General features: G+C 39.4%; 10 protein-coding genes across 23 annotated transcripts in view; 5 read left to right on the forward strand and 5 right to left on the reverse strand.

Moving 5' to 3' along the window:
* Positions 1-1,098: 1,098 nt before the first annotated feature.
* top3a (DNA topoisomerase III alpha) lies at positions 1,099-16,028 on the reverse strand. Of its 2 annotated transcripts, none has more exons than XM_017454467.3 (19): positions 14,969-16,028; positions 14,704-14,763; positions 14,539-14,612; positions 13,510-13,585; positions 13,302-13,410; positions 12,588-12,731; positions 12,327-12,497; positions 10,845-10,948; positions 10,644-10,718; positions 9,183-9,265; positions 8,868-9,075; positions 8,504-8,689; positions 8,267-8,396; positions 8,065-8,178; positions 6,919-7,084; positions 5,891-6,037; positions 4,622-4,744; positions 3,803-4,500; positions 1,099-1,386 (listed from the first exon to the last, which is right to left on the reverse strand). In XM_017454467.3, exons 1-19 carry the CDS (start codon positions 15,032-15,034, stop codon positions 1,229-1,231), a joined length of 2,892 nt encoding a protein of 963 aa, XP_017309956.1. In that variant the 5' UTR covers positions 15,035-16,028; the 3' UTR covers positions 1,099-1,228. The 2 variants fall into 2 exon arrangements, with proteins under 2 accessions (XP_017309956.1, XP_017309955.1); XM_017454466.3 differs by having other exon boundaries at positions 14,861-16,028.
* A 142-nt stretch (positions 16,029-16,170) lies between these two features.
* Positions 16,171-23,665, forward strand: smcr8a (Smith-Magenis syndrome chromosome region, candidate 8a). 2 transcript variants are annotated; one of them, XM_017454468.3, is made up of 3 exons: positions 16,171-16,355; positions 16,444-18,738; positions 21,252-23,665. In XM_017454468.3, exons 2-3 carry the CDS (start codon positions 16,559-16,561, stop codon positions 21,703-21,705), a joined length of 2,634 nt encoding a protein of 877 aa, XP_017309957.1. In that variant the 5' UTR covers positions 16,171-16,355; positions 16,444-16,558; the 3' UTR covers positions 21,706-23,665. The 2 variants fall into 2 exon arrangements, with proteins under 2 accessions (XP_017309957.1, XP_017309958.1); XM_017454469.3 differs by having other exon boundaries at positions 16,171-16,342.
* Positions 23,235-34,192, reverse strand: LOC108257062 (serine hydroxymethyltransferase, cytosolic). 7 transcript variants are annotated; one of them, XM_047150754.2, is made up of 12 exons: positions 34,117-34,177; positions 31,102-31,200; positions 30,322-30,669; positions 30,104-30,188; positions 28,444-28,537; positions 27,765-28,344; positions 27,422-27,634; positions 27,219-27,335; positions 26,940-27,062; positions 25,049-25,165; positions 24,714-24,821; positions 23,235-24,635 (listed from the first exon to the last, which is right to left on the reverse strand). In XM_047150754.2, the coding sequence occupies exons 6-12, from the start codon at positions 27,853-27,855 to the stop codon at positions 24,463-24,465; spliced, it is 942 nt and encodes a 313-aa protein (XP_047006710.1). In that variant the 5' UTR covers positions 27,856-28,344; positions 28,444-28,537; positions 30,104-30,188; positions 30,322-30,669; positions 31,102-31,200; positions 34,117-34,177; the 3' UTR covers positions 23,235-24,462. The 7 variants fall into 7 exon arrangements, with proteins under 7 accessions (XP_047006710.1, XP_047006713.1, XP_047006714.1 ...); XM_047150757.2 differs by lacking the exon at positions 34,117-34,177 and having other exon boundaries at positions 30,322-30,533; positions 30,610-30,669; positions 31,102-32,799; XM_047150758.2 differs by lacking the exon at positions 31,102-31,200 and having other exon boundaries at positions 30,322-30,533; positions 34,117-34,192.
* Positions 34,193-35,981: 1,789 nt separating this feature from the next.
* LOC108257064 (serine hydroxymethyltransferase, cytosolic) lies at positions 35,982-44,771 on the reverse strand. 3 transcript variants are annotated; one of them, XM_047150760.2, is made up of 13 exons: positions 44,613-44,770; positions 43,328-43,705; positions 43,004-43,096; positions 42,766-42,911; positions 42,549-42,664; positions 42,298-42,458; positions 42,098-42,179; positions 40,242-40,454; positions 40,031-40,147; positions 38,651-38,773; positions 36,726-36,842; positions 36,411-36,521; positions 35,982-36,317 (listed from the first exon to the last, which is right to left on the reverse strand). In XM_047150760.2, exons 3-13 carry the CDS (start codon positions 43,091-43,093, stop codon positions 36,145-36,147), a joined length of 1,449 nt encoding a protein of 482 aa, XP_047006716.1. In that variant the 5' UTR covers positions 43,094-43,096; positions 43,328-43,705; positions 44,613-44,770; the 3' UTR covers positions 35,982-36,144. The 3 variants fall into 3 exon arrangements, with proteins under 3 accessions (XP_047006716.1, XP_017309960.1, XP_047006715.1); XM_017454471.3 differs by lacking the exon at positions 43,328-43,705 and having other exon boundaries at positions 44,613-44,771; XM_047150759.1 differs by lacking the exons at positions 43,328-43,705; positions 44,613-44,770 and adding an exon at positions 43,274-43,327.
* Positions 44,772-46,873: 2,102 nt separating this feature from the next.
* pdap1b (pdgfa associated protein 1b) lies at positions 46,874-50,908 on the reverse strand. Its single transcript, XM_017455118.3, has 6 exons — positions 50,550-50,908; positions 50,210-50,301; positions 49,999-50,094; positions 49,367-49,485; positions 49,059-49,210; positions 46,874-47,302 (listed from the first exon to the last, which is right to left on the reverse strand). The coding sequence occupies exons 1-6, from the start codon at positions 50,560-50,562 to the stop codon at positions 47,238-47,240; spliced, it is 537 nt and encodes a 178-aa protein (XP_017310607.1). The 5' UTR covers positions 50,563-50,908; the 3' UTR covers positions 46,874-47,237.
* Positions 50,909-51,141: 233 nt separating this feature from the next.
* Positions 51,142-53,493, forward strand: bud31 (BUD31 homolog). The gene is made up of 4 exons (XM_017455119.3): positions 51,142-51,359; positions 51,544-51,666; positions 51,768-51,934; positions 53,298-53,493. Exons 1-4 carry the CDS (start codon positions 51,266-51,268, stop codon positions 53,346-53,348), a joined length of 435 nt encoding a protein of 144 aa, XP_017310608.1. The 5' UTR covers positions 51,142-51,265; the 3' UTR covers positions 53,349-53,493.
* A 4,645-nt stretch (positions 53,494-58,138) lies between these two features.
* On the forward strand, positions 58,139-63,287 carry cpsf4 (cleavage and polyadenylation specific factor 4). 2 transcript variants are annotated; one of them, NM_001200839.1, is given in 8 exon segments: positions 58,139-58,557; positions 59,122-59,172; positions 59,282-59,434; positions 59,510-59,605; positions 60,542-60,635; positions 60,724-60,796; positions 60,918-61,094; positions 62,086-62,204. In NM_001200839.1, coding segments are annotated over 8 exon segments (816 nt in total). In that variant the 5' UTR covers positions 58,139-58,454; the 3' UTR covers positions 62,155-62,204.
* Positions 63,288-63,291: 4 nt separating this feature from the next.
* atp5mf (ATP synthase membrane subunit f) lies at positions 63,292-66,570 on the reverse strand. Its single transcript, NM_001201070.2, is given in 4 exon segments — positions 63,292-63,446; positions 64,419-64,535; positions 64,920-65,027; positions 66,541-66,570. Coding segments are annotated over 4 exon segments (270 nt in total). The 5' UTR covers positions 66,557-66,570; the 3' UTR covers positions 63,292-63,417.
* A 12,232-nt stretch (positions 66,571-78,802) lies between these two features.
* Positions 78,803-97,881, forward strand: slc29a4a (solute carrier family 29 member 4a). Of its 2 annotated transcripts, XM_017453985.3 has the most exons (12): positions 78,803-79,028; positions 79,595-79,678; positions 82,865-83,102; positions 84,331-84,462; positions 84,676-84,789; positions 88,461-88,589; positions 88,748-88,822; positions 89,609-89,874; positions 91,500-91,632; positions 93,100-93,287; positions 93,441-93,681; positions 97,310-97,881. In XM_017453985.3, exons 3-12 carry the CDS (start codon positions 82,940-82,942, stop codon positions 97,441-97,443), a joined length of 1,575 nt encoding a protein of 524 aa, XP_017309474.2. In that variant the 5' UTR covers positions 78,803-79,028; positions 79,595-79,678; positions 82,865-82,939; the 3' UTR covers positions 97,444-97,881. The 2 variants fall into 2 exon arrangements, with proteins under 2 accessions (XP_017309474.2, XP_017309473.2); XM_017453984.3 differs by lacking the exon at positions 79,595-79,678.
* A 32,621-nt stretch (positions 97,882-130,502) lies between these two features.
* Positions 130,503-143,536, forward strand: part of tnrc18 (trinucleotide repeat containing 18) — a 74,985-nt gene continuing 61,951 nt past the window's right edge. For both annotated transcript variants that reach the window (XM_017454400.3, XM_017454401.3), the window contains exons 1-2: positions 130,503-130,959; positions 132,330-132,703. In XM_017454400.3, coding sequence (XP_017309889.1) covers positions 132,490-132,703 — 214 coding nt within the window. In that variant the 5' untranslated portion in view covers positions 130,503-130,959; positions 132,330-132,489. The remainder of the gene's footprint in view (positions 130,960-132,329; positions 132,704-143,536) is intronic.

A 143,536-nucleotide genomic window follows, 5' to 3' on the forward strand; every position in this document is an offset into this window, starting at 1 on the left:
CTCCCCTAGATCAGTGGTTCTCAATGGGGGTTGGCATGGAGAGAACGGAAGGGGGCACAAATTGTTTTCAAGAAAGAAACACAGACCGGGCATCATCTGGGTTCTCTGTGTATTTTATCGCTTTTCAAATAGAATGTGCATAAATGAAAAACCCCGCGTTCCCTCTCCCTATGCATTTTCTTTTTGCTGGGGAGAGGCGGAGCTTATTCTGCCTTTTATCTAGAGGTCAGTGCAGATCAGTGTTGCCAACTTAGCCACTTTTCAGACCCCTTTTTTTTTATTTTGCAAAAAAAGTGCCCAGCGACAAACCTTAGCAACTTTCCAAATGTCTCCAGTACTGTCCTGCAAGCGCGAAGTCTTGCTTTCCCGCCTGCACTCACACCTCTCTCTGTGTCCGCTCTGTTCAGTGAGAGGCTGAGAGCCTTAACAATGTCATGGATAACGAGACGTGCCCTTCGTCCCAATTTACATCATTCTTATGCGAATGTTTTTAGAACGCAAGACGAATGGAATGCAACATGTTTTACATGTAAAATAGCCCACGTTATTACAGCGTACTTCAAAGTAGTTATATAAAATAGTAGCTTTATAAATGTTACTTTAAAAAAAATCATAATGAAAATTTATGAAAAGTAATTTAAAAAAAAGAACAAACACAAAAGCAAAAAAATCTATCTATCAAAACATATTATAGAATAGGTTGTTTATAGAATAAATAATCATTATACCTTGTCTCCTCCAATGTGTGTGTGTGTGTGTGTGTGTGTGTGTGTGTGTGTGTGTGTGGGGGGGGGGGGGGGGGGGCACATGTTAGGGGAGGCTTGGGGGGGCTTTAATTACAAAAGGTTGAGAATGTCCGTCTTAGATTAATCTTGCCAAAAGGATAAAACAGCCAGTTAAATAAACTACAACCTTTCTTTCCAGTTAAAATGATATTTGCAGTCTTCATTTATTTCATTCATGGTTATTAATAGCTTATATGGATTCGTCTTGATCAGCACAAGAGTCAACGTGTCTCACATTCGTCCATCTGGAGTTTTCCATATAGGCAAAAAGATCTGGTGAAAAGGAAGCAAATGAATGAAAACAAAGACAGCATTCTTATAAATGTTAGCTTTTATTTTGTACAAGTGTTTACTATTTTTAGATAGTAAAACGTTACAAATTATAGAAAAACTCATTCAATTGACATAATATACACAGACAATCATCTCCATTTGCTCCTGTCTCACTGGCCCTGAGGACAGGTGCTGCGCGTGTGGCCCGGCTGACGGCAAATCCCACAAGTCCTTGGCCTTTTAGGAGCAGCAGCTTTGCTTGAAGAGGCTTCGTTCTTCTTACTAGCAGTCCATTCACTGCCGTTTCCTCTCACGTTCCCTACAGCAGCTGGGAGAGTGACAGGAAAATGATCAGTACAAAGTATTATGACAATGAATCTTAAATTTAACAGCTATATTGCTGGTGTACTTTTGTGGTATTTATTGTTTTTCCTGTGAGAAGCGTAATCATTTGATGCAAGAACACGAAACCTTTAGCTTTCACATGCAGTATTTGTGCATAATTTTGTGTCATTCTACTTCAGAAAATCCATCCTTTGCCACAGCCTACATTGAAAGTTAGAAATTTGCCTAGTGCACGCTAGAACAGCACAAGAGCCCACATCTAAAACACTGACCATATCACCCATGCATGCACATACTGTTTGCTCACATAAAACACACTGCTCAGGCTTTCTGAAATAAAATAAATAAATAAATAAATGGACAACAGGCTATACGCCATCACTGCTGAGCACCAATTATCTAAACTGTTTCGATTTCCCCATTTATAAGTTGATTTGACTCGTTTATTAAGCGTATCCTTCTTAATTTACAAGACTTTAACAAAATTAAAACCATTTCTTAAAAAGACATTTATTTACTTTGTGAACTGGTGAGAAAGCCTCTTATCAAGGTTGTGGAGGTGAAATCTGATTGTAAAATGAGCGTACGTTTTTCTTTTATGATGCTTATAGCAATCATAGAAGGTAGACCAGAAGCTGATAAGTAATATAAATAAAAATCATGTTAATAATCACAACATGAGACAATAATATAAGTAATGGGGTTTAGTGTCAGCTATTCAAAGACACTTGGATATCAGACCACATTTTAATTGCGAAAGACAAACATCATTAAAACTGTCTTACTTGTATAAGTTTTCAGCTTGTGTTCATCATTTATACCATTTTTAGGGATATCAAAAAGAAAAAGAAAAAGAACATGTGACTGATAGGTGTTTCTTGTTACCCAGGTGTGTCCTGTTAAATTGACTGTTTAAAGAATTAATAGCTCTGAATGTCTATGCTTGGTTTGAGCCCTGGGTTTCACCTGTGAAGACTGCGTTTGTTGTTAAAAAGGATAAACCAATATGAAGATCAGAGCGCTGTCTACGGGAGAAAAGCAAGCCATTTTGAAGCTGAGCAAAGAAGGAAACTCAATCAGAGGCACTGCATGAGCTTTGGGCATAGCCGATACAACAATTTGGAATGTCCAGAAAAAGAAAGAAACCACTGGTGTACTCAGAAACAGACATGGAACAGGTCAGCCAAGGAAAACAACAGCAGTTGATGACAGAAGTATTGTGAGAGCTTTGGAAATCCACCAATCGAAGAAGACTTCAAGTGCAGAAATATAAAGGGAATACCACAAATTCAGCAGTAAGATCCGGAAAGCCGGACTGGAATTAGCAAAAAAAATACATAGATGAGCTACAAAAGTTATGGAACCAACATTAACCTCTACCAAAGTGATGGAAAGGCCAAAATGTGGAGAAAGAAAGGATCTGCTCATGATCCAAAACACAGAAGCTCATCAATCAAGCATGGTGGAGGTAGTGTCATGGCTTGGGCTTGCATGGATGCTTCTGGAAGAGGATCACTAATCTTTATTGATGATGTAACTCATGATGATAGCAGCAGAATGAGTTCAGAAGTGTGCAGAAACAATCTGCCTTCCAGTTTACAGAGAAATGCATCCAAATTAATCGGGAGGAACTTCTTCATGCAGCAAGACAATGACCCAAAACACACTGCCAACACAACAAAAGGACTTTATCAGTGGGGAAAAGTGGAAGGTTTTTGACTGGTCAAGTCAATCACCAGACCTTAACTCAATTGAGCAGCATTTCAACTCCTGAAGAGGAGACTGAAGGGAGAAACCCCCCAAAACAAACAACAGCTGAAAGAAGTTGCAGTAAAAGCATCATAAAAGAAAAATGCAACAGGGTGGTGATGTCACTGGGTCACCGACTTGATGCAGTTATTGCAAGCAAAGGATACGCAACCAAATATTAAGTGTTATTTACTTCAAGACTATCTGTTCCTATACTTCTGCTCACTTAAAAAATTGGGTGGTCTGTCACCAAAGGTGCCATGTTCTAAGATGTTTAACACATCATCTTATAATCATCTTTGGATAGCATGACATAACAAAATCAAAAGAACTGGGCTTTGTCATTCCACAACTTTCTGAGGGACTGTATAATTCAAGTCTTTATAAGGCTTATTTTATATGACTTAAGTTCTGTCTTTGTCTTGGGTCTAACACTAATTTTACGGTCAAGGGTTTGGGTGTGTGGATAAATTACACAATTATTATTTCTACCATTATTTTGGATGTATGACTAGAGAGTAAGTAAGAAAGTAGAGAAAGTCCAATTTTCATACCATTAATGAATGTAACATAAGCCATTAAGCCTAAATAATATGTATTGCTAGACTGTGCTTAGAGACACTATGGTGTACAGAGGAATAATCATTTACCAGGAGCAACGTTCTCATCCACCCACTGAAAGAAGCCACATTGCTGATCCCGGGGTTTGCCACAGGTGAGGAACACTCTGCCCTTGTTCGGCCCGTCTTTCATGACAGTCCTCGTGACCGCATGTACATTACAGTTGCACATATGCTCTTCTCGACCTTCCCCTGATCTTCTGCCCTGCATCTGCTGGGGTGTGTTTCCAAATCCAAGAGAAGGTCTGGGAGGTTGACAGCTAGGGCCCGGTTGTCCTGTTGAGCCGATGCTCCCTGCTGACCCAAGCTGGTCGTTCTGCTGTTCGGCCCACAGGAAGAACTTACAGTTCCCCGTATTGCACTTGTAGAACTGACGACCTTGGTTGGGACCCTCTTTACGCACGGTGAGAAGAAGTGCATCCTGGCCACAGTTACACACAACACCGTTCTGGATAGAATGTGATGGTTGTATGGACCATGCTGGTGTAGAGTTGGGTGGTGGTGGTCTGTTCTCAGACCTGGACTGAAGTGCTGGATCAATTACTGGACGAGTCGACTGGCGTGATGCTGAACTGGGATTAACCTGAGTGCTGGAATCTCCTCCTACTCCACGGAGATACTTCAAATTCAAGACCTCTCTCAGAGTCTCATCACAGCCCCCAATACACCCAACAAACTCAAGAGGCATCCCTGGAGGTAGACTTCCCCTTTTGAACTTGAACTTCAGCCTGGAAACAAATTGAGAAAGACACAGGGTGTGTATTTGGCTTTGTTTTGCCATGTATGACTCGCAATATTTCTGCAAATGTTTTCCAGTTACAGAGAAGGAACTGCAGTTATATTTCGTACATGTTGACAGGATGTGGGCGACATGTTGGACAGATGCTGTCATCTCTGCTGACCTCCAGCACAGAGTCTGGAAACCATACTGCTGCCTTACAGCTCGGGTAGCCCATGCATGACAGAAACTTCCTACAAAAGTCAAGCAGTGTGACAACAAAGGAAATAACACAATGAGTAAAGACAGAAATGTGCTGAGCTCATATTCAGTCAGACTTTAGCCTCACTTAATAAACATTCAGTCCGTAACCCTAACCGTAGGATTTCAGGGAGGGTTTTTTTTTTTTTGTGATTGTTTTGGCCAAAAATGCTCTGACTTTACTGTGGCGTTTTTCAAAATTTTAAAAACTACTTGAATTGGTGAAATTGCAATTGCACAAATTGTTTTGCACGGCCTTTCACAGTGATGCTTGTTTATAAATGAGACCTTTTAGCGGTATGTGAGTCGAAGAGGGCTTGGATTGAATGCGCGTTGTGATGACGTCACATGACGCGTATTGGCCCGAATCTGCGGAAAATCTCCTGCAAATTTGCAAGCTCCTCCGAATATTGTTTACAAAATCCATGGAGGGACCGAACATTATACCAACGTGTTGTCGAATTCTTGAACCGGAAGATGGTGATTTATCTTCTATAACAGCAGCGCGGACAAAGGCTGCGGCTGTAATTCAAAATCAGGGGTTTATATTAATGCACTTGTTCTGATATCTATCATTTCTATACTAAATTATAAGATAGACACAAATATCTATTATTTTTATACTAACAACTCAATCACTGAGACTTGTATGGCACACGCTCTACATAATCTAAGGCTAATAATAACTACATAAACAATAATCATTGATATGGTGAAGCTTTCAGTACGCAGGCCTTTATTTAACATTTATGGAAGGAGATACGTGCGTCAGTAAATTTTCTATCAAAGGAGAATCTTCAGTACAAGAGGACTTTGAGTTTTGCGGTTTCTCTGTAAATATTGTCAACAGAGAGGGAAGAAAAGCAAAGAGAGGCGTAAGTGATAACAGGAACTACCTTGTCTCATAGACGTTCCTCAAAATGAAATATAACTAAATGGTTAAATAGCATGAAGTGTTGTTCAGTAATAAATTTGAAATTGCAGTCATTGCCAAATCGCTGTGGTATGAGGAATAAAACACTGATAGGAAAACAGTCTACTTCACTTCACGTGGTAATACAATGTCCTATTGGAGATTATTTTCCTATAGCAGCGTGCCCCGTGTTTTAGTCCTTTCTTAAGACTGCATAACGGCTTACCCCGCGCTGTCCTTCTTCTTCTTCAGGACCATGTCGCGGCCGCACTGCGGACACTTCCGCACGGGGAGTGGCATCTCTAACTCCTGTTCTTCTTGCTCTGTATACTCTTGGGCCTGGCCTAAATAGTTGGACAGAGCCTCATCCAACCTGAGGAGTAAAAAAAAACCCCAATATAAACTGTTTGGTTAAATACTCCATGTTGTAAAAAGCATTACAGACGTTTAATCGAGGTGTTCCTATAAAAAAAAAAAAAAAAAGTACGATTTCTTCATTAAAACAGGGTTCGATGTTCTCATGATTAATAAAATCCAGACCTTTTCAACACCTTTTTGATTTTGTTGTTGCTGCTTATTATTTACGCGTATGTTGAACTATGCCAATCGCCCGTGCTAACAGTGTACGCGCCACATTTACGTTTAGTGACGGCCACAAAACTTCGCAAAAGGAAAAACTCACCGAAAGATGAAGGCGCAACTGAACGGGCAGAAAAGAAAGTTGCTGTATTATAATTTATATCTATACGCCAGTATACGAATATCATTTATCAGCATAACATAACATAACATAATATGAAAAGGCCAGAACCTGGAGAAAAATGACAGAAAAGTCGAATTAGGTTAAATTAGTTGAATTGAGTGAAATGGAAAGACAATGTTTTGACACTGTACCCATGAGATCATGGACACTGAGCACATCACACAGGGGAGCTGCTATGTTGCTAGGTTGTAAGTGTCTCAGGGACTGTCAGTCAAAACTCTCTTTGCCCCCTCGTGCCCCGACATGGAAGCAACTTACACGCTAGCTTTCCCATCCTCCTTTTACACGGCGGTATTACTTTAGTTCCTTGAGTTTATAAAACTTTAACAACGGGATTTTTTTTTTCTCCAAAATATTTCCTGAATTCCTTGTCTTCCAGGTCTGGAAATGACTGCTTTTACATTTCTATACTTTTCCACAATTTCCAGTCAGAAACCTAAAAAAACATGCATCACAAATTGACAACATTATGAACGGCAATCTGAACCTACTTCTTCGCCTTCCTGACAGATTCTATGAAAACTGTCTTGTATTTTGACACATGATGCCTGAGGACAGACGTCTTGTCCTTCCGCCCTTCAGACACGAGCTTCAGGTCCGCCTCCAGCTCTGCCCTCAGGTCCGGCTTAGACATTTCATAGCCCATGGAATTGTACCCTGAAACCCAGTTTCAACAATACAGCCAATACATTCACCATTAAAAAAAAACCCTAAATAATATGCTTATTGCGAAAAAAGAAAAACAACAACAATGGATTTACATACTGTTTACTGGAGTAATATGACAACACAATTTCAAGTTTATATGAGTTTAATCAAAAATAAGATTTTTTTAGCACTGTTGCTAGTATCAAACCTAATATTTTTATTACATTTTAATGACGATTGTTTCTTCTTCTTTTTTTTAACTCAAGTAAACAGTTTTCCATTCCAGAGCTCACATATCAGACGACCTAATAGAAAGCACAAAAGTGCCTATGTTTATATATTCTATATTTTTTTAAGCACGCACTCCAGAACAAACAGACGAGCAAATATCTTTCTGCTCCAAGCTCATGGATTATAAATAGATAAACAGATATCGTTCTTTATTTGATCTACCTTAGTTTTTACATGCCATTTTTTCTATAAAATGTCTCTCTGTGGAGCCCAAGATGGAGATTTGGTTATTTTCTTTACCAGTTATGTTTGTTCACACGCAAAGACGAAGGACAAAACTAGCATCCTGATTATAACCTGACTACGCTATATAAAAACTGACATCTTATCAAGTGTTTACCTTTAATATCGTCACATTTATCTAGTATTTCCTATTATAAGTTTCCAATTTAAAAAAAAATTTCAATAAAAAGAAGGTTTAATAACCTTACATTTGGTTTATGGTAATATTATAACAGGAAACACTAGATAAATGTAACTATATTGTAAGATATTTTCCTTTGCTAAGATGTCATTTTTTGCAGTGCAGGGCTAAATTCTTATCTTTCTCTGATTGACTGAAATCTGCTAAAGGCTTTAACCTGACACTGTAGTATGCTATTTATTGACCATGATTTGTCACCTCAGAAAATTCAATAAATGATAAGACTATTCATGATTTAAACACACTAAATGACTCCAGGTGTGTGCTTCTGTACCTTCAACGAGGCCCATCCCAAGCTCTCCAGGAAGGAACCTCTGATCGTCCGTCAGGCCCACGTACATGCGGCTCTTGATGGTCTCGATGTGTTCAGCGTGCGTTGCGTCCGTGCCTACAAAACCAAACAACTCGAATTTGGGTTTTGTTTTTCTGTAAAACGTGTGTCCAAAAAACCCAAACCTATTAGCTAAATATTATACCGATGCCATGCTTCTCCATTAGAGAAATCAAGTCAGCCTCGGTGAGGAGCTGAGGTGGGCTGGTCTGTCCTTCCACCATCTCAATAGCAGTTGGTTGGAATGTCGTTTCAGGTGTATATAATGGAATAACCTGCACAACAACAACAACAAAAAATAATCTCTCTGCTCGAGTACGACAAAAACAATAATGTTTCGTGATTAACAAAGTTTGGGCGAATGTCATACTGGCAACGTTACCTTATTGTACCACTTGTCGAACGGGTAAACTTCCAGATAGTTACGGGCAATAATCGTCAGTCCACTTGCAGAGAATTTCTCTTCAGCAATGTCAATTTCTACAGTCACCTCCTGGCCCTGTGCGTCCTTGGAGCAACACGCCAGGAAGTGACGTACGATAAACTCGTACAGCCGTTTCTCATTTCCCTATACGAGAGAAAAATATGAAAACTCGTACAATGAATACATTTAGAGAAGCCCTTTAAAGATCATTCAATTCATCAAACATCAAATTCAGTTAAAGGAAGCACTTCCAGAACATTTATTTATGTATTTTTAATGAATGGCTTAGATCGAACATTTATGCATGTAAGGCGAAGGCTACCTGTAGATTATTTGTGTATTTGGTAGGGTGAATGGGAGGATGGGCCTGGTCCGATTTGTTTCCGTTTCGAGGTGTCGGCCCACCGCTTTCCAAAATGCCTCGAGCAAAAGCCCCCCATTCGTGGTCCTGAGTCTGCTGCTCAACAAGTGGGACCAAGTTCAGGTTTGTCGGAAACATGTTGGTCTCAGTACGAGGGTAACTGATAAACCTGGAATAAACAAGAAATATTAGTTCTTCCAACACTCAGGGTTCGACAAGAAGAAGAAGAACAACTATAATACAAGACTGCTAGTAAAAAATGTTTGCGCCTCATACCCTTGTGTGTACAGCTTCTCGGCTATTCTCATGGTCTCTTTCGCACTTATCTTCAATTTCCTTGAAGACAGTTTTTCAAGTTCCTGTGTAAAAAAAGAGAGTTATATATATATATATATATATATATATATATATATATATATACGCAGTACTGTGCACATGCAAAGAAATGCTGTAGAGCAACAATGCCTTCCAAGATAATGAAATGTTTCTACAATTTAAAAACAATACCATAAACGGCACTAAACATTCATCAATGAAATGAAGTCAGTATTCTGTGTGCTGACCCTTTGCTTTAAAAAATAAAATAAAAAGTCGTAGTCTCAGGAAGAATTAGTGCAGTTTTATAAGGAAATGAGCTGTGAGTGTTATTGAGTATGTCGCAGAACCAGACACGGTTCTTCTGGAGACTTTGACTGTCGCGCTCGCTTCTTATTTCTGCGGCGAAATCCAGCCGCCTTCATCGTGTTTTTAATCAGAAAAGTGTCTCTTACGTAATCTGCCGCTTTCTTTACATTATTCTGTAACATTTAATTTTGTGCTGGAAAACAAAATGATCTTTGGGAATCGAAAATGTTTTTGTACTGACTCCATAATGTACAAGTCATCAAATAAAAATCTATAAAAGTTTGTTAAAAAAATAAAACAAAACAAAAACACAGTACTGTTGTGTGTGTGTGTGTGTATGTATATTATATATATATATATATATATATATATATATATATATATATATATATATATATATATATATATATATATATTACACACTACCAGTTAAAAGTTTGGACACACCTGCAAATAGAAGGGGTCATTTAGTACGTTATACTAATTAAGAAGAATAATATAGATATTAACATATCAGCATATGGAATTATACAGTGACCAGAAGAGTGCTAAACAAACTGATAGGATTTTATATTTAGAATTTTAAACAGTACATTTGATGAAACTCCATCCAGGAGGCTTTTCTTAAAATTCTCAAATTCCCTAAGATCTAAATGAAAACGACTCGTTTGGGAAACTATTTATTTGTTTATTTTAACTAAAATCTACTTGTTTTAAATAAAATGCCTTATTGACAATACCTTATTTATTCACAAATAATTCTAATTGGGCATTACAGTCCCTGTTTCCACTTATCTTAGCAACAAATATTTAAATCATAGGCCTTTATTTGAACATATTTAATACAATTAAATATATACAGACTCGTAGTGTACGTTGTCATTAATGAAACGTTTTCATCAGCGTGACAGAAATTTTTTTTCCGAACTGTTTCAAGATGAGTCACGATAATTTATATCAGGAAACAGGTTTATTTTTTGCATGATATCATTATATTAAAATGTATATTTCAAGCTTTTTATCTGTTCACCACAATAAATAATTAGTTTTGACATGTAATGCAGGTATGAGGTATAAAAATGCAAAATAAAATGCACCGCTTTGATTACTTACCACAGTGTCAAGGGGTAACGGACGCCATTTGCTTTTTGGTTTACTTGTTACAGAAATCACTCTTGCTATGGGGTCCTGAGAAAATGATTACAATATTAATAGTGAACGTTCAAAGCATTTGATAAGACCTGTATAACAGGTCATGATGAACACTACATGCTTAGTTACAATATACCAGATACTACAGTAGATGCTGCTAACCTCCATGCACATATGGTAAAGCACAAGACAAGCCGTGTGGTTGAACAGGCGATGCCTTTTCCAACTGAATTCCACAGATTCCTCTTCGTTAGGCTCATGAACCACTGGTAGAAAACACAAACGCGCACAAGGTCCACTCAGAGTCACTGTTTATTGCAGCGGAGTCACTGGCTGTCTTCAGACGATGACTAAAGACCTACTTCTTCATGGAGTACTTAAATTAGCACTTCATAAAAAATAAAAGAAATTGTGTTGCCTGTGCGTTTTTATACAACAGGGGGTCCCAAATTCTCCATACATAGGGGGAAATGAACACTTTTTAGCTAAACGTCTTCCAAAATGTCTCACACTTAGTTTATATTACATACGTGTGTGTGTGTGTGTGTGTGTGTGTATATATATATATATATACAGACAGCCTTTAAGAACACCTTTGACAAAAGAACGTATTGAAATCATTCTCATGGCTGGATCGGGAAGCTGTCGCAAGGTTGTGATGGACTTGAACAGGAAACACGGCGAGCACATCACTCACGACACTCCTGCCAAACTTATTAACAAACTCAACAATACTGGACGTGTTGCGGACCGACCGAGACGAAGTGGACGTCCACGGACATCCGCTGATGAAGACACAACCGATGTGATCCTGACAAACATAGTCCTCTATGTATGGAGACGTTTGGGACACCCTGAAGAATACCTCCCCATCCTTAACAGAGTATTTTACACTGACAGTACTACTCTAATAGTCTGTGACCAAGTGAACCAGAATTAGGATGTATTTATTGATGTTGTAAGTCAGTCTCTGAATAAGGGCTTCTGCCAAACGCCATGAATGTAAATGTATTGCCTTTGTATGGATAAGTGTGCCTTTTATCTTTAAATAATACATTTGAGACGATATGCACATGAAGAGAAGAATATACTACACTATATGGCCAAAAGTTTGTAGACACCTGAACATACTGCATTATATGAGCTTGTTGAACACCCCTTTCTAGATTTATTCCCCATTTGCTGTTATAATAATCTCTGATCTTCTGGGAAGGCTTTCCACTAGATTTTAGAGCGTGGCTGTGGGGATTTGTGTTCATTCATCTACAAGAACGCACTAACGCTAGTGATGTTAGGTGAGGAGGTCTGGGGTGCAGTCGGTGTTCCAGTTCATCCCAAAGGTGTTCAGTGGGGTTGAGGTCAGGGCTCTGTGCAGGACACTCGAGTTCTTCCAGTCCAACCTTCTCAAACCATGTCTTCATGGAGCTCGCTTTGTGCACAGGGGCATCGTCATGCTGGAACAGCTTTGAGCTCCAGTGAAAAGAAAATGTAACGCTACAGCACACAAAGACATTCTGTACAACTCTGTGCTTCCAACTTTGCAGAAACAGTTTGGTGACGTCCCACACGAGAGTGTGATGGTCAGGCGTCTACATACTTTTGGCCATACGGTGAATTTACGATGGTGTAGAGAAAACATCTTACCTTTAATTTTAAAGAAGTTCTCAGGGATGAACGCCTGAATAGCTTTAAACCTCTCCACCACAAAGCCCAGGGTCGGAAACTGACAGCTCCCGTAACTGATCAGCTGATTAGATAGAGACTCTGGGAAGATCTTTTGTAACCGTAAAGTCTGGAACCTTGTAAACGCGGCTCCTGGGTAAGCAGTCGAAACAATCGTCTGGATTATCGGAGAAGGATTTTTACAACGAAACAAAGATTACGCTTATGTGTAATCGCGCTTACCAATGCGGAGATCCAGCTCTTGCCTGACGTCCACAGCATCACTGACGTTAATGTCTGGCTCGGTTAGAGACTCGCAGGCTCTCCTAATGGAACTAGGAGTAATCTCAGAGAACCGAGCACGGAACACCTGAATGTTCTGCTTGACTAGAAGAGAACAGAGTCAGTGTCAGTGCTGCAGAGTCTCAGACTCGTATCATAAATAATTATCATTAATTACACAACTTTTTTATTTTATTTTTAAGGAAAGTTATTAATCAGCCCGTACAGGATCTCGCAGAGTTTTTTGTGATTGTTGTGTCGGCTTTAAAAAAAAAAAAAAAAAAATTCATGCACTTTATGGAGTTTTTCTTTTTTTTTGTGAAAAACTACTTGAATCTGCGAAATCGCAACTATACGAAATTGTATTTCACAGTGATGTTTGCTGGCAAATGAAAGCTTTTAGCTGTACTCATGTTCGACTCACGTGAATCGGAGAGGGCTTTGACTGAATGTGCGTCGTGATGACGTCACACGACCCAAGTCTGCGGAAAATCTGAGACAATTTTTGAAAAATTGCGAGCTCCTCCAAATAATGCGGAGTCTGCTTGATTCTGTGTTCATTTCTGCGATCACAAAAAAATCACGAAATCCTGGAAGGACTGAACAAGACTGACAACAAGCTATCAATGATTTTTTATTTATTTATTTTTTTTAAAACAACAACCAAGAACTTACCAGCTTTGCAGACATCAATGATCTCGTAGCCTATGTTTTCTCCCTCGCGATCACAATCAGTCCAGATGACCAGAGCTTGGCACTGTCTGACCTCTCTCTCCAAGGTCCTCTAAAAGACCAGCACACAGATGAAACAAAATGACATGGCTTCCACAATTTGTTAATAAATTTGACATCTTTATGAGGAAAAAAAAACAAACTCCCATACCTTAATTGGGACAAAGTTTTCAGGGCAATACTTTTCCACCTCGGCATCAAACAGCAAGACTGGATTACAGCTGTGCCTGTTACATACAGCAACACGACGTGTATGAGACTGTTTTACATTACGGTATATTACAGTTACACTCTTTTGATCCCAACACAATATTTCATGTTAGGTTTCACATCCTGTTCGAATGCAGCAACGATAGTCATGTGAGCTCGCTTTCTGAACCTGACAGTAATATTCTCGTATAATGCGCGTGCCTACGCTTTGCTTTTATAAACTGCTCGCCAACATTATTTTGCATATCCACCTTTCAAATTTAATATTCGACCCACCTTTATTACGGACATCTCTGATCTTTAACTATATTTGCTAGAACTGCCAGAAGCCCTACTCTCCTCTGTGACAAACCTCTCGCATAAATTTAACGCAGAAGGAGTGCCTTTGTATTTTCTAGGAACCCGGATGTTTCTATCACCTGGTCATATGATCGTGCTTCGTTCGCTACATGGCGTGCCAGCCTCCAAAGGAGCACTTGATATAACATTAAATAAGAGACGCTTATTTCAGCTCGGTGCAAAAGAAGGTTCCAGCAACAATCTGTAAACACAATTCATGATCACATGGTATACAAGAAGCGAGAAGTTTTACAATTCAGGAAGTGTTTGATATCTAGGGGAGGGTCACGGATACGCTCTCTACAAGATTACACACGCAAGCGGCAGCAGATCTCCCAGGAAAAAAAAAAACCACAACACACTGACACCGCTGATCGATCCGGATGGAGATAAGTTCATAGTGGAGCGCATGCAAAATAGGAAAACTACCCCAGAACCAGATGTAAATTTAATCCCGTCCGAATAGGGCTTCACTCACCGCATTCTTGGTCTTCTTCTTGATAAGGTTAAGCTTTATGTTTTGGATTGTTGATTCTAAATGAGGTTCATTTCAAACTTTTACACTCAAACTGTACACACACTTTATTTTTACGCTCATCAAGCTCTAATAAAACACATGGTTAGGACTCACCATTTCTGAAAAGGAGCTTTGAATTCGAGACCTAAAAGGTGTCCGGACACAGACGTCATGCACACTGTAACATCCTGTTAGAAAATTATCACACACACATCAGATTAGACTGTTTTTAACAATTGATTCCTGTACTTGCTGGTTGAAAATGGCAGAAAAACGTACTTGTCCAAAAAGATGATATTCATACTCATAGATCTTGTTATACACTGAGTACCCTTCTCTCTGTTTATGTGGGAAAAGAAAACACACACAGTGACCATCTCATCAAACGCACCATGATTATGTGTCACTAAAGATCTGTGGGCTGATCCACACTCACTCTTCTAGATCTGCCATTAGACATGATCTCTGCGATGCCTTTGGCTGCATCGTTCTTTTCAGCGACACAAAGCACCTTCTTAATCTGAGCTCTTCTCATCATACTCACGGATAACGAGCGACTAATAAGGCTCTGATCTGCCAGCCGAGACAGTAACCTTCCCACAATGATCATCACTGTAATCCGCAGAGCTGCTGCGCGACCTGGCGTGTATTTACACCGGCCATGGCCAAGCGTCTGAGTCAACACAAGGGCACTTTGTTGTCAGTGTAGCAAGTAAGCTAGCTGGCTAACTAATACCACACGATTTATTTTATTTTAAAACCAGCTAAAATGAAATTTCCATAAAACAAGCGGCGACAGATTAAACACATTAAACTAATATGACAAAAATGTCAATAAAGGAGCTGAAGTATTTTTAGATATGGAGCTGCTCTCACAGAAAAACAAACATGTACTTTCCAAATTCGGCGCCTGTCACAAACTGTCGTAAAACTGCCGTAAAGGGCTCGATTACGCCGTTTTTCCCGGGAGTTCCTTAAATATATATATATAACTTCAAAAACAACGGAACATGAATGGGAAGGAATACTCTCTTTTGGTCATCTATAAAAGTGTAAAATGCTTGGCATTTATATCTAAACAATGTCATTTTGTTTTATTTTAGTTTAATCACGTACTGTACTTCCGGCTGGACGCAAAAATTCTGACGTAAGCGCGTACCGGGAAAATTCCACTCAGACGTGCTCTGTTTAGCAGATCTTCACATAACAATAGACGTTATGTCTATGCATATAACACCCAGACCATTTTTTGGCATGGATGTGACATGTAAATCGTGTACGCTAGCTGGCTAAGCTAATAAGGTATAAATTATTATTTCAAAAACTAACACGACAATAATCATAAACACAATGACACGTCAAAAACAAAACGCACACGCATAAACACACGACTGATTCAATATTTAATCAAACTAATTTACTAATGAGATGTCAATAAAGTCGCTGAAATATCTTCAGCTAAAACAGAAAAACAAATCAGGAACTTTACAAATTCGGCGCCTGTCTCGAACTGTCGTAAAACTGCCGTAATTCATCGAATATAATTCATCGACAATTCATCAAATATATCACTTCAAAAAGAGCGAAACACGAACGAATACTCTGTTTTAGCCATCTATACAAGTGTAAACATCATTGTCATTTATATTTAAACAATACATTTTAATTTAATCACGGACTTCCGGGTGGACGAACAGCTTATGACGTCGTACGTACCGGAAAATGTACACACAGGTTTTCCGATTTGCTGATCTACACATCAAACCCAGAGAATTTTGGGCAAGGATATGACATGTGAATCATGTAACCTGTCCTGATTTATACGTACGCCCATTTTTATTTTTTCCTATGGCTGCTGATACAGGCAGGATGTGCTATGGATATGTGTTATGGATGAAGTGAACCTTGCGACGGTTTGGTAAATATGTTAGGTGTGCTGTGTCAGATTGTGATCCAGTTGTTGTAGTTGTGCTGTAAGGATGATTTCGTGTCTAATTGCTGGTTCTCTGTTATGGTTAGGCCCAGGGATGGAAAGCAAAGTGCCAGCAGATCTAGTGTCTTAGTGTCTAGATGCGCCTCTGGCTCTGGTGTAGGAGGAGATTTCTTCTAATGTCGCTTCTAACATTCCGAGAACATGATCGGATCCCCAGATGTGGTGGCATTTACCAAAGATGATGATTTTGGAGATGCATACACAGACCCGTACTTGGTCCCAGAGGAGTTTTCTGTGCCTTTGTTTCCTCATGTAAATGCCAACCCATGGTTAAAAACCTCCTATGCAAAATTCTCCAAGGATTTCATCCTTATCTCAGAGTTTTCCGAGCAGGTTGGACCACAGCCATTACTCACAATTCCAGATGATCCCAAAGTGTGTGGGACGTTTGACCTCAATTACTTCTCTCTGCGCATCATGTCTGTGGACTACCAGGCTTCGTTTGTGGGCCATCCTCCAGGCACGAGCTACCCCAAGCTCAATTTCGTGGAGGACTCGAAAGTTGTCCTTGGTGACTCCAAGGAAGGGGCGTTTGCCTACGTGCATCATTTGACCCTCTACGATCTGGAGGCGCGTGGCTTCGTGAGGCCTTTTTGCATGGCTTACATTTCAGCAGACGAGAGAAAGATCATGCAGCAGTTTCGGCTGCTCTCATCTGGCTTTTCCAGGGCTTCCGAATGCTTAAAATCAGGGAATAGAAAGGCCTTTGCGAATGAATTGGAAAATAAACTAAGCGACCTGGAATATACAAGGTCCGTCCTGCACAAAGAGACCGAGCTGCAGAAAACGAACAGCGGCTGTTATTCCACACAGGTTATCGAGAAGGCTAACGAACTGGCAAACGTGGAAAAGTCTATCTATGAACATAAAGATTTGCTGAGGCAGATCACGTCATATCCTAACAGTAGAAGGAGAGATCCTGATCAGGTACAGTCTGAGCCAGAAAAGAATAGTACGGTTGACCACACACTGTCTTCTAATCATTCCGGAAATGGGGAGAAACCTGTGGGAACAGATAGCGGTACTCAGCACCCGTCTTACATACCCCAGCTTATTAAAGCTAAATCTGCTAAATGTTTTGATAAACGCTTAAAAACCCTGGAAGAACTCTGTGAATCAGACTTTTACCTTCAGACCATGGACCAACTGAACGCGATCGAAAAGACATTCAGAGGCGATCTTTGCTTTCTTTACACCAGCCAGGTTGACCGGGCTCTCTTGAGTAAGCAGAAGATCACCAGTTTTCTTTTTGAGTCGGAACGTGACGATGAAGAAGAGGGCAGCTCCGGGAATTTTTATGACCCGAACCATACCACACGTCACACACATGTTCCATCCAACTTCATGGGTGAGCCATTGAGCCTCGAGTCCTACGCCACTTACGTTGAGAGAAGTCCGAACAAACTGGTACTCGAAACCATGGAAGGACCTCCAGAGTCAAGTACCTCAGACGCTACACAGGAAACCTCCGAAGACGCTAATGACGCTGAAATGAAAGGGAGTTTCAGCAGTGACCGGAGCATTGAAGCATTTGTGAACCTTAGTCCGGGAAATCCTGATGGTTTTTCAAGGAGGAGCACCAGTGTGGCTTGTACTGTAACATCATTCGAGGAACAAGGAAACGTTCCGTCTGTCGCTGCTCTTGGAAAGACGTCACCCTCGCTAGAACGGGAATCGGACCTGAATCACGATGAAGTGTTTGAAACTGGACATCTAGTTCAAATGGACACAGCGTGTTGTATGGGACAGGATGGTTTTATTTACGAGGAGACTGAACCAGTACAGGAATGTCATGAGGACACAGTAGTCAAGCGCGAGCCAATGTCCCTGCTTCAGAGGGACCCTGGTCTGCAAGTGGACTACGTCTTAGGAGAGGCAACGCTGACTGTACCGAGTCGCCGCATGGGGTTGATGCTTCCTGAACTCAGCCCCAGCTCTCTGTCTGAGGAGATGGTCAAAATGAACGTGGAAGATGTTTCTGACAATTCCAGTTACACGAGCACCTCCACAAGCTCGGACAGAGCAGCCTCGCCTTTTACTTACGGCAGTCCCGTCACGCTGAAGCAGAAGAAGAAGGCAGGGCACAGTGCGCTGCGCTTCATCAGGCAGTACCCTTTTGCTCAGCAAGCCATCTTCTGCCTTCTGAGTGGGAGAACACTTGTGGTTCTGGGAGCTGATGAAGGCACTGTAAGGAAGCTGGTGAACGCCTTGCTGATTTTCGTGCCCAACCTTGGCAAGTACGGCGAAACCGTGCAGCCCTGGCTTTCCACGTCGTTTCAGCTGAGTGACCTTCAGAGATGGAAACTCATTGGATTGCAGAGGTATGATGTCATCAGCTGTACTATTTCAGTTAATGTTGAAATTGCTGCTACAAAATTCAATCTTATTCAATTATTACTGATGCCATGGTGGCGGTAGCTCAGCGGTTAAGACGTTGGACGAAGACGTCTGATCAGAAGGTCGTGAGTTCAGATCTAAGCACCACTAAGCTGCCACTGTTGGGCCCTTGAGCAAGGCCCCTAACTCTCAACTGCTCAGATGTATAAATGAGAAAAATATAAGGGCGTCTGCCAAATGCCATAAACATAAATGTAAACATTGTTTTGACTTTATTTTCATATTATTATATTTGATGATAAATTATACAAAATATAATAAATTAATATAAGTCTGGCACTTACATATATTTAGAGATTTTATCCAATATTTTTGGAAGATGTATTAAATTAAATTAAATGAATATTTGTTCAGTTCTTCTTATTATTATTCTTATTATTATTTAATTCGTCATCAAATTATCAGCCTCGAGGTGACCACTTTGTATTTATGAGGCATTCTCAAGTAATTGTATCCGATAACCTTTTTTTTTTTAATTTTTTTTTTTTACGTGATCGAGCAGCATCACGGATTGAATGACGACTGTCTTGTGACGGTTCAAGACCAAAAAACAAACAAAACGTTTGTTATTTTTAATGTCACAATTTTTCGAACTGATAACCAGTGCACTAGGAAAATTGTAGGGCTATATTTTAAAAACCTAGAAAAATGACATCTTGGCAAGTGAAAATTAGGGATGGGCGATACAGACTTGAAACAACATCACGATATTTCATGGAATTTTTTTTGCGGTAAGGATATAAATGACGATATGAAAATAGTAACTCTCAACATTCACTGTCTTTTTGGCCACATCAGCATACAGTTTTGAGAGCCGTGCAAACACGAACACTGATCCCAATAAAGTCAGACTTAATCCATCATCAAATACTAAACTATAGCGATTAAGTAGGTTAAAAAAAAAAAAAGCCCTTCTGAATTAAAGGAGTTTGATGTTGCTTGTTAGCTCTTTCTCCTCGTTCTGACTTTCCTCATATTCTGGTCAGTGATTTTGTTTGAGGTGGTGCAACAAATTTCCACCCTTTGTTGTTCCGGGTTTTTGACGCACTTTACAAATCGGACGTTTCGTTCATGTCTGATCTTCTGTATCCGAACCGCTTCCATATTACAAAGGACGCTCCTTTTTTGGGGGGGGATTAATTCTTCTTCCTCGTCTAGGGTTGGATCTCTGCCTTGTGTCACGCTTGTTCTCGTTCTACGTGTGAGATGCCCACGATGTGGCACGTAAACGTAAACGTCATCAACTGTATCGTCAATAGCACGGGATGACAGATTCTTATCACGGGGAGGAATTTTACCGGTATATCATGGCTGAAACGATATGGCACAAGCCAAGTGAAAATATGCTGAATATAATCAAGCGTCTTCTGTTTCCTATTATAAGATTACAGTAAACCAAATATATGATCATTTAAACATATTTCAAGACATTTTTACTCATTGCAAGCTTTAAATTGTCTTATTCCATGGGCAGATCATTTTGCTTCTTTCTAGAAATAAATGCTTAATATGAGCTGCCGTGAGAACAAACTTCAAATGAGTAAAAATGTCTAGAAATATGTTTAACAATCAAATATTGTATTTACTGATGTTTTAGAATATGATATACTACACAAATGAGACTATATTTAATATATTTTCACTTGCTAATGATGGTTTTTTAAATTTTTTTATTTATTTTTTTTTTAAAAGGAAAAATTCAACAATTGGTAGATAAATAGTTTTTAACGTCCAATCACGTACTTTATTTGCTGGGGGTAACACGTTGGTCATTATTAAAAAGTACTGCTAATGCCAGGAGTACTCCCAGAAAATTGTTCTGTGGCCCAACGTATCATAACATTGACATTATATTGTCATGTTGTCCTTCCATATTCTGTCATCACCTTCTACAGAGCCATACTTACTGTAATGTACACTATAACCAAGATTTTGTGGACATCTGACCATCACACCCATATGTGGTTCTTCCTCAAACCTTTTTCCACAAAGTTGCAAGCACAATATTGTATAGAATTTCTTTGTGTGCTGTAACATTACGATTTCCCTTCACTGGAACGAAAAGGCCCAAAAATGTTCCAGCATTGACGATGCTCCTGTTCACAAAGTAAGCTCATGAAGACATGGTTTCAGAAGGTTGGACTGGAAGTTCTTCCCTTAACCCTACTGAACACCTTTTGGGATGAACTGGAACACCGACTGCGCCCCAGACCTCCTCACCTAACTTCACTAACGCTCTTGTAGATGAATGAACACAAAATCTAGTGGAAAGCCTTCCCAGAAGAGTGGAGGTTATAATAACAGCAAATGGCTGGTTCAACAAGCACATATGGGTGTGATGGTCTGGTGTTCACAAACCTTTAGCTACATAGTATATATCCGATTATTCAAAATGCTTCTTATTTAATTTTTTTATTTGTCTTTTTTTTCCCCCCAGGGGGGTTTCTCCAGCAGGTTCCAGCTTGCTCCATTCTCTGAGCCGCTACAGCCGATATATCGGCATCCTGGACTGTGACAACAAGACGCTTCGATGCCCAGCCTACAAAGGAACACTAATAGGTCACGTGGCAGACCACAGGACACAAATCAAACGAGGCAGCACCTACTATCTCCACGTGCAGACCATATTAACTCAGCTTACAGCTAAGGCCTTCCTTTATACTTTCTGCCATCACCTTCACCTGCCCATCAGCACAGACCAGGACGCCAACGCCGTGGTACTGCGCAGGACTAATTTCTTGTTGCAGCTCGGTTACACCGAGGAGGAGAGCAAAATAATCCGCTTCTTGAGTGAGCTCATCAAGCAACATTACCTTCAGGGGCCTTTAAAAGGGGCCAGCCAGTCCGTCTTCAGTTTCAGTTATACCACCAGCTATTTGTACAAAATCTGAATATGAATGAGTACATGTATGATCTTTTGAATAGGTTTCATATTCTGTGTTTCCCTTCCCTGGAACCTCTGCTACAATCAGGAGAACAATAATTATCGAATGTATTTGATTTCAGTTAACACTTCTTTTTCTTTTGCCAGTGTTGACGTTACAATCCAGTAAGTAAGTTGTGGATGGCTTGTTGTCATCATTGTAGTTTTGAATGTTTCCGACGTTGTCTAACGTCTAGCTTGAAAATGTAACAAAGTATTTTCCGAGGTTTCTAGGCCTTGATAAAGGTCTTCATTTTTTGTTTCGTTTGAAGAGCCAGTCTGGATTGAAAGTGCAGTCGGCCCACGACTTGAACCGACGACCTGGTCAGCAATTATTAATAGGTGGTGGATTCGTGATTGCTATCCTCATCTAATTTTAAACAGAATGTGAAAAATATAAGATGGCATTTTTGACACGATGGCATTTATGTTTTATGTTTTTTGCCTTAAATGTGCTCTTTAAGGTCATGAGCTAATTCTTCGCTTTATTATTAGGACTGGGTGATTATGAGAAAAATATCATACCACGATACTTGAGGACATTTCTACGATACACGACGCGTATCACGATATATAATTTAGCTAACAAACTGTCTGCCAAACAGTAGTAAAATAAATGTAAAAAAAAATTTAACTCAGTTTGATGATACTTTTCTACTTTAATGCTTACAACGACCAAGAAGATTGTTTTTTTGTTTTTTAAATGACGTCAAATCAGCGGCATCCATTCAGTACCATTTAATTTGTAATTATTAAAACCGTAAAAAAAAATACATCACCATACCAACGATATCTCAGAAAAGTGTACCGTGTAATAATTTATCACTATATCGATATTATATTGATATATTGCCCAGCCCTAATGATTACATGTTATTTCTATGAAAATCCAAGATGTGGTAAGAGCAGTAAATAATTACCCTGTCCATGGCTTTCAGATGCTTGCGCTGTAAAATAATAAAAACTGACTAACGTTCGATTCCTCTCACCCATTTGAAAAATATGTCTTTTGTGTTATATTCTTTATTCCATTGTATACTGTACTTTATAACTACTGTAAGGTTTTGCAAAGAGAAATAGACCAATCTGAAGAAGAATTCTGTAACAGACAAAAGTTAAGCAAGAAAGTGTGATGTGTGTCTTAACCCTGCTATGACCTCCAGTTAAAGAAAGTTCTGCATGGAAAAATGTTAAATAGTGGAGAAGTGATAGATGACATCTTGCATGTTTGGAAAATACACCGGTGAATTACATGGCAGCACCCATTTATAATCTTACACATTCAGGATTTCACTCAGTTTAATGACATGTAATGTTGTCTCAATGTTGTGTGCAAATAGTGTGTGTGAGCATGAGTAACTTGATGGAGTGGCACTTTCTAATTTCGGTTGAGAATCACAATCATGGTGAGGACATGGAGGTGATGGCCCCCCCCCCCCCCCCCCCCCCCCCCCCCCCCCACTGCTACGCTTAATGCTGCATGATGGAAGCTAATGGCCACCAGTTTTCAGTTGCATTTTGATATATATATTGCTTTTCATTCGTAATCTGGCATCACTAGCCTCTGTGAAGACGAGTCTTCAAAATCCTGTATGTGACGTGATATGCATTCTGACGAATGTTAACAAGCCATACCGTACTGTACACATTGTATATTCAAGTTCCCAATGGCTGTGTTTTTTTTTTTAAACCCACTTTCCTTTTATGTAAGCGTTGTCTGTCTAAAACAAACTTGGAATGAGTGTCGCTCACTAGAGTACAAAAAACGGTATTGTGATAATTGTCTGGGGTGCAGTAAGACATTGTGTTTTTATTGAAAATGATTTGTGAATGTAATTTAAGTGATTTTGGGCCTTATTCAAGTGCATTGAGTTGTTTGCCCACTATGTTTTCTGCCTTAAAGGTTCATTAAAATATTACTAATTTGACCCTGTGAAGTCGTCTTCTTATATTCCTCGTATACAGTGGATAGAAAACGTCTACACACACCCCTGTTCAAATCTCAGGTCTTTGCGATGTAAAAAATTAAGCCAAGATAAATTGTGTCAGATCTTTCATGTAATATAGCAAGACATAAATTAAAGTGACAAATAAAAGGAAAAAAAAAAATTACAGTAACCTGGTTGCACAAGTGTATACACCCAAAAATACTTTGTAAAAGCACCTTTTGCTTGTAATACAGCACTGTGTTTTGGGGTCAGCATCTACCAACTTAGCACATCTTGATTAAACATTTCTATTCCACCTTTTTTTTTTTTTTTTTGCAAAAAAAAGTGCTCCAGATCTATCAAATACTGAAGGGATGTCCTTTGCACAGCCCTGTTCAAGTAATCCCACAGGTTTTTGATAGGATTTAGATCAGGGCTCTGACTGGGCCATTTCAAAACACTTGTTGATGTAGATTTGTCTTTTGGGTTGTTATCATGCTGGAAGGTGAAAGTTTTCTTCATCTTCAGCTGTCTAACAGGCCTGCAAGATTGGTATTTTGGAGCTATCAATCATTCCCTCTATCTTGACTAGATCCACAGTCCCAGTTAAAGATAAGCGGCAGCACCACCACGCTGCCACCACCATGCTTCTTCTTGGTTATAGTGTTCTATAGCTGTTGTTTTTGATGACATTTTGATGATATCTTGTTTTGATTACTTGTTTTTAATGACACTGGTCTCATCAAAAACTACCCATGGTAAAATATGGATACAGGAACAGAGAATGAGGATTAGACTCATAGCTCAGGCAGTCCAGGCATGGGGAATTTTCCCACAAAAGCCTCAACCTCATCTCGGAGTTCTGTTATTTTCTTTTGATATTTCTCATCCTGAGCCAATGTTTCCTTGAACTCCTTCAAAGTGGCTTTGGGGTTTATGTTTGTCTGGATCTCCACAGCCAACTGAATGCCTAATAACACACAGATAAATATAATTGCAGTACTTGTATTTTTAAATGGTCTTATATAGCAAAAGGCAATTAACTCACCTCTGTGAACTAATTCTGCCACTTGGCAGAAATCTTCCTCCACTAACCCTCGTGATGTGAGAGCAGGCGTGCCTAAACGGAGGCCAAAGGGGTGGAATATACTATCACCTGCAGTAAAGATGATGTACACACATGCAATGAAAGGTTATGAAACAAGTACTAAGTTTCTATGTGTATTATGGTAAATCTGCTAAAAAAAATCACTAGCCTGTGATGACTATAATGGAAAATAGGCTAATTCATTACATTTAAAAAAAACAAAACAAAAAAAAACCCTAATTCATTCAAAATTAGCAACTTTTCAAACAAAAAATTAATCTATCATCATGTGGCACCTGGGCAAGGGTTCCTGTTACAGCTAATGCTGCAGTCCTGTAGCACCTTCTCCGCCCTTACTCCATCAATTCCATTGGGGCGAAGGTCAAGCAAAATAAGGTGAGTATCTGTACCACCTGAATGCAGATGCAGATAAGATATAAAATTAAGTTAGATGAATAAATGATGATGCCTGCTTTTCAGAGTTCTTCACTGGCAAATTTATAAACATCATAAAATACTCTGAGAAAATGCCCACATTAAATAGCCCACATAATGAAAACTGGAATTGTTAATAATAATGTAAATAAAATAATTGTATATACTATGTAAATGTTGTTAAAGTTGACAAAATTCTCTTCTTAGTCCATACCAGACATACCGTATATGGAAACTAAGCTGCAAGCATCATGGTTGTGATGTCACTACCGTGAACACATTTGCATATGTAAATACGTAGCAGAAAAAGACTGTGTAACAGACACTATTTATCTTTCACACTTTGTCCCTATACATATGCAGAAATTGCAAGCAGTGGCATGACCTATCTAATATCCTATGTGAAAAGATCAGCCAATCAGGAGTTATTTTCATAAATCAGTTTCAAAGATATGAAAAAAAAAAAGAAACACAAGCAGCCTGTCTAATTCGAAAGAATAAAGTAAGGTGTAGGGGCAATCTTGAATAAACGTTAAACGAGAGAGACAAAAGACAAAATGTCTGAGTGAAGGGTCTTCTTTTATCATTGCCAGGGAAGCAAATCCATAAATCCCCAACTTATAGGTTCATTCAATCGACATTATAATAACTTATTTTAATGGCAGTGATGAAGGGTTTGCATCATTTTTGTTTTATTGTTACTACAGCCCACCTCACACTTAGTGGCACTCTTATTATCCTTATTGGCCGCACTCAGGGTCAAACGGTTTTCTCTGAGTTTCTCCGTCCTCACCCCAAGTCTTATTATCTTTATCAGCAGAACACTGTGACCTAATGCGTTCATCCTTCAGACAACTCAGACCCACACTGTTGCGGTTCACATGTATAGTAATTAATAGTCTCTGGATAATTGATATGCTCTGTATAAGGGCGTCTGTCAAATGCCATACATGTAATACTAAGCCAGATAAAACAATAACGTCAACACTTATAGTCAACGGTTATAAAACTGCCATGTAAATATGATCAATTATGACTGTCTTGGGACATGAAACAATATAAACTGATGATAACAAGGGGCAGTATAAGATTATTTTGTTATGTAATATTATGCTTTGACGTTACAGGAAATGGACCTGCATTCAGTACGATGATGCATTTCTCTTTGAGAAACAGCTCTCGCAGCATTGTTTACATTCTTCAGTACAGTCAGACAGCAAGTCGTCCTTCAGGTTTTCATAATGCCGTAAGGTATTTACGATAAAAACAATCAAAGAAATAATTTGAGCGATGCTGTGTCCATGGGTGCACAACTATTAAAGCTTTCATAGCTTACCAGCTCTAGAGTGATCAGAGTGAAACCTACGTCACTACTATTTCACCATTTCCCCTCATGTGCATTTTCATTTCTTTTTACATGATCATTTTCCAACCTTTGTTTATTCATTAGAATTACACTTGCTGGGCTCTGTTTTGGGGGTGAGGACGGCTTTTTTGGTGTCTGTAAAATCTGTCGTCATATCTGGGATCTCTCAAATTTTCAATACTGGTAAGGGTTATACAGTATATAAATATTGTAGTGCCACTCAAGCATAAGCTTGAGCGTAATATTTTTTAAGAATTTGTTGCTAAATGGCTAAATTTGTGCAGTGAGATTTAATGTTCATCTAAATCCTTCCATCATGACAGTGTCCATGCAAACCAAAGAAAGGATGTTTCTGCTATGTAGGTAATGAGAAACATAAAACTCACCAGTGACAATTTTGTAGCCCTTTTCTATTAAAGAAGATGATAAAGTCCTGCAATTTGCCAGCACTTGTACTTGGTAGGCCTTGAATTCTGGAGTCAGTGCCTGCTTCAATGCTACAGCCAGTCCTATGCATAAAATTCAGGAACACTATGCAATATTCAACAAAAATATTTGTCAACTGGTATATTATCTGTTTATTTTGAAAGTTTAAAAGTGCACAATAATATTTGAGGCTATGCAGTAGAAATATTAAATGCTAAAATATTATCGTAACTAGTCACCTGCAATGGAATGGCTGTGACGTCCTCCCTGCAGCCTGGGAAACACAGCTTCACAGATCAAACTCTCCAGGTTGTAAAGAGTTTCTTTTCCTGTTTTTGCATCCACACTGCGCACACCTAATAGGTAGAACTGTTAGCTGATATCACAGAAAATAAAGCAGATCAAATCTGATTTTTTTTCCCCTTAGACACAAAGAACCAACCTTTCCTGTAAAATATGGCCCCAGATCTGCAGCCTCTCAGGGTCTTGTAGGTGGAGGTCGTAACGATATCGAAGTAATCAAAGGGGGATGGAATCACTCCAGCTGCAATAAGTCCACTAATGTGTGCCGTGTCGGCTAGCAAGTACGCCCCATTCTCATCTGCTATCTTCCGAAGACGACCATAATCCAGGTTACGTGAGTAGGAGCTGGTTCCTATGCGAATAATCCAGAACAATGTAAAAATTATGGATGGAAAAATATATGATGTGAGCTCCTAGGGATTTGAATGGCTTATTTTCAGAAGCGTTTATCCACTTCTGAAAAGCCTGTAGCGCTACCATACCTAGATCTGCCATCCTAACATCCTCAACAGGCGCTAATACCACACATGGAGTCTGACTGAATGTGTCTATGTGTTCAAGGAGAGCGGGCATGGTCCTGAATGGCCTCGTCCTTGGGTGTGGCACATACTGTAGGTTCACATAAATTCAGTGATGCAGGAGATCACACAGCTTGGAGGACAATGCTTTTTAACAGAGTCCTCTTGTTGCCCAACAACCAGTCTGCCACCAGAAAACATTTGTTGCTTACTTGGACTTCTTTCTGGGCTTTGTGTTTCTGCTCGTTTGTAACTGGCAGGCTGTTCAGGCTGTAGATTCGACTGATTCGAGGGTTTCAATCTTATAGTCAAGAACACCATGTAGACACTGGCATTGCCACGCAGTAGTCACATGCACCAAAGCAAATAGCTCCATATTGAGTACATGAGGCCCAAAATGTGAGGAGACAAGAAGAAGGGTAAATATGACTATGATTGTGGGATTTACTGCAAATAATGAATTGTATGATACTATGTGACTTTGTTGGAAGGTGTCGGCATGCATGGACACACACACGAGGTATTTGCATGATTCTGAATGCCCCTGGAAGTTAAGACAAGTGAAAAAGAACTGTGTAATGTAATCATCAGTATGAAATTTGAAAATTACTACAATTGTTACAACGGTAACTTAGTAACTTACCTCTGGATCATTAGTGCTGAGAGGCTCCTGCATCATATGGTCATGTGACTCCCGTGTAGTCTTGTTGAAGTAATAAACATTTTCTATGTTCTTGCTGTTAGGTAGAAAATAACAAAAAGTCAAACTTATATAAAACTTTTATATAAACTTTTAAAATATTTTATTTCTGTAAGTTTTAAATGGACACATTCTAAACAAGGTAATTATGCACACCAATAATAAATAATGTGTCTAAAGAATTTGTTACAATACGTTCAGTAATCATAACAATATTATATAAAATGTATTTGTAACATTATTGCTTTGTAACCATGTCACAATGTATATTCATATTTCATAAAAGCAAGTTTTCATAAAAGAGACATTATTTAGTCGTCTTATGCATAAATTTACACACACTCACTTGGGATGGGACAGGATTCAACTGAAAATGCAACTTATAATGATTTCAATTTTGATTTCAGTTTCAAAATTATTCAACCCCCTGAATAGAATCCCTCACAACAGCACAAATATGCAAAACAGGTGTTGTCTCAAGCATACCTGATGCAACTAATCAAGGGCTTCATGAATTGCACCAGATGTGCTTGAGCTGGAACACATGAAATACGTGAACTGTCTAGAGGCAAAAAATTATGAAAAACCTGGACGGGGCAGAAAAAGGAATCTATGAACGGCTGCAAGAAGATTTGTGAGAAGGCAGGTTGTGAAAAACCCTCGAGTGACTGCAAAAGACCTGCAGCAAGACTTGAGCACTGAGGTTTCAGTGAGCACAGTAAGGCGTGAACTAAACACAGAAGGTTTCCTTGCCAGAACTGCAAGACGTACGCCACTACTGACCCAAAAGCACAAGAAAAGTCACTCAAAATCATATAAATAAGCCACAGAAGTTTTGGGATTCTGTTCTGTGGAGCGATGAAACAAAACTGGAACTTTTCAGCACGATGGATCAGCGGTACGTCTGGAAGAAGAAGAATGAAGAAAGAACGCACTGTCCACAGTCGAGCATGGTGGTGGCTCGGTGTTGCTCTGGGGCTGCTTTGCATCCTCTGGCACTGGAAACCTTCAGCCTGTGGAAGGCAAGATTGATTCATTGAAGTATCAGGAAATCCCAGGAGAAAACGTCATGCCGTCTGTGAGGAAGCTGAAGCTTGGGCATCACTGGACCTTCCAACAGGACAGTGATCACAAGCATACCTCAAATTCCATCAACTCTTGGTTGCAGAAGAAGTCCTGGAAGATTCTACAGGGCCATCACAGTCACCTGACTTGAACCCCATAGAAAATCTCTGATGGGATTTGAAGAAGGCGGTTGCGGCACGCAAATCCAAGAATATTACTGAACTGGAGGCCATTGCTCATGAGAAATGGGCTAAGATTCCTCAGAAACGCTGCCAGAAGCTACGCATCTCATTAGCAGCAGATCATAACAGCAAAAGGATGCTCTACTGAGTACTAAAGATGCTTGTCATAAAGAGGTTGAATAATTTTGAAAATGGAGAAATCATTATAAATTGTAAATTCCATAAATTATAAATTCTTTATTCTAATATTTTGAGATACTGGATTTTTGATTTCCATGAGCTGTGAGCTGTAATCATCGAGATTAAAACAACAAAGGCTTGAAATATTTCACTTTATGTGTAATGAACATACTCACATGACATGGTGTAATGATCTCTCCTGTGGATAGCCCTTCAAGTAACTCAAAATCCTGGCTATATTTTTTGTTACAAATGTGCTCACTGGACAGACAGACAGACACACACACACACACACACACACACACACACACACACACAATAATATACTGTGCATACTAAACTGATAATAAATTTGGCTGACATATAAATGTAGTGTGTGTTTTTTTGGACTCACTTTTTTAAATCACTGTTAGTTGCTCCTAGCACTTGGTTGTCCTCCAATTTCGTGTCTTCTTTTGTTTTTTGTTTGTAAAACAAGTCAACAATTAGATGCAGATGATTAGATCATCTTAATGAAAACTTGCGCGTGTCTTTAACTTGGAAACTTCATGCGATGGTGATAGAGAATGTCGTCTAACACGTCAGTCTGGGAAGAGTCTGTGGTGACTGCGAAAGCCATAGCATGATTTACATATGATTATCATTTTCATTTTCATCAAACCATTCAGTTACCCTTACGCACTGTTTATGTGGAGATCATCATCCTGGGAGAGACCACTCCCATCAGGATACAAATGGTGATCTGTCAGAATAAATTCATTAATTGTGTTAATTTCCAGTAACCCTTCCGCTAAGGGTAAACCATGCCAGCAAAACGTCCCCCATAGCGTAACAGAGTGACCTGTTTTCCTTTAATATGTCACCTGTCTGCACATGGCATGCTAACAAAAGTCTCACTCTCTGAAATAGTACTTTGCCAGAATCACCATCATATGGTTTGTCCGATGATACAAATGCGTCAATTTACCATAATATAAGGTGTCGCAAGGTTGGATGACATCAACTCTAAAACATTCGATCTTAACACATAACTGATTTGACATGTCTTGGTGTAACACTGGTTTGGGTAATATATCAGCCGATATGCTCAGTTGAACTGAAAGCACAAATCTTTTTTCAGAAACTGTAATTTTAAAAAAATGCAGTAAAAAAAAAAAGTAGGAGTCAAGCATACCTGGATATGTGAACATGGCCTCTAACCCTTCCTGCATTCAGTATGATGCTATGAGGCAATATATCTGCTGCGTTGGTAGAAGAAATCAACCTCATTTCACTTTTTAACAGAATAAAAAAAAAAGCTGGTGAGCAAATATATTCTGTTTCATATTCAAATGTGTGTCTAACTCTGAAACAAATATGTTCAACCACATATTACAATGTGATGACTATATTTCCGTTACCAGAAAATGTACAACAGTTATGCCTTATAGAGAGGGCAGGCCTAGAAAGGGCACAGAGGGAACCCCGGGGGTGGGGGGATGGGGGAATCAATAAATAATGATCAGTCACTCTCTCAGTATGCGGTAATACAGAAATTTCTATTAACATTATTTTAAAGAATACTGCTGACAAAAAAAAGAGAGACTCATCGGCCAGATGAGAGGCTATATGCACATCACATATGAGACGTTCCTAGCATGATTTCAATAAATAATATTTTGAGACACTGGGTTTTTGAAGTCCATGAGCTGTGAGCTGTAATCATCAAGATTAAAACAAAAAAAACAGGCTTGAACTTTTTCACGATATTCACATTTTTTGAGATGCACCTGTATATCTTTTGTGATTGTTTAAAAAAATATTTCTATATATCTTTGGAAAATATGTCCACATGTTCTGAATGGAGGGGTATGTCTCCAAAACAAATGATACTATATTATGCACCTTCTCTAGAATACTACACTCTTTACTTTGGGACATTGAACTGTTGCCGAATTTTGATGAATTTTTATTTTTGGAAAAAGTTTAATAGATTCTAAAAGGTTCAAAAGCTGCTATTGTTGCAAAATAACTTGGACAATAGTATGGATCTATATTAGGTAGAATAACTACGGCTTTAGGTTTTACAGATTTTAAATGAATTTTTAATTTGGAAGAATTAAAAATAAATAAATAAACGGATTCTCATTTTGAATGGTTGAACGTATTGCTCCCAAACAACGTGAACAACATTCTGCACCTTTTATAGAATATATTACACGCTTTCATTTGATAAAGTTAACTGTTACTGACTTTTTATTCATTTCGAATTTATGTGGAAATAAAACCCAATAACTTCTAAAGGGTTAGGACTATTGTTCCAAAACAAATTGTACAATATCATGCACCTTCTCTAGAATATACTCAATTGTCTAGATTTGACGTATTCAGCGAACGTGAAAGCAAATTTAGATCAGTCCACTTTTCAGCTGCATGAGAACAGGAACTTGGAAAATATTGTGATGACTTTCGGTCACGTGTCTTCGTGGTTCATAATAATAGTTTGGCATACAGTTCATGCACTATAGACTGGAAATCCCCAAATTTCTCATAATAAAACTAACTTTTTGTCCGCAGTAAAAGTCAACGTGACAGTGAGTCACTAGGCTATGTGTTGATATTTCTTCATGCCTTATTGTTTTCCTAAATATTGTAAGAAGTGCATAGACATAGGGTGAAGTCAGCTAAAATGGGCCATCATGTAAAATGGGCCAGATACGATTGGAGTGTCATAGCCCTTTAAGTATTTACAGTTTTCACAATAACTGATCTTACATTGTTGCTACAGCACTAGTTGACATATAACAATAGTTTTGATTGGTCTAAGGCAGAGGTTCTCAACCTTTTGCAAATAAAGCCCCCCCAAGCCTTCCCTATCATGCGACATACCCTATGATATATGATTATATATATATATATATATATTTGTGTGTGTGTGTGTGTGTATATGTATGTATATACATAAAATCTATTTTCGATAGATAGATTTGCTTTGCTTTTGTGTTTTTGTACTTTTTTAATTACTTTTCATAACTTGTGATTTTTTAAAATAACTTTTATGGCTTTTATAAAACTATATAACGGACAGGTATGGAACATGAATGATTAAAAATGTTTCTGAACACTATAACTACTCTGATCAAGAGAACTAGGCTGTAATAACGTGGACTATTTTACTTGTAAAACATGTTGCATTATAATCTCCGGCTCTCGGCCCCACACTGAACAGAGCGGACGCAGAGAGAGGTGTGAGTGCAGCAGGAAAACAAGACCTCACGCTTGCAGGACAGTACTGGAGACATTTGGAAAGTTGCTAAGGTTTGTCCAAAAAGTTTTTGTTTTTTTTTTGCAAAAAAAAAGCCGCTAAAGGGGTCTGAAAAGTCGCTAAGTTGGCAACACTGGTCTGCACTGACAGCTAGATAAAAGGCAGGCTAAGCTCCGCCTCTCCCCAGCAAAAAGACAATACAGAGAGAGAGGGAACGCGGGGTTTTTCATTTATGCACAACTCTATTTGAAAAGCAATAAAAATCACCGAGTACACAAATGATGCCTTGTCTGAGAATCCAAAAAATATTTTGCGCCCCCTTCTGATCTCTCCACGCCCCTCAGGGGCACGCCCCCCTGGGTGAGAAACACTTGTCTAAGGTTCTTAAAGTGGGCGGGCAGAGTGTTATATGAAGCATGTCACAGAAATTGTATGGTAAATGGGCATAGCATAGTAAATTTCATTCATCACTAATAAGGGTGATAAAGCAATTATAAGTAAGCTTACCAATGGAGCAAAACGTCTATGTGTTCAATGTTTTGACAGGCTCTTTCAAATAAAACGTATACGTTAAAAAAAATTTTAGATTTTTGTGAACAAAAAAGTCATTTTAGGCAGTGGCCACAATTTCCAGCTAAAATACACACACACACACACACGCACCCACACTTACACAGAAATTACACGGAAATTGAGGGTGAAAATAGGTTCATAGGCCTAGATATATATCTATACAAAATCTTTTTGAATATTTTGCATTGCAGACAGTATGGCAGGAGGACAGGCAAAGAAAGGAAAAAGAGAGAGAAGAAGAGAAAGGGAAAGGAAGATGTCAATACAACCAGTGGAGAAAAGACAGAATGAGGGGTGCCATTAATGAATACCAGGAGATAGCAGAGAGAGAGCAAACACTAAATGTATATATCTATATAACCTATATCTTACTGTTTACCCTTCGGTGACGGTTCTGCGTAAGATTTGCGATTTCACCATCAGGAGCACACCCTTCTTTTAAAGGATTTCACAGAAACTGCATTTTCCTGTTCTTCTACTTCTTGGCGTTTTGCATCGCCGTCTATCAGTTACAAAAGAAAAGTCGTTTAAAATGAGGAGATCTAACATATTATACAAAGAACATGTGTATGTCTGAAACATCGGATAGTAGACAATCAATTTTCACACCATTTATACAGAAACTTTCATGTTTGCTTATTTCTTTATTTCTTTCTTTATTTATTGACTATTATAGTGCCACCAAGTGGCCAAACTCAGCAATTTTTGTCAGTTGACTTCAGACTGAGGCCTGGCACAAGCATACCAAATCTGGTGAAAACATCTCGGGTTATTACTATATACGAATGTGGCCAAGTCCACTGCTTTTACGTTTGGCATGCCATCAACAGTCAAACTTGAATATTCAACTTTCTTAGATAATTATTTATAGACTCCAGGGAATCGTGTAGCACTTGTTTCACTGATATTAACCAAACAAAACTATGACTAGTTCGCAAAAGCAGGTTTTTAACATTTTCTGAAATATTTACTGAATGGTTTGAAGGACCCAAATGATTCTTGAGGCAAAATTGTTTAGAATGAGAAGCGGTATCATTTGATCTATATTCCTTGTGTGTGTTTTTTTACCCTCAGATATTTCTGTTCATACCTTCCTGTAATCATTTCCAATGAATTTATTTTTATTTCCCCACAATATAAACAAAGTCATTTAAACCACAGCGAGACTGATCTAGAAAGCATTTACTGAACATGTATAAATGAACCTGATAAATGTAACACAGTGCCATGTGTGCAATGTGTGAAGTGCCATGCTAACACTGTGCAGTGCCTAATATGATCACATCTTTCTTAGCATGGCCTATATTCGTCCTGGAAGCTTCATATCTGACCACCACAAAGGACTAAAAACAATCAGGGTCCATGACTTGTTTGTTTTGGTCTCACCAGATCCCTTTAAAATGTACACCTATAGTTTAGTCCCCGTGCTGCGGGGGTTTCCTCCGGGTACTCCGGTTTCCTTCCCCCAGTCCAAAGACATGCATGGCAGGCTGATTGGCGTGTCTAAAATGTCCGTAGTGTATGAATGGGTGTGTGAGTGTGTGTGTGAATGTGATGTGTGTGTGATTGTGCCCTGCAATGGACTGGCACCCTGGCCAGGGTGTACCCTGCCTTGTGCCCGATGCTCCCTGGGATAGGCTCCAGGTTCCCCGTGACCCTGAAAAGGAGTAAGTGGTTGAAGATGGATGGACCTATTGTTTAGTAAACAGGCAATACTTTTAAAATACACCAATCAACCATTCTAAGTGCTTTCGGTCTGACAGGTCCATGACCCTGTTGCTGGTTCACCAGTTGTCCTTCCTTGGACCACTTTAAGTAGGTACTAACCACTGCATACTGGGAACGACCCAGATGCTCTGACCCAGTTGTCTTGCCATCACAATTTGGTCCTTGTCAAAATCACTCAGAACCTTACGATTGCCCATTTTTTCTGCTTCCAACACATCAACTTCGAGAACTGACTGTTCACTTGCTGCCTAATATATATATATATATATAGTATCCCAGCGCTTGATAGGTACCATTATAACCAGATAATCAATGTTATTCACTTCATCTGTCAGTGGTTTTAATGTTATGGCTGATCTGTGTAAGTATTTAATATCAGAAAGTCAACAGATTTGAAAACAGAAAAAAAGAGCTTCCAGAAAGGAAACATCTTTTTCAATAAAACAACTGGAGTTAAGAAGAGGCAGTAATGATACTTAACTGTGCTTTAGATAAAACACCAAGACAAATTCCTCTTAACATTGCTTTTATTTAATCACCTGTGTCACATACAAGTCCCTGTTTTGGGGGTTTTTCTTTTCATTTTGGTCAGCAGACATATCAATGCCCAAGCAAATCTGATATACTTTAACAGTTAAAGCTCAGGTCACGAACAGAGAATTAGGATTGGACTCATAGCTCGGGCAGTCCAGGCATGGGGAATTTTCCAGCGAAAGCCTCGACCTCATCTCGGATTTCCTTAATTCTCTTTTGATATTTCTCATCCTGAGCCAATGTTTCCCTGAACTCCTTCAAAGTGGCTTTGGGGTTCATGTTTGTCTGGATCTCCACAGTTATCTGAATGCCTAAAACCAGAGACAAATCACAAAATCTTGTTTAAAAATGACAAATCCTTACTTTTCTAAATAATATAATTCTGTAAGATGCAATTCTCTCACATCTGTGAATGTATTCTGCAACCATGCGGAAATCCTCCTCCACTAGCCCTCGCGACGTGAGAGCAGGAGAGCCTAAACGGAGACCGCTTGGGCGCAAGGCACTCTTATCACCTGCAGCATGTAAAACCAAAAATAGGTTTGTGTGTGCATGCACGAGTGTGTGCCTAAAGATCAGTCGTTGTGTAATGATCACATTTATTCTACAAATAAAAATACACAGTATATTCACAGCAGTGCAGCACGGCAAGAGGAGACTTGGATCACTCTGCTTTATTTGGTGTACACACAAAACCTTATTATAAAACAGGATGTCACCTGGGCAGGTATTCTTGTTACAAGCAATAGCACAGGCCTCCAGCACCTTCTCTGCCCTTCCACCATCAGTTCCGTTTGGACGGAGATCAAGCAAGATTAGATGAGTATCAGAACCACCTGAAAGCAGATGCAGATAACAGAGATAAGATAAGAGAATTTCATTAATAAACTGAAGAAATGTTGCAGTGCTTAGTTTGTCTGTTTCCAGGCAGATCAGGATTTTAATTTTATTAAAAACACCTCTGAGAAGTGATGTTAAGTGACTCAAACAAGGACAAAGGATCACCTATGAACTTCCTATGAATTTACTCCATTAGCAGAAGGCCTTTGTGAAACTATTTACTCACCACAAGTTCTTGTGAGACATGGGACTGTTGCAACTGCGACTGTACTATAACCTGACAATCGGATTTCCTTCAAGGTCATTACAAACTATTATATTACAGGTTCCTACTAAACGTTTTCTTTGTAGGACCACAGATAAAATAATTCTCTTAAATGGCATGAACTGTTTGTTTTTTTTTAATGCAAGTATTCTGTTGGCAGGCAAGCCATAGTAAAGAAATTAAATGAGCAGTTTACACCGATCAGCCATAACATTAAAACCTCCGAGAGGTGACGTGTATATCATTATTTATCTCGTTACAGTGGCAACCGTCAAGCGGTGGGATGTATTTATTAGGCAGCAAGTGAACAGTCAGTTCTCGAAGTTGATGTGTTGGAAACAGGAAAAATGGGCAAGTGTAAGGATCTGAAGGACTTTGACAAGAGCCAAATTGTGATGGCAAGACGACTGGGTCAGAACTTCTCCGAAGACGGCAGGTCTTGTGGGGTGTTCCCGGTATGCAGTGATTAGTACCTACAAAAAGTGGTCCGAGGAAGGACAACCGGTGAACCGGCGACGGGGTCGTGGGCACGCAAGGCTCACCGATGCATGTGGGGAGAGAAGGCTAGCCTGGTCTGAGAAATCCAACAGAAGAGCTACTGCAGCACAAATTGCTGAAATAGGTCATTCTGGCTATGACAGAAAGGTGTCAAAACACAGTGCATAACAGCTTGCTGTGTATGGGGCTGTGTAACTGCAGACTGGTCAGAGAGCCCATGCTGACTCGAAGAAGGTGGCCTGGTCTGCTGAAACAAGTGAACATGACAACTGAACATGACAAAGGTGTTGACATGGCCTCCAAATTCCCCAGATCTCAATGTCTTGGTGCCAGATACCAGAGCACATCTTCAGAAGTCTTGTGGAGTCCATGACTCGATGTGTCAGAGCTGTTCTTGTGGCACAAGGGACGCAAGTGATTTTAAATGTTATGGCTGATCGAGGGGGGGGGGGGGGTAATTATATAAAGGGAGGAATTCCTCCCAGAGTTATACATGTCCTTAAAAACTAAATTCGATGGAGAGCGTCCCATTCAGCTAGGCCTGCTGTAGACATAGCATTCCTCATACAAGGTCTGAGCTATAAGGAGGACTCTGCTGACTTCCCTGCTCTGCGCTCTCAGCTCCAGAATCAACCGTTTTAGCTGAGCGGTCAAGTTATCCACGAGTGAATTTTAAGAATAGGTACATCCTTGAAGTGTACAGAATTATTATACACAATTATTTTTGCATGTTTACTGCACCAGTTTATTTAGTTGCGTCATCATTTTCAGTGCAGCTATAAGAAGAAGAAAAAAAAAACATTAAAGCTTTAAACATTAAAGAAGTGCAGTTTGCTGCTTATCAGCATTTAATTATGCTTTAATTATGGAAAAGCTAACCAGGTGACTTTTTTTTAATTATTATTACTGGTCAACTGGTAAAAATGAATAGTGGTGCGACACCTAATCCGGTTTAATTTTATCAACCCTTCTGCAATGTCAGTCTCATCTCTGGAAATGAAAGACAGCTTAATATTGCTAGTAAATGATAAACAAGCTTACCGGTGACAATTTTGTAGCCCTTTTCAACCAGAGCCGCTGACAAAGCCTTGCAATTTGCCAGCACTTGTAACTGGTAGACCTTGAACTCTGGAGTCATTGCCTGCTTCAGTGCTACAGCCACTCCTACTCAAAACCCCATAAAATAAAAAGCATCGTCAAAGAAAAGTGCAAATCACTTGTTCTACAATCTATTAAATAATTAATACTGCATTTTAAATGGAAAATCAACAGTTTTTTTCCCCCCCATCGTAAACATCTATCAGTTGGCAGGATTGTTATTGTATTTTATTTTGATTTGTTCAAAAACTGATGAAAGTGTTTTCCCCCGCCAAATTATGGATTTGCGCTCTTCACACAGGAGGATCTGAACCCCACAATTGAATCCGTGGGTGCGTCTCAATCAGCTCTCTAGTTCATTAGTCAGGGCATTGATCAGCGAGGAGGCCATTTTAACGGCTGTCTCGATCACAAAATCCTTCCAGTGCACTGGAACATTCACCCCCTAAAAAAAAAAAATCCCACAATGCATGGCGAAAACCAGGGAGCATGGATACTCACTATGTTCCCTTACTGGAAATAACATTAAATAGATACTAAATTTATTTTATTTTTAATTTAGTCTTAGTCATGTGTCAAATGTCCCTGACAGTTTTATCCTATTTGGTCAACCTTATGCTATTTTTTTTTTTTTTTTTTTTTTTAAATCAAGTTTTAACTGATTAAAAGTCTGCCCATCTTAGTAAAAAAAACAAAACAAAATTATTTTAGTCCAGTTTTAGTCACTGAAAAATGTAGACATTTTTAACCCTAAGATTATTATTGATGAACATTTCAGTCAATCTAGCCAAATTGAATGTTAGTTTGAAAGCTACTCCCCACTGTGCTTAGTAAGTCCTGAAACGCCGCACACAGCACAGGAAACTCATGCCATCCAACGAACAGGATATCTTCTCTCCTCTTTTTTTGTCAACAAAAATGAAGAGAGATTTTGGTAAAGTTGTTATTATACAAACCAAATTTTAGTCTTGTTTTTTTTTTCCCCCCCCATCAACAATATTGCAAGTTGATACGGTCACGCTCAGCGTTTAATAATGTCAGTGTCATCTCATCATCGTCGCGGGTATAAAAAGGTCGTCGGTGAACATTTTCCGCCATCGTTTTCATTAACAAAATTAAACACTATTATTAGCAGAACAATCTGAGAAGAGAAATAGATATCGGTTTAACAGTTCTCCAAACCTGATAAAAGAACATACAGTGTCCTCTCTGGCACCCTTAGAAATGGATTAAAACTAAAAAAACAACAAGATAAAATGGAATACCTTTGCATTGCTTCTCAGAGTTAACATCTGTAGGTTAAGAGATACTAAAATGGGTCACCTGCAATGGCATGGTTATGAGGTCCTCCTTGCAGGCCAGGAAACACAGCCTGATTGATCAAACTCTCCAAGTTGTAAAGACTTTCCTTCCCTGTTTTTGCATCCACACTGCGCACACCTAGTAAGTAACAGGTTTACACACTGAGACTGATATCTTGCACACAAAAATACAGCAACTTCAAACTTCACCCCCCCAGTCACAAATAACCAACCTTTCCTGTAAAAGATGATTCCAGATCTGCAGCCTCTCAGGGTCTTATGGGTAGTTGTGGAAACGATATCACAGTAATCAAAGGGAGATGGAATCACTCCAGCTGCAACAAGTCCACTAATGTGAGCCATGTCAGCCAGCAGGTACGCCCCATTCTCGTCTGCAATCGTCCGCAGGCGACTATAATCCAGGTTACGCGAGTAGCAACTGGTACCTGAGAAGAAGAGAAGACACAGAAGAAGCTTAGCGTACAAGGGCAGTAACGATGCACCATATACGAAGCTCTAACATATAAAACAACAGATTCAACACTTAACGTAATAAAGCTGGCTAATCATTATAAAACACTGCTTGTATTACATGATGTGCAATTAACCTTTACACATAATCACACCCAAAAGAGCTTCCTCTTCATCTTCAATCAGGAGAGACTACACAGGTTTTTACATTCGGCACCAAGCAAGAGCTGGAAGATTCCCCGCTTTAAGGTCTTGTATTTCAGCATCCAGGTAAGCGACGACACTGATGGCCAGTAAGAAGTGATGAAAACATTATATGTGTACACTCCAGTGCTAATATGGCAAAGATAGAGCCATAAGGCACGCACGCGTACACACAAAGAAAAAGCCTTTCCTCACCGATTCAATCCAAGCTAAAGAAATCATCAGGCTCACTGGGACGCCCGTATTCAGTTTCTGAGAACTCAAAAACACATCTAGGGCAACAGAGAGGTGCGCGAGAGCTGCTTGAGGCATGGCCCCCCTTGTGAGCCAACCGAGTGAACGCTTAGCCATGATTAACTTAAGTTACATTCAGATCTACAGCTTTTGTTTCTTTATATACTGCCAAGATCTGGATGAATGGATCACTCATACGCAGTGTCGTTATTACATTTCAATTATTAGGTGGGTCCCGAATCACATACTACCAAAATGCACTATTCTATGCCCTTTTGTAGTATAAATAGTGGGAGGAGTGGGTTCACACTGTACGAGAGCGGCCTCTAGAGGTGAAATAAAACCCATCGCTAACAAATTTGTGTTGTGTTGTTTGAAATGTTTTTTGATTCATTTTCAATGTCTCTATTTTTATGTGGAGTGTTACTTTTTGGTTCAGTTTGGATGCATCTTTTTACTTTATTTATTCATAGTTAATATATATTTATTTAACTTAAAAAGTACAGTACATTTTCATGGCACAGTCAGTACTGTTTATTTTTTGCAAGAACGTTCAACAACATTTTACATTAAGTGCTATGTTTTCATTCAGTACCAATTTTAAAAACTATCACTTGATTAATCGGTTATCAGCACGTACGGCCCAACTTAGTTATCTGGAAAGTCTGCTATCGGTCCGTCTCTAATTTCAAGTACCTGGATGATGCGCTATTCCACCGAAAAAACAAGTGTGGAACGTTGGACACTTCATGCACTCAAAGGTCGCAGCTTTTCTTACGCAGTAGAAGAGGGGAGGGGTTACCATGCGCTCACGCTCGATGAGAAAATATTTTCAAAATGGCCGACGACACTCCAGTGGACAATACATCTTACAAAGGCGAGTTGAGTTCTCTTAAATTAGCCCTCGTTATGCCATTTATTTTTCAGCATTTTAAAAATTCACCGTAGCAAGGTACAGTTGCATGGGTCGTCTACTGGGCTTTGTAATTTACCAGCTCTCATCTCGCATTGAAAGAGAAATGACTTGTACTTCCGGTTAGTAGAAACCGCTAGTGTTCCATTTGAGATTATACTGCCCTTCTAAAATGCATGCACCAGACCGTAGAGAACATAGTGTAAAGTACATAATTATATAAAAGGACTATAGGACTTACAAAATTGTTGCAGCAACAATACAAACCTGCAATGATCAATTTTGGGTGGAACAGACGAGCATTTTCCTGTAGTCGGTCGTAATCAATGTAACCAGTCTCCTGGTTTACCTAGAAATAAAATATGTAATGTAAATCCTCCTATTGATAACGATATAATGATTTACCATGAAGAGGACTTCAAGTACCCAAAGTTAAGCAATATTAAGCCTTATAAATGAACAGATACCTTGTACGGCATAGACTCAAAGAAAATGGAGGTGGCGGAAATTTTTTTCTTGTCCGTCATAAATCCATGGGTCAAGTGTCCACCGTCAGGGAGATCCAGACCCATGATCCTTCCATGAGGCTCCACGACTGCCGTGTACACTGCAAAGTTGGCAGGTGACCCTGAACACAACATGTTCATGAGTAACCTTTGATATGATGCAAACCAAGGCCAGAGTTCAAAACACCAAATATCCAAGCTTAAATACTTACCGGAATAAGGCTGCACATTCACACCCCATTTCTCCGGGTCAAGACCATAAGCCTTCAACGCTCGTTGCTGACAGAGACGCTCCAGTTCATCCACATGCTCCGTGCCACCATAGTATCTAACGATATTTTTGCCGAGAGCTGATGTTTTAATATTACAACAAATACAATATACAATAAATACTTCCTATCTTTAGGCATTTAAATACAGCAGATTTACCTCTGGCCAGGATATCCTTCTGAATATTTGTTGTTCATACACGAGCCCAATGCCTCCAAAACAGCACGACTTGTGAAGTTCTCAGAAGCGATGAGCTCTAAACCGTTCGTCTGTCTCTTTTTCTCCTTCTTAATGATATCAAATACCTATCGACATGTTTGACACGCAAACACAAAATCCGTTCAAACCTTATCCGTGACGCAACATATTAAGACAGTAAGCTTACACAGGAACATACCTCAGGATCGTTGGTGCCGAGAGGCTCCTGCAGCATCCTGTTGTGAGACTCCCATGTATCTTTGTCAATGCAACAATCGTTGTGTGCCATGTTCTTAACATAGAAACAAGTTACAATTATAAAGGGCAGTAGGTTCTCAAAGGATAATGACAGTTTGGAACGTTTTCTCTGTCTACCAGTGTTTAACTGTTAAAAAACACCTTCAAGGAATTGAAAAAAGGATGCTAAAGGAATTCCAATAGGATCGTTTGAATTTTCCAAGATTTGCACCTTCAAAATGCGGCCAAAAGTACGTGGACACCTGACCATCACATCCGTATGTACCTGCTGAACATCCCAGTCCACGTTTTAGAGCGTGGCTGTAGGGATTTGTATTCATTCATCTACAAGAGCGTTAGTGATGTTAGGAGAGGAGGTCTGGGGTGCAGTCGGTGTTCCAGTTCATCCCAAAGGTGTTCAGTGGGGTTGAGGTCAGGACTCTCAAGTTCTTCCACTCCAACCTTCTCAAACCATGTCTTCATGGAGCTTACTTTGTGGACAGTAGCACGGTCACGCTGGAACAGGTTTGAGCCTCCAAGTTCCATCCATTTTCCATAACACTTATCCAACACAGGGTCACGGGAGAACCTGGAGCCTATCCCAGGGAACTCACCCAGGGGGACGCACCCCGGACGGGGCGCCGATTGCACACACGTTCGCAAACTGTGGACAAATTGCAAACAAGGAGTACCCAGAGTAAACCCTCGAATCACAGGGAAAACAAGATAACTCTGCACACACAGGGCAGAGGTGGGATTCGAACCCCCAACCTCAGAGGTGCAAGGCAAACTCTTAATTCCAGTGAAGGGAAATTATAATACTACATCATACAAAGACATTCTGTACAATCGTGTGCTTCTAACTTTGTTGAAACAGCCTGGGTAAGAACCACATGAGTGTGATCAGGTGTCCACAAGCTTGGGCAGATAGTCTGCACAGGCACCTCTCACTTAAATAGTTTGATGGGTTTTGGTTTCTTTCATGATTAGCAGGACCGTGTTCTTATCAACAACATGAGGGAGTTTCCTCCTCGTGATGGACCTTGCAGTGATTCCTCACAGGCTCAGATTGTTTCTCAGGGGCTACTGGTGAAAATGTTAATATACAATACTCAGAAATGAGGATCTGGTGAGTTGTAGAAGTAGATGTTTGATCAGACATGGCCTCGTTTCTCGGTTCAACATGATGCAACTGCAGCAGGGGTCTGCGTCATGGCGTAACAGCGTTCATTACACCAGAAGAAGTGAAGAGGAACATGGTCGGTGAACACATAATACACCAGTCCTCATAATATAGCAATATATACACATTACACGCCTGCTTTATTAACCATGTGTTGATAAATCTACCTAATACGAATCTGGGTTAGCAGCAGGCTACCCTACCGCACCTTTGCTAACATTGGACACATGGATTTAATCCGGTTTCAAGACCTATAACTAATAATAGTGAGTGTTGCTCCTTATTATATCTGTGACATTAGTGCTATACTGCCTGTTTGTTTATCAATATTATATCCAAACATTTTTTGTTTCTCAGCAAAATTACAACAATGTAAGAAAGATCTTACCTTTACCACTGAGAGGGAAATTAGTTGCAGGGATTATGTGTGTTTTTCATGAAATAAAGTCAGGATTCAAAGTCCAGGAAAGTTTGGAAAGAGCTCTTCACCTCTCCAGATAAAGCTAGTGTCAGCGCACGCGGCGTGAGAGCACCTCGACTGAGGGGCGGGGCTACCATGATTGAACCTGTCAATCATTAAATCCTGGATTATCTTCTGAACCAAGCAGACTAGTTTCGTAAATTTAGCTTAAAAAAAGCCATTCTGAGATCAATATTATTGTGAGAGATTTGTGAAGTTAAAATATTCTTTATTTGTTTTACATAAAGTCTATTTACAGCAGCATCCAATGACACTAATTCCCGCTCAAATGTGCTATTTCCAGTAATAATAATAATAATAATAATAATAACAACAACAACAGTGTTCTATTAAATATAAATATATAAATATAGAGATGAGATGCTCGAAATTAGCTGGAACATGCACTGGAAAAGCGTAGTGACAGTTTATTAACTTTTCCTCCATGTTGTCCAGCCGGAACTATATGTAGGCAACACAATGCGAACGGACGAAATTGCGTACGCACCAAGAAGAGATTTGTTTTATCCGACGGTTTAACGCTAGACGGATTTGTATAAAGTTTGTATAATCCTGCTCAAATTTTCCCCGGAGTTCTCAATTCTGAGAGTCTTCATAAAGCCTTAACCAGTCGGATAAAGTCAAATCTATTCGTTAGCATTGTGCTGCCTGCATATAGTTCCGGCTGGATGAAAAATGAATAAACTGCCTCATCTTTCTCTGTTGCATTTAATCTGTGTTCATAGATTTATAGAATACTTTACAAGTAACGTCAAATGTAACAGATAAATGTTGTTGACTTTGATAACGCTATAATTTTATCTTTTAGAAAAATTCAATATTTATAAAGCCTGATCCCATCACAATAAGCCTACTTTTAAGCATTTTGCTGTAATAATAATAATAATAATAAATACATTTTATTTATACTGCACTTTATTTATACTACACTTTTTATATCACAAAGCGTTGTGATATAAAATCCCTGTACGGCTCTTTAGAAAACGTCAAGTCCTTTGAATAACAAAACTTATAAAACACATTACGACCGGTCAGTGAAACCTGTGACTGACAGGTACTAACAGTTATTTAATTCGTCCATGCAAAATATTTGTTATATTAATATTACTATTATTATTTCCCCACCCACTACACTATACACCTTACTCAGACTAAGGAGGCGTGGCTAAAACTCTTGAGTCCACGCCCCATAAAGTCACATGAGCGTTTTCTCGCGTAGGTTATTAGCTTAGTGGGAGACATTATATTGCCAAAAGAATGTGGACACCTGATCATCATAGCCATATGTGATTCCTCCACAAAGTTGGAAGCACACAACTGTCTAGAATGTCTTTGTATGCTATAAGATTACAATTTCACTTCAGTGGAACTAAGAGGCCTAAACCTGCTCCAGCATGACGATGCTCCTGTGCACCAAGCAAGCTCCATGAAGACATGGTTTGAGAAGGTTGGACTGGAAGAACTTGAGAGCGTTGACCTCAACCCCACTGAACACCTTTGGGATGAACTGGAACACCGACTGCAACCCAGGCCTCCTCACCTAACATCAGTACCTGACCTCATTAATGCTCTTATAGCTGAATGAACACAAATCCCCAGAGTCATGCTCCAAAATCTAGCGGAAAGCCTTCCCAGAAGAGTGGAGGTTATAATAACAGTAAACAGGGATTACTGTGGAATGTGATGGGGAAAGTGTCAGCATACTTTTGAACATACTATACCGTGTATTTATGATGTCAGTTAACTAGACATAACATGATTATGTTTAAATAAGTTTAAATGGTCTACAAAACACATTCCATTTCTCTTTATTTCCTAAAATTCCTGTACAAAAATGTATAGTGTGCAGTTTTTTTAATTTATTTTTTTATTTTTAAATGAACATAGTCACTTTATTAGAATGCGCTCTGTAATATTTTTAAACAAATCCGGTGAATATACTGATCTCATGAATATGGTATCCGAGATGTGCAGAAGGCTATGCATTAATAAAGTATGAGTATGGGAAATAAAGTTGTGTGGCGGGCTTCAAAAACAAGAGAGGTATACATTCAGAGATAGCATAGAGTATATCTCATAAGAAGCAGAAATTGTGATGGTGTGCTGATACTCACTGTTGTTAATACATTATTACATTGCTTATTGAGGAAAAAAATCTGGATGCCCCATATTCATAAAGTAATTATCTTTTTTTATGACATCTTACAGTTCATTCAATCTGACATGGCAGTTCCAACACAATATATTAATAAAATTATTTATTTATTTAGTATCATTAAATAACTAACTATCTATGCATTGTCATTTAACTACATCGCAGAAAACTCCCTGACCTACTCCCAAGCATCAATTTCTGCCTTTCAAGGTTAGCGTTGAGAATGCATAAATATCCCTTTTCAATGAAATGTTGCACTGTAATGTCTTACAAAGCATAACACAATCACAATAAAACGTGTCCCCGAAAATATATATCAATATACATATATTTGTATACTGCAGTTCTTTAAAACTTTTCTGATTTTATTGTTACTATCATTTCAGGGACAGTGTATGAAGTCCTTTTGCTGCTGCCTGTGCTGCTTGTGCTGCTTCTTTCGCTACAATAAAAGTAACACACACAAAAAAATAACAAATTAAAAAAACAGGAATAAAAATTATACCTCTTATTGTAATGTTCTAAGCATTTTGTAAGCTGTAAGCCTTACACAACATTCCATTTGTTTGTACTCCAGAGAATATACAGTCCTCTCCAAAAGTATTGGAACAGCAAGGCCAATTTTTTCACTATACATTAAAGACATTTGGGTTTAAGATCAAAAGATGAATATGAGATGATAGAGATCAGAATTTCAGCTTTCATTTCCTCACATTTAAATCTAGATGTGTTAAACAATTTAGAACATGGCACCTTTTGTTTGAACCCACCCATTTTTTCAAGTGATCAGAAATATTGGAACATGTGACTGATGGGTGTTTCTTTGTTACCAAGGGGTGTCCTGTTAAATTGATTGTTTAAAGATTTAATAGCTCTGAATGTATACTCTTGGTTTGAGCCCTGGGTTTCGCCTGTGAAGATTGCATTTGTTGTTGAAAAGGATAAAACAACATGAAGACCAGAGAGCTGTGTAATCGGGGGGAAAGCAAGCCATTTTGAAGCTGAGAAAAGAGGAAAAATCAATCTGAGGCATTGCAGAAGCATTGGGCATAGTCAATACAGCAACTTGGAATGTCCTGAAAAAGAAAGAAACCACTGGTGCACTGACAACCAGATATGGAACAGGTCAGCCAAGGAAAACAAGAGCGGTTGACAGAAACATTGTGAGAGTTGTGAAGAAAACCCCCGGAACAACAGTTAGTGACATCACCAACAACCTCCACAAGGCAAGAGTAAAGGTATCACAATCCACCATTCAAAGAACACTTCAAGTACACAAATATAGAGGCTATACCACAAGCTGCAAACCACTCATCCGTATCAAGACTCACAAGGACAGATTGGAATTTGCAAAGAAATACAGAGATAAGCCACAAAAGTCCTGGAATGAAGAGTAACCTTTACCAAAGTGATGGAAAGTCCAAAGTGTAGAGAAAGAGTAGATCTACTCATGATCCAAAACACAGAAGCTCATCAGTCAAGCATGGTGGAGGTAGTGTCATAGCTGCTTCTGGAACAGGAACACTAATCTTTACTGATGATGTAAGTCATGATGTTAGCAGCAGAATGAGTTCAGAAGGTCACAGAAAGAATCTGCCTTCCAATTTACAAAATGCATCCAATATAATCAGGGGGAACTTTATCGTGCAGCAATGACCCAAAAAGCATTTCCAACTCCACAAAGGACTTCATCAGGGGCAAAAAGTAGACGGTTTTAGACTGGCCAAATCAGTCACCAGACCTTAACCCAACTATGCAGCATTTCACCTCCTGAAGAGGAGACTGAAGGGAGAAACCCCCTGAAGCAAACAATTTGGTGATGTCAGTGGGTCACAGGCTTGATGTGGTTATTGAAGCAAGAGATATGCAACCAAATATTAAGTGTTATTTCCTTGAATTTACTTTAAGATTCTGTTCCTATACCTTTGCCCAGTGTTATTTCCTTGAATTTACTTTAAGATTCTGTTCCTATACTTTTGCCCAAATTGTGTGGTCAGTCACCAAAGGTGCCATGTTCTAAGTTGTTTAACACATCAAGCTGCAAATATAAGGAAATGAAACCTGAAATTCTGGTCTATTGGTTCATATTCATTTTTTGATCTCAAACTCAAATGTCTTCAACATGTAGCGAAAACAGTAGAGTTTGCCTTGCTGTTCCAATATTTTCGGAGGAGACTGTAAATGTGCCCCCAATTTACCTTTCCTTTCCTCTTCTTTTTTCTTTGCAGCCTCTTCACGTTGCTTTCGAATTATCGCAAGCCGGGCTAAGTCTGCTTTGGCTTGATCTGTCTTTCCTGCTAAATGCATCTTCATGTATCTTTCTTTGGCCTTCTGTTTTTCGATCTCCTCTCTGAAATGTTGATCAGGCAGATTTTCATATAAAATCATATCTTAATCCAAATTCTGACAGAAGACATGCAATTTTCATTTACAAACCAAACAGGAGGTAAACAGTCAGTGTTTCTCAGTCATTAACATTTGCGATACCCACCTTGGTGGCCCTTACCTCTCTCTTCTAGAAAGCTGTTTGGGTTCCTCAAGTTCTAGTTCTGTTACTTTCTTGGTTTTCTGAGCAGCACGATTAGGGTTTTCAATGTCTATTAATCCCTCCACACCTTTTCTTTTCTGTGACAAAGTAGGAAAATTAAAATGAAATAAAAACAATAATTAAAAAATTTCTGAAATGTAGTTTTCTCCTCCGATGTGCCGCACTAGTTGACAGACTGCCGGTAGTAAAACTCCCTCCATCTCAAACAACTGCTGCTTTATAAAGATAAAGTGTTCATCGAACTGGCATAGTGGAAACATCGCAGTTTGGAACATTACTGAGAAATCCTGAATTAAAATGTAATCTATTGGTATAACGTCCACCAGATGAAACGGCGCACATCCAACTTGAATCAAAGGGTTCCAGAGTCTTAGGTCGGTAGCAAAGCACGAAGAGAACAACTAACAGAAATATTGACACGGATACACTTCTTTCCTCCCCAATGCTAATAAAGCTTTTGCTGCAAAGATTCACTCACCAATTAGACCTCGAACAATGTGTTCACCTAAGCTATTGTTGGTTTATTTCTTTGTAAACTCAACACTGGCTCAAAAGAGCATTTGGCAGGTAAAAGATTAGACAAGGCTTACGTGAGAGCTTTCATCATCACTGTCCTCTGAACCGGATCCTGCCAATTTGTCATCCTTCATATCATTCACTGCTCCTCCTTCTTCCGCCTCTTCATTCTGGAAGAAAGAAAAAAATTATATATACATACACACATATATACAAACACATTAAGCCTTACATACAAATAAACCAGGTGAAAAAGTCCAGGTGATGTTTGCCAATCATCATTACCTTTTTTCGTTCTTTTTCAGCTTTCATCTGAGCATCTATCTCTTCGGGACTTGTGTACGTTCTCATCCGACCCTTATGTCCACCCTTCTTTCCTGGAAACAGAACATTTGTATAATCAGAACAGAATAAATAAAACTTAACAAAAGAACTGCTCAATACTGAATTAGGTGACCTAAACAAGAATACAAGTAGGATGCAATTCCACAACACTGTCCTTAAAGCCAACAGCTGACATATTGTACAGGTAGGTGTTAATAATTCACCAGGTATTACATTAATATTGACCTGACTGTCTGTGACAACTGCACTAGTGTAACTCAGGATAAGAGCAGTATCTTACCTCCTTTAGGCATGATGATGTTCAGAGGATAAAAGATAATTAACCTAATGTCTAATTCAGTGATGTAGCTAAGCAGAATCCCAATTTGGGCAACACGACAAACTGACAATAAAGTAAAACTACAGCTAGCTATAGCGTGTTAGCTAAGTTGCTAACAATAACACAAGTTTAAAAAAGCGTAACAAACTCTACAAGTATAATAAAAGTTGGGATAATCCAATGACTAATTACTTATGATAATGGAAAACAAAAGAAACAAACAATAACATCCAGTTCTCTTCAAAACACTAATCTCAGCCTACCAAAAATCAGTCTACCATGCTATCGCTTTTATTTTCTCTCAGGCACTGCACGGACACCTAGCCTGATGCAATATGGCAAAATCAACACACCAGTTGTTGTTATTTAAAAAAACAAACAACACACTTTTTTTAAACGTGACATTTCTTTAACGTTGTTATATCAAGTGTAGAAATCTTTAATGATATCTCACAAATGTCATCAGTATACATAGTTTTTATAGAATAATTCAGAAGGACGTTTCTTTTCTTTTTTTCTTTTTTTATTGAGACGTCGGCAAAACGCTAAGGACCTCTTCTGTGACGTAAACAACACGCGACTAAAGATCCTGTGCTGTAGCAGCTCGTAAACAACTGAGATAATTATTACTTATTATATATATATATATATATATTTTTATATATTGATTTGAAGTCATGCCCAAAGTGAAGAGAAGTAGAAAGCCACCCCCGGACGGTTGGGAGCTGATCGAGCCCACTCTTGATGAATTGGATCAGAAAATGAGGGAAGGTATGTTCAGACATGGCTCGCTTATAGATGGTTGAAGCTAGCTGAGTAGCTAGTCGGCTACTGTTTGAATCATTTGTTGTGCGCTTATAATACATTCAGTTAATTACATGATGGGTTTTTATCTTATTTTGTTTGATATACAGTGTTGGTGAATTGCTGCTAATGTTTGTACTGTAATTCCCAGCGGAAACCGAGCCTCATGAGGGTAAACGGAAAGTCGAGTCCCTTTGGCCAATATTCAGACTTCATCACCAGCGGAGCCGCTACATTTTCGACCTGTTTTACAAAAGAAAAGCAATCAGCAGAGGTCATTTCACCCGTGCAGACTTCCACCACCTAGTTTGCTTTTAAGTGTTTAGCTGTACGTTGTTAATAGCTGTTGGTGTTTTGTGTTTACTTGGTTTGCAGAGCTCTATGATTACTGTATAAAAGAAGGCTATGCTGACAAGAATCTCATTGCGAAGTGGAAGAAGCAGGGCTACGAAAATCTGTGCTGTCTTCGCTGCATTCAGACACGAGACACCAATTTTGGAACAAATTGCATATGCAGAGTCCCCAAAGGCAAACTGGAAGTGGTAAGATCGTTTAGAAGTTGCACTGTATAGCCAGAGGTTTGAGGACACCTGATCATCACACCCATTCTTCCACACACTGTTGCCACAAAGTTGGAAGCACATAATTGTCTAAAATGTCATTACGTGCTCTTGTATTACAATTTCACTTCACTGGAGCTAAAACCTGTTCCAGCATGACACTGACTACGTTTACATGGACAGCAATAATCTAATTACTGACCTTATTCTGAATAAGACAATATTGTGATTAAGGTGTTTACATGAGTCGCTTTTAGAATACTCCTTTCATGTTCGGGTTTTACATGTTCTAGAACATAGATCGATTAACGTCACACGTCATTACGTCCCCACGTCACGCCGTCCGATGTTCCCTCCAGAATTTCACGTATCGACATACAGTTCGTTTTCGTTATGGGACCGTATACAGTTCTGGGTGTTTCATTTTTAATTTTATGAAAGCGTCAAGTGCAGTTATTATTTGTCATGCTGTACGTGCATATAGATGACTGCTTGAAGCCGTGGGCTGCGTCCCAAACCGCGTACTTACCTACTATATAGTAGCCAAGATACATATCTTTCTCCTACTACATAAAAGGTAAGTATGTGGTTTCAGACGCAGCCATGCTCTCTTGTTTACCGTCAAACGGTTGAGCACTGCCGTGTGTGTACGTGTCTTGTCGCAAATTGCGGTGAAAACTCCCACACGACGTTAATAGTGTGATTAAGGTGTGTACATGTCTATAATGACTAAAACAGGAATACTCCACATGTCTTAATTCGATTTGTGTTTACTTCGAGTATGACTTTAGCCGGATTAAAGTCATCAATAATCGCTGTTTACATGGTAGGTTCTTAATCGGGCTAAAATTAGATTATTGTTGTCCATGTAAACGTACTGAATGCCCCTGTGAACAAAGCGAGCTCCATGAAGACATGGTTTGAGAAGTTTGAACTCTAGTGTCCTGCATTCAACCTCAACCCCACTGAACACTTTTGGGATGAACTGGAACACTAGGTCTTCTCGCTCGACACTAGTGCCTGATCTCATTAATGCTTTTGTAGGTGAATGAACACAAATCCCCACAGCCACGCTCAAAAAACTAGTGGAAAGCCTTCCCAGAATAGTATGGAGATTATTATAACAGCAAAGAAGGGAATCAATCTAAATGGGATGTTCAACAAGCACATATGACTGTGATGGCCAGATGTCTGCAAACTTTTGTGCGTATAGTGTATTTTAGAGTAAGTCCCCCTAACCCCCTGCAGTCTTTCCATCTAGTTATTTATGGTTGAGGCGTAAGTTATTGTCAGTGGAGACAGTCATGTTGGATTGTTCAGTCAGCATTCTCTCCGTTCCTTATAGGGTCGTATCATTGAGTGCACTCACTGTGGATGCAGAGGATGTTCCGGATGATCGAGTTCAAGACTTCTGCTGTTGGGACTCGTTAAATCTTAACCTTTTGTCTTTTGAAATGTTTGTGAATATTATTTCATTCCAGCTTTTTAGTCTTTACTTTGTGTGAAAAATCAGCTTTCATTAAACTTTGCCATCTTTAAAATGGTTGTCTTTACTGTTTGTTTTTCTTTCATTAATTATTTGTTATGGTCTAAAAGCCTATCACATATATTCATTGGAAAAATAATGCATACCCTCCTTCAATTCATGTTTTTTTATTTATCAGGGCATAAATTACAATTGTGTGGTCCTCACCAACTTCTATACGCAAACAAATAACCTCAGGCTGTGTGTTGTTACCTGGATGATCAACGACTGTGTTTATGTTTTGTGATAGTTCTTTTTCCTGAGCAGTTAAACTGCCCACTGTTCTTCAGAAAAATCCTCCAGGTCTTGCACATTCTTTACTTTTCCAGCATCTTCTGCATATTTGAGCCCTTTCCAACAGTGACTATATGATGCTGAGATCCATCTTTTCACACTGAGGACGACTGAGGGACTCGTACACGACTATTACAAAAGGTGCAAACATTCAGTGATGCTCAAGATGACAACACGGTACATTAAGAGCCGGGGGTGTAAACTTTTGAACATGGTGATTGGTGTAAACTGTTATTTTGTCTTCTGGGAAACATGTAAATATCTTCTGTAGCTTCTGTAGGTCAGGACTAATCGGAAAAAAATAAGAGCTTTAAACAAAATAACAATTTACACCGATCATCCTGTTCAAAAGTTGTAACTGTATGTAGTCATTATTTCTCAAAAAGTAATCCAACATTCAAAAACCAGGTAGGAAAAAATAAGTACACCATGTCATTCAGTAACATGTAGATCCAGCAATATTAACTTGAAGTGAACATTTTCTGTAGGAGTTTATCATCTCACATCATTTTTTGAGCAATTTTGGTCCACTGTTCTTTACGAATGAATCTTTATTGGTCACATATACATTAGAGCACAGTGAAATTCTTTTCTTTGACCGCAGCATGTTAGGAAGCTGGGGTCAGAGTGCAGTGTCAGCCATGATACAGCACCCCTGGAGCAGAGAGGGTTAAGGGCCTTGCTCAAGGGCCCACCAGTAGCAGCTTTGCAGTGCTGGGGCTTGAACCCCCGACCTTCCAATTAGTAACCCAGAGCCTTAACCGCCAAGCCACCATCGCCCCTTAAGATCCCACAACAACATCTCTGTGGGGTTGAGGTCTGGACTATGACTTGGCCACTCTAACATTTTTGATGTTTTTTCTTCTTTAGCCATTCAGATGTGTGATTGGGATCACTGTCCCTTGCATGACCCAGTTTCAGCCCAGCTAAAGCTGCTGGAAAGATTTGTCTCACATTTATCTCAAGAGTATAAGTATAAAGTGGAGTTCATTGTTGTATCAATGACTACAAGTTGCCCAGGTCCTGTGGTTGCCAAACAAACCCAAATCCTCACCCCTCCACCACCATGCTTCACAGTTGGTATGAGGTGTTTGTGGTTTTCACCAAACATCTCCACCTTGGTCTCATCAGTCCAAAGGATATTGTTTCAGAACTTTTGTGGTTTGTTTAGATGCAATTTTGCAAACCTAAGTCCTGCTCCATATTCTCTTTTTGAGAGAAGGGACTTTTTCCTAGCCACCCTTCAATGAAAGCCACACTTGTTGAGTCTTTTTCTGATCATGCTGTCATGAACATAAACATTTTATCTGCTTACAGAGGCCTGTATGTCACATGATTTAGCGCTTGGGGTTTTCTTTATATTTCTGAGCATTAAACAGTCTGACCTTGGACTAAATTTGCTGGGACGCCCACTCCTGGGAAGACTGATAGCTGTCTTGAAGGCTCTCCATTTGTAAACAATCCTTCTCATTGTAAAATGATGAATTCAGATTGTTTGGAGATGGCCTTATAACCCTTCCCAGACTGATGACCAGCAACAAATGCTTCTCTGAGGTCGGGGCTTTGTGCGCTCACGTACAAAGTTCATTGCTTTAACACCCGACAAAAGGTTAACTCGGGCAACAACCTGCTGTGAAGGCTGATGTCAACCAGCTGGGGCGAAATGACTCGCACTGTGCGCACCACTGGCCTGGCGCTGTGCTTCTCTGTTGGCGAGTTCGCCTACCCGGTCCGGCACCGCTCCACACATGCCGCGCAGGTGACCGCTTCGCTGAACGACACCAGCCACATCATAACCGGATGCTTCAAGCCGACCTCACTCAACAAGCTGTACCCACTAGCTGAAGTCACTCTCCCAGAGATCCGGAGAGAAGTTGCCTGTGCCCTCGAGAAGCGGAAGCAAGAACAATGAATGAATGAATGCCTTTTATTGTCACTATACACATGTATAATGAAATTAAGAGCCACTCCTTTTTGTTCCGTGCAAACATGTACATTCAATAAACAAGAAAAATAAACAGATAAATAAACAAGATAAATAAACAAGATATTGGGGTGGATGGGGGAGGTACTATGAAATGCACAGTTTTGAGACACTATATACATATGCTGTGAACCCAGTACATGTATGTGTTTATAATGGTAATAGCTTTCGGGAAGAAACTATTCTTAAATCTACTAGTCCTTGTTTTGATGCACCTGTAACATCTCCCTGAGGGCAACAGATTGAACAGATCAAAGCCAGGGTGAGAACTGTCCTTAATGATGGTTTTTCCTCTGCTGAGGCAACGGGAGGTGTAAATATCCATCAGGGAAGGGAGAGGGCAGCAAATGATCTTCTGTGCTGCTCTTACTACTCTCTGAAGCCTCTCCCTGTCTGCTGTGGTGCAGCTACCGTACCACACCGTGATACAGTATGTCAGCAGGCTCTCGACGGACGAGCGGTAGAAGATCAGCAGCAGATTGGAGTCCAGATTGTACTTCCTGAGAACCCTCAGGAAGTGTAGCCGCGTTTGAGCCTTCTTGATAACCGCTGTGATGTTGTCCGTCCAGGAGATGTTTGCAGAGATAAGGACGCCAAGAAACCGGACGGTGTGGACCCTCTCCACACACTCACCATTAATGAAAAGGGGGGCCAGCTCAGTGTTGTGTTTTCTGAAGTCTACAATGAGTTCCTTGGTTTTCTTGGTGTTTAGAGTCAGATTGTTCTTTGAACACCAGGCTGCCAAGTTTAGGACTTCCTCTCTGTAGGCTACCTCATCTCCTTTTGAGATGAGTCCGACCACTGTGGTGTCGTCAGCAAACTTGATGATAAGATTATTGTTGTGGACTGGACTACAGTCGTATGTGTAGAGACAGTACAGGAGGGGGCTCAACACACAGCCCTGTGGAGAACCTGTGCTCAACGTGCGAGTGGAGGAGAGGTGGGGTCCGAGTCTCACTGTCAGACCGGTTGGTGAGAAAGTCCTTTATCCAGGCACACGTGAGGTGGGGGAGGCCAAGGGTGACCAATTTGGTGATGTCCCCTGCCTTGTGCCCCTAGTCCCCTGGGATAGGCACCAGGCTCCCCCCTGACCCTGTGAAGGATAAAGAGTTACAGAAAATGGATGGATGGATGGAATAAGGCCAAACCTCGTTTCTATAAATAAATTTACATTTCGGTCAATATTCCAATTGTCTTGTAATAATTGTAAGAATTTCTGTAAGAATATCACTTGAGTGATTGTGATTGATCTATTGTTTTAAAAATGACAAGTAAAAAATGACATATCTGTAAGGGAAAAAGTGGTTATTTACAATGAATGAAATATCTCTTTTTGAAGGTCACACTGTTAAGTTTGGTGTTGTTATGCAAAATAAAGGGGTTGAATTTTTTGTGTAATAATATTATTTGTTAAATGTAGAGTTTTCCGGCATTGAAAAATGACTTGAATTCCTTAAAACAGTGCCTTAAAGACTTATAGGGATTTATATATATATATATATATATATATATATATATATATAAATATATATATATATATATATATATATATATATATATATATATATATATATATATATATATATATATATAATTATAGCACGTTCGCCTCACACCTCCAGGGTCCAGGGTTCGATTCCCACCGTGGCCCTGTGTGTGTGGAGTTTGCATGTTCTCCCCATGCTGCGGGGGTTTCCTCCGGGTTCTCCGGTTTCCTCCCCCAGTCCAAACACATGCATGGTAGGCTGATTGGCGTGTCCAAAGTGTCCGTAGTGTATGAATGGGTGTATGAATGTGTATGTGATTGTGCCCTGCGATGGACTGGCACCCTGTCCAGGGTGTACCCCGCCTTGTGCCCCATGCTTCCTGGGATAGGCTCCAGGTTCCCCGTGACCCTGAAGAAGGAGTAAGTGGTAGAAGATGGATGGATGGATGGATATATATATAATTAGGTGTTTATTATTTGTATTGTTTTGCTGCTTGGATTTATTGTTGGTGTGCTCAACAATAATAATGCCTGTTTGTTACCTGAAGATGTTTAATAAATATTGTAAATAAATAAATAAATAAATAAATAAATAAATCTTTTGGGGAAAAATACTGTAAATTATTATTATTTTTTTAAACAAAAACTTCAAATCAGCGTTTGGCGCACTTGAGGGAAGACGTTTTAATTGATTACCGACACACTGCTCATGACGATTGCTAATAAAGATAATTTATGATAGGTTTTACTCAATTTATAACTGTGATAATATCAAACTTTTATACGCAGCTTTTAAAAAGTAAAGAATGCAGAAAGTGTTGTATTTTGGCTTGTATTTGTAAATCGCTCGGTCACTCAGAGTGTGATTCTACAGCCTTGCAGGGGTCAGAGGTCATGCGTCTGAATCGTCTCGGAAGTACATCTAAACCGTGCTGCTGGTGTTTTTTTTTTTTTTTTTTTTTTTTTTAAACCTGGACCGGTCCTGCCATGTGGATAAAAAAAAAATCATTGAGTCTCAAAAAACCTTTGTAGTTTCTCCACGCATTTATTTTTAGTTTCTGGTAGTTTATATCGAGCTATATTACTACACAACTAGCTGTTTATCGAGTGTCGCTAACTAGCCTAGCGTAGCTTTAGGTAGAGTTGGTAGAAGTTTGTCGTTTCAGTGAAATAAGTGAATCAGGGGGTGGAAAATAATAAGATTTTTTAAAAAATGCAGGAAATAATTGCCAACGCTGATCACTTCAAGTTTGATCTGGAGATTGCGGTCGAGCAGCAGTTAGGGGCTCAACCGCTGCCGTTTCCAGGAATGGACAGTAAGTTGAACATTAAAGGTGCAACAACAACAACAATAAAAGACACCTTTGCAGTAATGTACGCATCCGTATATTCCTTCTACACTAGCCTAGAGATACAAATATGGTCAAAAGTTTGTGGACACCTGACAATCACAGACATATGTCATTGTTCAATATCTCATTCCAGATTTATTCCTTCTTTCCTGTTATAATGCGCTCCACTCTTCTGGGAAGGCTTTCCACTAGATTTTGGAGCGTGTCTGTGGGGATTTGTGTTCATTCAGCTACAAGAGTGTTAGTGAGATCAGGTACTGATGTTAAACAAGAACAAAGAGTTAATTGGGGTTGCGGTCAGAGTTCTTCCAGTCCATCCTTCTTAAACCATGTCTTCATGGAGCTCGCTTTGTGCACAGGGTCATCGCCATGTTGGAACAGCTTTGTGCCTCTCCGTTCCAGGTTTGATTTTCAGGTGTCCGCAAACTTTTGGCCGTACTGTAGTGCAATGTGTTTTGAAGCACATTGGGTGGATGTAGGATGCACTCCTCACCGGCACGCTGTAATCCTTAACGCTTCTCTTTGCAGAATCAGGTGCAGCTGTGTGCGAGTTTTTCATGAGATCTGCTTGTCTGAAAGGTAATTATCAAAAGTGTCGGTTTATTTTTGACCTGCCAGGACCATGAGAAAATGAGATGCGTGTAGTACGTCTGAGCTTATTCTATAACGATCCCTTTTCTTCCCGAAGGTGGGATGTGTCCTTTTCGGCACATTAGCGGAGAGAAGACAGTGGTTTGTAAACATTGGCTTCGAGGATTATGCAAGAAAGGAGATCAGTGCGAATTTCTACACGAGTATGACATGACGAAGATGCCCGAATGCTATTTCTACTCCAAATTTGGTTTGTATTTCCCTCCTGTGTTACTCATGATATACGGTCATTTAAAAAAAAGACTAAGTGTTTGTATTCTTGCAGGGGAATGCAGTAATAAAGAATGTCCTTTCTTGCACATTGACCCGGAATCTAAGATTAAAGACTGTCCGTGGTATGACCGAGGGTTTTGCAAGCACGGTAAGGCTTTTTCAGTTAACCAAGTTCCCAAGAGAGAATTATTGTTGTTTTTTTTTGTCAGATTTTAACAGTGAATTTAAATGTGAAACCACACATTGTCGATTTATTTCTTGTTCATTGGTCCACTTATTTAAGTGTTCAGGAGTAGATATTACAGAAGAAGATTCCTGTCTTAATTTAGGAATATCACCGCAGTACCCCGGTGTGTGAGGGAATTTTAACGGAGCTTGCGTATGTTCAGTCTGCGCTTTTCAGCACATTTTGAAAACTGAACAAAAAAACAATATAATGACAGCAAACGGGTCCGTCCCAGACACGCAGCTTTCACGCCGTCAGGTTCATACTTTTGGGTGTGTGTGCAAGTGTCCCACAAGCTCTGCCAGTGGTAACACACTCTCTCTCACTCTCTCTCTCTCGTGGGTTATGGAGTCACTGAAAGCACAAACGGACGCACAAGTGAGAATCATCACCTGTTACTGTACCTGCCGGTTTGACCCGCATCCTCTCCGCCCACAGTCAGTCCCTCCAGGATTTCATGATTTTGCAATCGCAGAATCAACACGAAATCAAGCAAACTCCACATATATTTGGAGGAGCTTGGAATTTTAAAAAATTACCGTGGATTTGGGCCAAGATGCGTTACTGGCGACGTCATTGTACAAGCGACCTGCAGAGATAAAATCGCTGTATGTGTGAACGTACAGTTAAAGTTAGGATGTTTGAGTAATACAACCTCTGGTATTGTAGAACTGAAGAGAAACTACCTTTTAGTGTTACCCTGATGGTAAACTTTACTATAAGAACTTTACTTTAATAGATTGGGCCCTTTTTTGCCTTGGTGCCCTTTTCACAGATGAAAAACACCTTTAGGAACATCTAAATTAATTGCGTGTATAATCGAGTGAACACTTTCCTCCTCTTTTGTTCTCGATTAAGGCCCGGATTGCCGACACAGACACACACGGAGGGTGATCTGTGTTAATTATCTAGTAGGCTTCTGTCCTGAGGGCAAGTCCTGCAAGTTTATGCAGTAAGTGCAATCATATCACACCAAACATTCATTATTAAAAGCAAGAGTTTTGAACAGTTTATCACAACTGATGACCAATGATTTCTAGCCCACGCTTTGAGCTGCCTATGGGGACGAATGAACAGCCACCTCTGCCTCAGCAAGCTCAGACCCAGCAAAAGGTATTTATTTATTTATTTATTTATTTATTTATTTTCTTTCTCAGGAAGAACGATGCCACTAGAACAAAGTCACTGCAATGGCTTTAAACACTGTAACGTTTTGTTTTGAACCCCTTCATAGCAAAACGCACAGAACTTGAACAGATCATCGTTGTCACTGATCCAGTTAACCAGCAACAACTCCATTGCTAACATCAACCATCAAAAACCTCCACACATTCTCGGAGCTTCACAGCCTCAGAACAACACGGGCGGCTCCCGAGGCCCTCGCCCGCTGGACCAGGTCACGTGTTACAAGGTCAGTTTATACTTCTATGCTGTGTATAGGTGAGTGCACGTGTGTGTAGTTTGATATACGGTACTGTGCAAACGTCTTAGGCACATGCAAGGAAATGCTATAAAGCAAAGATGCCTTCAAAAATATTGAAATGAAACATATGTACATAAAAACAATCCACTATTAAAAGCAGTAATAAACTAAACCGAGTCACTACTTAGTGTAACAAGCCTTTGCTGTTTAAAAACGCATCAGTCGTCTCAGTTTTATAAGGAAACGAGCTGGTGAGTTTTTTTTCTGAGCATCTTGAAGAATCTGCCACAGTTCTTCTGGAGACTTTGACTCTCGTACCGGTTTCTGTTTTTGCCGATAACTCCAGACAGACTTCATTATGATTTGTGTCTGAAAAAGTGGTGTATTATGTACAGTACAGTAATATGTTGCTTTCTTTACTGCCATGCGAACATTTTCCTGTTGGGAAAGTAATGTTTGGAATCTAAAATAAATTTTGGATTGACTCAATAATGCAGAAGTGAAGTGCCTTGAAACACAGCGATATTCGATATGTTGGCTCCACCCCCTTTAAAAAACAATAGCCAATAGAGTTTAGCTTACCTCACAACCCAGGTTAAGACGTACTTAACTGTCAGTTCCATGGATTTTTATAATGTCGGGGGCGGGACACTTCGGGTTCTAGAGAGCGTTTGATTGGACAGAAACTGTGACAAGAAGCTGATGTACAGAATGATGTCATCAAAATCGCTGATCCGTATCGGTGGTAGAGAGAGTGTACATTTTGAATGCGTATATCTTCTAAATGCAAATTTTATCATTGTTTTGGAGCGCACGAGCTTATAGATAACCTTAAGGCGAATATATTCATACTAAAAGCCACAAAACTTTAAGAGAAAATTTGTGTTTTTTACACAGTAGTGTACACCGGGGACCTTTCGAACAGCTCACAGTCTTTTTTTTTTTTTTGTGTGTGTGTGTGTTCCTTTCATTTTTGCAGTGTGGAGAGAAGGGACATTACGCAAACAAATGCACAAAAGGACACCTGGCTTTCCTAAGTGGACAGTGACGTTCTTCTGCACCATGTATCTGCTAATAAACTGCTGGAATTTCATCTCATAAAACGTACAAGGAGTGGTCTGTTAGCTTTTCAGTGGAGAAGTCACCGTACACTCGTGGACATGCTGGACCAAATCTGGTTCTCGGCCAAGATCACTTCTGTGTGCAGAATGAAGAGGAAAAAGAAAGGAAAAAAAAAAAAGTCAAGCTAGGCTGTTCGAGTTGAGTAAAGCAATGTATTGTTTTTAATCTCACGATGCTGTACTGGTGGGAATCTAATGGGAAATAAAATACAGGGTGTCCTGAAATTCTTCCTCCTTACATAGGGGAAATTAACACTTTTTAGCAAAATGTAACTTTTTTTTTCCCCAATGTATCCTCTGCATGATTTCTTCGTGAACACACAAGAGTCGTAGTCTCTCCCACTCATGGTGAACTCGTGTTATGTGTGTAATTGCATGTCCAATCTCAACCTTGAGACAGCTTCCTGATCCAGCCATGAACAGGATTTCAATACGTTCTTCTTTGTCAAAGGTGTTCTTAAAGGCTATCTGGGGGAAAGAAAAAAAAAAAAGGGTTCATTTCCCCCTATGTATGGAGAATTATGGGACATGCTGTTTTGTGAATGCTTGCAGAAAAATTTAAGAAAAAAAACTAACTGGGGATGAATGTCGTACTGTTCAAATTCACTGTTACACAGCATTCATTAACACCTACAGTACTACGGTCAGGTTTCAAAAATAGTACCAGAAGACTAAAACGGCATTACTTGATTTGAGTTTTGATTGGATATAATTTTTACTGTATGCAGCAGCTGCCTTTTTTTTTTTTTTAAACGAACCTTCTGAATTTACATGGCAGTCGCCTTTCCGCTGTGGATTTGGGTTTGAGTGAAATGAGCGTGATTTGTTGAGAAACACTTCCTGTGTTCTAGTCAGTGAACTTCCATGAAAGATGTACCAGTTACGTTACTTATAAATTGTAAAAGTTGAGGAAGTAGATGTTAGTACTAAACCTTAAGAAATTCACAGTGAAATTAGATTTTTTGTTTTTGGTAGTGTAGAACAGCTGATTTTATGTCAGAATGTCTTTAACATAATCAACACTTAAAAATAATAAAATAAATAAATAAAACCAACACAATCACTTCATTTTAGTTTTTATTTCTTGGTCACAAATAAACTTATACACAACAACCATGAAAGAAAGGTGTGCTGATCACACTAGTTGGGACAGCCCAAGAGGCTCAGTGGTCCATGATGTCCTAAACGCTTCAATGGTACTTCCTCCAGCGGTCATGCTCTGTTATGAAGAAAAGGAAAAACATCTTGGTGAAAATACATCATGGCTTCAGGCTAGCAGGAGCGTCTAACTTTAGTGCTGGAGCTCGTTAGAACAGCTATCACAGGCTGGATGTTTAGTTAGAAAAAGGTAAGAAACAATCTGTACGAGGCTATGTCCATGTTAATCCGGATACATCTGAAAACTGCATTTTCGATTTAAAACGCTCTCCTAAGATCTACACTGGTTTTCAAATGTGAAAACAATTACACTGAAACGTCCAAAATGTTTACATCCACAATACTGTAATGTAACACAAATATTTAAGAAGTTTCAGTCTGTCAGGTGTTTATTTATATTCCGTCTCTTTGATTTGATGCTGCAATGTCAAGGAAAAGCACAGAGTTTTAAAAAAATGGACAGAGTCCTCAACACTGCAGCATCGATTCAAAGAGGTTTTTTTTGGTTTTTTTTTTTTTAAAAAGGACAGATGAAGAGCTGCAGTTGTTGCTGCAGTTCAACCAAGACTATAAACTTGCAAAGGCAGCTGAAAATGTAGAGAGAACTGGATAGCAGGCACAACAACTGCTGTACGATATTGTCCGCCATCTTGTTTGTTTTGAGTTGAATGAGTCACATGACTAAAACCACATCACTTTAATATCTCCGTTTTCACATTGTAGTGTGGACTGAGAAAACATTAAAACACACAATGGTGTGGTTTTAGTCATGTGACATTCAACTCAAAACAAAGATGGCGGACGACATTGTACAGCAGTTGTGCATTTCCATATGTATCCACTTGGGAGAGCGTTTTCCGAAAAAAAAAAAAAAAATGCTCCACTTTCGCCGGACAAAAACGCTGTCTTGGTGTGGACGGAAGGCCAAAATGTAGAGGAAAATTAACGTGGACGTAGTCTTACTGTGGCCCTCCAGGACACATGTCTGATACACCAAATATAAAGAACACAACGGGTTTATACCGTTACTTACTAATATGATCGTATTCCCAAACATAACTGAGTACAACGTAACCAGCAAGGATCATGGCTACACCACCAAATCCTCCCTTCTTCACGTTAATGTACTTGTTGTAATATCTTTCATAGCCTGAGAGAGAGAGAGGAAACAATACACAAGATGGTGAACATGCTCATTAATTAATAGAGTCAAGGTTAAACCATTTCAACACACCAACAACAAACACCCCGTTCCATACATTTCAGATAAAAACTGCACTACACTCATCCCCAATATTGCCTCCAGCTGTACTTGACTCGGCTGTTATCAGGAGAGGTTTGTTTTCCCAATGTGTTTTTTCCCCCTCTTCATTTTACGATTGGCCTTTGCTTTAAATATGCCAGTTATGCTAAATGACCCCCCTACAATTCATTCAAGATTGGAAAAAATACAGGCAAATGATGGTTAAAACCACGCACTTGGACCCTAGACAGGTGCGGACCCTATTTACACATTTGCCACAAACGTTCTCACCTCTGCGAACAGAGCCGATGAGGCCGTTAGGAGTGAAGTCCCTCGTACCGAGCCAGGATGGCAGCTGACTGAGCTTCACATCCATGAGCCTCTTCTCAGCAATGGGCACTGAAGACAAGAAAACATCACGTACAGTCAACTTTGTGTACAGTCAGTCAGCATCTATTTTAGTAAAACTAAATAAAAAAATAAAAATAAAATAAAAATCTGCCCAATCATTTGATTAATTTCAAAACCAACACATTTATTCCCAACACCGGCTGATCAACAGCACTTAGCAACATCCAATCAGTTTGAATAAAGCCGGTTTACGCCATTTGGCCTTTCAAGATTAGACCTGATCACACTGTATTAGATGATCCCAATAAAATCCTGCCTGAATTCTATAAACAGTCTGTACAACAACGTTCCCCATGTCGGATTATACGCCAAAGATCCTGTAACGATTGACCCGTGATTAAAAAATTACTACATTATGTCGACAATATCAGTCAGCGTAATATGGGCTGGTGCAGAAACTCGGGTCGCAAGCAAACAAAGGATATTTTCTGCTCTTTAACATGTTTTCTTTCTGTTTGGCCTTTGCCACTATGGCTGTCTCCAGGGTTTCACATGATCCTGTAGCATCCTCACTCCAAGACCATCGACCTCAATGCACAACCAAAGAATCCTTTTACCATCTGTGACGCAAACACAGAGCCAAAATTCACACATACGGCTTTAAGTTACACAGCCTGCTATCTTCACGTTCTTCTAAAAGCCTGCATTTCTAAACAATATCAAAGCAAAATTTTACACAGAACATTAACATTTATATACAGCTTTAAAAATATATATATTTAAAAAAAAAGGAACTTTAACCTTTAATGTTGACGAAGAGCCAAAAAAGCTTCTTTTAACAATAAGAAAATTAAACTCCCTTTCGACACTAAAATCCTTTTAAACATTTTCTGTATTTAATATTTGACTCTTCTTGTCTTGTTTGAAGTAGTGTGATTAGTTATATTTCTCAGTGACACTACTGTCTTGTACTACTTATTGTATAATAACTTATTGTAGTAAGTTATTACTGTAAGTAAGTTAGTACATAAGTTGTTTCCAGGTTGGTTAAAGCTGTGAGCAAAGGCCAGGCTTGCATTAGGGTTTAATTACAGTCCACAGTCATTACGCTGGGATTAGTTAAAAAGACTAACCTTTATGAACACTAAATTAACTGACTGACCCTCAGGCTAAGTGCTAGTTAGCAGTGTGCATGCTATTTGTCCAGTCACAGCCGTATGTCCACTTCTGACACTATCACATGCTAATCATACAGCCAAGCAGATTAAAAAGTAATAATAATATTTAAAAAAAAAAAAAAATACACCCTGGATGATATTTAAATAAACACTGGTGCAAACTGGAACCGGCCAAATGACATGAGTGTGACATTAAGTCCTTGACTCAACTCGAGCGCGCTTCCTCAGGCCTTTTTAACAAATGACTTGTTTATAAATAACATTATTAGCGGCAGTAAGTTCCTGCTTTAATCGTCTACTCGAATATAATGTACATAAAGAAACAAGTGCGAAACACTTCATTAGATACATTAATCAATCCGAACTGTTTCCAATACCCGTACCTGGTCTGTCCGCCATCTTGCTTTAAGCTCGGAAGCTGCCGTGATGTATGTTGGGAATAAAATGGAGTGGAAACACAGAGGGCGGGGCGTTTAAGCTCACGGATATGACGTAATTCTTATTCTTCTTCTTCTTCTTCGGTGGATTGATTGGTGTGTTACAGACAGCAGAATGGTTTGTATACCGCCACGTACTGTGCTGAGGAGGAGACTAAAGTAGTCCCTGTTTATGTCTTATACCATTTAAAGACTGCCTTTAATCTACTATTAGTTCTAAAACTCAGAAAAGTCTATAGAAATCAAACATGCAATATATGTCCAAAGGTATGTGGACACCTGACCATCACATCCATATGTGGTTCTTCTCTAAATTTGTTGCCACAACGATGGCAGCAAAACATTATACGGAATGTTTTTGTGTGCTGTAGCGTTATAATTTCCCTTCACTTGAACTCAAAGCTGTTCCAGCATGACGATGCCCCTGTGCACAAAGCGAGCTCCATGAAGACATGGTTTGACAAGGTTGGAATCGAAGAACTCGAGTATCCTGCACAGAGCCCTGACCTCAACCCTACTGAACACCTTTGGGATGAACTGGAACACCGACTGCACCCCAGACCTCCTCACCTAACATCTCAATAACATCACCTGATCTCATTAATGCTCTTGTAGATGAATGAACACAAATCCCCACAGCCACGCTTCAAAATCTAATGGAAAGCCTTCCCAGAAGAGTGGAGCGCATTATAACAGCAAAGGGGGAACAAATCTGGAATGGGAAGTTCAACAAGCACATATGAGTGTAATAATCAGGTGTCCACAAACGTTTCGCCATATAGTGTACTTGCTTCATACTTGTTCAGAGGAATAATAGACCGCTTCAATTGTGCAAATGTGTGTGTGTGTTTTTTTTTTTTAAATGATTAAATTCTGAGCATCTTTTAGGTGTAAAATTGGTCTATTTTCACGGTTTCCTATATCACCCACAATGCTGTTTAACTACCTGCTGATAGAGGTTATAGTGGGAATTCATTGCTACTTAAAAAGAGTGATCTCCTTCACCTCCTGATCTGTACATTCTGCTCAAACAACAGTTCCATGACGCGTTCATGCTAATCCCAATCTCAGCGCCATCTCATAGGTCTTGTTATCTCATAAAGTGCTAACTAGCTGAGTCTCAGTATTCTACAGCTGTCTTGTATAGCTGCATTTAGTTGAACTTTTGCTGACTTTACTACTTCTTTACTGGATTTTTTATTTATTTATTAATATGACATTGAATATCGCTGATGCTTCCCATTAATATTGCTAATTTGATTGAGATGACATGGAACATCACTGATTACTTTCCAGCACCACATAGCATCCTAAGCCACAGGAATGTTCTATGCCTAGCAAGCACACACGTCAGCCAGCATGACATGAAAAGAAGTTCTTTTACTCTTTTGATTTTTGGAGCTAGGAGTGAAATCACAATAATGTGAGCTTATGTTTCTCATATTAATCATTATTGTAACTACCATAGCAATCAATATCTTCCCAGGTTGTCAGCAGAGCAGACTAACTTGTTACAGAAGTAACAATAGAGCACCAACCCCCAGAATCTCTAAACACATCACAGTATTTCAATACAAACATATTTAATGTACTTTAGGGCAAGGCTTACTCTCAGAGCGACAGCACACACTGCAAGTCTACACTGGATAAATATAACACCTCCGTCTCTACTTAAGTTAGGTGTATGGCTCTATGCTCTGCTTTATGGATACTTGTGTTGAATGAAAATGTCACCCTGTCTGGCACATATCCCAGAAGACTTGCTCCTGCCATTTCTAATATTCCTCTGAAATAATGTGCTGGCATACTCATTCGTCTTATCTTACTTCAGCATTTCTTTTGCCACTCTGTCTGCCTTTTTGTTCCTTGTGACCTCTACATGTAGCAGCACCCAAACAAACTGTATTACTATATTACTATTCCATTCCTATTAAGAGACAAGAATGAAAGCTTTGAATTCTGAGCAATGGTCCTAGTAGTACAGTACAGTTCACCTTTTTGATTAGCTACTGCTGTTTTAAAATGTAATGGACCGTAGGTGGGGCTCATGTTGGGGATTCAACTATGTACAGAGATCGAGAGAGAGTTGGAGGATTTATCATTGGCGTCTTATGGTTAGATGAATAGCTATTAATGGATTCGTATTCTCACACGTGTGACCAGTTATCAGTCACTGATGTCATACAAACTAATAATAGCTAATGCATAAGCAGAAAGGGTTTATACCCAAATGTCATGTGGAAGTTATATAAGAAGGCTGGGAAAATTTGTCTTTATTGTTTAACATTTTGATATTTTGTTGCTTAAAAAAATGCATATGTATTTACAGAGTTTTTGCATGTATACACTGAAGCAGTCATCTTCTGATGGTTTTCTATTAAATCCAGATCCACAATTGTCATGTTGCTTTGAATTTCTCACGTATTCAAGATTCACAAATGACCAATGTCTCTTTTTCCAGACTGATTTTTTTCAAGGTTGAATCAGGAACATGTGTTGATTAGCCTTTATGCCGGAAGCATAACCTGTAGCCCAGAGGTTGTAACCACTTCCTTCTACTCTGCTGCATTAAGTTGCATGCACACGTGTTTATATGGCTGCCTTCCTGATTTAACACGGGATAAAATGGTGAAATGCTTTTATTTTAAGGTGACATTTTAAGTCATATCAGGCATAATATTGACACATTAAGTATTTTAAATAACATATTCACAAGTGGGTTTTTTTGTTGCCTTTTTAAATACTTGACCCAAAGTAGGGATATAATCTCTATTTTTTTAATACCTATTATCTGTTATTATATTTTCAAGAGCTATGCCATGGTGTTTCAAAGAGGTCAGAGAATCTTGTGTTGACATAAAACACCTCATTAAAATGCATGAGAGACAAAGGACAGCCTGATTCACGGTGTGGATTCATTACACTGGAGGGTAAAGGCTAAGTGCTATCAAGGATTATGTTCTGCAATTAAAATCATAGGTAGAATTTTATGAAATGGGGATGGGAAATGGAACCGCTTTCCTTAGAGCAAATATACCTATAATGTCTAATATCTCAGTATTATTGTAAATGTAATACAGATTAAAATTAGGCATTGCATAAAGTGTGGTTTACTGATTTAAGGCTCCCCTAATAATATATTCATAAGCAAGAGTCAAAGGGAAATCCCCAAAAAGATAAATTGATGTTCATGATATACAGAGATTTACAAATATTTTTGTTATTTTTGATACTTTGTTTATATATATATATATATATATATATATATATATATATATATATATATATATATATATATATATATCTTTGTTAAATATAAGTGTGCAACAATTGTTGGCACCCCTATGAATTCATGTGAGAAAAATATATTTGAAGTATATTCCCATTGATATTTTAGATTTCTTTAATACACCTAGGTGACTAGGACCAGGAAACTGTTCAACTATGACTTCTTCTTTCACAGGGGTATAAATATGAGGTAACACATAGGCCAAATTCCCTTAATTATTCATAACAATGGGTAAGACCGAGGAATATAGCTGTGATGTGCGGCAAAAGGTTGTTGAGCTTCATAAAATGGGAAGTGGCTATAAGAAAATAGCACTAGCATTGAAAATGTCAAGTTCCACCATCAGGGCAATAATTAAGAAGTTCCAGTCAACTGGAAATGTTATGAATCAACCTGGAATTGGACGTGTGTCTATATTGACTCAACGCAATGTGAAGAGGATGGTTCGAGTGGCCAAAAAATCTCCAAGGATCACAGCTGGAGAACTGAAGGAGTTAATTGTGTCTTGGGGTCAGAAAGTCTCCAAAACTACAATCCGACATCACCACAAGCTGTTTGGAAGGATTTCAAGAAAAACATCTCTACTCTCATCCTAAAACAAACTAAAGTGTCTTCAGTTTGCCAGACACTACTGGAACTTCAAATGGGATCGGGTTCTACGGTCTATGAAACCAAAATAGAGCTTTTTGGAAATAAACACCAGAGGTGGTTTTGGTACACAGAGAGGTAGCCATATGGAAAAGTACCTCATGCCCACGGTTAAATATGGTGGTGGATCGTTAATGTTTTGGGGCTGTTTTTCTGCCAGAGGACCGGGATATTTTGTTAGGATACATGGCATCATGGACTCTATCAAATATCAACAGATAATAAATGAAAACCTGCCTACCTCTGCCAGAAAGCTTAAAATGGGCCGTGGTTGGATCTTCCAGCAGGACAATGATCCAAAACATTCATCAAAATCAACACAAAAATGGTTTACTGACCACAAAATCAAGGTCCTGCGATGGCCATCCCAGTCCCCTGACTTGAAACCCATAGAAAACCTGTGGGGTGAACTGAAGAGGAGAGTCCACCAGCGTGGACCTCGAAATGTGAAGGATCTGGAGAGATTCTGTATGGAGGAACAGTCTCAGATCCTTTGCCATGTATTCTCCAACCTCATCAGACATTATAGGAGAAGACTCAGAGCTGTTATCTTGACAAAGGGACAACACAATTATATTATACAATTATATGTAATGCAACATTTTTCATTACAAAATATATGATTGGCAGCACCTTGAGTGAAAAGTAGAATCTTACACAAAAATGTAAACTCATTACCTTACTATTCTATCCCTTGCTTTTCAGCTTTCAATTTACTCGTTAGTTATATGTACTGTACGTATATTAAATGGCAAGCCTAATTCTATGAGAATTAAAAAGGGAGAAGCAGTTGCATGGCTAATTTTATTTCTAAAGATAAGTACTTGAAGTGTCTCCAAGGAGATGCCCATCATTTCTAAAGCTAATAGTACTTGACAATAAATCACAAATCTGCTTTGCAGAGGAGGAGGAGGAGGCAGGCAATTATGTTTGGCATTAGGCATTCAGCACGGTATTCAGCACAGCCTCACTGTGTATGTCTGTATTGTCTTGGTTATGTCACAAAATATATATTTTTAAAAATATTTAATTATATTTATTGTACTTGCTGAAAATCGTGACAGCAGTTGGTTATAGCTTTTCAAAACATGCCTTATGCAGTCTGACATTCTGAATAAAACTAACACTGTGGCAGAGATGACAGCGAAAGATGCAATTAATCATTTAATAAGGGCAATGCTGGAGCCTGCCACTGCTCTGCAGAGGGTCTGGTATCTGTTTTCTTTTGCCATTAGTCTATGGGTGTTATCTAAGACTCTGATAAGGTTGAGGGATTTCATATCATGTATGTTTCACACGTGATCATCATTTTGTGAGTAATATTTGATCATATGTGAAAACACGTGACGATTGCACAGATGAACTCAAGTAAACACATTATTATTGATCTACACTGATCAGCCATAACATTAAAACCACTGAGACGTGAAGTGAATAATCAATTGTTATTGATTAGCTCATAACAATTGCACCTGTCGAGTGGTGGGACAGCAAGTGAACAGTCAGTTCTCGAAGTTGATATGTTGGAAGCAGGACAGCAAGCGTATATATCTGAGTGACTTTGACAAGGGCCAAATTGTGATGGCGAGACGACTATGTCAGAACATCTCCAAAACTTGTGGGGTGTTCCCGGTGTGCAGTGGTTAGCACCTACCAGAAGTGGTCCAAGGAAGGACAACTGGTGAACCGTTGAGAGGGTCATGGACGCCCAAGGCTCATTGATATGATCAAGTCACAAGCCTGATCCACGGAGGACCCACCTCGCAATTTACAGGACTTCTTATAGGCTGCTAACATTTTGGTGCCTGATACCAAGATACCACTGATACCACAGCACACCTTCAGAGATCTTATAGTGTCCATGCCTTGATGCGTCAGAGCTGTTTTGTTGGTACAACGGCGACCTACACAATATTAGGTAGGTGAATTCCTGTCTCATACCCAGTGTTCCCAGGATTGACTCTGGATCCACCACCATCCTGATCAAGGTAAAAAAAAGTGAGTGAGTGAGGGAGAGAAAATCACTTCTGCAAAAATGTGAAAATATAAACACGTGCTACATGTGAGAAGTGTAAAATGTGAAATTTTCCATGTGAAAAATGTGTGACATGCGAGGTGTAAATTTCACATATAAATCATATGATTGTTCATGTGCAGTTCACGTAAGAAGACGTGTCGTTACCCTCTTTTCTGATATACTAGGTATTTATACCTCTATGTGTGGAGTAATTAGATATTTTAAAGTTAATGCTATACAAATCAACTAAGTTTTGTTTGTTTCTTTTAAAAAAATTTTACTTTTACAAAAGTGAGAACTACCGCTGTACAATTGAGCATCAGCAAAAACAACTGTTAAGCAAGTTATTCTTTTTCTGTTTGAGAATTCAGAAATGTTTTTTTTTTTTATCTGCACAAAGGGTAAGCGCCTCTGCTGTGAGAGCAAAGGTTAATTAAAAAGCCGTCGCTCTGCATGAGCTGAACTGTGTGTGTCGTGTCTGTGAGGGGTTTCGTGGACTCACTGCAGACTCACAACAGAATAGCAATGCAAGTGAAATAGCTAATAACATCCCAGTTAACCATCCAGGGATGAGCTGCTGTAATAAATTGAACTACCAGACTAAAAATAGAACTATTTCAGCCACAAAATACCGGTTTCTGCTGATTTCGCATGCATCACTATTGGCAAAACGAAAGAAAAATCAACTCGGGCAACATTCCTGTAACAAAGTACTGCAGGTTTAAAAAAATAATGCCGTAGTATTTATTAGAAAGCAGTGCTATTTTATTTCACAGTGAATACTACGATCGATAGCAGTACAGTCTTATATAGTTCTGAGAGTTCCTCTTAGGATGACCAGAACAGGAGAAAACTGAGCAGCTGCTCTGAGTCTGAGTCTGAGCTGGAAACTGGTAATTATCAGTATGCAAAGTCACGCATACTGATGCTCGCATGCAGGATAAATATAGACCTGAGATCCTTTCAGCAGTTTTAGGCTTGAATGTTGTTTATGCAGAATCTTTTTCAAATTCGAATCAGTTCTGAACTTTGCTGTTTACTCTGCTACTGTACATACTTGCTGGAAGACATAGTACTGTAATTTACATACAGTATGTTCGGTTACTTTCCACACCTCTGAACATTCAGAAATAGTGCTGTTCAGCATTTCGAGTTATGAGTTATTTCTGCATGCTATCTCTATTGTGGATAAGTCGTCACCAAGCCTGTTACTGGAAATCTACTATCCTGAAAACTTTAGCTCCAACCATAATCATGCCCACCTGACCCGCTAATGATTTCTTTAAGAAGTTCTTGATCAACTAAGACAGGTGTGTTAGATTTTGTTTGGAGATTAAACCTGCAGTGCCCTGCGATGGATTGGCACCCTGTCCAGTGTGTACCCCGCCTTGTGCCCGATGCTCCCTGGGATAGGTTCCAGGTTTCCCCGTGACCCTGAAAAGGATAAGCGGTATAGAAGATGGATGGATGGATGGATGGATGAAACCTGCAGGAAGGTAGAGCTAAAGGAAAAGGGTTGGTGACCATTGCTCTGGATTATACTGTAAATAATCTGTTCGTAGTATTTGCTTAAGACGATTTCTATTGTTTTATTCATTCATTTTCAGTAAACACTTTATCCTGGTCATGGTTTTGTGGGAAACATACACAGGGAGAACAGGTGAAACTCCACACAGACAGTAAACCCCAGATCAAACTGAGACCCTAGAGCTGTGGGATGGCAACGCTACATGCAACACCACTGTGCCGGACTTTAAGACTTTATTTAAATCCTAAACCCACAATAAGAACAAGAATAATGACAAGAACCTCTGAATGATTTTCTTCAAGATTTATTTATCTACTTATTAACTCCGCATGTGGAGAACAGAGTAAATGAAATATAGTCACCTAGGAACCAATCAAACACAGCATGTAGTATTTCTCCAGTAAACGGTTCATCAATAGCACCTTTAATATGATGTGGTCATTCTTTTTTGCTCTTTTTGATTTAAAAAAAATATCGCATGAATGATATAATGATATGAAAGGTGATCATTTTTTATATATTCATCTCGGAATAATACAGAAAATGAATCTTCTGGTTGTATTTTTAGAAAAAATAAATAACGATGTCCTATGCGCACTTCATGGCTGAAGCACTCGAAGTTTCCAGTGTCTTGTGGGTGTACTGTTGTTATTATCATCATCATTATTATTATTTCTCTGAAATGTAAATAAGGGACTCTGTTGAGCTCGCTGCTTATTGAGTGTCTCTGCTGAGCTTTGATCAGGGACAGCAGTGTACTGACGTTGGCTCAACACCGAACGCATGTACAGATCATCCACTGAATTGAGAAATGGTCTAGAATGTAATATTCAGAAACACAGTGAGTTCTACATAAGACCATGACATGGCACTGCTGTGGAAGTATATCATGATAAAGAAATCTGGTACGTCAGGTTTATTTTCATAGCACATTTTTGCACCCAAAGACAACTGAATACTTTTTTTTTTATTTGATTTTTATAGATGTATACGTAGTTTAAATAAAGATCAATAAAGATCACCAAAAATCATCTATCATCATACTATCTAAATAATTTACAATGTCTTGTAGGTGGGGACATCATCATTCTTTAGGTGCAACTTTCTGCATAAGTAAGTGTGTTTTGATGGCTGCGTTAATTGGTTTGAGAGCATTAACTTTAGTTTGGAGAAATATGTCATATTGATTGAGAAAAACTGTATTATATGTAATGTTATATAGGTTTCATTATTTTGTCACAAATGAATGCATTTTCACAAAATATAAACAGAGTACAATTACATCACTATCACTTACCTCCAAATGAAGAAAATAGTCAAAGTGTTGATTTCTGTAGACCATATAGCAGAGAGATGATATAAGGTGATATAAGGACAGTGCAGTATAATATATTTATGGATTATTTTTTATGACGGAAAGCCACACAATAATTTAGTGACTAACCCTAACCATACAACAACCTTACAACAACCTAACCTTAGTGGTTAGCCTCACACCTCCAGGGTCGGGGGTTCGATTCCCACCATGGCACTGTGTGTGCGGAGTTTACATGTTCTCCCTGTGTTGTGGGGGTTTCTTCTGGGTACTCTGGTTTCCTCCCCCAGTCCAAAGACATGCATGGTAGGCTGATTAGAATGTCCAAAGAGTCCATAGTGTATGAATGGGTGTGTGAATGTGTATGTGATTGTGTTCCCTGCGATGGATTGGCACCCTGTCCAGGGTGTACCCCGCCTTGTGCCCCATTCTCCCTGGGATAGGCTCCAGGTTCCCCGTGACCCTGAAGGAAGGATAAGCGGTATAGAAGATGGATGGATGGACCCTAAACACACTGAACTTCCAAACAGGACTGAACATCAAGACATGAATAATAAAAAAAAAAAACTGTAATGAAAGTCTACTGTACAATGTAGAAAGAAGGAGGAAACAGAGTAATAGAATGAGGAAGAGGAGATGGAAGAGTAGTAGAAGGCCTTGCTCAAGAAGAAAACTATATGCACTAGTACATACAGTATCTCACAAAAGTGAGTACACCCCTCACATTTTTGTAAATATTTGATGATATCTTTTCATGTGACAACACTGAAGAAATGACACTTTGCTACAATGTAAAGTAGTGAGTGTACAGCTTGTATAACAGTGTAAGTTTGCTGTCCCCTCAAAATAACTCAACACACAGCCATTAATGTCTAAACCGCTGGCAACAAAAGTGAGTACACCCCTAAGTGAAAATGCCCAAATTGGGCCCAAAGTGTCAATATTTTGTGTGGCCACCATTATTTTCCAGCACTGGCTTAACCCTCTTGGGCATGGAGCTTACCAGAGCTTCACAGGCTGCCACTGGAGTCCTCTTCCACTCCTCCATGACGACATCACGGAGCTGGTGGATGTTAGAGACCTTGTGCTCCTCCACCTTCCGTTTGAGGATGCCCGACAGATGCTCAATAGGGTTTAGTCCATCACCTTCACTCTCAGCTACTTTAGCAAGGCAGTGGTCGTCTTGGAGGTGTTTGGGGTCGTTATCATGCTGGAATACTGCCCTGCGGCCCAGTCTCCGAAGGGAGGGGATCATGCTCTGCTTCAGTATGTCACAGAACATGTTGGCATTCATGGTTCCCTCCCTTGGTTCCCTTTGTTTCTACAAGAACCAAAAAAAATATGTGATTAAAGAATTCAAAGCATTTCTGTTCACTTGTCTAATTGACCACAGCGTGCACGCGCACACACACACACACACACACACACACACACACACACACACACACACACACACACACACTGTGACAGCTGTGTCCTCAGTTTATCAGTACAGTGTGGAAAAATTTGCTTCTTGAAAACTTCTTGAAAATTCATGCCATAATTGTGTGTGGCATTTTTATGGGAATATTTCCCTTTTGATAAAAGTGTTGGAGTCAGTCTTTCAATTAGTGTATATTTGGAATGTGGTAGAACATTTGAGACAATGAGCCACCGTTTACAATAATCTGTGTAAGCCGCTGAGAAAAACTCGCCTCAGTGCCAGGTGGCGCAGCAGGTAGCGTTGCTCCTGGGTTTGATCCTGACCTTGGGTTACTGACTGTGTAAAGTTACTTATGCTTTCCCCATGTTCGCCTGGGTTTCTTCAGGGTTCGCTTGTTTCCTCCGACTGTCCAAAAACATTCAGTTAAATCCACTGGCTGCACTAAATGGCCCATAGTTGTGATTATACACTATATTGCCAAAAGTACTCTATGTGGACACACACCCATATACGTATGTGGAACATACCACTCCAGATTTGTTCCCCCTTTGCTGTTATAATGCGCTCCACTCTTCTGGGAAGGCTTTCCACTAGATTTTGGAGAGTGGCTGTGGGGATTTGTGTTCATTCATCTACAAGAGCATTAATGAGATCAGGTGATGTTATTGAGATGGTAGGTGAGGAGGTCTGGGGTGCAGTCGGTATTCCAGTTCATCCCAAAGGTGTTCAGTGTGGTTGAGATCAGGGCTCTGTGCAGGACACTCGAGTTCTTCGACTAAAACCTTCTCAAACCATGTCTTCATGGAGCTCACTTTGTGCACTCGTCATGGTGGAACAGCTTTGGGTTCAAGTGAAGGGAAATTATAACGCTACAGCACACAAAAACATTCTGTATAATGCTGTGCTGCCATCTTTGTGGCAACAAGTTTAGAGAAGAACCACATATGGATGTGATGGTCAGCTGTCCACATACTTTTGGAGATATATTGCATGTTTGATTTCTATAGACTTTTCTGAGTTTTAGAAATAATAGTAGATTAAAGGCAGTCTTTAAAAGAGTATAAGACATAAACAGGGACTACTTTAGTCTCCTCCTCAGCACAGTACGTGGCGGTATACAAACCATTCTGCTGTCTGTAACACACCAATCAATCCACCGAAGAAGAAGAAGAATTATGTTTTACAGTGTATATGTGCATGGTGCCCTGAGACGGACTGGCATCCCATCATGGGTGAAATCACCCACCTTGCCCTCAGTGTTCCCGGGATAGACTTTGGATCCACCATGACCCTGACCACGATAAAGCTGAAGATGAACTAATGAATGTAATCACTGCAGTGTAAAAATATTCCATTTTTTTCAGAGAATTTTTGAGAGTTGTGTTAGCGATTGAAAAAAAAAAAAAAAAGCCAAACTGCAATAGGCTTTAGCTCAGTAGAGTTAGTCTAGATTATCTCCATCCATCCATTTTCTGTACTGTTTGTCCTACACAGGGTTGCGGGGAGCCCGGAGCCTATCCCAGGGGTTCGGGCACACAGGCAGGGGACACCCAGGACAGAGTACCAACCCACTGAAGGGCACAATCACACACACATTGACACGCTACAAACAGTTTAGAGGTCCCACTCAACCTACAACACATATCGTTGGACGGAAACCCCAAGGGAACCCCGAAGACATGGGGCGACCATGCAAACTCCGTGCACGCAGGTCAGACATGAGATTCAAACCCCCAACCCTGGAGGAGTGACGCAAACATGCTAACCATTAAACCTCAATTTACTCAGATTTTCACTTCTTGGCTTGAATTTTCTCTGTCACAGCTATGCACTTAGTTGTTTACTATGGTCAGGATATTACTGTAGCACTATTTAGTGCAATACTATGTGATTGTATGTGATGTATTTGCTAATATTCTGCTCTGTATTTAATAGCTAATAGAGACTGGCTTTGCCTTGTGTCTTCTCTAACCCGTTGGATTGACTGTGGCTGAAATGGTGGATTTCTCTCTGAGGGAGGAAGGGAGGGATAGTGGCAGAGTGTGTGTGTGTGTGTGTGTGTGTGCGCGCGTGCATCTATAATGCTGCTGCTCCCGGAGACCACCTCAATGCATCCGAGTGAAACGCGACAGCACAACTGATAAACACGTTATGGGCCAAGATGGTGGATTTAACAGACTAATATGCGCCAAGAAGTCGTGTAATTCCTGTCGGGTGAGCCTAAACCTGTTGTTTCTCTTATTAGTAAACGGCACGGTTCAGTCTGTGTGTTAATGCTGTGCCTGGGGGATAGTGTTGCATTCAGGATGTCAGTGTCTCTAGTCTTTAAACCCTGTATTTATCCTGCAGTAAGGACTACACAAAGGTGCTGCTGTATTTCAGTATTTCAGTATGATATGAAAAATTATATTCTGTTAAAACACTGTTAAACCTCTTCATTTAGGCTATATTATTGTATTTTTCCAGGAGTCATTTGTTGTTGTTGTTGTTGTTGTTGTTTTTAAATCCCAGTATAAAAAAGTATTGCAGTATACATCTATACACTTAGTTGACACATGTTGTGACGTAATTATGAATTGAATTAATTACTCCAGCTAATATTTTCTTAGCGCCACCAACTGTCAAGCATCTAATGCCCTCATCACAGTTTATTATTCCACACAGGCGCTAATTATTCCCATCATCATAATCTACAAGAGAAACTGGTTAGTGGTGGTCCATCAGGCGTTATGCATTGCTAATGGACTTTATATCATGTTATTTATTTGTGTCTTTTCCAGAAGAGGACAGATGTTTGTTCTCTGCCTGTGAAAGAGCTTGCCTTTCAGATGACAATTGTGACTTCAGGCACAGGTGTTTGCCAGGTGGTGTGTTCTTTATAAGCCTGTTATCTTATTTGCACTTCTTTCTGTTGTCACACAACTGGAACCGCCATGGTGACAGACTTGATAGCCTGCTCAAATTCAATGAGAGGTGAATATGACCGTGCAATATAACTAAGGCGTTCACTGCAGTGGAGAAGTAGATCAGAAAATACAACACTCTGTTAATGCAATATATATATATATATATATATATATATATATATATATATATATATATATATATATATATATAATGTTAATGTGTGTGTGCGTTCCTCACTTCACTTTCAATTTCAAATGATCATCTGTAAATTTCCATTATCCTTTTCACACATCAATTATTTATACACATATCCAGATTATTATTATTATTTTTTTTTTACATTATCTGATGTATGAATCTGATTACTTCTCTTAAAAAGTAAATCGACTGCCCTTAAGTTAAAAAATGAATAAATAAATAAAAGGCTAAAACAGTCTGCTTGAAATAATAATAATAATAATAATAATAATAATAATAATAATAATAATACAAATATATATAATAAACCTGGTAATTTGTTGAAGATAAAATTGTTATTACTGAATATACAAAATGTAGAGTTTAGGTCTGTTGTATGATGCAAAGTGGTTAAAAAAAATCCAACCCAACATTTCCCCCAAATACAGCACTTATTTAAAAACAAACAAACAAACTAGGTTTTTTGTTCCTAATCCAAGGTGATCAGTGGAGTCTGGCACAATTTTTGTATTTTTTTTTTTTTTACTTTTATGTCGAAAGAGTGAGTGACAAATAATCTAAAGAGCTACAGAAGTTTATGTTAATTAACTTTAATTTAAATCTTATATTTTCCTGGAAGGCCTTAATTGACCTGTCCATAAGTGTGGACTCTATGCATGAAAGGATTAAAAACATGTTGAAAAGATTAATCAACATTTCATATTTTACTGTTGTAATAGCTCATTATTTAACACCCAAAACCCCCTCGGGTTATTATTCAACTATTCATTTTAGGGTAAATTGATTAGTAACAATACTGACTTATTTAATAATCACAGTGAAAATAAAATGAACAGTAGTTATTGTTAACAAGGGTCTGCACTCTGTAAGTTTCCACCCAACCTGAGATTTAAGAGTTAATGTTTCTGAAAGTTATTCTAGAGACAGTATACTTATTCCTTCCTTCCTTTATTTCTTCTTTCCTTCCTTCCTTCCCTCCTTCATTCATTCATTCATCTTCAGTAACCGCTTTATCCTGGTCAGGGTTACAGTGAATCCAAAGCCACGAGGCGGGAATACACCCCGAAATGGAATGCCAGTGCATTTCAAGGCACCATGCACACACACATCCACACCCTCATTCACCTCTAGGGGCAAATTAGAATAGCCAGTCTCACACCTACCGTCATGTTTTTGAGGGATGGGAGGAAACAGGAGAACCCAGAAGAAACCCCCTTGTATACAGGGACACAGAGAGTAACCCAAGCTCAAGATCTATGAGGCAGCAATGCTACCCACTGCACCACTGCACTTATTATTTAGTTATTAATCTACAATAACTATAAAGCATAATGAATTGAACCCATTACTTATTTGATACGTATAGTGAAACTAATAGGGACGGCAGTTATAATGCTCCGTTTTCAAGTGGGAAGAAGGCGGGGGGGGCGGGGGGGGGGGGGACACATGGAGCCCTCCATGTTCAATTCAATTCAATTTTATTTATATAGCACTTTTAACAATAGACATTATCACAAACAACTTTAAAGAACTCCGGACGTGGATTTCAATTCATCCCATGCTCTTCATTTGTTAGCTACCATCTAGCCAGATAACTGTGATGAGTGATGTGTGTCGATTGCTCTAAAGCAAATACTAGCATATACAGTATAATGCATTTAAATGTAAAGTAGTGCTATATTGTTTACTATTAATGCTGTGAGCAGCCATGTTGATATGACATCATGTACTGAACTTGGGGTTGAGGAGACCTTCCTAAGTTTCCGGGTAGGAATTCTGATTTGAGGGGGGTGTTTTCTTTGTTTTTTCCCTAGTCAGAGTTTGGAAAAAAATTTTTGGGGATCATCAGGGGCTCCTGAGATTTTAAAGCGCTAATGTTTTTTAATTTAAAATATTAATCAAGAGGCATGCATGCACAGTCCAAATTATAAAGATGAATTCATCCAGCAGTATGTTTTCAACAATTAAACGACTGTCGCATTCTTTGGAAGAAAACAATGTGTCGCCAATAAGTTACACCTTAACGTGGTCCAAGCTCAAACCACTTGCTCCACCAAACTCTAAAACACTAGCTTTCGGATACTGTTCAGTTATCGCAGATATTATTAGCATATATGATTATGGCATACACATATTGACTCACCCCACTTAAATATAATTGCCTGATTTGCATTCAGGGAATACATTTTCAAATTGAAAGCCTAATACCTGGTTTCCTTGTATGTAATTGTCTTTCATTAGATGCTGAAGGTTCAAACCTACTTTCGGCATTAATTCAGAACTAATCAACGCTTTCAGTGCTCCTTAGATAAATGATGTTAGTATGTGGAAGTACTAGTAATAGTATAATAGAATGCATTGTATTATCACACGAGAATGGAAAATGCCTTTTAAAAGACGCAGTGCTTAGTGAAATCTAAAATAACATAAAAGAATATGTAGTGACAGTGACTCCAGGCTTTTGATGCTTTTACAATGCTGCTGTGCTCCATCACTCGAGTCCTCTCTCTCTTTTTTTTTCTCTCCAGGCTCTGCCAAACAGGATTACATTTTTTTTAATTCAATCTGCAGTTGTTATGCTCCTTAGCCACTGAATCATACAGAGCTATGTATGGCTCAGAAGCTTTGTCAGAGTTTTTTTTTTCTCATGCTGTAAATGTTCCTGTAAAAACAGCAAACTTGCTCGCACATTTTTTTAAAAATATGAATTTAAATGTGCATATATCTTCAAAATCTATTTAATTTTTTAAAAAGGTTTCTCTTGATTCATTACATTGTGAGGTGTACATAACTATTGTGTACACAATAGTTCAGGTTTGTTTTTCAATACAACAAATGGCTCATGGCATATATATATATATATATATATATATATATATATATATATATATATATATATATATATATATATATATATATATATATATATATATGCATCTATACAGAGCCGACCGTGTTTCCATTTCCAACAAGCAAGGCATCAGTAACTGTGACATCTCAGACTGCCTGAGGGCCAGACTATGGGCTCTAGAGGAGTGGAGAGGCGCAAACCGACCACCCCGGCCCAGACCCCAGAGGGCAACGTGGTGATGAGCTTCAGCTTCGAGAGCTATCAGCTTGAGGAAGAGGACTGCCAAGGCAAAGACATCCCTGACAAAGGGGTGCTGGCTCTCTCAGAGCCTGGTAAGATGCTGACTTATATAACTGCTTTACTGCCTGGAGATTGATATCACTAAGAGCACAAAACCACAGTCACTGCAAATTGGATAAATTGTGTTATGTGTTTGGATACAAACTGCATGTTCCAGGCCTGAGGTTATACTGCAGAGAAGGTTAAATCACCTGCTGTGTAATAGCAAGAGCTAACCTTGTTAGCTTAGATAAGACACTGACTAGAAGCTCATGCTAAGTAAATCATTGGTGTGTTTTCATTGGCGTAAAAGGGGTACTTGGGACCTGTGGTGTTTTAAAGTCTTACCACCGAATATGCATTCCATAGGGTTTCAAGTATCCATATAGACAGATACTTTTTCACAAACGGCTTGAGATGTTTTTATGCATGCATATAATACATAACCTGCATGCATACACCAATCAGCCATAACAATAAAACCACTGACAGGCAGTGTGATACTCTGGGAAATGTTCTGCTGGGAAATCTTGGGTCCTGGCATTCAGGTGGATGTTACTTTGACACGTACCACCTACCTAATCATGGTTGCAGACCAAGTACACCCCTTCATGGCAACGGTATCAGCAGGATAATGCGCCCTGAGACACTGCAAATTGTTCAGGAATGGTTTGTAGAACATGACAAAGAGATTAAGCTGTTGACTTGGCCTCCAAATTCCCCAAATTTCAATCCGATCGAGCATCTGGATCTGTCAGATTCATAGAGGCCCCACCTCACAATTTACAGGACTTAAAGGTGCTAACTTCTTGGTGCCAGATACCACAGCACACCTTCAGAGGTCTTGTAGAGTCCATGCGTCGACGGGTCAGAGCTGTTTTGGCGGCACAAGGAGGACCTACACAATATTAGGCAGGTGGTTTTAATGTTATGGCTGATGTGTGTATAATGGATAACCATATATGTTTGAACAAAGAGGGAGCTGTAGTAGGTAAGCTGTTTCAAATTCCACATTCGTTCTGCAAGTGGGAAAGCAAAGTAGTCTAAATCTCAATGTCATGAAAATGAACTGGTGTCAGACACATCACCTGAAGACTCTCATAACAGTAAGGAAAAAGAGAGTGAACTAATGCTCAATAATGCTCATACATTGCATATGCATGGGAAAAGCTGACTTTAACATGATGAACCAGATGCTGAGAGGTTCATACAGTATACAAATACATCACATATATATGTTTATGCATATTTTATCATTTCGGTTTTGGTTTATGTTCAAAGTATTGGAGGAACCTGTTCCAGATGATCGCTATCATGGAATCTATTTTGCTATGCTGTTGGCTGGAGTCGGCTTCCTGTTACCTTACAATAGCTTCATCACAGATGTGGACTACCTCCATCATAAATTTGAAGGTACGGCTTTTATTTATAGCGCATTTTATATTCTATAAATGTGATATGGCAATAGGTGTTACAATGGTGAGCCTGACGTCTTTTGAAATGTCATTAGACTGACTTATCACTGTTCTTTGGTCTGCATTGTTCCTTGTAGAAAGACATCTGATAAGATATGTGATTAGTGATGGAATTTGAAGTCGTGACTATATGGCTTTTGTGCCTTTCCAGGGACATCCATTGTGTTCGACATGAGCCTCACATATATTCTCGTGGCTCTCGTTGCGGTGGTACTGAACAATATCCTGGTGGAGATGCTCAGCCTGCATACCAGGATCACCGTGGGTAAGTCTGTTTACGCAGATACACACATACACACGCACACACACACACACACACACACACACGAATGCTGGAAGCAGGAGCAAGTGTATTGACCTGAGAGAATGCATGACTGGCCCTCTGGGCGGAAGGAGGAGGGGCTCTCATCTCACTCCGTCAGTCATCAGCACTAACATCCTCAGACTCCTGCTGAACCAGCGCTGGGGAAAGAGCAGGGGACAGGCTTAGCATAGAATAAAAGAGCCAATTCATTTCCAAAACAACACTTGCGTTTCCATGCAAACGTGTGCCTCGTTTTCTATGAAACATGGTTATTATGAGCAGAGAAACCTTCACAATTCTATACCTGTGTCTTTTACTCATACCCCTGTAAGCTACATCTATTACACATTTCATATATAACTGAGCTGCTGCTTCACAAGGACACATTAAAATGCAGTTATTTCAGTATGAGGGCAGTGTTATTATGCTTGTATGTGTGAAGGATAACCACAGAAGCACATAGACCCTAGAGGAAGAAAAAACACAATAAGGCATCAACCATCTTCTTTAATATCTCTTCATTAATGTTTTCCTTTGCATTGTCTAAAGCTCTAGGCATCACTGAATCAAAAAGTCTTGCCACTGGAGAGATAAGGGAGAAAATATAGATAAGAAAGCAGCAGTTATTGTATATGCATATGTTTCTCATATATATGTATATATTTTTAAATAAACTGTATATGTTTTTAGTGTATATCTCTGTATACTCTGTATATCTGAGAACAACTGACATAGGAAAAAAGAAAAAACAGTAGATGCAGCTGTCCATTGCACAGCATTTATAGTATTTGTGCATAGTGTTGCTGGTATGACTGAATCGAACAATAAATCTTAGCTTTAACAGGCCTTGATAGTTGTGTACAGAATAACTGTTAAACCTCTCTGGGCATGGAAGATTTGACGTTTCTCCGGGCTACCAGTTTGACTCTTCAAGCTAACAATAGCAGGCTATGTGGATGCACATGTCATAAAATATAACTGGCTGACAGAGCTGTGAACATAGTGGTTGTTGTTGTTGTTGTTGTTTTAAATAAAAACGGATTTATAGGAGAGAGAAATTTGGAAGAGAGTGAAAGAAAAACATTACAAAACCATCCAACTTCTTGAGACTTCTGCATCATTATTGTCCATTCTCCTGCCAAAGCCAACTGATGGACAAGTCAGAAGCAATCAAAATGATTTTGTAATTTATTCATTTATTAGGAAATGCAAGACTACAGTCTGGCTCATTCCTCTCCCTCATTATCTTCATAATTTCTCTGGTCACTATTTTTAAATTGATCTACTGGGTTGCTAATCAAATGTTATCTGAACATACTGGAAAGTGGTGCAGTATAAACATTTTTTATGCGCTACAGTTTCACATACAGTATTACACACCATCATCCATACCATTAAAACCATCTGCCTAATATTGTGTAGGTCCCCATGAGGGAGGTCCTCATTCATCAGTCCACTTTCTTCCATGGTTCAGTTCTGATGCTCACCAGACGAGCTAGCCTTCACTCCCCACACAGGTCATTGAGCCTTGGGTGCCCATGACCCTGTTGCCGGGTCACCGGTTGTCCTTTCCTTAGACTACTTTTGGTAGGTCCTAACCACTGCATACTAGGAACACCCTACAAGACCTGCCGTTTCGGAGATGCTCAGACCCAGTCGTCTAGCCATCGTACCCTTGTCAAAGTGGCTCAGATCCTTACGCTTGTCCATTTTTCCCGCTTCCAACACATCAACTTTGAGAACTGACGGTTCACTTGCTGTCTAATATACAGTATTCCACCCCTTGACAGGTGCCATTGTAACCAGATAATCAATGTTATTCACGTCACCTGTACGTGGTTTTAATGTTATGACTGATTGGTGTAAATATATCTCACAATATTTTGCATATTGGATGGATCCAGTCTGAGGCTGAAATTCAGATCGTATCACTTTAAAAAAAAAAGAAGAAGAGCAATCAATTTAAGAAAAAACTATTTAACCATTAATAAAAACATTAAAAGCGTTCCATCAAATCCCTAAATGTTAGTGTGCAGTACACAGAATGGAGGTCGTTTCTCATGTGCAGGGAGTATATATCAGCAGCCTATGTAATGTGGCATGATTGATAAGAGACAGCTGAGTTCAAAATGGCATACTATTCATACTACTCATTCTAAACCTCGGCTAAAAGCAGCGTGCGCAACCTGAATATATCCAGTACACCAAAAATATGTGGGTGCTCAGGGCATTACTCAGGGCACATTTCTCATTATGCACCAGAGTTATCTCCATGGTGTATTTCCTTCCAATACGGCATATGTTTATTTTAAAATGTGGTGTTGAATATATTAATAGTCAAGACCACATTTTAAAATAAACATGGTAGAGTTTTTGTACTACTCAGGAACAGTGTGATGTTATTTTTATTGTGTTAATCAATTTTAGTTTAGGGTTTATAATTATATAATATATAAACCATTTGTGAAGAAAATGTTTTTGGAATATGCTACATTTTTTGGTAGTAATAGGGTATTTTGTCAGTTGCCGTTTAAAAGCTTTTTAGTTATTAGCTGGTTATAGCTGTTTAATGCTTTGCTAATATTCCAATGATTAAATTCCTGTTTTCCTGTCACCTAATTAAAGCTAAAGCATTTTTGATTGCCATGGGGCAGTGGTGGTTTGGCAGTTAACGCTCTGGGTTGCTGATCGGACGGTCGTGTTCAAGCCCCAGCGCTGCCAAGCTGCCACTGTTGGGCCCTCGAGCAAGGCCCTTAACCCTCTCTGCTCCAGGGGCGCTGTATCATGGCTGACCCTGCGCTCTGACCCCAACTTCCTAACATGCTGGGGTATGCGAAGAAAAGAATTTCACTGTGCATATGTATATGTGATAAATAAAAGACTCTATCATTATCTCATTATGAAGCTTTTCACTACCACCTCAATGCGTCATTTTCACTTTTAACCACTAAAAATAAACACGTTTTGGTTCGCAGACACTGTGAAAATATTCCACACAAAAATGAAGCACTCTGACATCATTCTGAATGTGAATTTGACTGACAGTAGTTATACCAAATGATAATTCTGGCATACAGCATACTATATACAGCATACTACTATGTTCAGATGGAACAGTGGAGTAGTAGTTTCCTTATATGTATTATATACGTTACTGTGCAAAAGTTTTAGGCAAAGCAAAAGAAATGCTGTAGAGCAAAGTTGCCATGAAAATAATGAAATGAAATGTTTCTACATTATACCGTAAGGAGCAGTACACAGTAGTAAATGAAACAAAGTCAATATTTGGTCTGACAAAAAAAATAAAATAAAGAAATAAAAGTAGCAGTCTAGTGATCCTGACTCTTTCTGCACTCCGGACCTGCCTGATCCGTTCGGTTGCCCTGCCTCTGGATGGATTGTGTTATAAATTCTTTACTCTAATATTTTGAGACAGTGGGTTTTTGATGTCCATGAGCTGTAAGCCGTAATCATCAAGATTAAAACAAAACAAAAAAAAGGCTTGAAATGTTTTACTTTATGTGTAATGAATCCACGATATCATTTTTTTTTTTTGAGATGCACCTGTATAATACACAATGTGAAATCTTTGCATTGAAAGAATGAAGCGAAGTTAATACCATTTCTTGCAGGTTACCTCTTTGCTCTTGGCCCTCTGCTTTTTGTCAGCATTTTTGATGTGTGGCTGGGGAAGTTTACCACAAACCAAGCGTATGCCCTCAACCTAATATCTGTAGGTGTTGTGGCATTTGGATGCACAGGTACTGATTTAGAGTCTTCTTAATCTTTAAAAAGTGTGCAGATGTAGCATGGGTACGGCACCATCTTATTTACTGCACCTTTAGGGGAAGAGTTTGATGTACTGTATACAGTATGTAATTATTCTACTAGTTTGATTGGCTGTCTGATTTATCTACAGTGCAGCAGTCCAGTTTCTATGGCTACATGGGAATGCTTCCAAAACGGTACACACAAGGAGTAATGACTGGAGAAAGTAAGATAATCCAGCATGATTGATGTAAGGAATAAATGTGCTGTTATAGGAAAGTAGGCTTGTTACCACACTGAAATGTTTTTTTTTTTCTTTAAGACCACATTCCAAAGTGTTTTATTTCTCTTATACCACACCGATTTGCCAACAACTGCAATTATTCGTTTATTAATGAACGACACTTGCTTTTCAGAGTTACATTTAATGTTGTGGAACATCCACAAGACAAGATCGTTCCTGGTACCCCTTATGTTATTACAGCTATAAACAGCTGCTCCATCACTCTTTTTTTCTCTCTCTTGACGTTAATAAGGCACAAAATTCAGCTTTTTATACTTGTTTTACAGACAAACTAGAAAGAGCAAGAATAAACAATTTCCCGTGGCGGAAAACTTACTAACCTTTACAACAAGCAGACACCCGAAAATCCCTCCATAAATGTTAAATACAAGCCTGCGTAAAGCTTTTTACATTTTAACACGATTATGTTTTTTTTTTGTTAAATGACAGCATGCTTTCTTAATCTATTTATTATTAGTCTCCACATTGTTCGATTAAAGTTTTTAAACACATTGTTAGTAGTGTGTGAACTGTGGAAACAATAAAGTATTAAAACGCTGTTATACTAAACTAATCAACACCTTCAGATCTGAGAATTTAACAACACTGTGTTTTATATATATATATATATATATATATATATATATATATATATATATATATATATATATATATATATATAAACTCAGATCCAGTACATGCGTAATGAAATCGCTTTTCTTTTCTCAGGCACGGCAGGAGTGATCATTTCACTTAGTCGGATCTTCACCAAGCTGCTGATTAAAGACGAGAGGAAGAACACCATCATCTTCTTCCTCATCTCCATCACCATGGAGCTGATGTGTTTCGTTTTGCATCTGGTGGTGCGCAGGACACGATTTGTGCGCTACTACACCAGCCTGGCACGTCAAGGCTTGAGCCACTCCAAAGACCACACACACCACTGCAATCAGTACCATGTCCACCATGACGTCATCACAGAGGACGTGAGATTTGTAAGTGCACAATTGTAGACATTGCTATAAGGGGGTAAGGGGAGCTTTGGAGGGCAGCATGTATCATGGAAGATACTACGTACGTCCCCTAAAAATATGCTTTTATTGTTTTTATGACCTAGTAGACTGGGCATCTATATAGAGTCCTGCAGTGAACTTATTTGGCTGGAAAGCTTGGCCTGTACATTTCTCTGACACTATTTTACCAATGGAATATTTTTGGATTTTGTTGTTGCACTGTGTGTTTCAAACTCCATTCTTCATGCTCTAGCTGGTCACAAATCAGGAGAATTTAGAAATGGATGCACGATAAAAACAGCCCCATTACCTGTGAAATGTTACTACTTTTAAAACTTAGATCATTACAAATGCACCATTTGGTAAAACTGGGAGTCAGGAGCCATGTTTTAGTGTTTACAAGATAATCAACAGGCCACTTTGACTTTTATTGTACTTGAGTTTCCTCTCTTTAGAAACCAAAATCTGTGGACGTGTGCAGCATTAAGCTCTAAGCAAAGTATATATAATCCATAGTCTGATATTCAGCAAACAAAGAAGTTTTCGGTATCAAGATGTTTATATCATTTCACTTTATTTACTGCTTAGAAATCAGTTTGAGATTAGACGCGAACGTGAAAATATTGCAATATTATGGCGTAATGTCAGAAATTTGCGCCCTTCATCAAATGAAACGGGCCATGAAAGGAAAATCCCTTTAGACTTAATCACATGGGTGTTTCTCTTGAAAGTCTTTCGATACTTCCTGCCGTTTGTTCAGGTCCATTGGCCTGATTATGGTGAATGTTGCTCTATAGCAGAGAGACAGAGCGAAAGACCTTGATTTAGCGTTAGACGCTGTTTAGATCATTTACATAAGCACTTCAGCACAACAACGTGGTTTCTGTAGTTGACAGACAGAATACTAATAACCGTGTTGTTCATGCCAGACATGTTCTCATATTTGGAAAGCCAGCTTTCTGGATGAATAACGGCTTAGTAAAATCTACTCATTCTGAACAAATACAAGGTTCCCTTTCCTCTACAGGCTACACACCAGGAAGAAACATGAAAAACTACAACAAATTAGTAGCAGCCTGATTAGCTGAAAACAACAATGTACCACCTGTAGTTTTAAACTGAAATGCATATTCATATCTGAGAGTCCCTCTCTTGACTTCTTGACTATTCATATAGTCGTCCAAGACCCCCGCCCCCCAATGTTTTTTGTGAATAAGACTTTAGTCATACCGGATGGTCCAGTGCCTTGGAAACCTGGTGCTCTATTTCAATTTCATTCAACTAATTAAAGAGAGTGCCTTTATTGGCCCAGCTTTGCACTTAATCAAGTAATGGTCCTCTTCACTGGCCCCTGTAGAACTGCTAAGTTGCCACAGGGAGATGCATAACAGCCGCTATATCTTCCATCACGGCTACACATATCCGATCAGTGCTTTCATTAGTTATGGCAGTTCTTTCAACGTCTCTTCCGTTGTTTTCGTTTTACAGTATCTAATATGGTACAAAATTAGTACCTTCCTGAAAATACAGGCTTCCCCTTCACATTTCTGTGTCGCTGCAATGGCTTTCAGTAAACATCAGTCTAACGTCATCTCTCTGATTTCAAGGACAATGGTGCAGTGGGTGTTTCTCCTGCTGATGATGGCAGTACTGCAGAACCAGACTACAGTGGCAGCAGCACATATGTGAGATTTGATGTGCCTAAGCTGAAGATAAAAAGGAGCTGGCCAGGCATCAAGGGTAAAGATCATAAGCGTCAATACTTGCGCAATGATTGTGTATTTTTATGTAGTCTACAGTTCATATAAAGTGGATAAGTATAAACATGCACCATTAAAAAAAAAAAGCACAAATTAAGGAGTTCAGTAGAACACAACAAATTGCATAAGAATATCTATTCTTAACATTTAAGAATAGAGCAACAAACAGCTCCTTACAAGGAACAAATTAAAGCTGCAAATTATTCGTTCAGTTACTTGTAATTAATAGGTATGCACTGATTCTACTTTTATTTTGGATGCGGTATCAGTTTTAAAGCTCTGAATATCATCCATTACTGATCCATTGTTGTTGAGTTCCCTGGTGATCTAGCAGCTAAGGATCCCGCGCTGTCACTGCCCTGGTTCGATTCCTGGACAGGGAACCCCAGCCACTGGGGGTTGCATCAGTGCCAGTCCCAAGCCCAGATAAAATGGGAGGGTTGTGTCAGGACGGGCATCCATTGTAAAACCTGTGCCAAATCAAATATGCGGGCCAATGATCCACTGTGGCGACCAATAACGGGAGCAGCCGAAACAGCAACATCTGATCCATTATTGACTTCCTTCCAGCTACCAAGCCAACTCCCTGCAAGCTTTGGTTTATTTATACAAAACATCATGCGCCTGATGGCAGTTTTTGTTCTCTTTTCATATGTAAGATCTGTGTTATGTCAATCAACATCACACGCTTTAATAGCATAAAATACACTATATGGCCAAAAGTACTATATGTACCTGACCATCACACCTGACCATATGTGCTTCCCCAAACTGTTGCCACAAATTTGGAAGCACACAATTATATAGGACGTCTTTGTATGTTTGTACATTTTTCCTTTCACTGGAACTAAGAGGCCCAAACCTGTTCCAGTATAACAATGCCCCTGTACACAAAGCGAGCTCCATGAAGACATGGTGTGAGAAGGTTGGACCGGAAGAGCTCGAGTGTCCTGCACAGAACTCTGACCTCATCAACACTGAACACCTTTGGGATGAACTGGAACACCGACTGCACCACAGACCTCCTCACCTAACATCAGTGCCTGATCTCACTAACGCTCTTGTAGATGAATGAAAACAAATCCCCACAGCCATGCTCCAAAATCTAGTGGAAAATCCTTCCCAGAAGAGTGGAGCGCATTATAACAGCTAGAGCTAGGAGCTAAAGCACATATATCAGGTGTCCACATACTTTTGGACATATAGTGTATGTCAGTGGAATCTGATATTGATAGAGTGTTTCAGGGAAGTAACCCTCAAACCGATATTCGGTAACTAATCTGTACTTCTCTAGTACTTCATTGCTTATTATATTTGCAAAAGGATAGCATCCAATCAAAATTATGATCAGGTCATATCTTGGAATAAAGAATAGATTGATTCACAATAAAATGGATTTATAATAAAAAACATTTCAGATCTTTGTCACTTTTTGATTGCTTTTCAGATATGATCCTGCATCGGTATGTGGTCTCTCGTGTGATTTGGCCTTACATGTTGTCCATTGCTGTTACCTACTTCATCACATTGTGCCTGTTTCCCGGCCTGGAGTCCGAGATCCGCAACGCCACGCTGGGAGAGTGGCTCCCCATCCTCATCATGGCCATTTTCAACATGTCCGACTTTGTTGGCAAAGTGAGCTCCTGAATAAAAAATCAAACTGTTTAATAATTCACCCCATTTTCCAATGCATTCTTAATCTTCATTAATCAGTTCATTTAGTCTGGATGAGGCGCATTATGTACTTGCATGGGAAATGAATATTTACCAAATTGTGTTTGTCTGTAGATCTTGGCCGCTTTGCCTTATGAGTGGAACGGGGTACGCCTGCTGTTTTTCTCCTGCATAAGGGTGGTCTTTATCCCTCTCTTCATCATGTGTGTGTATCCCATGCCAAAGCCTACGCTCTGTCACCCAGCATGGCCCTGTGTCTTCTCCCTCCTCATGGGCATCACCAATGGTTATTTCGGTAGTGTACCCATGATTCAGGCTGCTGGAAAGGTGCCACCTGAGCAGAGGGAGCTAGCAGGTAAATCTGATGCTTTTAAATGATTGTGTGTTCTAATGTTTCTTTAATACAAAGACTATATGCCCAACTTAAGCATCATACAAATTAGATAGTTAGTTGTGCAGTGAGTAGTGCTGCTGCCTCAAAACTCCAGGTACTTTTTCTCCTCGTGATATAATAGCGTGGGTGACAAAATAAAGGGAAAACAAAAGATAAAATGTGTTAGAACAGCTGTACAACTCTTTGGAACTGGAGAGATGGGCATCATTTTTCCAAAAGATGTTCCTTTGACTGATGTTTTGATGATGGTAGTGGAGAGAATGATCTAACAAACCGCTCCAACATCTCTCATACAGTTCAACTGGGTTGAGATCTGGGGTCTATGAAAGCCATGGTATATGAGTTACATCATTTTTATAATCAATAAACCATTCAGTAAGCCCTCATGACCTGAGGATGGGGGTGGAGTCATCCTGGAGGAGATCACTTACATCAGAATAGAAATGTTTCCTCATAGGATAAAGATGATCAGTCAAAATAACTTTGTTTTGTTTAAAGCAGACAATTAACCCAAATCATGCCAGCAAAACAGCATACAGCGTAACAGCGTCACTTTTTTTCCTTTGACGACTGGTTGTATATATATCTTTAAAGAATAACTTTTTTAAAAAAAACAAAAAAAAACAAACAGGCTTATCTTGACAGGCTTTGTCCTTTAGTAGCTCATTAAACCAATGTTACACTGTTCTTTCAGACTTTCACCTAGTTTGTGTTCCAGAAAGTTTTTTCAATATATTGTACATTATGTATTACCAAGAAATTATATTTTTGGGAGCTATACTATATTCACATGAGCGCAAAAGTTTGCATATTCCTAAGACAAAAATAACAACAACATTTATTTTCAGTTAGTGTGAATTAGGTTTTGCGGTTTCTTTCATCATTATATGAAGTACCAAAAATGGTCAAGTGATATATGTTAAGATATTAATGGTTAGAAATCACCAACTATCAGACAAAAGTTTGTATCCCCCTTTAAGAATATGATATAAATATTCTCTGAATGCTCACTCACCCTTTGCCTTAATAACTGCTTCCAATCTCTATTGTACCCACTGAACAGCTGTTAAATCCTCCCAGTCGTAATATTCATTCTGCTATTCTTCCTGACGTCTCTGTTCTAACTTTGTTCTACCGTTGTTTGGCCGATTTCTGTTCATTCTGACATTTACTTTTACATTTTATTCATTTAGCAGACGCTTTTATCCAAAGCGACTTACAAATGAGGCAATATAAGCAAAGTGATATATCAAGCAGAGAACAATACAAGTAGTGCTACTGTACAAGATTTATAATCGAGTGCTAGCGAAGCAAAGAGCGCAGACTTGAGGTGTAAGTGCCAGAGTAAGGTATTTATTTATTTATTTATTTTTAAAAGGATAATGTGGGGTTGGCATTTTATGGGTTAGTTAAGTGCTCACGGAAGAGGTGGGGCTTTAGCTGTTTTTTGAAGAGAGTGACAGATTCTGTGGTCCGGATTGAGGCTGGAAGTTCATTCCACCACTGAGGAACAGTTAGCGTGAAGGCTCTGGAAAGGGACCTTGAGCCACGCTGATTAGCACGGTCATTAATTGATTGCAGATTGCGTGAGGGAACGTAAGCCTTCAGGAGAGAGTTGAGGTAGGGGCGTGCTGTTCCAGACAAGGTCTTGTACGTGAGCATCAAGGCCTTGAATTTGATGTGGGCGGCTACAGGAAGCCAGTGGAGGGAGATGAAGAGGGGTGTGACATGGGTTCTCTTGGGCTGGTTGAAGACGAGGCGCGCTGCTGCATTCTGAATCATCTGAAGGGGTTTGACGCCCGAGAGTAGTGCGCTGCAGTAGTCCAGTTTTGAGATAACTAGAGCCTGGACTAGTATCTGTGTGTCCTGTTTGGTGAGACAAGGTCTGATTTTCTTGACGTTGTACAGAAAGAACCTACAGGACCGTGCAGTTGTTGAAATGTGGTCTGTAAAGGTCAAGCTGTTCTTGAAACATTCTTCATGACGTAGCTGTTAAAACTCTGCCAGCTGTCAGTTACTGTCATCTTCAAATCCGGTCTGGAGACTGAAAGAGCCTTGGCAAACTTTGATTTCATTATTTTGATTCTTTTCAAACCATTTTTTAAATTTATTTTGTCCTTTCTTTCTGTAGATAAATTTCCATTTATTTTACCCAGGCACCCCTGTAGATGTAAACCTTTGCACTCGTATCTACAGTGAGTTCAGAAAGCATTCAGACCCCTTCAGTTTTTGCCCACTTGATATAAATTTAGTTTACAATCGAATAAATAATCCATATTGACAAAGCAGAAACATTTGAGATATTTCTGCAAATGTATTAAAAATCAAAAACTGAAATACACAATATGGCCAAAAGTTTAACATATTGTATACTGCTCAAATAAGGCACTGCTCATGGCTAATACCATCCATACAGTGAAGCATGGTTGTGGCAGCATTATGTGATGCAGTTATTTCTTAGCGAGAGAGACTTTTGAAGAAAACCTGCTCTAGAGTGCACACAACCTCAGACTAGGGCGAGGGTCTACCCTTCAGCCTTGTCCCTGAGTGGCACAGCCAAAGCACAGAACATCTGTGAACCAAAAGGAACATCTGTGGAGAGACCTGAAGATGGCATTTCACAGATGCTCCCTATCCAATCTGACTGAGATTGAGAGGATCTGCCAAGAAGAATGGAAGAAACTGCTCTATTCTGGGTGTGCAAAGCTTGTAGAGACTTACCCGCGAAGACTCGAAGAAGACTGTAATTTCTGCCATAAATGCTTCTACAAAGTAGTGAATAAAGGCTCTGAATACACTGAACAAAATGGAATAGGTGGTCGGTCAGATTTAAGAGAATATACTACGTGTAGTTTACATAAGAGTTTTTAGTTTCTAAATTTCTGACTATTTGATTGATTTACGTAGCGTGAGCGTGTGATCAGGTCACATAATATTAACGTAAACCAATTACATTATGACATCTTGACAGGACGTTGGCACTGACAGGAAGAAATAACTATAGGATTTAATTAACGCAGTTAAAACGTGTGTTATAATAGTGTAGCGGTAATGTGGTTGTTATAGAATGCCAGCGGTGAGAACCGATGCACACATTTGAATGAAGTAAATTCAGTGAGCTTTTTTTTCTCATGAGATATTTCAGTTTTTAAAATTGATAAAACCTTGTTTTCCTTTTGTCATCAAAGATTATTGTATGTAGATCGATGGCCGAAAAAGTCAACATAATCAGTAAAATCAGGCAGTGGTGGCTTGGTGGTTAAGGCTCTGGGTTACTGATCGGAAGGTTGGGGGTTCAAGCTGCCGCTGTTGGGCCCTTGAGCAAGGCCCTTAACCCTCTCTGCTCCAGGGGCGCTGTATCATGGCTGACCCTGCACTCTGACCCCAACCTCCTAACATGCTGGGGCATGTGAAGAAAAGCATTTCATTGTGTATATGTGATCAATAAAGACTCATTATTTAATAATTTATTCAAAAGTCATCAGTAATCAATGTCTATAATACTGTACAATAACGTGTGCAAAAAGTAGAAGAGGTCTGAATACTTTCCGGACACACTGTATAAATCACGTCCAACTGTTTTCTACAGGAAACACCATGACCGTGTCCTACATGTCTGGACTGATGCTGGGATCTGTAGTTGCCTACGCTGCGTACCGTTTCACTGCCCCAGGCTCAGGCTTCCACTCAGAAACCGACTTGAACTTCACCCATGGGTATTAGTGCCCTGCAACACATTTTCACCAACTACATTCATTTCTCTCAGCAGATTCCACAAGTAGCAAATCAGAACCTCTGCCGCAGGTTTATTTTGTACCAGCTGTAACGCTGTGCACTTTTGAATGTAGTAAAGTAGACCAGGGGAAATTCCTACCAACACTAAAGACATGTATGTATACTTCATTGTGTTGTTCATTTATGTCATATGAAGGTATATGTCTCGCTTCAGAAGGGAGTTTCGTGGCTCATGTCCTGTGGTGAATTCTTGATAAATGTTCTCCTCTTGCCTTCAGTTGATGATCTGTTGGATTGGAAGGTGAAAAGGCTAAACTCTTCGAATGAAAAGCTGTGTTGTCTTTAATTGTGCGTTATAAATGTTGGACCTTTTTTGCTAAAGCAACTGAATGTGAACCTCGATGAATAAAAACCTTTTTTTGTACATTTTATGGATTTTATTGATGTTTCTGTATCGACATTTCATGTGAATGTGCTTGCAAATATCATGTATACTTTAATTACAAAAAAACCAACTATATTTACTACACACGGTTTTCTGTCGTGTTCTTCATGTGGAAAACAAATCATGTACAATGATTTATAGACTAATCTGAGTTCAGACATAAATAACTTACTCTCACCGTTCTATTAATTACTATTCATTTACACTGTAGTTATTGAATAATATAACAAGATAAATAAGCCAGGAGTCTAAGGGGTTAAGTAATATTTATGCCACACAAAAGTCCATTTATTCTCACTTCGTCTAAGAATCCTCATAATAAAATGGACATTTTCTGCAACGTGGACTATATACTGATTTTACTGTTTGACTTGATGGAGAAGAACGTGTTCTAACCGGAAGATGGCGCTGTTGCACAATATTTCTGCTGTGATGCTGAACTTCACAGTTGATTAAGCATGAGCAGTTTTATGATATTGAATATTTTAAGCTTAGAACACGAGGACCAGCTCTTTTCACTCGGTTCCTCTGCAATTACTTGTGCAAACAATCGCGTCACACTACATAAATCTGCTTCGTTTCTCATAATAAGATACATGAATAATGTATGCAACCAAGGCTTAGTGTGTGTGGGAACGCTGCAGCACTCAGACATCCATCCAGAAGCAATCAGGGTCTTTCAGCCTGGAAGTCTCATTCGCATGTTTGCTCATTTTGTTAAGTATGCAATAGTCAGACAACAGCGTATTCTTGCTGAACAATTTGTGCTGATGCGAGATCATTTCTAACAGCGTAATGTTTGTCTTTTGAATTGTTTTGACCAAGCACTACTGCACATATAGTCTATTTGTAGTATCCAGTAACAGGAGTGTACTATGTGTGTGTATATGTGTGTGTTGCACACCGTTATAGCACCAGGTCCATTGACCACATAACCATCCATCTTCTACCGCTTACTCCTTTTCAGGGTCATGGGAAAACCTGGAGCCTATCCCAGGGAGCATCAGGCACAAGGTGGGGTACACCCTGGACAGGGTGCCAGTCCATCGCAGGGCACACAATCACATACACACTCACACACCCATTCATACACTACGGACACTTTTAGACACACCAGTCAGCCTACTATGCATGTCTTCGGACCGGGAGAGGAAACCGGAGTACCCGGAGGAAACCCCCGCAGCACGGGGAGAACATGCAAACTCTGCACACGAACATGCTAACCACTAAACCACATAACCTGTAGTTAAATTTTTACCATTATTATTACAGTATAGTAAGGTGTAGGTGTAGGTCAATGCTCATGAATATTCACCCTGTTGATAGATTAAGGCATAAAATTTACTGGTACTGGTAGCTCTGAGCAGTGAATATCTGTAGACAAAGGCTAAAAAACATATGTATATTTGAATATGTTATATATGTTAATGTGTATATTTTAAAAAAGCAACAACAACAAAAGAGGACAAACGCTGTTCATAAATACTTTCACATAAAAAGCATTTTGTTTGTCCAAGCTTTATTTTTTTTTATTTATTTTTTTTTTTTGGTGAAATGTCCCAGACACAGCACAGTTTCAGCACAAAGTCACAGTCAATAGTTTCATTGACACAGCCTAAGTGCAGTTTATCACAGTCCCTGAAAACAGGTTATATTCTTCGTTCATGTAGCATGTGTTGAAAATGCTGTCATTTTTCTCACTGAACGATGTAGGAATGTAGCACTGCTAGTGGCAGCAATAAACCGAGTGCAATACTAATTTGTCTTCTTTTCCATCGCCTATGTAGTGTATTACATGAAATATAAAATAGCTTCTGCAACATTATAGTGATCTATACAGTCAACTCCAGCATTACTGGCACTTTTCATGAAAATTTCATATACAACATGCAGTGAATGATATTTTGAGGTTGAAGTTTTTAAGATTTTAAACATATATGCAGGTGCTCTATACTTTGTTTTTGACACAGAATCTTATTAAAATGCTTTTCTAAAACACTGGCTTGAAAACTCAACCCCAACCCCACTTTAATATTTGGTGATTCCTCCCCCATAATGAATATAAGCACTGAGCCTCTTCCTGTAATGTCTAATCAAGTTGAGACTTGTAGAGGACCTTGATTTTTTTTAAACAAAATATTCTTTTAACCCACATCATCTACAATTAATATTTGGCTCTGGATTACACCACTGAGCCTCTTATTGTAAGATTTTATAGACACTTGAAGACACGCCTCCATGCGGAACATTTCAACCTCCTTTACATTCTCAGGGCTGTGCATGTGGACTTTTCTTTTCAATTCAGACCACATGTATTAGCCACAAAACAGCCCCACATCATCAGTGACCTACTTTACATAGTGTTTCAGCTGCTTATCCCTGAACGCAGTGACTATTTTTTTTTTTGATGGTTCGCAGGACAACAACGTTTGCATTTTGTGTGTTGCTTCGCAAAGGTTTTTCGGGGGGTTTTTCTGCTTGTTTTTTGCTAATTTTCCAAACAGTGTGTTATGAAAGTGACATCTAACAGCTAAATCTGAAAGTGACACCCCCTGCAATTCTGAAACCATGATCTTTGCGTTCACTTATGAGCTCACTTGTGATAATGATTTTTATACGAGGAAAGATAAAGCGAATCTTTAAATAATTGCATGTAATGCTTATTTTAAACACAGCCATTCTTAAGAATTCTATTTTAAAGGTGCCAGGAATCATGTCAAACGATTCACATTAGGCATAAAACCTACTGTTTGCTCTGAGATGAGAATGTCAGAAGAATTTCGAGATAGAGGATAAGACACCAGTAACAGAGGCCCACAGAGCTCAAAGACTCAACACATATCTGTCCTTAATTTAACCTATTCTAATCTATTCTGTGATTTTTTTTCCTCCCCTCCTACGAAGCTTGAAGATTGGCACTCATCTTGAATCTTAATAGTGGTGTGAAGTCATTTTTGAGCTCGGTTTCACCACAGCTGGAGGGCAGTTCCTGGCATATTAAACTATATTTTCTTTTCGCTTAGATGGAGAATATTACATGTAGTGTGTTCATTTCTAATACATAATTACGATGATGTCAAGCTGCTTCTGTAATGTAATGGCCCAGGCACCCGATCTAACCTGAGCTGGGTCGAAAGGTCCGGGATAAATGTCTGGGAAATCTTGCGAAGGGCGTGGTAGAGGATTTGTGAAATGTCTTGAAAATCAGTTTTCACTTGAAGAAAATGTGTGGCAGCTACAGGAGCCATCCATCCATTTTGTGTACTGCTTATCCTACACAGTGTGACGGGGAAACACTGGAACCTATCCCTGGGAACTCGGGGCACAATGCAGGGGACATCCTGGGCACAATCACACACACTCCAGACAATTTTGAACACGTCTTTGGACTCTGGGAGGAAACCAGAGTACCTGGAGGAAACAGGGCGGAGGCAGGATTCAAATCCCCAACCTTGGAGGTGCAAGGCAAACACGCTAAAAACTAAGCCACGTGCCCCCCATAGTTACATAAACCCACAGAAACCCTTTTATGTATTTTTCTAAGTATCAGACTTGGGGAATTGTCTGTTCAGTTCTATTTAATTCCATTCTCAAGCTCACTCTGCTTGATCCTGGTCAGGGTCGCAGTGGATCCCACTAACACTGGGTTCAAGGCACGAGTGCTCACGCCACTCTGGTAGGAGGAAACCAGAGAACCCAGAGTAAACCCACACAAACATGAGCAACAGCGACCGCTATAGATTAGTCTTAGGTGTGTCCAGTCACATAACAAAGTTGAGAAATGTTGAACTTTATGAAAATTTGGAGCGACTTCATGGAACGACTATCAGTGGAGATGAAAACATTAGAGCGCAGGTGATGCGTCTCATTCCCTGGGCCTGTGTAGCCTCCCGTGCTCGCCAGCAGATGGAGCGAGGCCGACGCACCTACTGGCCACTTCATAATACAGTGACTGGCGACTTACAGCGATAAAATTGCTCTGAACATATCTTTAGAAACACACTGTAGTGCGGTTCTAGATAAACTAAAGAACCATTAAGTGTTCTAGATTGAACCGTTGTGTAACGGTAATCGATGAAAACCTAGGTGAAAACTTTTAATGGAAATATTGTTCACATGTCCAGCATTGGTATAATTTCAACAAAATCCCTAAGGGACTAAATGGCTTTAAATTGGGTTCAGTCACAAGAAAAGTGCTAATTCTAGCCTTGCCGCAGGAGCCTCTCTAGTGTCTGCTTGTCCTGTCGCTGATCGTTTTTCACTCTGCTCCAGTTTCCGAAGCGGTACTCTTTGAGTAGCCTGCAACACTCAGGAGAAGATGGATCAGCCCAGTGGAAGTGAAGGAAGTAAGGACACCCGATTCATCATCTGCATTCATCTTGCATCCCAGTCCCCTGGTTTAATCGTACACTCTCGTCTACCGTCTCCTACTGGATCGTAGCTAGACTCCAGTGCAGAGAGGATCTGTAAGGCTTTTGGATATGACCTTGTCTTCAGAAGTATGTTTAACAACTAGTTACTTGTTGAGCAGAAACTTTTACAGCTGCACTATCTTGTCTGGTCTATTCGGTTTTTGTTTCCCAGACAAACAGAGATCACATTCTTGCACGTTATGTTTTTTCTTCTGAAACATTTTTAGTGTGTGTGTTTAGGCTACTGTATGTGAGAACTGTCTGTTTCCAGATAGTGAAAGTGTATTCTCACCTCAACCTGGATTACACCATTCCTGATCCTCACACACCCAAGGCTTTTAATCTCACATTTTTTGGTGATTATCATGTCAAGCCAACCTTTGTGTCATCAAATTGAGTATCTCTTTATAATCGCTCCACTTGTCCTTCACGTTCCAAACCTCATAGGCGAGACGGTGGTGTCAGCTTGTGTAGAAGTAAATAAGATTAGACATTTGAAGAGATGTGTCGTTCGCTTTTTAGGAGAAACATTACTAGGATTCCTAGCAGTAATAAATGTGTCGCATCACTCACAAGAGAAGCTAGCTGAAATACACTCTTTGCACATGCTCCCTGAAATACATCCTCCTCATTCATCAGCTGCAGAGTGGGCACCAATGCACACTCGCTGTCTGACAAAGCAGTCAGAGGTTGTTTTTTTTCCACATGGGACCTGTTTCTGACAGGGAAGCTTATACTAAGAATCAGAGAGCGCAATAAGGTGCAGTGGACCATCATTCGATGATGGCTGAGAATTCTTATTGTTAAATGTTTAATGATATGTCAGACACTAGGGCAGCAATATTATGACTTATGTCTTTTCAGCTGGTGATATGGGTACAGAGGAGCCCCATTTTTAGCCTTTTGGATGGGTTCTTAATGATCATGGTACACTCAGGCTGTGCTCTCTTTACTGTATGAATCTGTGGCTGTAGAAAGAATGATCACAGTAACCTGTTATGTTAATCATACAGTGCTGAATAGTGTTTAAGTCCGAACACATCAAATAAGCATGTGATATCTACATGGTCCAATCCTACATCCAAAGCTTTCTTATTTGAATTATGTTGTTGCTGTTTTTTTTTTTTTGTTGTTGTTTTTTTTTTTTTAAATGTCACCAGTAGATGGGGTCGTGAAGTGCTTAGTCTAGTTGATGGAGTGGAAGGAAAATGGAAAATGTTGTTTTTATGCCTGCTGAGTGAGAAGAGGCCTAACCTTGCACTGAAAATATCTATTTTCAAAATGCTTTTTTCAGTTAGAATCACATTTTGTCATTACTTTTTTTTTATTATTATACTTCATTAGTTTTAGTGAAATGGAGTGACCTTGTGTGGATACGGTTTGAATAACAAGTATCATCTGAGCTGGATTTGGATTTCTGAGCTCGTCCGTCAGTGCTGAGAAACTGTGTGACAGAGTGTCAGAGCTTGGCATCAGAGCTATGTCTTGTGTCTCAACCAGCCGGGAACCTGTGACAGCACTCCAGTGCCCATAATGTCCATTATATTTTCCACTGAAATCCACATCACTTCACACTGGACCTGTAGATCGTACTGTAGCCACTGTGGATAAACAATTGAGCTGGAGAATAAAAATGAGCGCTCGTTCTGGTAACATGCCTGAATTTTGATTTCATAAAGATTGTAAAGTCTCCTAGGACAGGAAGTGCCTAATTAATTGAATTATTGAACCCCTGAAGTATTCCTGAAACAAGTGTTGCTATTGACTTTTGTAAATAGAGAAGCATTATATTATATTAGACTGTCGGTGAATATTTTGATTTAACCACGGGCTTTTTTTTTTGCTGCTTGGTTGCTTTCTCAGGCTTTCCCTTTCTTTCTTCGTTTCCCCACAGACCGTCAAATCCTACCTTTCTGTTAGTGGATTAGAAGATAAGCACATGCAAAAGTTCAACCTGAAGCGGAAAACATAATCAGGATTACGTTTTAGTTGTTTGGTGTGGAATACAAAATAAAGTCATCTGATTATGATTCAGTTAGTGTTAGTGATTATTTATTTTTTTTAAATAAACCCCATTATGGGTGAGAGCCACACATTGCTTTGGAAGATCATCTTAAGTGTTCTGTTTTATTACACATGTCATTAGATGCAATGTTCTGGTCTGGTCAAACCGTGAGCATATATGGAATTATACCTTCTGTTGTTGTAGCGCATCAACAGTTTAACGTGTTGAGATGCTTTTCTGCTCACGACGTTTGTGAAGAGTGGTTATTTGAGTTACCGTGGACTTCCTGTCACCTCGAACCAGTCTGGCCACTCTCCTCTGATGTTTCTTATCAACGAGGCGATTCCTCCTGCAGAACTGCCACACGCTGGATGTTTTTTTGTTTTCCGCACCATTCTGTGTAAACTCTAGAGACTCTTGTGTGTAAAAATCCAAGGAGATCAGCAGTTTCTGAAGTACTCAAAGCAACCACCATGCATTGGTCAAAGTCACAGAGATCACATTTTCCCCCTTATAGTATGCAAAAAGGATGAGTTATACCTGAATGTGAACCCACATGTGTGCGCAACACGGAATTGTATTACGTTTAATATATGTGTCAATTTATGGTTTTATTTAAAAGCACTGAAACGAACTAGGCTATACTCAAAGACAGACTAAGGGTCAGGTAATAGGAAAATGTACATAAACTACACAAGGCTAGTGAGATAATGATAAGCATGCAAACGTCAAGGCTTGAAATCATCGCAAGCACAATGCTGGAGCAAAGTCTGTAGGTTTATTAGGAATATTTATAGATGTGTGGGTTATTGTGAACAGGTGAGGCCTATCATCAGATCAGCAGATTATGAATTGGTATAGGTGTTTGTTTGGTCTTGTGTCTGATGATCAGGTGACAAGGTCAAAGAGCTCACTCTGGGAGCTGATTGGGGTTTGGCCCCTGGGTCAGGATGGTGGTGATACTCATGTGACAAGGCTGAGGGCTAAATATCACAGGAATTGTAGTATTCAGAAGTTGTAGATACAGGCAAAATCCAACTGTACAGTGATATATATATATATTAAAATATATATATATAGACTGATATAACAAATGCTGTTTAAGTAGAAGAGTCTAAAATACAGAGTATACAACCACGGGATAATCCCACTCTAGGTACTGTACTTTGTATAGGCTATAGTTTTATTCTGTTTCGTCTTTTGAAAAAAGTTCCTGTTTTGTTTTAATGAACATGGTTTAATAAACTATTAAAACAGAAATACATGATTTACACCGTTTTCTTGAGCTCCTGTGTTCTACCCATATTTTGTCCCTGTTTTAAAGGTATGTGTGTAGTGCACCAGCAGGAAGGCACAGTCTATGGTGTGTACTGAATCAGTTGTTCTTTGGTTTATATTTTTGTAATAGCTTATTCCCTTACCGTGATTTTTGTCTTTCCACCTTCCTCTGACTTGTAATGGTGAAGAACCGGAGATTTCTCTGTAGGTGCCATGGCTCATGAAATCTACAACCTTTAGAAAATAACAGAGGTTCATTTTCTCAGTGCAGAGGAATTAGTCATGGCTCAAGCCACCGTGTCCGTAGCATAGGGACAGTAGCGATAAACTTGTTGATGTTACTTTTGTTAACCATACAAAGACTGGAAAAATGAAGAAAATGCTTCTCTCCCTTGTCAAATGCTCAAATGTTTTAGGCTAGTTTTGAGCCTTTTGCGTGATTTTTGACTTGTATTTGGGGTTGGAATTTTGCTGAAACCTGACAACCCTAACTGCAAGCCTCATACTCTTGCCTTCCTGTCCCAGGGGCCAAACCCCAATCAGCTCCCAGAGTGAGCTTTCACCTTGTCACCTGATCAACAGACACAACATCAAACAAAACATCTATACCAGTTCACAATCTCCTGATCTCATGATAGGACTCACCTGTTCACAATAACCCACACATCTACAAATAACCCTGCAGATACAGGTCAAGAGCTTCAGTTAATGTTCACATCAACCATTAGAATAGAGGAAAAGTGTCATCTCTGAGACTTTAACTACAGAATGATTGTTGATGCCAGGTGGGCTGGTTTGAGTATTTCAAAAACTGCTGATCTTCTGGGACCCAGATACAACGTACTGTATGTTGTGTGCATAATCAAATGAAATAAATACTAGAACTGTATATTAAACTGTACAGTATGGTATAAGAATTCTGATAATAGTGAGTAGTGATATATGAAGAGAGCAATTTTATAATATAAATGTATATGAATAATAGTATACTGTATGTAAACAGTTAGTTGGGTAAGGGAAGTGTCGAGTGTGGTAGTGTAGTGCAGTCTGTACATTTCATATGTACATATTATAATGAGACTAAATTGCTATCTGCCAAGATCTGGGATAGTCAGCAATTATATCTTTTAGAAATGAAAGCGGATCTTAGACGTCTAAGGTCAGGCTTCACACGTGAGCTAAGGTGCATTTTATTATACTGTGAATCCCATTTCCCTTCCCTCATACCTGATGTTTCTCTGTCAATTCTTACATCTATAAGTTGTGGATAATATCACACAGGGGCACAGTGGCTTAGTGGTTAGTACATTTGCCCCATACCTCTAAAGTTGGGGGTTAAATTCCTACCCCTGACCTGTGGGTGTGGAGTTTGCATGTTGTCCGGTTTCGTCCCCCAGTCCAAAGACATGAGTTGTAGGCTGATTGGGATTTCCAAATTATCCATATTGTGTGAATGAGTGTGCAATTGTGCCCTGCAATTGGCTGGCACTCCTTCCAGGGTGTCCCCTGCCTTGTCTCCCCTGAGTACCCTGGGATAGGCTCCAGGCTCCCCCTGACCCTGTATAGGATAAGCAGTTTTTTTTGTTGTTATATTATTAGTTTTCAGAGTGTTATTAGTTACATTTATGAAATGTGAAAGGTTTGCTGGTTTCCTTGCAATATGCCAAAGGCCATATTGCAATATATTGATAAAATTTCTCAGCAATGACCTTATGAAAATAATTTCAAACATGGCTTCAAAACCTCTATAACTAAGAATGTCTAAACTTTATCTTATATAGTTTCTATGTTGTGGCCAGATTGACACCATGACGCATACTTACACTGCTCAAACAGACACAAATCTAGTATAATGCTGTGATGACAAGAACATCAGGCTATTTTTTAAAATGTAATAAAACACTGTTATTAATCCTTTGTTTAATCTTTTGTAGAAGGTCTTATGTTGGTGTAGAGTGTATTTTTTTTTATTGCCTATGCACCATATTCTCTCCACTCTGTTTATGGAGGGTAAAGGCAAGCCTAGCATGACCCAGATTTCAGGCAGCTGTTTCTGTGATTTGGACACAGTACGCAAACCCCAGAGAGAAGAAGAGAACCACTGGGAGGAAAAACAATGAGGTCATCTCATCTGAGACTGGGCTTCATTGTCAGACACTAAATAGGCCAGTGTGTATTCTCAGTGCTTTCTGTAACTATTAATTACATTATGCATAGTAGAATGTGAGAAAAGATCAAGAAACTTAGAAATGTCTAGAATGATTTCATTTATAGATTTCGACTTAGGTGTGAAACTGCTTGGTCTGGACCAAATGTCGTCACTTACAATGTCGCTTTTGTCTTCTACATCCAAATAAGATGACGTCAATATATATATATATATATATATATATATATATATATATATATATATATATATATATATATATAGTGTCGTTTGGTGTTGTTGTCGTTTTTTTTGTCTAGCTAGTTATGTTGCTAGTAAACTATTTTATAAATTAATATTTGCCAAATTATACAGCACCTGCCAGGCAAAATAGGTACCTGTCATACAGAAATAAACCAAACTGTGCATGTTTACTCTTGTCTTCCCTCTTGCTTGGTCCTTGCTTGCATTATTCATTTTCTCAGGTCATTCTATAGTGCAAGCTGTTGTTTGTGAGTCCCGACTCTGCTATTACTTCCATAAAAGATCAATAACTGCTATAATTTTAGGCTTATCTCCTACTCCATCAAGATAACACTTCACTTCCTGTTCATTTAAAGCCTACTTTTATGGGCTGCCAATGTACAGACTGGAAGGATCACATCTTGGTTGAAAGGATACTTCTTGGTTAATACAGCCGGACTGTGTATTGTAATGTATTGCTGATTGTATGTAATTATTAATCTTTACACAGGGGACTTATTCATTCTTTCTTTATAAAATGATACTCATAAACTTCGTATATTTATGAATATACATATAACTGAACAGAAACATATCAGTACACTAGGTTTTATTTATTTATTTTTTAATTTTTCCAAACATATCTGTATCTGTATTCGGATTTGAACCTTAAGTGGGTGTGGCCTAAACCAATAAAGGGTTTGTTTGTTTGTTTTTAATTCACTGTGAACCCTCGCCTAATAGAAAACTGGGAAAAAACGGGCTTCTGGGAAAAGAAAAATTTTCCATTAAGAATATATTACATCAAATTAATTATAGTGTCCATATGACACTGTAACCGGGTACTCCGGTTTCCTCTCCCAGTCCAAAGACGTGTTGTAGGGTGATTGGCATTTCTAAATTGTCTGTAATGTGTGAGTGTGTGTGTGATTGTGCCCTGCAATGGGTTGGCACTCCATCCAAAGTGTCCCCCACCTTGTGCCCCGAGACCCCTACGATAGACTCCAGGCTCCCTGCGACCCTGTGTAGGATATGAGATACAGAAAATGGATGGATGGATGGATAATATCACAATTTAAAAATATATATATTTGTAGTTCCAGAGTCGTATTAGCTACATTTATGAAAGGTGAGAATTTAATGCCCAATATGTCCAATAGGAAAAAAACGGGCTGCTGGGAAAAGAATAATTTTTCATCAACATTATATATTACAACAAATTAATTACCGTGTCCATATGATTTTCTGATAAGATTTTCGTTTAATAACTATGAAGAACAGTGAAAACATGTGCAATGAACGTATGAGTTAATATTTTCTTTAAATTAATTCAGTTATGTTTTGTTTTGTTTGTTTTTTTTATAAATATGCTTGCTTGTGTGGTCTGTGGTCTTTATATAGAGCAGCAGCTCTACAAGGAAGTGACAGGGGGTCATTTTAAAATGGAAATGTTACACTGAAGTCATATTTACACAATGCGAGCAGAGGCATATTGCGTCACAGAGGGTCAAGCACCCCTGAGACCACTCAGAATGACGGCACCAAGCAGAGAGTTAATGTAGCAGAGCAGAGTAAACTTCCTTAGCATTGACCAAAGCAACAGACACGTCATTGCACGCTATCCACAGCCAGCAGACACGCAGACATACAGTGCACATTGAAGACAAGAGTTAAAAACAGCACTGGAAAGCATTATACCCATTATAATTAGAAGCGTGTGCCATTTTTAGTCAACCTTCACTTAACACCAAGTCAATTAATCATAAATGATTTCATATAAATGTCTGGATCTCTCTCGCACACCACAATGTTTTAACAGCAGTCAATATTATGACATCTGCAGATAGGAAAGAACGCCAATACACACCCTCTACCTCTGTGTGACAAAGCAGAATATATTCTACCTTGGTCTCATCAGACCATAATACACGTTGCCACATGGTTTGGGGTGAATTAGTTGAGCTTGGATGTTTTTTTCATGAGAAAGGTCTTCCATCTAGCCTCCCAACCCCATAGCCTAGACGTGTGAAGAATATGAGTGATTGTTGGCACATGCAGAGAGTGAATCAGTACTCAGTCAGATATTCATGCAGATCCTTTAATGCTGCTGTAGGTCTCTTGGCAGCCTCCCTGGTCAGTTTTTGTCTTCTTCTTTTATATAAATTTTGGAGGGACGTCCTGTTCTTGGTGGTGCTCCATTTTCTCCACTTGTTGATGATGGCCTTCAAACTATTCCATGGTACATCTAATGTTTTGATAAATCTTTTGTACCCCTCTTCTGATCGATTCCCTTCAACAATGAGATCCTTTACATGCTTTGTCAGCTCTCTGAGGACCATAGCTTCAGCAGATGAATGAAACCAAGAAGATTTCAAGAAAATCCTATAGAAGCAGTTATTTAGTGGTTAATCAGAATGACTTCATTGAGAACAGGTGTATGAGAATTACTTTTGAACATGAGTTTGAACGTGATTGGTTCATTCTGAGCACAGTCACATGCCCCATTATAAATAGGGTGTACACACTTTATTACAGGTTACTATTATGTATCCCCCCCCCACCCCCCAGTAAAACATTTCTATTTGTTTTTCATTTGAATTTTGCTGGTTGCGATATCACATTTAAAGCTGGAAAAAATAAGTCAGGATTTATTTTGGCTTCTTTTTTTTTTCCATCAGAAAAACCTACAATTTTAACAGGGGTGTGTAGACTTTATATATCCACTGTATGTACCCAGGCTTAATAACACTGAGGTAACAGAAAGCATACCAGGGAGTTATTACAATACCTTCTTCATTCTTTAGCCCAACCATCGTTTATATTGAGTGACTTAAACACCTTCATATAACAGTTAATTCCGGTCCACTAATTTGATTGATCGAGCTGCATTCCAAGAGTGCTTATATTTCCTATAACCGTATTGGGACATTTCACTGTATTCACTCTGCTCGACTGTATTCGCCATCTAAAATTCCACTTCCTATCTTAAAATCATCAGCAGACATGGGAAACTATACTTAAAGAGGTGCCAATTTCTCTAGAAGCACCTTTAACATGACCATGCAAATCAATGTGAGCTAGCTAGCGAGCTAGCCAACGTGCTATAAAGCAAGTGTAGCTTCTTCGAGATCTATTTCCGTTAGTGGAGTCGAAATAAACAGAACATTTGGCCATATTGTGAAATTGAGTAAATGTCATATACTCGATATTAATGTTTTGTTTATAGAACTGTTGTATAAAGGCAATATTGCACTCACAATCGTAAGGCTGTGATTAGCTACTGCAACAGCACTCTTGCTCGTGCGATATTGATAAATTAAACGTTCTGGTCACTTTCCAACATTACAGCAGTATACTGACTGTCCAGTGCACTAGTCGTGAATCCTTAATCGATGCTTTGACAAAGTGTGTGATGCATATAAACCAGTGTGTTATTAACCCCTGGGGAAATCAGACCATAATATTATACACCTGCTCCTGGAATATAAGGTAAAGCCAGAGAAGATAGATATTAAGATTAGGAGATTAAGATTTGGAGTGAACACAGCATTACAAGCTGTAAAACTGGTCTTGAAACTGGGGGGGGTAAGAGAAACTCACATGTATGATTAAAAAAAGTAAATAGTACTATACGAAAAAGGTAGAGAATGCATTCTTTTTCTTGGGCAATGAGTAGGAAGGTAGAAAAGATGGAAAGGGAGACATAACTATGTCTCTGATCATTATCTTAATGAGTTTTATTATAGGTTGGATTGTTGTTATGATTATATTGCTTTTGATCATGTGCATTGGGGTTGTTGACTCGACCTTAATGAGATTCAGTTAGCAGCTAGCGTAGCAGGAATAAAGCTAAATGAGGCCCTGGGCCCCGATGGCCTGAAGGGAAGGGTACTTCTGAGCTGTTTTCCTCAACTTAAGTCAGTTCTTGCAAAATTACTTCAATGCCTGCTTGATGAAAATACAGTCCCCTATCATCGCTATCCAAAGCAAACAAAGGAGCTTCACAGTTAAACGAGCAATTTCAGAGCATTTGCTCTGGCCAGTGTTTTGTGTAAGTATATGGAGATCATCAGAATGAATCATTAGGTGTCTTTTACTGGTAATGGTCTTGACCCACTTCAGTTCACTTACAACAGGCTATTTTATCTTAGTGTTGGTTTATGGATAAGAGACTTTGTGTCTAATAGTTCCCAGAATGTGTCCTTTAATGAATCTGAAACACAGGTGCACCCCAGGGCTATGTTTTGTCACCAATGCTATTTTTAGGGTTCGAAGCTAATTCTGAATATATTTTTTAAAAAGTATCTGCTTAATTTTCAAAAGTTTAATTGAGTGCATTATTTTTAACATTCCCATTTGGTATTACTTTATTACGGTAGAAATAGGGATCAAATGTCCAGAATTGACAATATGGCAGAGAATGTTATAGGGAAACCACAGAGACAGCTATGAGAGATTAGATTAAAAGGCTTTTAAAAAGGCAGAAAGCTGAGCAGAGTTTGAGAGATTCTTACGATCCTTCTTTCAGGGAATTTGACAAGCTTCCCACTGGGTTGTGTTAAAAGGAGACCTAAAGCTACAAAGAATTTTTAGAAACTCTTTTATTCCACAGGATATTGCAATAATGTGATGTTTTTATGTTTTGGTTATTGATATGTGGGTGTATGTAGATGGTTTGTGTGTTCATGTAACTATTCTGAAGCCAAAGGCGATTTTCCAAAAATGGAATATACACCTCCGTGAGGGGAAAAAAAAAAAAAAAAACCCTAGTCGCATAGTGATGTATGATGCAGTGGAGTCACTGCAGGGTCTGGGTTTCCAGGAATCATAAAATACACTGGGTCCATATGGCAGTATTTTCACGCCAGTGGTCATTAGAGGAGACAAGATCACCTGCACATTGGAAACACCTGGTGTTGTGTTAGGGTGAGGGCAGGATTTCAAATTGGAGCGCCTGCTATTGGACGGCAAACCTGAAAAAGCAGCTGTGTTCTAGAGAAAGGGAAACATGAAGATAAGCATTGCACAAGTTCACAGATGTGTACCAGTCTTGTTGCTACATGGCGTGAACTATATTTTTCACCCATAGTATACAAAGGGTTGTACGCTGGTGGTTAGGACGGGTGAAATAGAACAGAATTCGTAGTTACTTTATGATGACCGTAAAGGGAATGCTGACCAATCTGTAAATGGAGAGTTCAAACAAAAAATATAGGACTAATCTCACTTTTTAATTTTTAATTTTATTTTTATATTTATGAATTTAAATGTGGGTGGTCAACCATTTAGTCTGCATGCTGGTAGATTTCCTAACAATATTCCATTTTAAAACATCCATCCATCCATCCATCCATCCATCCATTTTCTGTACCTCTTAACCTACACAGGGTCGTTGGGAGGCTCGAGCCTATCCCAGGGAACTCGGGGCACAAGGCAGGGGACAACCTGATTGGGGTGCCAATACATCACAGGGCACAATCGCACACACACACTCACACTCAAAGTGCGCCCAAAGTGTGTGTTGCCTAAATCAGGAAGTGTAGTGTAACCCTATCAGTCTGGCCCTGGAAATACTGGGGAAAAATCCAAAGTGGTTGAAATGCCAGCATTTCTTAGATATTTTCTAAATATCGTTGGTTTTATTTCCCAAAATTTATATTAGTAGCCTAATATAAAGTACCATGACCCTGAACAGTCAGTTACTGAGGATGCTGTAAATGTGTCATGCAGCGCTGTATGTTCATGTTGAATGCTGGAGCTTCATGTTTGACTGGTCTCTCGTGGACATATTAACGTAAAAACGTCCAGTGACTTTTTTTTGTTGCATCCCAAGGCATCCCAAGAAGCAAATATCTAATCTCAGACAACAACAACAACAACAACAACAACAACAACAACAAAACGAATAGTGAGCCTCCTATTTATATCTGTTTAGAACATATTATCTGTTCATTCCGAATAATATATTTGTGTTCAGTTATATCCGAAATGTACAAAAATATACAATGTACATTCAAGATGTAAGCAAATACAGTACACAGGTTGGGCTGTAAATGTTCAAACAGCAAATACTGTATAATCATGAATAGGGTAGTTACTCCAGCAGCTCATGACTGCACCTGTTTTAGAGAGACCGGTATCTGTAAGGGAAAAAATGCAAAATTCTGGTAATGAACTCTATTTTAAATCTCTGCTCTGACACATGTGTAACTGTTAGGGCCTGAAGATAATGAGCCACAGTTAGATAATGTGCTACTTGGATTATGAGAGCTGCTGGATCTGCTGTGAGCTTCCCAGAACACGAGCGCTATGGCTAAAGTTAATTAGGTCTACACAGATCTCATTCTGCAGCAGCCCAAAAAATAAGGTAAGTAGATCAGATAACTAAGACCTTGAATCTGTCACATAGAAATGGGCGCATGGATACTGAATTATCGTCCTGTATCAATCTTTTTTAGAAAAAATGATTGCATGAAATATCGATATCGAATGTTTGCTATAACCAGAAATATTAATATTTGTTGTAAAAGGGAATTTAAAGGAACGTCTGCAACTTTGCCCAATTCACTGGGGGACATAGTACAGTTACAATGATATTTAATAGGAAAAAAGTTTTGATGATTTAAAACCTAAGCAATAAGTTAGGTCCTAAAAAGAAAAAAAGACAAACAACAAACACTGGGGTAAAAGCTCCAAAATGCAACGCAGCTATACGACATAGGAGTGCTGAGTCATGGCAGAGACTCGGCTTGGCTAGTTAGCGACCTACATACAAAAGGACAAGCGTGATGACGTTGATGCTGATATTAACATGAATTTTCAAGCTTTGAAACCTGATCTGTTTTAGCAGAGTGTAGAGATGAAGAGACAGACTGAACGACTAAAGCACTGCTGCACCAGTCTCTTACACCACTGAGGATTACATATTGATTAGATGAATATGAAAGTCATTCAGGGGCAATGATCTGTTCTGGATTATAGCGGAGCAGGAACACAACCTCGACAGGATGTCATTTTATACCGTTCATACACTAATTCACACGTCGGGGTATTTTAGAGTAACCAATCCATCCATCCATCCATTTTCCATACCGCTTATCCTACACAGGATCACGTGGGAGCCTGGAGCCCATTACAGGGAACTCAGGGCACACCCTGAGGTGAGGGACACCTTGGACAGGGTAGTAACCAATCCACCTACCAGTATATTTCTAGGAGGTAGGAGGAAACCGGAGAAATCAGAGAGAATCCTTGTAGACACCAGGAGAACAAGCAAAACTGCACAAACAGTAGACCTGAACTCAGGATTGACCCTGGAGCTGTGAAGTGGCAGTGCAACTCACTGCACTATTGTGTCATCCTATTTGAATTTGTAGTATTATTATAATTAAAGTAACAATTTCAAACTGTGCCATTAAAAGCAAAATAATGCATTGTTTGGAATTATTTTATTCTATTAAACTACAACAAGGCAGAATGTCTGTATGATATTACATGGATAACACCGTCATATACTGTATCCCTAATGTCAAATAAGCCACAAGTGAAAATGAGCCAGGCTTCATAAGACATAAGTCATGGCAGGGTCAAGGTAAAGCCTAGTAAGAATATATATAAAAAATTAAATAAATAAAAAAAGTACAATTACGTAACAAAGACACATCTTTGTTCACTGGAACAGCAGTGTCAGCTGCATAGAAGCTAAAGACAATGACAGTTTTATTAGAGCCTTTCAAACATTTGTATTTCAACACCGTGATGTTTAGCTACACATGCAGCCACTAAACTTGCCCCGAGTGACAAAGGCAGCTGCGTCTTCTCGAGAAGGAGGAGCTGATGTCGTAACTGGAAGAATGCTGGGAAGGGAATAAGTGTAACTGAAGGGCATTGTTTGGCGTAGTTGGACTCATGACTCCCGGCGTGTGCGCTGGTTTTCATGCCCAGAAATGGCATGCATGTTGTGGTTTGAAAAGCGAGGTCGACACACCCGCTCTCTAGAGGCCTCTGACACTCTCTGACTCACTCCAAGAAACCACAACCCGTGAAAAGAAGCAGAGGGAGTGTTGTGAGTGCATGCTGAACAAGGTCTGCACCTTCCTCGTCCCGCTTTTATTTTTGCTCGTGTATGAGTGAAACCAGCTCTCAGTTCACCAGAACACTCTCACTTTGAGAACCAGATTAGAAAAAAATATATATCAAAGGATATTGCATAATGCAACATACATCCTATCCCCTTCAGCATACCTGATATTACTTTCACACTGTTATCAAAATAGTTCTTCAAGGTTTATTTGGATGGTTAATAGCTCTAGAGCTACATGCAATCTTTATGAAAAAGGAAACCCTCTAAAATAAAATAAATAAATAAATAAAGATTTTAAGGATACCCCAAAGGGACAAACCAAAGAACATTTTGGGGTACTAGATGTAACCTACAATCCTTTCTTTTTTTTTCTTCAACCAATTGTGCAAAATTATTTTACTGCAGGTTCTGACAAATAACAACACCGGAGTCATTACTTCTAATCAATGTTCATTAGATTTTCTTTTATTTGTTTTTTTAAATTATTATTTATTTTTATAATGGTTGCATGATAGTGCAGGGGATCACGTCCAGGGTCACTAGTTCAATCCTGATCTCAGGTTGCTTTCTGTGTGCAGTTTTGTGTAGTCTCCCTGTGTATGCCTGGGTTTCCTCTAGGGTCTCTGGTTTTCTTCCACCTCTCAAAAACATGCCAGTAGGTGGATCAGCTACTTTCAGTTGTCTCTAGGTGTGAATGATTGTGTGAAAGAGTGTGTGCGTGGTGCTCTGTGATTGGACTGGCATCCATGAATGAATGATTTTCCAAACTGTCAAGCATGCAAATAAGCCACAAGTTCCTACCTGTCCTGCACATGTGAGAGGTTTCCCTTCTCTAACACTCCTGATTCAATTAAGTATACATCCATCCGTTTCCATTAATGCTTATTCTACACAGAGTCACAGGGGAGCATATCCAAGGGAACTCGTGGAACAAGGCAGGGGACGTAGTGCCAACCCATCGCAGGGCACAATCACACGCTACAGACAAATGCCAATCAGCCTACAATGCATGTCTTTGGATTGGAGGAGGAAACCAGAGTACCTGGAGGAAACCCCAGAAGCACGTTGAGAACATGGAAACTCCACGCACACAGGGAAGAGGCAGGATTCCAGCCCCCATCCCTGGAGGTGTGAGACAAACGTGCTAACCACTAAGCAACCGTGCCCCCTTGGGAAACCATGTGTAAGAGGTTATGTAAAATAATATGATCTTGAAGGTCTCCTCTGCAACACATCCATTTTAACAGTAGACCCATACGATGTATTACTCGTATTTTATTACTGCTTATTTCAAAAATCCGAGACATTTCGTTTTCTTTTGGACTTGTACAGAAAGCTTGGTTCTTGACCCTTTGTTTATTAAAGCAGCCATGTTCATCATAGAAAAACTACACTCCCTCTAAAGCAATGTAATGTAAAATAAAGCCTCTTTCAGACATCAAGCCTTCATGTAGCCTATGAGTTTTTTCCCCCACAAACCATTCAAGTTTAACAGAGAATCCGCCAGCTATCTTCTTGGTCAAAGCTTTCATGAGATCAATAATGCAAAATGACACGTTTTATATTCCAAGCCAAAGCTGAAGCCTTGTATTTTCTGTGATTTATTGCTTCGGTAGGAGCTGTCACCTTCCATCACAAGAGCTTTTATCACCAAATAAAACCCTGGATTATAAATCATTAGCATTGTGGGGCATTGTAGCACAGTGCCGTACACTCATGCTGTGCAAAAGCAATTCTGCTCTTCATCTGACCAATTTATTCAGCACGCCAGTCTATCATTTAACATGGAAGAGGAGAGATGACCTTAAAGAGGCAGGTGTCACTAAGTTAATGGCAAACAGTTGAATAGCGTTAACACATCACATCATATTTCCCCGAATTCACAGCCAGCCCTTCTTACCATCCAGCTCTGAGTCACCCTGTTTCACATAAAAGTCAGCTCCATGTTACTACTGGCTTTTATGTTCACGATTCAAAAGGAGTATCATGTTTCTTTCATCAATGTTCATTTTAAAGAGATTCCACAGTGTGGCGCAGAGGAAATTCACATCACACAGCGTTCGGATCAGTTTAAACCAGTGGCACCAATTTAGGGTTCACTGGAAGAAAAACAAAACTGCTTTCATCGTCTGGCTCTTTCAGGGTTGTAGCTAACATATGGAGTGGGAGCGTTTTAATGGGAGAGGTGGATGGACAGAAACTTCCAGAAAATATAGTAGAACTTTTATACTTAATTCAGGGGTGTAAAGCAATGCCACAACTGTATATGTGTCTCTTCAGTTATATTTGGATCTATATCTGTATTCATCGGTAAACCAGAATTGGGCATGGCCGAAACCCTTTTTTTTTTTTTTTTAAACTATTGATGTTTTTTTAAATCCTGCTCGTGCAGTTATTATTTTTTTTTTTACCTGTCTGTGACATTTTATAACAAATTTCCCAAAATATAAGCCTAAACAAATTAATTTAAACCATGACAGTTACTATGAATGAATGAACAAATGAAGAATGAAGGAACACTTTAAATACTTCTCTGTAGATGTACAGTATTGTTCATGTTCATGCACATGGTCTTTCTTTGTCACAGAAGTTTCATCTATCCCTGTCACGTGACTTTTCTGTTTGTGACCCACAGGATCCCAGTGATGATATACACATCTAATATCAGCCACACTCCCTATGAATCTTCCATTCATATTTGTTTAGAACATTTATAGGATTTGGCATACACGTTTAACCAGAACAGCTTACATGTATCTCATTGTTATTATTTTTTTTACTGAGTGGTTGAAAGTTAGGGCCGTGTTCAAGGGCCCAGCAATAGCAGCTTCATTCCGATCTCTAAACAACTGAGCTACCACTGCTCAAGAACATATACAACATAGTCAACTGAGGAACTCATACATAACTATTACAAAAGGTGCAAGCATTCACTGATGCTCATGAAGGCAAAATGATACATTAAGAGCCAGGGGGGTGTAAACTTTTGAACAGGATGATTGGTATAAATTGTTATTATTTTGTTTAAAGCTCTTTTTTCATTGAGTACTGCTCTTCCGAAGCTACACATGATATTTACATGTTTCCCAGAAGACAAAATAATAACAATTTACAAAGATCATCCTGTTCAAAAGTTTACAAAGTGATGAAACACAACTGGAACTTTTCGGCACGGTGGATCAGCGGTATGTCTGGAGGAAGAAGAATGAAGAAAGAACACTCTGTCCACACTCAAGCATGGTGGTGGCTCGGTGTTGCTCTGGGGCTGCTTTGCATCCTCTGGCACTGGAAACCTGCAACGTGTGGAAGGCAAGATGCATTCAGTGAAGTATCAGGAAATCCCAGGAGACCGATTGGGAATCATTGGACCTTCCAACAGGACAGTGATCCCAAGCATACCTCAAATTCCACCAAGGCTTGGTTGCAGAAGAAGTCCTGGAAGATTCTACAGGGCCATCACAGTCACCTGACTTGAACCCCATAGAAAATCTTTGGTGGGATTTGAAGAAGGCGGTTGCAGCACGCAAACCCAAGAATATTACTGAACTGGAGGCCATTGCTCATGAGGAACGGGAGAAGATTCCTCAGGAACGCTGCCAGAAGCTACACATCTCATTTGCAGCAGGTCATAACAGCAAAAGGATGCTCTACTGAATACTAAAGATGCTTGTCATGAAGGAGTTGAACAATTCTGAAACTGGAGAAATCTTTATAAGTTGCATTTCCAGTTGAATTTGGGGAAACCATTTGCAGCATTCGTTGTGTTGAACTATTTCAATTGCTTTTGTTTGCAAACAGCTGAAATTCGGTACATTTTGACAATAAACCTGATTTGCAATGGGGGTTGAATAATTTTGATTGCCAGTATATATATATATATATATATATATATATATATATATATATATATATATATATATATATATATATATATATATATATATAAAAATTCTACTGTATACAACCACTTTCAAGTATCTGCTGGTAATTGTGATAGCTGTATGATATTACCAGAGCTGTATAAAGCTTCTCAGAAATGGCTTCTATATATGTTTTTTTCTGACTAAAAGTCACACTAAATCACCCCTGCTGTGTGCAACTGATGACACAAGCACAATCAGTACAAATCAGCAAGACTGGTGGAGTGCAACAACAAAGCCCTAAATGACTGCCATTTGTCCCTTTCCCTTCGGATCAATAGGCATAAAATACCTTTTGAAAAAACTAGTGGCATTTTAGAGGAAACATATCGTATGGTCTTTTCTTTCCATTTTCTTCCTTCAGCTTGGCTGCAGCACAAAGACACCAACCTTCTCTCTCACCCCAGGCTCTCGTTGACTTCCATTATGCGCACAATTCTTCAGCAGAGAGATCCAGGCAAAGCAGAAGCCACCCAGAACTCAGCAGTTTTCTCAAAGTTGTTTTTATTTTATTTTATTTATTTATTTATTTTTTTACACTCTTACAGCAACTAAACTCACTACTCGTACCACAGGCATCAACGTAAAGTATTTGTCTTCACTTGCAAACACTAAATTACTGCCATAAATGTTTGCATGTAATTAAATTTCATGCTTAAAACTTACAAAATGCTTTGACATTTCTGGTAAATCAGACACTGGTACGTACACGTCCTCTTTCAGTGCTAAAGGGGAATAGAGTGCGTTTCTTGAAGTGGATCGTCTGGGTCAAATTGAGTGGATAATTATCTTTTCCAGGGGATGGATTGCTTTCATGGGAACCCATGTGGCATTTCACAATTCTAATAGATTCTTTGCTAACTGCATATGAAACATGAAGAACAACTTCACGATCTGTAACTCGTTTCATAAACTTAGTCCCCACGGTCAACTTGTCCCCCCCCCCCCCCTTTTTAAACGTTAAACAAATTAGTGAATGATTTTTGAGAAAGATTTAAAATGGTGCATTACTGTATAATGTCCTTTGGTTACTTCCTTGAGTCTCATCTGTAATAACCCATATTAGACATCTAATTAGTCGGTTTTTTGGGCTGCATAAATTGTCCTCATTTTTAACTCACTACAGAATTTTTTCCCCCCTGACCCGAAGATATATATGCACTGCCGAAGGACTTTCAATTAGATCAGCGTATGATGTGGATATAGTGGCATACATAAATAAAAGCGATAAAGGATTTCAAAGGTTTTGCAGACTAATCAGGCCTCGGGAGAACAAAAAAAATCCAAATATTAAAATCCATGCACTGGAAAATGAGGGCGCACGTTGGCTTAATGGTTAGCACGTTCGCCTCACACCTCCAGGGTCGGGGGTTTGATTCCCACCGTGGCCCTGTGTGTGTGCAGAGTTTGCATGTTCTCCCTGTGTTGTGGGGGTTTCCTCCCCCAGTCCATAGACGTGCATGGTAGGCTGATTGGCATGTCCAAAGTGTATGGTTGTGTGAATGTATATGTGATTGTGCCCTGTGATGGATTGGCACCCTGTCCAGGGTGTACCCCGCCTTGTGCCCGATGCCCTTTGGGATAGGCTCCAGGTTCCCCGTGACCCTGAAAAGGATAAAGTGGTATAGAGGATGGATGGAAAATGACGGGGTGAAGGATCAGACATGTGCAATTAAGAGATCAAATGAAAGCATGTTGTTGTGTTTTGCAGGATTCGCTCGAAACGTGTGGCATTATCTTGTCAGTAAGTGGTGGTCATCATGAGTCACAGACGATTAAAACAGTAGGAGGTGTGAGTAGCATGTCCAGGCAAGTGTGCAGTCAAGGAGGCTGTTTTTCCCTCCTAGTGAGAATGTGGTAGAGGATGTGGCTACTTCACACCTGTCAGAGAGAGAGAGAGAGTGTGTGTGTGTGTGTGTGTGTGTGTGTGAGGGAGAGAGCATATGGAACACCGAGCGGATGCTCTAGGGGACGAGAGGGATTTGAATTCTGCTGTGGTCACAGAACGCTCTGTAGGATGACACTTGATGAGCAGGAGTCAGTGGAGGACAGCAGAATGAGAGAATGTCTCTGGAGGTCAGCCAGGCAGTGCGACAGAGCAGGCCTGCTCATATGCCTGTCTGTGTGTGACCTGTGTCTGAGCAGGGCTTTTTCAAAAGGCTGAAAAATCTGCTGATGGAAACAGAGCAGGACTTTCTCTAAAGCCTAAAAAAAGAGATGAGATATATTTTCATTTACACAGATCATAGAGCAAAAGGGTAGCACTTTGCTTTCCCACCGCATCTGATTGCTAACAGTCCACTAACACTGATAGTGTTACACTTCAGTGTAATTTCCATGTAGGGAAATAGAGTGGAAAATAAAAGTCTAATGCTGTTTGATTCAACAAGAAAGCATCCCATAAGAATTCACTGCAGCAAAACTATTTTAACCATCAGGAGGCATAGAAAGGCACTTCAGGACTGAAATGAGCCCCGGGTTATTCATACAGCCAGAGATAATTAAAAATGTGAAACACACACACACACACACACACACACACCTCCCCCACAAGTAGCTCTTCCACTGGACCCCTGAATTGAACTGACTTTCATTTTTCATTGAAATAAGATTGCTAAAAGTGCAAGTCAGACGGCAGCTGAAAATTCCAGCCATAGCAAAATTACATTCACTTTATTTCCCAAAATAGACTGAAATTAAAACTTATACAAATGGATTTGCTCTATGACGAAGCACGTTAATACTTTTAGAAATTCTGCCCGTGAGGAGAAGCACTGCACATCGAGACAGCTTTTGGAGTAAAAATATCTGTGTTGTAAAGTCCGTGCAGGATTCGTAGAAATTAACATAAAATCAAGCAAACTCAAGCAATTTTACAAAATCACCGCAGATTTATTTATTTTTATTTTTTTTGCAGATTTGGCCGAGACGAGTCATGTGACGTCATCACAACGCGCATTCGGTCAAAGCCCTCTTCGATTCGTGTGCGTCGAAACACGAGTACAGCTAAAAGGTCTCATTTACCAACAAACATCACTGTGAAAGACAATTTTGTGCAATTGCGATTTCGCAGAATCAAGTAGTTTTCTGCAAAAAACAACAACAAAGGACTCTGCAAATTGCATCACAAATTTAGAACAAAAGCCGCAGCTAAATCAAGCAGCAATAACAAAATAACTCCACGAAATCCTGTACGAACTGGCTGTATAGATGTGCAAACTAATTTTGTTAACTTCATACAGCCAATTGTTTCCAGGTGTTAAAAACAACGTCACTTTTAACTTTTATACTGGCGTTGTTTTTTTTTGTTTTGTTTTTTTGTAGTACTATATTTCTGCGTCCATTCTTGCAGATCCATAGTGTCCAGTATATCTGTGTAATATTGATTTCTTTTAAAATGACATAATAATTATGCCATGTAATGCACTTTAAAATAAAGAAATGCTTTGAAAAAATAAAAAAATCGTGATACCGTCTGCATAATTTGATCATAATCTCAATCCATAATGCCCTTCTCGCATAAAAAAAAAAAAAAAAAAACTGCACCGCATGATGTAGTCTGGATGCCACGTTCCTGTCAATCACGGACAGACAGAGCACAGGCTAGAACAACATAACATGAAAGGCAAACAAACTCATGAATAAAAGAACCGTGAATATATGTGATGGTGTAAAGTGGGCCTGGGCGGTTTGGCCGAGATGTGAGTATCCCGCGGTACATTTGATTAAAGGCGCATGACAGACAGTGTATGATGAATGGAGCCCAGAGAGAATTAAAGCCTGTCAGGAGAATGGGCCGCCACGCTGAGATTAAACCCCAGCAGGACCCGTCTTCTTGGGAGGGGCTCCATGTGCAGTGGCAGCTCGTCTGGGCTGCCTGTCAAGTGTGGAGCTGTCAACGGCCATAAGACTCGAGGATGGCAAGTCAGAGTCCCCCAGGATCTCCACGAAGCTTCCCTGAGAGACGGGGGGGAGTGAAAAGTTCAATAAATTCTGAATCCTACAGCTGCTACTTCACTTAAGCACTGCACGTAAAAGAAAAAAAAAGTGGACACCGTTCAAGAGACAAGATGATTTGTACCCTGTTTATAGAAGTAAAGGGGAGGACTGGCCTTGCCTTCAAAAGACATCTCAACATGCATTTTCACTTCCAGTGTGCTGGGAATTTTGCTGTTTTGTTGTTGCTGAATCTCTGCTACAGAGAAAGCAGTAACGCAGACTGTGTCTGGCACAGGGAGTTGCGTAGAGGATTTTTGCATGAACATTTGTGCGAAGAAAGGCTTTAAATAAAAAGCTATTCATTCATGGCATTCTTGTAAAAGTCCTTTATAATAGATTTTGCAAGATTAATTAACAAAGGCTGTGTGGAGTACCGGCGTGCCATCTAAGCTCTACTGAATGGGAATGAATTAATACAATAAGTTTTGACATTAAACTGGGAAAAGACCCTATCATCTACAGCCATTAGTCAACTCATATAACCTAATACGATTGCTGCATCCAAATTTGCCTACTTGTACTATGTACTAAAGGTGTTATTTTTTGTGAAGAAAAAATGACATACATCTGAGTGTGTATTAAAAGAGTATAGAAGTACTGGGACATACTAACACATCATGTACAGGAAGAGAACGTTGTTGCCTAGTTACACACACTGTCACTGTAAACAAACTCCCTGCTGCAGTTCAGTCTTTCCTCATTCATTATTCCTTAGATAATTTATACCAGATCATTTAACTCATCATTCCCTTGATTTACTTTTCCACATTTCATTCACACCTCTCTAAAATGCAAACCTTCACAAAACTCGGGCAATATCAGCTTAAAAAAAAAAAAAACTGTGCATGGAAATTTACTGGAAAGAGTAGACCATCCAGGTGCCTTTGGGATACTAGTTTCAACATACTACGATTTGGGACATACTAAGACTAATCTCGGATGCTATTTAGGAAGGATAGTAAGCGAATTGGGACGTGTATATGTATTTCACTGGTAATACATGTTCCTGTTACATTTCCTTGGAGATTTGCACTGACATGCTTACATGCCTTTTATTGCATTCTGCAGTAATATGAAGTTTCAAATGAAGCACACTTGACAATGGTACGAAAACGTAAACCTACCCTGTGCGTACTTGCTTATTCAAATGAGCACTGGTTTTACGGTGTCACTGGTTTAAGACTTCAAGGAGAGAACACATTTCGTCTAGATGTGATGATTAAAAGGTGGCTCTTCCTGCCAGTCTGTGGTAAGCACGTTGCCTTGATGTTGACAGAGAGCTGAATGTACAAGTTAACACGCCCCACTATTGCTGTTACATAAAAAAATGCCTGTGGTGGTCCAGAGTGCTGTGATGTTGCTGGGCAGACGCATGTGTTCTGCCTTGACACGGGGTCAGGTCAAACATTTCCGGTCCCATCATTCCCATCCAAGGGTTGCTATATGAGAATATGTTTCTTTTTAAAGTTTCAGTTCAAAAATAGCAGAGTATTTAAAAGAGTACTGCATTCCAGAAAAATCCATCACTTAGAAAAAAAACTGACCGGCAACTAGACCACAAGACACAATAAAAACTGAATTTACACAAATGAACCAGTTCAAGAGTTTACATACGCTTGATTCTTAATACTGTGTGTTGTTGTCCCTTGTCCTGCACATTCTTTGCTTTTCAGACATCTTCTGCATATTTGAGCCCTTTCCAGCGGTGACTATATGATGCCGAGATCCATCTTTTCACACTGAGGACGACTGAGGGACTCGTACACGACTATTACAAAAGGTGCAAACATTCACTGATGCTCAAGAAGGCAACACGATACGTTAAGAGCCAGGGGGGTGTAAACTTTTGAACAGGATGAACGGTGTAAAATGTTATTTTGTTGGCTGTTTTATTATATATTCTTGGCTGGTAGGTATGACGACAAGATAAACACAGCTGGTTCCGGTTAGAAAAACACTGTATTGCTTAATATGTCTCTTTTAACAATAAAATTATGAGTACAGTATATGAAAGCTCTTTTACATTCACATTATAAGACTTATTGCTCAGTTTGCTCACACTGGCATCTGGGAGGATGGGAGAGTTTTATTACATTTTTTTTTTTATGTGGCTCGAAAAAGTAAGTGCTCAGCTTTCGGCGTTTGCAGCTGTGAACTTTCTGTGGTGTATTTTCGTGACGAGAGTTCATGGCTTTCGACAAAGTAAGCTGTGACAGACTGTGCATTGTTGCAGGAAACCCAAATGTCATGCAGTAACTCATTTCCCCTCCATGATTATGGGATATTTTCTCTACCAGACATTTGTAAAGCTTGTTTAAGCCTGCACAAACAGCTCTCCACCCAGCATTTTCCCAAGCCATCTACGCCCTCACATTCAAATCGTGCAATTGTGCCAAAAGGAACTATTTGGAAAGGTTCAAACATTTGTCAAATTTCATAGTCATTGAAAATGCGATTTAAAGGATCTTTATAGGCATTTTCTTTCATGCTCGCATAATGCATTAAATGTGCACTAAATAATTCCCATGACTTCCATCACTGTGCACTGTCTATACAGTGCCAGAGTCGAGGACAGTCAAAATTATGGCTTAAAAAAAATGATCTCCTGGGGGGAAAAAATAACAGTTTGGTCTCTGTATAGGTACAGATATCTTGAATAGTCTTTTTAAAAAATCATTCTTCTCCCCCCCCCCCCCCCCCCCCCCCCAACACCACCCCACATAGACACACTCCTGAAAAAAGGTCAATTTAGAGGACCTCAAAGCAATGTGTTTTACAGACTACATTTCAGGGCAGCTACAGTTACAGGCCCAGGAGCCAGGCAAAGTTACAGGCCTGCAATTTTTCAATAGTGTATTATATAATGCTGACAATCCTGTGTATCAAGGATCTTTATTTATTTTTTTTAAAACCCCGCCAAAAAAACCTGCCTGACAAGTAATCTTTCAGCCACTGAAGCCACATGGGGACGTGACACGTCCGACGTAGAAGACTGAGGGCACAGCCATGTCAGACCAAATAATAATAGGAAGGATTTTGCCTAAAGAATTGCTCCGTATAAAGTTAACCGCTGAAACAGTAAATCACAGAGCTTACCACTATTTTATTTACTTGACCGACGTTATAAATGAAAACATTTCAATCCTACCAAAAGGCCAGCGAGACAAACCATAACCCCTCCTGAGACTGTCCAGATGGTTTCAGAGCTGATAATACAGAATTGTGAATGCTCTTAAAATATCTGTACAGGCTGAATTGAGAAAATGTTGCCATACTCAGCACCCATGAGGGAAACTTATAGAAATAATCATGATTGTACACTTTATATATTTGATAACACATAGAAAAGAGTGTTCTGTACACGGTTAATGGTTATACAGGGACTGAGAATACAGAACCTCTTATAAAGTATGTGTAATGTTTTAAAAGGCTTGTTTTCATATCTGAATCATTAGTAATGTTGGCTTGCTCTCTATCACTGGTGGGTTGATAAATGTTAACACGTTTGGCATTTAAAAAAGCAGGACTTTTAAAAGCAAGGTCATGCTGGCTTAATAGCTCAGGAATGCATTAACTAAATAATCCTAAAAACAGTACGTAATACGTATCTGGAAGAATATGAATTGAGGGTTTTTTTTCTTAAACACTAAGATCAGTCGTGCACACACTTCCTCCTCTTGTTTCACAACCCTGATGCATACACTGTTGTTGTCGTCGTCGTTGTCCTCACATCCCTTCCAATAGATATTTTAAAACCATAACTTTCTGCACTATTTCAACATATTTGCTTTCTCCCCGAACATCTTCCAGTACATATCAAAACACCAAAAATCTCGGAATCACTCCATGTTATCTTTAACTTATTTGATCTGCTTTGAGTTGTGCTGTGATTGTGGCTCCCTACAATCACTAGGTCATTCTTGCACATGTATTTTATAAAGATAGGCACTATTATAAGACGGAAACGACACCTTATCGTCTTTAATTGTAAGGTAAATAAATTGAATATTTCAGTGATTGAAAGAGCACACTACATACTGGTTACTCGTAGTGGCGTACGATTTGCACACCATTTAGTACGGATGTAACCATGTTATTTTAAGACACCAATTTGTTGTCTTTTACTTTATTCGTTTCTTTCCTTTTCTTTTAAATCACCTACGTTTAAAGATTCCTGTTAACTTCACATTACAGCAATTCTTTATATAGCGGGTGTATGTGTAAAAATGATTTTAACTGTGTGTATTAGAAGAAAAAGTCACAGTAGCTGAGGCCAGTGGGTGATAAAAGCTCATGTGACTGGCAAAAGAAACATCATGAAACATCACCTCACTTCATGTGCAGAGATTTAGTGATCATGGTAATAATTTTTGTTGGCTTGTGTGTACAGATCAGTTTTGGGTATTCATATATAAATATAGATATAAATAAAGTGAAGGCCTGTGTAGACTATGACTTAAGAGTGGTGGTGGGAATGGAATTTATTTATGTATTATTTTCACCCCATGGTGCTTTTATTCTAATAACCAGTGCTTAGATACACAGCAGCACAAACATGCAAGCTTATGCTTGCCATTTATTTTATATTCTATATACATAAAGAAATAAATCATCACACCTTATAATAATGTAAATGCGTGTGATAATAATGAGGAACAAGTGTATGCCAAACTAAACTATAACTCGTGATGAATGAATTTATAAAAGGTTATGGGAAGAAAAATAAGTCTCGAGACAGTGTGTTTGCGCGTGCTAGCTCTCAGAGGCCAATTTGACGCTAAAGCCAAGCGCTAGACTACTGCCCATGCTGTGATGCATAATACAAAGAGACAACAAAAGGGACAGGAATACGTTGATCATGTTTATTTGCAATGAAACGCATTCTCAACACCCACCTTAACAAGAAGCAGTCAGTGACTGTCACGAGCGAACAATTAAAAACAGAAAATGTCGGCGCCGCGCGCGGTTCAGCAGCCAGAACAAAGGCGCGAGCCTCTCACTTAATGCTAAACAACAGCGCAAAAAAAGAGAGAGAAACTAGATAGATAGACACGTCGTTGTACGTCTTCTTGGCGCAAACCCCACAGTAGCGTGAATAAAAGTGGAGGCAAAGACTATTTATTGCCTCTTAATAACTTCTCCAGCCGTGAACCTTCAGGAAGAATAGCCGGGTAGTTTTAATGGAGACATTCCCACGCAGAGTCAAAAACAAAAAAACACAAGAACAATCCAAAGTGCATGAAAAGTGCTTAAAAGTGAAGATGACACAGGATGCTCGCCCGAACCTGAAAAGAGAGAGAGAGAGAAAGAGCGAGAGAAAAAAAATAATCACACATCACCGTGGACACGTTGCATGTTGCTTCCCCTTCACTTTACACTCCTTTTCCTTTCCAGAGAGGAGGAAGACTTGAAACCGCCTCACCAGGGCGCGACAGAGGGGCAGCTTGAAACCGCACCGCTCGCTTTTTTTTTTCTAAATCAACAATTTAATCATCCAATATATAGCCCAATTATTTAAAAAACAAGAAAGCAATTCACACACTTCTTTCTTTTATTTCCTTTATTTATTTATTTATTTTTTTTTTAAAAAAGGAGTGCTGATTTTCTACAAATGGTAATCTCGAACAGAGACATACACATTGTTTATTACCCTGAACAAAAACAAAACAAATGCCGCCATGCCCCCCCCCCCCCCCGCCTTTTTTTTGCGTTTGGGCTAAAATAAAAGTTGCTAATTTAACACTGTAGCAAGCCTGTCATGGTATATAATCTAAAAATTTAGTGTTAAACTAAATCCAGACAGGGGGACAAAGCTAAACTTAAAAAGTTGCAAAGATAAAGTTATAGCCTGGGTGAGTAATTAATAGTGCCTGTGTAAAATAAACAATAGGATGGGTTTTTTTTTTTTTTTTAAAAGCTAATTAATAAACAGGCTTGCAGGATATTCACTCACTGTATTACCGTTTGAAAATGTTTAAAATATAGGCTATATAAACACTTTTTTAATACCTGAATACAGATTATTCAAGAATAAAGGCATATGCAAATCCACTCCTAAGCCTCGTCACTATAATATATATTATATATTATATATATACATATATATAGACGCCTATATATACACACTTCACAAATACATACACACATTGTATACACACATATATGTATACCTCTAAAAAAAAAAAAAAAAATTTGATCTACAGGTCTCGTAATCTTCTGTAGATGGAGCAATAATCAAGTCTGTTATCCGTCTGTTTTAATCAGGAGCGGCCTTGAAACTGCCCTCCACAAATTCTCTGCCTGTTTTGATCATTCAAGGAAGGAAGGAGAGGGGGCTTGAAACAGTTCAACCTTCTTGCGCTATAATTGGTTTTATAGAGCTGGCGAAGAGCCAACGTGTTTACACAGGGATGATTGACAGAGGCAGCGTCCAATCGCTGTAGAGCGTGTCAGGTTGGGATCATGGGGGCGGGGCGTGTTGAACAATGCTTGTTTCATTGCAGGATAGTTGAGAGCTACAGTGGTGTGTGTGTGTGTGTGTGTGAGAGAGAGAGAGAGAGAGAGAGAGAGAGAGAGAGAGAGAGTATATGTGTGTGTGAATGTGTGTATGTAAGTGTGTGTGTGTGCGCGCGCGAATGTGTGTATGTAAGTGTGTGTGTGCGCGCGTGAGGCCTTCCCCCTTGTATAAGCGACCCTCTGTCTGCGTAAACTACGGATGGTCTGTAAATGGAAAGTAGGAAATATTTTACCTCGCGTCGGGATTTTGCGAAGAAAAAAAGGATTATTTAAACTGAGTCGCCATTACAAGTAAGGCGCCCAAGTCGACAGAAAGCCCGAAGTTGTGTTTAGGAAGCAATCCAGAAGCATTGGATTACCAAAAAAAAAAATCAAAAGAAAACAAAAACAAACCCATATAATTATCACAATGTAGCTAGCCGTCGTATTCGCGGTGAACGGGCAACCCAAACTCAAGGTTAGTTCCATTTTTAAAAGTGTAAAATCCTGGTGCGGAAATGCTTCTCAAGAAAAGAAAAAAAACCAACCAACAACAACTTGTACTGCTTTAATGTTTCCGCGAAGAAAAGTTTTTTTTGCTTGTAAAGTGAAAACGCGTAGGCTAAAACTTTGAAACGTGGCCGCTACTGTGAAGCATGCTTGCTTATTCATACTCTCCTTATTATTATTAATATTATGTTGTAGCCTCCGTGTTTGTTTTTAATTTTAATTTATTATAGTCTTCATGTCGCATACACTTCAAACTCCTTTGAAGTTTGAAAGTTGCTGTCTCCGGTCGGGGAACATTGTTTCCCTTGTGAACGGTTCACGCAGAAGCCTTAACAAGTACAAGCTGGAGGTTAGGTGAGATGTTTGAGTAACTTGAACACACACTGGAGCGTCGGCGCTAAAGTTTACAAGTGCGTTAAGTGTATAAAGACGAGTTGGAAATGTCCGACATGGCCACGGTGTGATTAGTAATGACGAGTAAACATGTAACATGTAAATCTAAGTACATCAAGCTTACTCGATAGTGAGGTCTTGGGGACATTAGCGCCAGCTCCATTAAGCTCTTCGTACAAACTGTTAAGCTGGATATAAAGTGATCGAGTTGCTTGCACATGAGAATTAAACCGCAGTTGTTCACGAGTGGTTTAACACCATTGGCCAAAGGTACTGATTTAACACCCTTCGAGACTCGCTAGGACTTGCTTGTTTTGACGAAATGTGCAAACAAAACGAGAATTCATAGAAGTTATGGACAAAAACCTGACAAACTTCGTTCATTCCGGATTAAATGAAGCTAGTCAGTGAAGCTAGGCTCATATCAGAGTATAAACAGTGTGTTTTGATCCTGGCTGTATTCCCATGATGGGTCAGTATTTTAAATACCAAACAGTTCTTATTCTTCTACACTGTGCTGTAAACCTCCGCTTTGCATGAACTCGGCTCTCTTGCTGGAAAGCCGAAGTGTAAACGATGGATTTTCCCTGCGTAGTGTAGCGAACTGCGGCTGGGAAAACACACACACACACACACACACACACACACACACCATCTTCATAAGCGATACGTGAACACGATGGTGAAGGGACAACTACCCGTGATGAAGTAATGTTTAAAATGTGTCCAGTCCTAACCTCGGACTCGGAGCTAGAATGTCTTGCGCCGAGCAGCGAACTTACGAGGCGACTTTTTATCCGCTTGTAGCTACTTTGATTCAAACTGCGTCATCACGCCCTTGTTAAATATATTGCTATTGATGTATTTAAATCTTGCACGTCTTTTAGTCTAATTGCTAGGTTATATTTTATCCGAGCTTTATTTGATTGAATTTTTTTGTTGTAGGTCGGCACGATGCCGGATAAGGACGCGGATTTGCCTGGAAATCTACGGACATAAGGCTTTTTCGGAATAACCGATCGGAGCTTTTTTTTTTTTTTTTCTTTTTCCTTTCTTTCTTTCTTTTCTTCTTATTCTTTTTTTTTTTTTTAATCGAGTTGGGTGGATGATGGATGGCCGAGATTTCGGGCCCCCCAGATCCGTGCACGTTCCGCCGCCGCTGCTTTCGGGACTCGCCATGGAGTCGCACCGACTCGGAGCTTCCGCCGCGCCCGGGAGGATCCCACCGTCTCCCGGCCACCTGGGCGCGGGCCACCCGGCGGCCGCTCTGCACTCGGGGAAATATCTCTCTCCGACCATTAACATACAGTCCCACCACAGTAAGTAGCGCTTTCAATTTCACACACACGCGGGTATATATATTGATATATTTATATATTTAAAAACGAGTGCTGTTTAAATGTAGTTGTTGGTAAGCTTTAGATTTCTGGTGGAAACTTCTTCAGGAAGTCAGGAGGAAAAAAAAAAAAAACATGCGCGCGCTCATGTCTTTTTCGGAGTAAGCGGCGATGTTATGATTCATCGTGCAAAATAATGCTGGTATTTAAGAAAGTGGAGAAAGTCGGAGGTTGCCGATTGGTCACTCGGAGCTGAAAGCGAGCGTTTACAATGTATCAGCGCTGAGATGACATGCACGAGGCGACTGCATTGAAATTGAACGATCCTTTTCTGTCACAATAAAAATAATAATAAGATTGTCGGCTGTTGTGCTGCAGAGTTGTCATGTGTAATGCTGTGGGAGTGTGTGTGTGTGTGTGGTAGATGAAGGTGAAATGGCTAATTGCTGCTCGCAGATACCGGGCAGAGCGCGCGCGCTGAGCGGGGAAACGTGTGCTCGTGGACTCTGCTTGATCACTTGGTCGGCTAGAAGTACATTTCGGTTGTTGTGATCGGACGTAGCCTAGGTGTAGCCCCGCTGTTTCCTTTTAAAGTTGTAGAGAAAACGAGCCTTGTTCAAATTGGGCTGGAAAGTGAAATTGCTCCCATTTGTCTCGTTCTCTTTATGATCAGTAGGATGTTGGAAGATCTGCTATTTTTCTGTCACTCACTGTTCAATCAGCTACTTTATTGCTCACTCAATTTAAGCCTGGTATTGTATTTCCTTTCTTTTTATTTATTTATTTTTATTTTTATTTTTTTCTCTTCTTCCCTTCTCTTTTTGAGTGGATATTAATGCCGGTCTTGTTGGTGCTACCATGCTCGATCTGCTGAGGGAAAACAAATGACGGAGTATTCACAGCACAATATCTCTAATAACTGAGAGCACTTTCTCTGTGTAAAGGTCGCTGGTGTTCTAGGTCATGATGTGTAATATTTGTCTAATGCACAGACCTGTCACATTCATAACCCATCATATTTGACAGGCATTTTGATACGGATGCAAGGTAAATTTGCACGCCCCCTTCGCCTTTCCACTGTGAAATGATACATGCCAAGGTATTACCACAAGTTTAGAACCATGCGTTGAAAATGTTCAGGGTTTAGATGCTGATCTGCTGGAAGAAGAATCTCCAAACAGTAGAAAAGGATCTAGTTAGACTGCAGTGAGTGTGTGTGTGTGTGTGTGTGCGCTGTAAGTTCAATGGATCTTGTGTGAAGTGGGTCAGGATTTAAAAAAAAACAAAAAAAAAACCTCCCTGTCATGTGCATCTGGACTCCTGGTGTAAAAATAGGGTAACCTTCATCTGTGGGTTTGCCAAGAGCTGCAGGGAAAGTTCTTTCGGTCTTCAGTTCTCTTCAGCGGAATAGCTGAAAACACCCCGGCTGTTCATCCCGAAAATGTTGTTTTCACAACTTTTTGTTTAATTGCTATGTGCCTGCTCTGCTGTAGTATAATAGTGCTCATTTATGACCTTAGTATTGCTTTGTTTGTCGATGAAGGCGCCAGTGTATTTAGTACTGTAGGCTATTGTTGTATTCATTTGAAAGAGGATGTATGCTTTGTTTTTTATGATTTGTGCTTGTAATGTAAATGTAAAATGATACTTCTGGTTGGAAAACAAGATAGAACAAATGGCATAGTCAAGTCAAATTGTATTTATTAAGCACATTTAAAGACAACAGTAGTTAATACAAAGCACTGTATATAACCTTATATAGCTTCACTTTAAATAGCATCATAAGGCAATGAAGAAAAAAAGTTTTAAGAGAAGATTTAAAAGTGGTTAAAGATGGAGCGTGAAAGCGGAGACTGTTCCAGAGTTTGGGGCAGAAAAGGCTCGGTCATGCTTAAGAACAAGGGACAGAGAGAAGTTGATTACAAGAATATATATTTTTTTAAAAACAACTTTTAAATGTATGAATTTTTTATCAGTATTTATTGTAAATACTCAATCCAGACATGAGCCGTTGACAAGTTGTTTGAATGTTCGATAGCTACAAGAGGATCTTCGACGATGATCTAAGGGACAATCTTATAAAAACCAAACAGTCGTTCTGGTATTTTCAGTGGCACACTTTACTGAGGACGTCATCTGAATAATTTTAAGCCCCAAAAAAGCCTGTTCTTCCACCTAGATCGTACGTCAGTAGTTTGCCTTGCTATAATAGATAGATTGATGTCGGTTGTTCCTCTCAAACCATATGGAGATGTCTGACAGTCATGTCAGGGTTCAGCTTTTCACGGTAGTGATACAGTGCACGTTTACTAACTCCTGTAGATTTAAAATGTCCAAATAGCGCACTCATGCATGTTCTAGATTTAAGTTTCTGCACAAACCACAAAGGGAAACAAAAAATAAAAGATACTCCGGTTTCAGTTGAACGTTTGTGTGTAATTCATTGTTCAGCACGTTCTATCAGTGAGAAGAGCTTTTGTACCAAGTGCCCGTTCATAACCTGATCATAATGTGACCGCTTAAATCCAGCCTACGTTTATAGGCATTGGTCATAAATTAACTAAAATTGTGCTTGGCACTGCAGTATCTCTGACCGCCTCGTTATATGCGTTCAATACTATCGAATACGTTCAGTGATAAGGTGCTGATAAGAAAGTAGAAGGTTGGTGAATTTATCCCGACACAAGTTTGATTCATAATTGGCGTTTGGATTTGTGCTATTTTAAAAGGTAGTGGGTAATCTGCTGTTTGTACAGTGGTGATTTATGTGCAGTCATGCAGCTGCTGTGATTTGACTCAGTGGGTGTGTACGGTTTAAAAATGTTGCTCTCTGTATCTGCTCTGACATGTTATCCCAGTACTGTATGCCTACTTTGTGTTCAGCTGTTTGAACAGTTCATTTTTAGTCGCAATTTCCCCTAAACAATCTCTAGGGAAAAGAGAAAGTTCCTTTTTTTTCATTTTTTTCTTTCCTCTCTCATTTTATTTATTTATTTTTTTTAATTCAGTGCGCTACTAACTGCTAATGTTGGAAGGGTCATTTGTTCTGGTCATAACGCGTCCCTCTAATTGAAGGGCTGTTTGTCCTTTCTGCCTCATTTTTCAAATCGAAATAAAATGGCCTCCTCCTTGCACAGAGCCAGCAAGCTGAAAAATGCATCGTATGTTTGCACAATGACTCACTTTTTCTGAGAACGACATGAATATTTAATCTGTTCAGCTGCCAAATTTCTCTCATCAAAAGGGAAAACAGATTTGTTCTGTCATTCTGTTCGTCCTTCCTCAGGACCAACCCCTTGATTTGTATTAAATATATCATTTCAATGTCATCTTGGAAAGCACTGATTGGATGGATCCCATGTATTATTGTAGCTGTTTCGTAAACATATAGGTCCATGTGCGATTATTAGGTAACCGTAAGAGAGATGACCAGACAGTTTGTACTGAAGTTTGTGGGAAATGTTCGAATAGCAATCTGTGCGATTTAGTAATTAGTCATTTACCTTTGAGAGACACGTGGACAAACCCCCACGGATCAGCTTTTATATGAAGTCAAACGTTCTTGAATTTGCAGATCGCGTGCCCTTGTTCCTGCACAGAGGTGTGTGGGTTTTAAAAAAAAAAAAAAAATGTTTTTCAGACGCAGAGCTATTGTCTTTTTCCGAGATTTCTCACTTTCTCAAAGGTGAAAAGGGGCTGCACCTTTTTAAGCTCGAACCATAGCTGCAAACTAGACAGGACGTTCAGACAGGAAGCCAAAGCACCAAACGAATGCTTTTAATTGCACTGAAATGTAGTTTAGAAGTGTGATGAGGATAAGCCTTAAGCTCCTGCCAGCAAGGACTGCCTTTTCCAACCACCTTGCAAGCAACCTTCTTTCCTTAGCACAACCCAGCTGCTCTGTCTGCACCTACCATGCTTCTGTGATACTATCTGTAGCTTTCTTAGGGATAGGGTTAGATAACAGCGGTGGGTCAGTGGTTTAGGCTTTGGGCTAGTGGTCGGAAGGTTTTCAGTTGAAATCGGCGTACCACAAAATTTGAGTTGCTTTGGATAAAAAAAAAAAAAGTGTCAGGCAAATGAGCACATGTAAATCGAAATATCAGTTCATCTCAACTATGTTTGTTTAACTGTGTGTATTTAGTTGAGCTTCTTAGGAAAATGACATACTGTTCCTTAATTTATTTGCTTGTCATAGCTGGTTGCTATTTTTTTGTTTGTTTATTTTTTGTTCAGGGACTGTTTATAACTTTCATAAAGCACAGTAAGACAATTCCTGCTCTGTGGAGGTCCATGTTTTGATGTTGAATGCGAAGAAACAGCACGTTTTAGTCTTATTCCGAAAGCAGTCCCGATCTCGGCTTAAATTTGATTGAATAAATACGAGGATAAATATAGAGGAAGGTAGGACCTTGATTTAACGTTGAACCGCCCAAATGGCTGGAGGGTTGAAAATGATTTTCACGGTGGTGCTCTTCTGGTATGGCAGGAACTGCAGGCTTTTATTAGGCATCAGGGGCACCCTGTCATGAGCTCAGCCATAAATAATATTCATCCAGCTAATAAAGTGTACTGTTGAGTTATTGTGGCGCGAACATTCAGCTTGGCTACATTTTTGGGCTCTTCTTTGGTTTGTACATTTTCGGACCAAAAGTGTGAGTCGTCTTAAACTAATGATAAACACGAAAAAGTTTCTAAACACAGAGATGTATCAGTTGAACTCATTTGCATTGTGCGAAAGGTGTTAGAACTAGTATTCAGACCAGTAATGTTGAATATTTTCACAAAGTGGTATTTTAGTGATATTAGTACACTCGCTCTCAGCTTTCGCAATGTAGCTACATGGGTTGCAAAAAAAACAAACAACTGTAATGACTTACAAGCTGAAGTTCTGCCAAACTATCTTAATTTACTTGGAGAATGATTTGCCAAAATCATTTCATCCATGTTTGCTGGGTAATGTTTTCCCCCAGTTTCTAGATAATGATTGCCTTTTACTGTTAAGGCCGAACACGTCTATGCAGTTTTTTTTTCTTCTTTTTTTTTTTTTTCTTCAGGATCTTTGGCTGGCTTTTATAATGATTGGTGTGTAAATTATAGACATCTTGAATATATTTTTAAATGCGTTTATAGGGCACCACATGAAAAAGTACATATTACTGCACCACACCACGCTCGTTCGACAGGGGTTCCATGCAAGCTTGTATAAGTAAAGGATCGGGGGAGCGAATGTAAATCTTGGCAAGATATGCGTTTGAAGTGGAGTGCCTTTGGGAATTTGCAATTGATCAGTTTTCATATGGTGCCTCTGAGGCTGCTGTGGTCCAAGATCGAGGGCAAAAGTTCATCTTTTCAAAAATTGACTAGTCACTGTGTTTTCTGAATAGCTAGTCTACTAATTAGTCTTGTGTAATTAGCTTGGCTCAGGCTTATGACCACCTAACATCAGCCTGATGGGTTTCTTAGGATTGTCTAGATGCAAAAGCTACCGCACACAGACCTGTTCATTAATTCAATAAAGAACTCTTACCTTTTGTGCACTCAAGGCATCATCACGAAAACGGACACCATGATGGATTATGCACAATATCTACAATGTTGCTCACAGCCCATTAAACCCTTTGTCTTTCATAAGTTAAAGGTGAAGTGCTTTAAATAGAATGAATACTTGTCTCTCTCTCTCTCGCTCTATATATATATATATATATATATATATATATATATATATAATATATATATACTCATTAACAAACGTCTGTTAATTAATAGAATAGGAAAGTGCCAACCCTGACGGTATTGGTGCTCTCAGTTTAGGACAAGGTGTATCAAAAGGTGTATTTTTTTTTTATTATTTATTTATTTATTTATTTATTTTGAGGCAGTGTTCGAATGTAAACGAACATTTTTCCAAATCATGAGTTCTTTTGTGATTTGTGTGTTTGCTAGCAGATCCTCTCACTGCTGGTTTTGTCGTCTGGCTGCTTTTAAGACGATTACAATGCTCACCCGGCTATATCTGGAGTCGTCGAAGCCGATGGCTGTCTTGTTAAGCGGCGTAATTGTTAAACTGGGACGTGCCGTTGTAAGTGTTTGAGCGTTCCACTCTACAAGGTCGTTTTGCTTTCGCCTTTGTTAAATTTCACCTCTACAGGTTTTGCTTGTTGGAGGAAACTGTGTTTAGCATTCTGGCATGTATAGAGTTATGTAGCAAAATATAAATCTCCCATTCTAAACAAAGTGAGTTATGCCACAGCGCTATTGAACTCTCAGATCTGATTCGGTCAGAAGATTAATTTTCTGTAACAGCAGCCGTGAAACTAGCTTCAGGTAATCCAGGTTATAGCCTATTAATAGGGCTGGGCGATATTTATCGATATAATATTGATATCGTGATAAACGATTAGACACTTTTCTGAGATATCGTCAAACTTGCCAATGTTTTGGGGTTTCATTTTTTTTTCGAGTTTTGCAGGCAGTTCGTTGGCTAAATGATTCACATTGAGAAATGATAGTCTTTATTGATCACATATACGTTACAGCAAAGTGAGCTTCTTTTTTCTTCGCATATCCCAGCATGTTAGGAGGTTGGGGTCAGAGCGCAGGGTCAGCCATGATACGGTGTCCCTGGAACAGAGAGGGTTAAGGGCCTTGCTCAAGGGCCCAACAGTGGCAGCTTGGCAGCACTGGGGCTTGAACCCCTTGAACCCTGGGTTCTGATCAGTAACCCAGAGCCTGGCAGTGCTGGGGCTTGAACCCCCGACCTTCTGATCAGTAACCCAGGGTTGTCAAGCCACCGCTGCTCTCAAATGTCTTCAGATGATCTATTTTTGTCATGTCTGTAGTAACAACCAGGATTTGTTGAGGTCCCATGTCATCTGAGCTTAATAATAAACAGGTTTAAAAAAAACAAAAAAATTTAGTTGGTTAACAAAGAAAAACAGATGATTGTTGATATGATGAATCTTTCTGTTAGGAGAGTTAACATTAATGGAAGGAGTCTCCAGTGTCGGTGCTTTGTAACAGTTATGCCATAACACTTTTTATTTTTATTTTTTATATCATTAACTTCAAGAGAATAATTAAAGAGAGGCTGGTGAGTGTAAAAATCGCTTATAGTTGCCCTTATTGTTATGGAATGTCCATGAGACGAGTGACTTCCTGTTATCACCAACATTATAATAGCTGTAAACTTTCAAAAAAACATAAAAAAAAAAAAAAACCCCATGGAGTGTTTTTTGTTAATAAATTATGGCAGTGTTTGAATAAATGACTCTGGGACATGCTGTTGTAGGAAAATAATCCACTTTGTGGTGGTGTGGTATTATTATTTTCCTATAACAGTACACCGTTGTGCGTACTGTTATCTGTGCACGATATTGTAACGCTTTAATACAGTATTAATATTCAAAATAACAATTGTTAATCAGAATATCGTCAAGTTCTTGACAGAAATCCATCTTCCAAATGACAACTTAATTGATTAGTTCGGACACTTCTCTAGCTGCAGCTGTACTGGAGGTTTAAGGCCTGCTTTCTATTTGAGGATCCCAGTATCCTCAAATTCGGCCTGCAGATAGAGCTGACGGCCTGTCTGCTCGTCTGTTCTCTTATTGATCCCTGCGCTCTTCTCCCAAATCTCTGTTTGTCTTTGCCTCCCCTGCTCCCCCCCCCTGCCCAAGAATATCCTCAGCTATGTTCTGTGTTTGCAGAAGTAGGCTACTAACTGTTTATTCTTTTTATACTTGGAGGCCACGGTTGTGACATGTTTATGATTTGTTGTGTAACCTTCACCGACGCTGGAGACAAGCTTGCCCAAGGGCACAGTGCATATTGGCAGACAAGCAAGCTGCCAAGATCAAGGCCCCACTCCACTCCCGTGAATCGAGTAGCGTTGATCTTGCGCTGCGGCTTTTCGCCTCGGTATCGAAAGCACAGAGTGCTCGGAGCGGCGCTCTGCTCCCAGCACACACAGTAACCCCGCTCTTCTGTCCACCTTTTTCCCTTTCAATTTGTTATTTGTCGATTATGTTCTGAGAAAAGGTTCACGCCGAAGCGGGCAGATGAAAACGTAGAGTCATAATTGTTACCCAGGGCTCTCTGCACACTCGTGGTTGTGCTCAGGTCCCGATGGTCAACCTGCATTGCTGTAATGCGCAGGGCGAAGGTGCTAAACTAGTGAGTTATTGCTCTTTACTTTGCTGCATGTCACGACGGAAGGTAAAATAATACGTGACCGTCCTCGTCCTCAGAGCGTTTCGTTTTTACCCTTGGAGACAGATTTTCACTGCGTTCTGCTTCCAGCATGGACCAGAAGTGTGCTATTATAGCTAGTATGAGACAAGTCCCTCATTGTGACAGGCAAGGCACTGAAATGCAGGGGCGCTTGTGTATCCTGTCCATCCCCCCCCCCACACACACACAGTCCCGTGTGGCATAGACGAGTGAGAGAGATAGCAGAGAGAAAGGGGGAGGATGGGGGGGGGGGGGGGGGGGGTTTCACCTCCTGCAGCCTTGCCTTTCCTCTGAATTAAACATAAAGTGCTTAGTGTCCCAGTGCACAAGCCTTGTTCGGTCATCCTTCATGTGTTTATGTACTCCGTACGATTGAAATAAAACGCTCGGGCTGTTTAGCATGCTCATGTGAATGGGACTTTCTGCAAGGCATTCGCATCCCCTTTTTTCTTTTCTTTTTTTTTTCTTTTCCTCTTTCTCTTCCTCGTAAGTGTTTTGATTAATCTCTGTAATTGTTGTTCGCCAAGAACGGAATGAAGCGAAATCTCATCATATGTGTTCCTGCATGGCTGTGTTTTTTTTTTTCTTTTTTAAGGCTTTATTTTTCTCCTCTAACCCACCCAAAGAGCAAGCGCTAGAATTGTTCTCATGCAATGTTAAATTCTCCAGAAAATGATCTAGTGTACCGAGAATATGAAGGAGCGAAGGGACGCCATAGGTTGATTCAGCATCTGCCAAATGGCTGCAGAAGAAGGCTTATTAAAATGTAATTTGACGGTAAGTGATTGGAAGGCTGATGAGATCAGGTTTCTGTGTTACACAGCCCTGTGGCCTAGAAAAGCTACACCGAGTTAGTTAGTGCTGTTTAATTTACAATCCTGTTGTGAAGGAACCTACAGAAACAGTCCCCGTTTCTGTATTATTCACGTTCTCTGTCTTAGTAATGGCGCTCGGAGAGTTTCTCGAAGAGTTTTGTACGATGCACAGTGAGTATCTTGAGATGGATATATATATATATGTTTGCTTCGAGCAAGTAAAATATTCTGCATCACATTAGCTGCTTCTGATCAGTTTGTTTTTTAATTATAAAAAGATCACAGTTTCAGCGTTATCTTAGGAGGTTTCATTTATCGAAGGTAACGTTTATGTGCAGCAGTTGTGTAATGCACTGGGTTCAGACGCACGAGGTGGCCGTCTCCGCTGGAAAAGTGTCAAAGTGACGATTCCAGAAACGTAGAACTATAATCTCTCTGCCATTAGTATTTTACTTCAATCAGTCCGTACAGGATTTCAGAGGTTTTTTGAAAAAGCTTGATTTTGCTGCTGTTTTGCGTGGGGTTTTTTTTTTTGTTTGTTTGTTTGTTTACTTTTAAGGAAAACCGCATGATTCGGCGAAATCGCAATCGCAGGAAATTGTCTTTCACAGCGATGTTGGTAAAACGAAAGCTTTTAGCTGTACTCACGTCCGACGCACGTGAATCGGAGAGGGCTTCGGCCGAACGCGCTTCGCGATGATGTCGCATGATGCGTCTCGCCCGAATCTGCGGTAATTTCATACAATTCGCGATCTCCTCCGAATATCGCAGAGTTTCCTTGATTTAGCGTTCGTTTCTGCAGTCGCACAATCACAAAATCCTGGAAGGACTGTTAAATATGTAGGGAATTATTGCACTGTATCTGGTCAATCTTAGTGTCACACTTGATTACAATAATAAAACGAGTACATTTTATTAGTACTTAAATCCATTTTTACATTATAGCCATAGTATAGCCACATGAAAGTGATGGTTATGTTTTTTTTATTTATTTATTTAATTAATTATTTTATATATTTAATACTTTCTTTATTTATTAGCTTCTTTAGTAGATCGTTACTTTCTTCTGATTGAGAAAATTCGTAGTTAAGGTCAGGATTAGGAGGTCCCGTCTGTGTTGAGTAATGATGTCATGACATTCTTGTTGGTGTGAATCGGTCGTGTCCTTTTTGTCGAGCAGCGTCAGACAATGAGCATGTGTGCACAAATACACAAACGCAGGTCTGAGAGGTGGAACAAAAGCCGCTGACCACGGTGTGTGTGTGTGTGTGCGCGTGCATTAGGGGGGAAGGGTCACATAGAGGAGCAGTGACCTGGTCAGGCCGACAGGGGTTCAACTCTGCCTCTATAAAGATATTAAAAGGCTGTGAAGCCTCCTCTGCACTCATATCTTGTTACAGTGCACCAAAGTGCTGAAGAGTCTCCGACCGTTCTTCAGCAATCTATATAACCAGCCTGTCTCTGCAAGCCCCTCCCTCAGCACTTATTAAATATTTGACTTTGTCATTGTTTATTTTTGCATCATTGTCTTTATCAACAGTATGCCTTAACCAAGCCTGTAGGGTTTCACTGCCTTGCCATGTTTGTGATTTAAAAAAAAAAGAAAAAAAAAAAAAGAATTAATCACATGGTTGAAGTTTCTTCTCCTGTTTGCGCTCTTGTACCATTTTCTATAATGCTTAATGAGGGAAACTTGAGTGAAGTTTGGTGCCTTGATGGAACACACCCCGATTGAGGAACTGAGAGGTACTGTACTGAGCAACAGAAC

This window comes from Ictalurus punctatus, chromosome 24 (genome assembly GCF_001660625.3).
Source record: "Ictalurus punctatus breed USDA103 chromosome 24, Coco_2.0, whole genome shotgun sequence".
In the NCBI taxonomy this organism is placed as follows: Eukaryota; Metazoa; Chordata; class Actinopteri; order Siluriformes; family Ictaluridae; genus Ictalurus; species Ictalurus punctatus.

What these genes read in the sequence shown, in the direction of transcription:
- top3a (XM_017454466.3), bottom strand. Translation starts at nt 15,034, where the DNA reads ATGATCATTGTGGGAAGGTTACTGTCTCGGCTGGCAGATCAGAGCCTT. An exon ending in CGTTACCCCTTGACACTGTG is followed by an intron (nt 9,266 to 10,643) that starts GTAAGTAATCAA and finishes TTTTTTACACAG; the next exon opens with GAACTTGAAAAACTGTCTTC. An exon ending in TCGACAAGTGGTACAATAAG is followed by an intron (nt 8,397 to 8,503) that starts GTAACGTTGCCA and finishes GTTGTTGTGCAG; the next exon opens with GTTATTCCATTATATACACC.
- smcr8a (XM_017454468.3), top strand. Translation starts at nt 16,559, where the DNA reads ATGATCGGATCCCCAGATGTGGTGGCATTTACCAAAGATGATGATTTT. An exon ending in AAACTCATTGGATTGCAGAG is followed by an intron (nt 18,739 to 21,251) that starts GTATGATGTCAT and finishes TTTTCCCCCCAG; the next exon opens with GGGGGTTTCTCCAGCAGGTT.
- LOC108257062 (XM_047150758.2), bottom strand. Translation starts at nt 27,855, where the DNA reads ATGCCCGCTCTCCTTGAACACATAGACACATTCAGTCAGACTCCATGT. An exon ending in TAACAGGAACCCTTGCCCAG is followed by an intron (nt 24,822 to 25,048) that starts GTGCCACATGAT and finishes TCTTTACTGCAG; the next exon opens with GTGATAGTATATTCCACCCC. An exon ending in GGCAGAATTAGTTCACAGAG is followed by an intron (nt 24,636 to 24,713) that starts GTGAGTTAATTG and finishes GTGTGTTATTAG; the next exon opens with GCATTCAGTTGGCTGTGGAG.
- LOC108257064 (XM_047150759.1), bottom strand. Translation starts at nt 43,312, where the DNA reads ATGGTCAGGTGTCCACGTACTTTTGGCCGCATTTTGAAG. An exon ending in CCCAAAATTGATCATTGCAG is followed by an intron (nt 40,455 to 42,097) that starts GTTTGTATTGTT and finishes TCTTCTTCTCAG; the next exon opens with GTACCAGTTGCTACTCGCGT. An exon ending in TAACAAGAATACCTGCCCAG is followed by an intron (nt 36,522 to 36,725) that starts GTGACATCCTGT and finishes TACATGCTGCAG; the next exon opens with GTGATAAGAGTGCCTTGCGC.
- pdap1b (XM_017455118.3), bottom strand. An exon ending in CTGAAAAAGAACGAAAAAAG is followed by an intron (nt 50,095 to 50,209) that starts GTAATGATGATT and finishes TCTTTCTTCCAG; the next exon opens with AATGAAGAGGCGGAAGAAGG. An exon ending in CAGCTTTCTAGAAGAGAGAG is followed by an intron (nt 49,211 to 49,366) that starts GTAAGGGCCACC and finishes TCAACATTTCAG; the next exon opens with AGAGGAGATCGAAAAACAGA.
- bud31 (XM_017455119.3), top strand. Translation starts at nt 51,266, where the DNA reads ATGCCCAAAGTGAAGAGAAGTAGAAAGCCACCCCCGGACGGTTGGGAG. An exon ending in GGATCAGAAAATGAGGGAAG is followed by an intron (nt 51,360 to 51,543) that starts GTATGTTCAGAC and finishes TGTAATTCCCAG; the next exon opens with CGGAAACCGAGCCTCATGAG. An exon ending in CCAAAGGCAAACTGGAAGTG is followed by an intron (nt 51,935 to 53,297) that starts GTAAGATCGTTT and finishes CGTTCCTTATAG; the next exon opens with GGTCGTATCATTGAGTGCAC.
- cpsf4 (XM_053675045.1), top strand. Translation starts at nt 59,151, where the DNA reads ATGAGATCTGCTTGTCTGAAAG. An exon ending in AAGTCCTGCAAGTTTATGCA is followed by an intron (nt 60,636 to 60,723) that starts GTAAGTGCAATC and finishes AATGATTTCTAG; the next exon opens with CCCACGCTTTGAGCTGCCTA. An exon ending in AAGCTCAGACCCAGCAAAAG is followed by an intron (nt 60,797 to 60,917) that starts GTATTTATTTAT and finishes ACCCCTTCATAG; the next exon opens with CAAAACGCACAGAACTTGAA.
- slc29a4a (XM_017453985.3), top strand. Translation starts at nt 82,940, where the DNA reads ATGGGCTCTAGAGGAGTGGAGAGGCGCAAACCGACCACCCCGGCCCAG. An exon ending in AGGAGTAATGACTGGAGAAA is followed by an intron (nt 88,823 to 89,608) that starts GTAAGATAATCC and finishes TTCTTTTCTCAG; the next exon opens with GCACGGCAGGAGTGATCATT. An exon ending in TGTCCGACTTTGTTGGCAAA is followed by an intron (nt 93,288 to 93,440) that starts GTGAGCTCCTGA and finishes GTTTGTCTGTAG; the next exon opens with ATCTTGGCCGCTTTGCCTTA.